Source organism: Cololabis saira, chromosome 18 (assembly GCF_033807715.1).
Source record: "Cololabis saira isolate AMF1-May2022 chromosome 18, fColSai1.1, whole genome shotgun sequence".
Taxonomy (NCBI): Eukaryota; Metazoa; Chordata; class Actinopteri; order Beloniformes; family Belonidae; genus Cololabis; species Cololabis saira.
Window position 1 is genome coordinate 6,791,494 of NC_084604.1, and position 121,896 is coordinate 6,913,389.

The 121,896-nt window shown below is 42.5% G+C and overlaps 4 protein-coding genes across 4 annotated transcripts; 2 read left to right on the forward strand and 2 right to left on the reverse strand.

Moving 5' to 3' along the window:
* Nucleotides 1-2,361: 2,361 nt before the first annotated feature.
* Nucleotides 2,362-7,688, reverse strand: LOC133418686 (uncharacterized protein K02A2.6-like). The gene is given in 5 exon segments (XM_061707509.1): nucleotides 2,362-2,733; nucleotides 2,823-2,951; nucleotides 3,918-5,272; nucleotides 5,275-5,849; nucleotides 5,851-7,688. Coding segments are annotated over 5 exon segments (4,269 nt in total).
* A 15,453-nt stretch (nucleotides 7,689-23,141) lies between these two features.
* Nucleotides 23,142-24,119, forward strand: si:dkey-77f5.3 (uncharacterized protein LOC326903 homolog). The gene has a single exon (XM_061707510.1). The coding sequence runs from the start codon at nucleotides 23,142-23,144 to the stop codon at nucleotides 24,117-24,119; it is 978 nt and encodes a 325-aa protein (XP_061563494.1).
* Nucleotides 24,120-33,730: 9,611 nt separating this feature from the next.
* On the forward strand, nucleotides 33,731-42,033 carry lyrm2 (LYR motif containing 2). The gene is made up of 3 exons (XM_061746369.1): nucleotides 33,731-33,853; nucleotides 36,525-36,665; nucleotides 40,104-42,033. Exons 1-3 carry the CDS (start codon nucleotides 33,809-33,811, stop codon nucleotides 40,182-40,184), a joined length of 267 nt encoding a protein of 88 aa, XP_061602353.1. The 5' UTR covers nucleotides 33,731-33,808; the 3' UTR covers nucleotides 40,185-42,033.
* A 438-nt stretch (nucleotides 42,034-42,471) lies between these two features.
* On the reverse strand, nucleotides 42,472-121,623 carry ankrd6b (ankyrin repeat domain 6b). Its single transcript, XM_061707511.1, has 16 exons — nucleotides 121,378-121,623; nucleotides 87,249-87,562; nucleotides 76,620-76,718; nucleotides 71,155-71,253; nucleotides 66,468-66,566; nucleotides 65,012-65,110; nucleotides 64,193-64,291; nucleotides 63,625-63,723; nucleotides 62,579-62,656; nucleotides 61,047-61,145; nucleotides 58,646-58,759; nucleotides 56,776-56,946; nucleotides 56,431-56,583; nucleotides 52,891-53,004; nucleotides 52,486-52,759; nucleotides 42,472-43,863 (listed from the first exon to the last, which is right to left on the reverse strand). The coding sequence occupies exons 2-16, from the start codon at nucleotides 87,372-87,374 to the stop codon at nucleotides 43,115-43,117; spliced, it is 2,472 nt and encodes an 823-aa protein (XP_061563495.1). The 5' UTR covers nucleotides 87,375-87,562; nucleotides 121,378-121,623; the 3' UTR covers nucleotides 42,472-43,114.
* Nucleotides 121,624-121,896: the final 273 nt, after the last annotated feature.

The following is a 121,896-nucleotide window of genomic DNA, read 5'->3' on the forward strand; positions in this document are numbered from 1 at the left end:
GAAGTGCACGCTGAAATTAGTGACGTTGGGCGTAGAGCGTCGGGTCCTGTCCCTCCAAGAAAGGTGCAGCTCCATCCATGAATGCAAAAAAAAAACAGTAGAAGCACTGACAAAAAGACAGGTATAAACTGACTTAAAAACGAGCACATACAAAATGACAAACATATAACGCCTTTATCAGACTCATTTACTGGACACACACAGACACTGTTGATCGATCCTCATGCCCTGACACGGAGGTTCACTTTCATTCATAAAACCGTGTTTACATACGTAAACATTTGTTTTATTTAATTTCAGTGAACCTGTAACCATGTGACTGCAGTATACCAGATCAGTCACGAGGACAGTGAGGTGGAACCTCTCAAGACCAAAGGGTCAGGCAGTCCACAAGTCCCGCAACAAAACATACCAAGTTCAGTTGCAATACAGTTGAATTTCATTTGCACACCATGGTGTGAAAAGAAAGTGTCTCCAGTATAGTACAATAAGCAGAACATACCAAAATGTTAACAGAAAACATTCTGGAGCATGAGCAAAAAACTGCCCAATTATAAAAAGGGGAATTAAAGCTCAAACTCAAGTAGCCACCCCCAGAACTGAAAACGCCACAGCGGATGAAGCCAGATTCAGCCTATAAAATTTGGTAAGGTCAGGGAGGATGCCCATCCAGCTGCCTCACACACCTCCTCCAATGGAACCCCTCGAAATAGCGCCCATGAGGTGGCCATCACCCTTGTCGAATGGGCACCAAGTCCTGAGGGAGCGTCCAGCCCAGCCTGCACATAAGCCAGGGCAATCAAGTCCACTATCAGATGTGCGAAATGCCTTACACTGCGTTCACACTGAAAGCGTCATAGGCGTCCGGCTGCCATTCATTGTCTATGAAAACACGCGTCGAGAAGCGGCGGGAGCGGAGGCGGCGTCCAATCTCAGACCGGGATTCCCGAAGCAAGAACCCTCAATGCAGATTGTACTTTCATTACACAAACATACACTGATTCACATGCGTACAGGAGCAGAGTGCGCTAACAAACTTATTTTATCAGGAATTTATATATTTCATCCAGCAAAATGACATTTTTGCTGATTTGACTGCCGTTTTTACCTGAACTGATCACGTGAAACACGTATCTGATGGGTGAAGAAGCTGGATGGACTCCGAACTATTTTATTTGCTACATTGATCCAACGAAAAATAATTAAAAATTAAAAAAATAATCCGTTCCGACCCGGTGTGTCAGTGATCAGCGCAGACAGACTGCAGCTTCGCCTGAATTATGGTTCTGCGTTAAAACGACGGCGTAGCCGACGGCGTAGGGTCGCGGTACGGTGTGCGTCGCCGCGTACCCTACGTCGTAGGTTCTGCGTTGGTGTGACGCGGAACCATAATCAGCCTAGGCGGATTTATGGTTCACCAGGAGCAAGGGCTCTGGCGGTAGATGTTGATCCGCGGACCAAACTTGTTAAGGAGCATCAAACTCACTCTTATCTACGCGGAAATAACGCTAAAATATAAAGAAGGCGTCCCAAAGTGTGATTTATGGTGAAATAGGAAACTGAAGATGTGTACGCTATATGTGTAGGCTGTTCCCACTGTTCCCTCCAGTTCTAGAGCGCAGCTTCAAGCCCCGCCCACTGCAGGCGTCAACAGTACATGCCGCTTTCAGTGTGAACGCTCCAAACAGCGAGATGCTGGCGTCGGGATATTTTTGACGCTTTCAGTGTGAACGCAGGGTTAGTGCGGTCCACATAAAACCTGAGGGCCCTTACAGGGCACAAGTTGTGCAACTCCTCTGCTCCCGCCGAGAGATGAGGCGGAGGGTAGAAAGACTCCAGGCAGAGGGGCCTGGAGACAAAACCTCTGGGCGGGACCTTCGGCTGAAAGGCTGGGTTTGGCAGGAGGCGGACCATTCTGTCTTCCTCCCCAAACCTTAGACATGCTGGGTCCACAGAAAAAGCACTCAACTCACTAACTCGTCTGGCAGACACAATGGCCAAAAGAAAGGCCATCTTTAAAGAGAGGAGCCGAAGGTCAAGACCAGACAATGGCTCGAAGGGGGGCAAACAGAGCGCCTTGAGAACCACCTGAAGGTCCCAGGCGGTTAGTAGCTGCTTTCGAGATGGGAGACTCCGTCTCACCCCTCTCAGAAATTGCACAGCCAGGGGATGTGTGCTCGGAGACATGCTATCGCTCCTCTCATGAAGCACAGATTGCTGCAAGATAGCCCCTGATGCTCGACTCCACCCAACCAAGGGCAACAAGGTGTTGGAGGAAGGACAGAATTACAGAGATTTTGTAAAGGGATCCTCCCGCTTAGCATGGCACCAGTCCCTAAACACCTTCCAATTGCTGCTGTACTACCACTGAGTGGAGGGGGCCCGTGCAGCCTGCAAGGTGTTCACCACCTCCCTATCTAGGCTGAGTGCACACAGGCGCCGTCGTTCAAGGGCCACACATGAAGCTTCAGGATCTGGGGTTCTGGGTGCCAAATGCTGCTGTGCACCTGGGACAACATGTCCAGTCTCACTGGAAGCCGCCATGGGCAGCCCTCCAGCAACCCGTAGATCTCGGCCATCCATGGCGTCTGTGGCCAGCTTGGTGCCACCAAGAGCACCCGAGCACACTGCTACCTCACACTCCTGAGGAATGCTGAAAGGAGGGGAAGCAGGTGAAATGCATACAGCCTCACCCTGGGCCATGACAGACTGAGGGCGTCCGTCCCCAGTGGTCTTCGGGGACCATGCATAGAGGCCCACAGAGGACAATGAGAGTTTTCCTCTGTGGCAAAAAGGTCCGCCTCTGCCCGACCGAACCAAACCTGGTCCACAACCTGAGGGTGCAGACGCCACTCGCCAGGATGGGGACCTCCTCTCGACAGCAGGTCTGTTGCTACATTCTGGTGCCCTGGGAGGTAAAAAGCCCTCAGTGTCATGTCCTTGGGCCGTGCCTACAAGAGCAGCCGTCGCACTCGTGCATGGAGAGATGGGGATTTCAACCTGCCCTGGCGGTTGATGTAGGACACCACAGCCGTGTTGTCTGTCCGTATCATGACCTGCCTCCCCTGTACAGTTGGCAGGAAGTATCTCAGGGCCAAGTAAACTGCTTCCATCTCGAGGAGGTTTACATGCCATCCCTGCTGTGCTGGACCCCAACAGCCGCGAACAGTCCTGCCCTCCCAGACTGCACCCCAGCCTGATTGGGAGGCGTCGGTTGTAATTGTAGTAACTTCACTTGAAAAAGGACCAGGACTCAGTCGTCATATTTTGATTCTTTATCTCCAAAAACTGGCAGGAACAAACAGTACAAAAAACATGTGGCATTCAAGATGGCTGCACTCCTCTAACACTGCTGGCAGGAAGAGGAAGTGGGCCTTTTCAACCTGGCCATAAAAGACCATAGGCACCTGCCAACAGCGCCATCTCCTGACATGATGCATATAGGCAAACCTATAGAAATCCCACAGCAAGACCCTTACATAAATACATACAGGCTACCACACTTCTCCCCCCTTAGATTTCAACCCCAAACTACAAAAACAAAACAAAAAACATTTTCATTTTCCTTAGCCTACTCAAGTGCCTACATAACATTTACACATTCCAAACTGATACAAGTGATTTTTTTACTTTATTTTCTTTTTTATTTAATTTTTTTTCCACAATATCCAAAAAATAAACACTTAAAGAACCAGTCTGTCCGGAGGTCTACGAGCACGCTGTGATTTGCGCACTACAGGTGTTCCCACAGTCACTGGTGATGGTGGTTTTGGAGGGATTGGTGATGGGGACATGAGAGGAGTCTGTGCATGTGTTGAAGAATTGTCTTTTTGTTCAGGGGGCACAGACAGCTCTGCTAGGGTGTCTCTCTCAGGTACAGGCATCATTCCACCTGCTCCCTCAGTCGGATAACTCACCGATGGCAACTGTGTGACTGTCTCTGTGTCTGGACTGGCATCATAACGCAGGCGCACATGGTCTTGATGTCTGCGAAACTCCCGTCCGTCCCTCAGTTTGACCACATGTGAGACTGGACCACTCTGCCTACGGATGACCCCAGGCAGCCATTTCTGGTTGTTGTTGTGGCTAAAGTCCTTCACATAGACATTGTCACCTGGTTTCAACTGTCTTTCTCGGGCATGTTGATCATGTCCCTCTTTCATTTTCTCCTGCTTCCTCTCCACCTTTGCTTTCAGGTCTGGACGCAGTAGGTCCAGTTTAGACTTGGGCCGACGGCCCATCAACATCTCTGCTGGCGTGCGTCCCGTAGTTGTCTGTGGAGTAAGGCGGTAGTTAAACAGGAAACGTGACAGTCGGGTGCTGATGGAGTCTCCTGTCAACCGCTTCAGGCCCGCCTTCACTGTCTGAACCACCTTCTCTGCCAATCCATTTGAAGCCGGATGGAAAGGAGCAGTCCGGATGTGAAGAATGCCATTCTGCTGCAAGAAATCACTAAACAGCTCACTGGTGAACGTCGGGCCATTATCACTCACCAGAGAATCCGGCAATCCGTGAATGGCGAACACTTGCCTGAGTTTACCTATGGTTGATGGGGCGGTGATGTTGCTCATGATGTGGGCCTCTATCCATTTGGAATGGGCGTCGACCATGATCAGGAACATCTGCCCCATAAAAGGGCCTGCAAAGTCCACATGCAGCCTAGACCATGGACGGTCTGGCCACTCCCATAGGTGCAGTGGTGCTGGTGGTGACAGGTTTTGGTTAATCTGGCATTGTGTGCATGATTTCACCTTGTACTCCAGCTCCAGATCCATTTTCGGCCACCAGACATAGGACCTTGCAAAGCTCTTCATCCGAGACACCCCTGGGTGAGTCTCGTGAATCTCTTCCACAATCCGTGGACGAGCTGGCGGTGGCACGACCACTCTCGCGCCCCACAGAATGCATCCATCTTGCAAACTCAGTTCAGTCTTTCGCTTTGCATAGGGTTTGAGAGCCTCACTCTCCACCGCACCGGGCCACCCCTGCAACAGGAAAGTCTTTACTTGAGACAGCACTGGATCTCTGTCCGTCCACTGTCTGATCTGGGCTGCCTTCACAGGTGTCTCCGCCACTCTCTGCAAGGAGAAAACAGTCTCGGGCGGCACATATGAACTAGCAGGTGTATCAGGTAAAGGCAGTCTACTCAGTGCATCTGCATTTGAATTATCTTTACCTGCTCTGTACACAATTGTGTACTGGTAGGCGGACAAGGTGAGGGCCCAACGCTGTATTCTCGCTGAGGCCAGCGGTGGAATGCATTTAGACTCGCAATGGCCAGCCCCTCCTTGTCCAACTGAGAGTAACCTCTCTCGGCCGAATTCAGGGTGCGGGAGGCGAACCCAATAGGCTTTTCAGATCCATCCTCCATCATATGGGAGAGAACCGCCCCCACGCCATAGGGCGAGGCATCACAGGAAAGTGTGATCTCTTTGGCCGGGTCATAGTGAACAAGCAATTTTTCGGAGTGGAGGAGCCCTTTCACTTCTCTGAATGCTCTCTCCTGATCTTTCCCCCACTGCCACTTAGTGTCGTTATGCAGCAGCTTGTACAGTGGGGCCAGGACCTGGGAGAGGTCCTGCAGGAACTTGCCATAATAGTTCACTAGACCAAGAAATGATCGGAGTTCAGGTACAGACTTTGGGCTTGGCGCCTCCTTAATGGCTCGCACTTTGTCCTCCAAGGGCCAAAGCCCCTCTGCTGTGACCTTGTGACCTAGGTAGGTCACACTAGGTGCCATGAACACACACTTGCGATGTTTCAACCGCAGGCCAGCATCCTGCATCTTTTTCAGCACCTGCTCAAGGTTGGCCAGATGCTCTTCCTCCGTGGCCCCCGTGATCAAGAAACACGGCCACATGAGGAATCCCCTGCAGCAAAGTGTCCATGGTTCTTTGGAAAATGGCAGGGCTGGATGCCACTCCAAACACTAGGCGGTTGTACTTGAATAACCCCTTGTGTGTGTTGACGGTGACAAACTCCTTTGACTCCTCGTCCAGCAGCAACTGCTGGTAGGCATGGCTCATGTCCAGCTTCGTGAAGAGCTTCCCCCCTGACAGGGTCGCGAAAAGGTCATCAACGCGTGGCAACGGATACTCCTCCTGCGTAGAACCTTGATTCACTGTCAGCTTGTAGTCCCCGCATATCCTTGCCGTTTTATCTTCCTTTAACACTGGAACAATAGGAGCTGCCCACCTGGAAAATTGAACAGGCTCTATAATGCCCAATTTCTGCAGACGGTTCAGTTCCTCTTCCACAATACCTTTCATGGCATAAGCCACTGGCCTGGGCTTGAAGAACCGTGGCTTGGCGTCAGAGTCCATATGCAGCTTCACTGCCACGCCCTTCAATGTGCCCAGCTCATCCTTGAACACCTCACTGTAGCGCTGCAGAATGTCCTCCATTGAGTGTGTGTGGGCATACTTAATTTCATGCCAGTTCAAGCGGAGTTTGCGAAGCCAATCACGGCCCAATAGACTAGGACCGCTCCCTGTGGCTATCACCAGCCTGGCTGTAGCTCTCTGGCCCCCAGTTGCAATGTCCACATATAACACCCCCAAGTGAGGTATGGGCTGGCCCGTATAAGTCCTGAGCTTGAGCTTTGATGGCCTGATAGGAGGCAGACTTGGCCCCCACGACGCCCTATAGGTCTCCTCACTTATGACTGAGGCCGTAGCTCCGGAATCAATTTCAAACTTAATGTCTTTGCCATTAACGGCCACAGTAGCATAATACGGCTCAGGTGGCTCCTCGTCTGTTTCCACGCCATACATGTTATATGAACACGCAGCCTCCCCCTCCTCCTCTTCTAGGTGGTGTGTGGCTGCTTGGCCCTGGGACTGCTGAGGTTTCCTCCCCCCAGGCTTAACTCTGCCCTTAGAGCTTCTGCACCTTTTTGCCAAATGGCCCCGCTTATTGCATGCATGACAGACAGCATCTTTAAATTTACAGTCATTTGCATAGTGTGACCCCCCACACCTAAAGCACTCCACCCGTTTTCCTGGCCTACCAGTCTCTTTCCTGACTTGGTACACTGCCCCTGCCTGTGATCCATTTCCTTTTTGGATATCCTTGGCATCATTTGCGGCCATTTCCATGCCCTGGGAAATGTCAAAGGCCTTCTGAAAAGTCAATGGTGGCGTTTCCCCCAGCAGGCGGCGCTGATTGGCGTTCTCATTAATGCCACAGACTAATCTATCACGGAGCATGTCATCAAGCACTGCTCCAAAATCACAATGTTCAGATAGCTGGCGTAGCTCGGCTACAAAGTTGGACACTGACTGACCTTGCCTCCTGAAATGGCTGTGGAATTTAAACCGTTGCACAATCACAGAGGGTTTTGGGTTGTGGTGGTTTGCCACGAGCAGGACAATCTCATCATAAGACAACTCTCCTGGTTTCCGTGGAGTGGCTAAGTTCCTTATTGATTTGTAGGTCTTTGCCCCACACACACTCAGGAGAATGGAGCGCTTTTTAGCCTCCTCCGTAATGTCATTTGCAGAGAAAAAGTGTCCCAACCTTTCCTCGTACTCCGTCCATTCCTCGTGTCCCTCCACAAACTCACTGATAGCTCCAAACATTGCCATCTGAACACGCTGACCGTCGGCCACTGCCACGTCCTGTCCCACGCCTTGATTCTGCTCGCCTTGGCTCTCTGCTGAGTCACTGCTGCTGCTGCTGCTGCTCATAATCCAACTTCAGCCAAAACCATAATCCAGTTTGAGCAAAAACAATAATCCAAATTTTCCTCGTCGCCAAAAATATGTAGTAACTTCACTTGAAAAAGGACCAGGACTCAGTCGTCATATTTTGATTCTTTATCTCCAAAAACTGGCAGGAACAAACAGTACAAAAAACATGTGGCATTCAAGATGGCTGCACTCCTCTAACACTGCTGGCAGGAAGAGGAAGTGGGCCTTTTCAACCTGGCCATAAAAGACCATAGGCACCTGCCAACAGCGCCATCTCCTGACATGATGCATATAGGCAAACCTATAGAAATCCCACAGCAAGACCCTTACATAAATACATACAGGCTACCACAGTAATGGTCACCCTGCAGCCTCCTTGGCCCAGGGGAATGCCATCTCGGACAGCCCGTGACCGCCTCCACCACATGAGGACCTTGAGGGCTCCGTGTGACAAGGTGAGGAGTTTTGACTGATCCCTGGGCAAGAGGAGCCCCTGGTGACCAAACCATACTTGGAACGGGTGTGTGTGCAACAAGCCCAGTGGCACAACCTGAGCTGCTGAAGAAAAAAGACCCAACATCCTCTGACACTGCAGTGCCGATACAGCCTTGCTGGAGATGCAACCTGTGACACACTCCATGATTTCATTCTGTCTCAGGCATGCCTTCATGGTGACCGAATCCAGAAGGAGACCCAAATACTTGACAGACTGTGCAGGCACGAGGCAGCTCTTTTCTGCATTCAAGTGCAACCCCAGTGCAACCAGATGTGCCAGCAAAGCCTCTGTGTGGCTTCGAGCCAGGCTCTCTGATGGAGCGCACACCAGCCAGTCGTCCAGATAGTTCAACACTCGAATGCACTTCCGCCGAGTGTGGCATCCATGCATTTGGTGAAAGTGCGTGGTGACAGGGACAGACCGAAGGGGAGGACATTGTACTCAAAGGCCCTCCCCTGAAAGGAGAACCTGAGGAACGGTCTGTGGTCCGGGCTGATGGGAATATGTAAATAAGCATCGCGAAGGTCCACTGTTGTGAACCAGTTGCCTACCCTTATGGCCTGAAAGAAGGCCCTCAATGTCAGCATTCGCCCTGGTAGAACCCTGACCAGTGCGCTGTCCGGAGCGTGGGTGAAAACGCTCCTGGCCCCGTGACTGCTGTGGTGGAAACCTCCATCCCACTCCATCAGAGCCAAGGGAGGGGGCCCGCTCAGCAAAACGAGGCCGCTGGAAACTGCCACGCCTCTCTGGAGGTCCCTGAGCTGTCGGCCTCGACTGTCCAGACTGGTGAATGGACTGTGTACGCTGTCTGACCTTCTGAGCCTCATCCAATGCAGCCTCCGCTGCCGACCCAAACACCTCTCCAGGAGAGGTAACAGCAGCCCGGTCTGAATCTGGTAAACCCGACTGACTCAGCCAAATATGCCGTCGAGTCATGGTCATTTGCACCAGGGAATTACCCAGGACCCTCGCCTGGGTGCTAGCACCCTGGATCACTGTATCCACCACTTTTGTCATCTCTGGCAGAAGTTCAGCTGGGCTTTTGAATTCCAGATCCCGTATCAGCCCCTCCAGGTACACCATCAGGAGGGCATTCGTGTTCGCCAGCAGAGAGGCCATGGCTGTAGACTGAAAAGCCTTCGCCTTCATCAGTGGTGCGGCACTTCTTATTAGGGTGCCGGGCAATCCTGCTGCCCGTGGAGGAGGCCCCAGCCAACATTGCAAAGGTTGGACCTACTCTGGCCACGCTCTGAAGCCCCACTGAGGACACAGAGCCGAGCGTGGGGCAGGAGCAACCCTTGGTTGTGCCCAAGAGCCCTGCAGGTGTTTAATAAAGTCCGGATACACCGGTAAAAGTGCCTGCCTCTGACTCCTCGGGTCCCGGTCCAACGCAGAGGCCCTTGGGGGAGATGGCGGAGGAGGAACACCAACGGCAATGGCTGCCCGAGAGAGTATGGCCCCAACAGACAAATCCGGCTCAAGACCTACGACAAAAACATTTTATTGATCTAAAAAAAATCATTAAAAAATTAATTGCAAAGAATGACTGTGGCAGGGTGCAGGATTGAAGTTTGACAACACAGATATTGATTCCTATGTTTTGTTTCGCCTTCAGAACTTGAGCCGTTTTCCAGATCCCGTGGAAAGAGCAGCAGCCTCATCTTTTCTCTCCTCATAAACACTCAGCTGCCCAGAGGAGCCGCCACTGTCGGTCTTATCCAGATTGTCTGAGGCAGTAAAAGACATAACATTGAAATGTGGGTGCATAACTGGAGGGGCCTGGTGTGACACATCCAACAGCCGCTGTTGCTATGCAGCCATGTAATCAATAGTCTTACGCATTTCCTCCAGCTGCTTCTGCATAGGGTCCACCCGCGGCTCACAGAGCTGGTCCTGCTCCGTCGATTTCCGCTTATTTGTCCTCTTCCTGCCAGCCGAAGCACTCGGACTGGGAGGAACCGGAACCTGGCCAGGTGGCAGTGTGACTTCCCTGTCCAGGTTATCACCCACCTGAGACTCCATAGCGCCTCCCGTGAATAATCTGGAGTCCAAATAAGATAAACACAAATAGTAGTAACTCAGTTTCCAAAATGAAATACTTCACACACACACACAGGATTAATAAAGGCATCAGCCCAGTTCACAAGGGCAGACGATAATATTGTGCCACAACAATATAAAGAAAGGTTCTTTTCAGCAAACCTTGAATTAATCCTTGAGTTGTGTAATGATAATCAACAGAAAGCCTCACGGCACGTCAATGGGGTGCTCAGACAGGCAGCCTAACAAACGACAGTCAAACCGTGAGGAACAAGCAGAGTATGTCAAAATACAAACAGGTATAAGCTCACCGACCAGGAGGAAGAAAGAGGGAGAGTGTGTGGGTGCATGGGCCTATATACTGGGCAGCCAAGCACCCACAGGTGTGGTTAATTTGGTATAATTGCTCCTGATCCGAGGGTGTGGTCACATGGTTGCAGGTTCACTGAAATTAAATAAGACTACTTTTTCAAATAATTAATAATAATACATTTTTAATAATAATACATTTTATTTATATAGCGCTTTTCAGGGCACTCAAAGACGCTTTACATTAAAACAAAACACATAATACAAATTACAATTACACAGGACAGTACATAAGGACACAACATGAAACAGGACATTAATCACACATTAAAAGCATATAAAGGTGAGTTTTGAGATGGGATTTGAATGCTGGGAGGTCTGTACAGTCACGGATGTTTTTGGGGAGGGAGTTCCAGAGGGTGGGAGCAGCGATGGAGAAGCGTCAGAGGAGCGGAGGCTGCGGGAGGGAGTGTAGCGGTGGAGCAGGTCGGTGAGGTAGCAGGGGGCCTGGTTGTGGAGAGCTTTGTGGGTGAGGAGAAGGATTTTGAAGTGGATCCGTTGAGGGATGGGGAGCCAGTGGAGCTTCTGGAGGACTGGGGTGATGTGGTCTCTGGAGCGGGTGTGGGTGAGCAGGCGGGCGGCAGAGTTTTGAATGTATTGGAGTTTATTGAGGACCTTGGAAGTTGAACCGTAGAGGATGCTGTTGCAGTAGTCGAGTCTTGAGGTGATGAAGGCGTGCATCCAGGTTTCAGCGGTAGAGAAGGAGAGTGATGGACGGAGACGGGCAATATTTTTGAGGTGGAAGAAAGCAGTCCTTGTGATGTGGTTGACATGGTGTTGGAAGGAGAGGTTATTGTCCAGGATAACTCCGAGGTTGCGGATGTGAGTGGAGGGAGACAGAATGGAGTTGTCCATGGTGAGGGTGAAGTTGTGAGCGGTTTTGGTGAGGGATTTTGGGCCGATGATGAGCATGTCCGATTTGTTGTAGTTGAGTTGGAGGAAGTTCGAGTGCATCCATGACTTGATTTCAGCGAGGCAGTTGGTCAGGGTAGAGTGGGTTGCAGAGGTGAGGGATTTGGTGGAGATGTACAGTTGAACGTCGTCAGCGTAGCAGTGGAAGTGGAAGCGGTGGTGGCGGATGATGTTGCCAAGGGGGAGCATGTAGAGCAGGGGTTCTTAACCTTTCTGACCTTGGGGCCCAATTTTTTCAGTACAGAGTGGCCTGGGGCCCGTTAAATATTAACACTGTATAGCAGGTGTATTCAACTTTAAGAGGTCCATTTAGAGAAAATTTACTCAAGCGAAGGTCCAGAACATCACAATAAATATATACCGTATTTTCTGGACTATAAGCCGCACCTGTATATAAGCCGCATCCGCTCTATTTTTAAAAAAACAATAAAAAAAGATATACAAGCCGCACCTGTATATAAGCCGCATCTGCTCTATTTAAAAAAAAAAAAAGATATGCAAGCCGCAGATATTTCTGTTGTTAGATTAGATATTTACCACATGTACAGAAGGATTCTGAACTGTAAATCATGTACATGTTTGTACCTAAATAGATCCTTTCCTAACAGTGTCTTTTAACACGGCAGCAACTTTGCTGATTAAAACGGGACAGAACCAAGAGAAAATAACGGTATTTATTATCTATGTATCTGTTTGAAATCTGCTTCTACCTACTTCTATCTGCTAAAGAAGAAGTAGCGTATTTTTCTTTGCATTTATTTTTTCTTAGTTTTTATTCTAATTCCGGTTAGCACTCCCCCTAGCGGTGGAAGAAAAATCCACAGAATAGCCGCACCTTTGTATAAGCCGCACGGTTCAAAACCTATGAAAAAAGTAGCGGCTTATAGTCCAGAAAATACGGTATATATATATATATATATATATATATATATATATATATATATATATATATATATATATATATATATATATTCAAGTAACCTCATAGTTGTATCAACATCTGCATCTGACTGTTATATTAAAAAAGTACATATTTGCCCATTAACATGTGTAACTTCAATTACACATATTTTTTTCTCTTAAAAATAAAATAGATTATTATTATTTTATTTCTTTACCAGCAGTTTGAATTTCCCCTTTTCTTTGTTAATTGTCTCAACACATTTTTATAATAAATGAATATAAACACATCTTAATAATTGAACAGTTTTGCAGTTTTTCTTTCTTCCCCTTATAATCTTATATGTCCCCACTTTCTGTCGTTCAGTGAGAGAACTGAGCTCTAATTTCTCCTGCCAGGACTTTAAATCTGGGCTGGATGGTGTCAGGTGCGAGAAGGTGCTCATTGATGAGCCTGGAACGATATTTAGTTTTATTTAGCTTCTCATCTCTGTAAGAGTCAAGCTAATTACTTACTAAGTAACTTACTAAGTTTTATTTACATTAATAAGTTGTCAGGACTGCGCGTGTCGGGCCCGCAGCTCTCTGGCCGCTGCAGCCGTGTCACTTTCCGATGCTTTTGCGAGCCCGAACAACAGTCCAGCCCACACATCTTCATCTACAATCCTTCAGCAGTAACGACGGAGCCGCCCGAGCGGCACCGACCTCCCCGGCCGCGGGGACGCGCCGGGATAAATGATCATGCCGCGCTCGCTCGCTCTGGGCGCAGACCCAAGTAATCGATCCCTGATCCTGGCGGATCTAAACGTACTCTGTGCAAAATGAAGGATTTTCTCTATAAATACACACCATTTCTCTTACTATTACACGTACAACTAGCTGAGGGTCTTCTTCTCCTCATTTGGTCGGGAGACCATGCAGTCCCGCGGCCCCCGCGGCCCACACGTACAAAACTGTTTTTTTTTCGCGGCCCACTAGATGGCGCTCGCGGCCCAAGTGTGGGCCGCGGCCCTATGGTTAAGAATCACTGATGTAGAGGATGAAGAGTAGAGGACCAAGCACCGAACCCTGGGGGACGCCTTGTGACAGAGGGGCTGTGGAGGAGGAGCAGTTGTTGATGCTGATGAATTGATGTCTGTTGGTGAGATAGGATTGTAACCAGGAGAGGGCGGATCCGGTGATGTAGAGAGATGATTCCAGGCGGGAAAGGAGGATGGTGTGGCTGATGGTGTCGAAGGCTGCTGTGAGGTCCAGGAGAAGGAGAATGCTGAGGTTGCCGGAGTCGGAGGAGAGAAGGAGATCATTGGTGACTTTGATGAGGGCTGTTTCGGTGCTGTGACGTGAGCGGAAACCAGATTGAAATGTTTCAAACAGATCATTGGAGGTGAGGTGGTTGTTGAGCTGAGTGGCGACGGCACGTTCCAGAATTTTTGACAGGAAAGGGAGGTTGGAAATGGGCCGGAAGTTGTTCATGGTGTCAGGGTTGAGTCCAGGTTTTTTGAGGATGGGGGTGACAGCTGCCAGTTTGAGGGTGTCCGGGACTGATCCAGAGCTGAAGGAGGAGTTGACGATGTTGATGATGAGTGGGGAGATGGCTGGGTGACAGTTTTTTATAAACGTGGATGGGATGGGGTCCAGAGCACAGGAAGAGGTTTTCATGCCCATCATGACAGTTGAAAGAGACGCTGAAGACATGGGAGAGAAGTGAGACAGGGACTGAGAGGTGGAGGGGGGGAAACAGGTGGGGAGGTGGAGGGGGTGGAGGAGGTGGTCAGGTTACTGTAGATGGTCTGGATTTTGGATTGAAAAAATGAGAGGACGTCGTTGCACTTAGAGACTGTGAAGGAGTTGGAGATGTTGTCACTGGGTTTGAGAAGTTTGTTGATTGTGGAGAAGAGAGCCTTTGGGTTGGAGGAGTCGGAATGGATGATGTTGGAGAAGTAGGTGGAGCGAGCTGAGTTGAGGGCATCCTTGTATTGGTGGAGATGATCAGAGTAGGCGAGTTGATGAACAGTTAATCCAGATTTCTTGCAAAGTCGCTCGAGTTGACGTTTACGGGATTTCATTTTGTGGAGTTCAGGGGTGTACCAGGGTGCTGAGCGTGTGAAGGAGACTGTTTTGGTTTTGATGGGAGCCAGTTGATCAAGACAGGAGGAGAGTGTATGGTTGTAGTAATCCACGAGGTCTGAGGGGTTGTCGGGTGACGGGGGAGGGGAGGCGGACATCTGAGTGGCAAGAGAGGCTGAGAGGGTAGAGGGGGAGATGGATCTGATGTTGCGGAAGGATATTTTGCGTGCTTCTTTGGGAGTGGGGATGGGGATGTTGATGTCCATAGTGATTGCCAGGTGATCAGACACGTGGAGGTTGAGGCTGGAGAGCTGATTTATTGTGAGGCCGGTGGAGCAGACGAGATCGAGGGTGTGGCCGCGGGCGTGAGTGGGGAAGTCAACGTGTTGAGTGAAGTTGAGGCAGTGTAGCAGGTCCAGGAATTCAGCAGCAGGTTTACAGTTAGCATCGTTGATGTGGAAGTTGAAGTCACCCAGGAGGAGAACAGAGGGAGAGATGGAGCAGAGCTGGGTCAGAAAATCCGAGAGATCCGAGAGAAAGGAGGGGTTTGGTTTGGGGGGGCGATAAATGACGGCGGTGACAAGAGGAGTGGGGCCAGGTAGTTTGAAGGCAGCGTGCTCAAATGACGGAATGACAGGAATGGGGATGGAGGTTGCTTTAATGTCCTTTCTGTATATTGCTGCAACACCGCCCCCCCGCCCCTCAGCGCGAGCTTGTTCCATGTAGGTGAAGTTGGGGGGAGTGGCCTGATTTAGTGAGAAATAGTCCAGGGGTTTGTGCCAGGTTTCTGTTAGACAGAGGAAATCCAGATTATTGTCCGTTATAAATTCATTCAGCAGCAGGCTTTTGTTGTTGAGTGAGCGGGTGTTGAACAGAGCCAGTTTCAGGTGGTGTAGCTTGGTGATTGGCTGAGAGGACTGAGGAAGTGGACGGAGATTGGACAGATTCACATGCTGTTTGTTGTGATGACGTAACGTAGTTGCGGGACGGCAGGAGGACCAGAAGGAAGGAATGGAGTTTGGCGACGTGAAGTTGTAGGAAAACATGCGTCCTGAGCGGCTGTGTGGAGGATGGTTTTGCCAGAGTGGACCAGGTGTCGGACGCGGGTGGTGGGCTTGTAACAATTTCAATTGTTACAAGAAATTTTTTTTAATTCATTTCATTTCTTTCTTTCTTTCTTTCTTTCTCATTTCCCTCTTTCTCAGGGGGAAGGTGGCTCAGTTGGTAGAGCGTTCGCCCATGAACCTAAAGGTCAGTGGTTCGAACCCTAGTTCTGCCTGTGTCCACCAAAGTGTCCTTGGGCAAGACACTGAATCCCCTGGTTGCTCCCGGTTGTCAGGCCAGCGCCGTTGTGTATGGCAGCTCCGCCGACAACCAGTGTGTGAATGCGTGGGTGAATGTTTGCAGTGTAAAGCGCTTTGGGGCTGTAGGAGTACAGTTGGAAAGCGCTATATAAGTGTAAGCCATTTACCATTTCAAGTTTCTCCTGAGCTATTTTTAACTTTTTTACATGCAGTAGCTCCTCCTGGATCTTCCTCATTGCTGAAACTTCTTTCAGCAATTCTCTCTGCAGCATGACCATCTCAGCAAAATATGTAATTTCCATCTACAGTCTTCACACACATTTCACACACACACACACACACACACACACACACACACACACACACACACGGTGAAACAAAAATTTTTCCATACTTTATTTTTCATTTTCCATACATTTTAATACCTGGAAATTGATCAAATTTATTTCCATACTTTTCCATACTTGTGTAGGAACCCTGTTCACAGCTTATGTTGCCAACTGTACTGTTCAGTGTGTTGTTTTCAAGCCAACATACCTGTGCTTCTTCAGCACTGACATCATCAACCACAGTAAGCACAACTTCAGAGTCGGAGCTTGTGTTGGGGGTGTTGCTTGTGCTGCTTGTTTCAGCTGGTAGAGTATAAAGAGTATAAACAGAGATGACGGGGCCTGCAATGAATGGAGAATACAGTATACGTTAGTAGAGCATTGCACACATTAACCGACGGTATAATTGTGTCGTGCTGCGCTTGAAACATTGTAACATTTAATAAACTAGCAGCGTTACATACAGTATTTTATAACAGAGCCGCCAGCCTAAGGCTCGTTAAAGTAAGTGACGCATTAACCACCAGTATAATTGTGTCCTGGTGTGCTATACACATTGTAATGTTTAACAAAATAAAGCTACATATTTTAAAGCAGAGCCATCAGCTCGTTATGTTATGGTCGGGATGATATGTTAATGTAGCATTAAGCTGGCTAGATAACGGTTAACGGTTACCTGCTGTCACTGCCTGTGGCTCTCCTGTGTCGACGCCACCTTGGACTCCCTCGACTGCTGTTTCTCCGATAATGTCCAGAGGCCTCATTTATAAAGCTCGCTTGCGGACAAAACAGGGCTTGGAAGAAGCGCACGCCACCTTCTACACAAAGGTTGGGATTTAAAAAAAAAAGAACCGAAAAATGTGTGTATCTCTACGCCAACCATTACCCTCGCGCACGAACAGTCTGAAGATATGGAGAACTGGCGACGCAGGCGGTGAGGTGGTGAAATGACGCCAGATTCATGTCATACTTTTAATGTCATCACATATCAGACTTATAATATACAGAGGGTCCTAAGTTAACCCGGCCGTTTCACTCGCGGGATACCAGATTCACGCATTCGTGTGAACTGCATTTTTCAGTCTTAGCCACTAGGTGGAAGCAGAAACTACGACTTCACATGAGATCTATTTTTACAGAGGGGGGGAGTCGGGTTGCATCTGACGTCATCACCCTCCACCACTGATTGGTCGGGGTTCACTGGGGGGGCGGGGCCTGCTGGCAGACGGCTGAGTCAGGAGGAGGAAATCAGCGAAAGAGACTCGCGGATTTGATTCAATGGCAGTGTAAAAGTTTGTTTGTGATCCAACTCTGAGGTGCAGATGTTCATAAACATCGTGGCTGAGGGCTCCTCGGTGCATTTTGTAATAAACGTCCAAAATGTAATAACTTTTTCATTTCATTTTGTAATAAAGCCGCATTTTGTAATAAACTGCCCCATTTTTGTAATAGATTTTGCCACATTATGTAATAAGTTATTGCATTTTGAGAAGATTATACACACACATAATAATGTGTGTGTGATTATGAGTATGTGTCTATGTGTGTGTGTCTTTGTAGAGTGACGCCGCGCTGTTGTCTGTGTCTTTCTGTGTGCGTCTGTCTGTGTCTCTGTGTAGTAGAGTAACGCCACACTGACTCCGCGCCCACAGCGCAAACCGCGTTCGAAGTTAAATGTGCTTTACATGGTGGCAAAACTATGGTTTGCAACACTTTAGTGTAGCAAGAATGTATCTCTATGCCCATCTATGCTGTACATATATATATATATAAGTGTATATAAATGTGTCAGACCGAGAGCAGAGCTGTGGCATTTGGCTGACTGGTTAGCGCCGCTGTCTTTTGTGTGGGAGATCAACAGTTCGAGCCCTGCTGTATACGAAGAATTTAGCTTTTTTTTTTTTTGACTCAAATAATGCAGCCACATTCTTAAAAAAAAAAAAATGAAATGAAAAATCATTTCTGTAAATGCATTTTAATTTGAGTATAGGCCCTCATATGCTTCCATAAAAAAGACTGATGAAATAATAAATGCATTCAAGGCCACGCCATGCCGTCTTGCCTGTAGCGGAGCAGGCGGGGGGGGCAGGGGGGGCGGCCGCCCCGGGTCCACTGCTCCGGGGGGGCCCACTCCGAAGAGGAAAAAAAAAAAAAAAGTGTTCTGAATAAAATAAGGAAAGTTGGACTGTATAACACTTGCGTTCATAAGGATAAAGTTGTTTAAAAAATAAAAATGAAACAAATAGTCCCTTCTCCCCGTGTGTGTCTGCCTGTCATGCACGGGTTCGCAGACGCATCTGTTTAAGGCTGATTTATGGTTCCGCGTTACAACAACACAGAACCTACGGCGTAGGGTGCGCGTCGTCGCGTACCCTACGCCGTAGCAATGCGTCGAGCCAGTTGTCGCATCAGAGCCTAAACTCATGCTGAGTTTCAGCAGCTGAAGTTGATTAAAAACTCTCCCCGGGCTGCATGGATGGGGCCAGACTACCAAACCTCACCTTCCTCTCAATCCAGAGGGACATCGCCGTTGATGAGAGCAAGTTTATTGTGACCAAAAAGACGAGTCATTAAGAAATCCAGTGCTGCGGTTGAGGTTGCCACATCTGACAGGTTCCAGCCCAAATGCAACGTAAAACCCACCGAAATAATGAAAAACCAGCCCGAATCTTACATTCTCTTGTTAAAACCATAAATTATTAAATTCGTAATACCTACATTTCATCTTCACATTACTAAATAACCCAAAAAAAAGTTCAGGCTCCAAACAAAAACTACAATAAAATGGAGCAGATTAAAGCAAATATATCAGTGAGTTTATTGTGTAAGTTTCTACTTTTCTCTGCCATAATGGAAACTTTTTTTTGTTAATAATTTCTCCTAAATATTTAGTAAAACCCAGGAAAAGCAGCCCAAATATATATTTTTTTAGCCCAATTGGGCTGAAACCTGCCCAACCTGGCAACCTCACCTTGCTCTCAATCCAGAGGGACTTCGCCGTTGATAAGAGCAAATAAGGTGAAGAACCGGCTGATGAGATAAAAAAGTCGAAATTATGAGATAGAAAGTCGAAATGATGACTTTTTCTCATAATTATGACTTACCGTGGGGATATTTTTATTTTTAAGGCTAAGATTTCATCTTATTTTTTTGTTTTACTGGCGGAAATGAGCTTCCATAGACATCACTGGATGTCATTAGATTTTTATCTCCAGTTTGATAGTTATATCTTAAAGTCTGCATTAGGCTTATAATTAGGTTTGACATAATGACTGGTAAATCCATGGTGCTGAAACCTCATTTGAATGGTTCTGACCGTGTCGCTGCTGCTGTTGGAATTGTGGTTGGTTGGGCCTGATCTGTGACATTTTTAGCGATTATGTTCTAACGGGGATGTTTAGGCCACAAGGGCCCATCTAGAATGCTTCGCCCCCCCTAGGCTAGGACCCCTGCTCCGCCCCTGCGTCTTGCCCTTTAAATTGAGAGCTGTGCAGTTGGCACAGGTAAGCAGGTATACAATAGAGAATAGAGGAGAGAAATGAAATTGAGTAGCATTTGAAACATACTATAAAATGAATTGAATTGTCCTTTTTTCTTTAACTGTCTCAACACACCTTTATAATAAATGAATAGAAACACGTCTTATCAATCGAAGAGTTTTGCAGTTTTCCCTTTTTTTTAAGATGCTTATTTTCCATTAACTAAGGTAACCCTCCACTCAACGAAATGTGAACAGTTCAGAGGGTACTTGAGGTGAACAGCCGGCTTTCCAGCCGAACGCAATACAGGCAGTTTTAAATTCTGAAAAAAAAAATATAGAGAAATGAAATTGAGTAGCATTTGAAACATACTGTAAAATGAATTGAATTGTCCTTTTTTCTTTAACTGTCTCAACACACCTTTATAATAAATGCAAGCATAGCAGCAATATTTTTATGTTTAATAAATCAGTTACTGATGGCACAGTGCTCTGTTTTGTCTTTTTTTTTTTACAACACGTTGTCTTTGTACGTTTGTATAGATATACGTATTATATTTATATCATAGTTATATTTATATCATAGTCATATTTATATCATAGTTACTGTATATTATATTCATGATAGCACTTACATTTGGTATTAAACAGGTTATTTTTGTAAAAATGATATATATTTATACAAATTAGTGTATAGTATAAAACGTAAATACAGGCATATCATTTGTTTAGTTGTGGAAAGGGGGTGGGATTAAATAAGTTTATACTTCCTCCCACTCCGTTTCGAACATGTAAGTGAAATATGTTTTTTGATGTGTTTTTTTTTCTTTATGTGGTGGAATGCCCACCTGTATTTGTTTCTCTTATCTTTTTTCTCGTTTCTTGTTTTTAAAAAAAAAATGTATACATGTTTGAAATAAATAAAAACGAACAAACAAACAAACAACCAAAAGTGCTTTACGCGGGTTAGGGGGTACTTGGCTGAAAATGCCATTAACCATTTAAAGGTGACCTATTATGGCATTTAATGTATATTTTAAACAGGCCTTGAATGTCTTAAAAACAATCTAAAGCTTGTTTTTTCTACATAAATCATAAATCCAGCCTGTGGGCCCTGTCACTAGTTTTACCGCTTCTAACCTCTTTTTCTGCGCCTCATTTTTAGGGAAGGGGGGGGTATGATAATGAGGCTCTGTGCTGATTGGCTCCCTGAATGACGTGTAGCAGGGGAGGAGAATAAACCCTCGCTCCGCCAGAGCAGCCCAAGCCTGTAAACAAATCATAACACTGAATTTTCACAAATGGAAACTTTATTGTTAAAAAAATTAAATATGAGTTGTATATAAATAACATTTATGCACTATTTAAGCCGGATCTACCCGGCGGATGCTGAACGCTGGCCCCGGAGCCATGCGCCGGGCGCCCGGGAGCAGCGCTGCTGGAGCAGCGCGCATCACTGCGGCTTTAACGGGGGAATCTGACCGGTTCCGACCGGCCGGGACCGCAGGAACCGGCCTGGACTGGTAGCAGGGACTCCCGGGGACCGACCAGCGGAATTTCAGTCGGATCTGCCCGGCGGATGCTGTGCGACGGGCGCTGCAACCCCACTGCGGGCGCACAGATCGGCTCCGGAGCTCATCCGCGGCGCATCGCCCGTTACCGGTGATCAAACCGACAGATTTAGCTGAAAATCTCGGAGAGTGAAGCTGGTCCAGCCTGGGACAGACCCCCGAGGACCCAGCTCCCAAACCACCCGGGAACCTGGATGATTTAACCCGGATCCGCGGCGCCACGGCATTGTGGGCGTGGTTTCAGCAGCGGAGGCTGAACCTATGGAAATGAGCGCCTATGGTGACGTCACCATAGGCGCAGATTCAGAATGGCTCAAAAAAAAGTCACGTGACACTGGGGGACTCTGTAAGGCGGGGGTCAGAGACCCTGCAGAATTTCATGGTATTTTGTCTCCCCTGTGCTGGCAGGGTGAGGGGAGACCACTTTATATATGTTAAAACAAGAAAAAACGTGTTTTTCATAATAGGTCCCCTTTAAATTCTTGAAAAAAAAAATTGAGAAATGAAATTGAGTAGCATTTGAAACATACTGTAAAATGAAATCTACCAGCAGCTATAATTAACGAGGAAAAAAATGGCCAGACTCAATTATTTGTCGAAAAGAAGACATATTTATTTACACACGTTGCCGCAGTGTGCGCAGGCATTCATTGATTTTATCAATACAAATTTTGAAGTCCTTGTTCTCCACCCCAGGAAATCTTTCCTTAACACAGTCGAATACAAAACTTTTTACATTTTGCGGCAGTGCTTGTTTGCCCCTTGAACCATCCCAGTTTGTGGTCTTTCTCCAGGCTTGGTAATTCTGCTCTGAGATGGGCTTCCTGAAGAGCAGACATCCATAACGGCCCACTTGGCCGAAGCTTTGCTGGTGGATTTTAGCATGGCCTCTGGTCCAACTGCACGCAAGCTTATGTCGGGGTGCTGACGAGGGGGGTGCTGGAGGCTGTCGTCGGTGAAGGACAGGGCAAGTGGAGACATCTGGGCTGCTGAACACGATGCAACAGAAGTTGAGGTGCACGTGGGGGTGCATCTCACAGGTGTACCGTGGACATGAATTATCTCTTCCCGTAAAGCCTCCATAGCCTCTCCCAGGTTTCCGAATCCAGCTCTCACCTCTCCCATAAGAGCTTTGTGTAGCTCCCTTCGCTGGCTCTCAGAGTGGACGAGTTTTTCAATGTCCTCTTTGAGCTTTAGGTCTTCCGCTCTTATGGCTTCCAGGTCAGCTTTCACACTTGTGAGCTGTGTTTCTTTCGCTGTAAGCAGGGCATCTTTCTGTTGAAGGTCCGCAGTTTGCTGAGCTACACTGCTTTCCAAATGGTCGACGATGTCCCTGCGCTGGTGATTTGATGCAACCACACTTGTAACAGCTGCCTGCCATTTTAAAAGAAGATAAGTCATGAGTTACATACTGTGAGCAAAAATGCTTATCCCATGTAGACAGTAGCTATTGTACTGTGAGTTACACTATAACACTTACCGCTTTTTTTGTGACAAGACGCTTAGCTGAGGGTGGCTGCAACGATGATGCTGGATTCCTCTGTAAGACAGAAGTATTACAAAAAAAATTAGAGTGAGCTAGGGGCTAATGTATGAATAAATGTTGTATATATTGCATTAATAAATAACACAAACCCACATCTGAGTCTCATAATAATAACTAGCATTTATTTAATTTAAAAACATACCCGTTTTTGGCCCCGAGCCGCGGGAGGTTGTTTTTTGTCATGTGGGAAGAGAGTCTTCTTGACTTGTTGGGCTCTTCCGTAAAGGTTTCTGCCTTCCATAGTCGTTAGTGTTCAGGATACAGATAGACTGGTACTGTACAACAGCTATTAGGTAGAATAGATCTGTAGTGAGCTGTTACCTGGATATAAGCATGTCAAGGGCGGCGGCGCAACAAGTAATCCACGCCCACTCCGCAAGATAAATACTGGTGTTGGTCTGCTCATCATTCGATTCGTGTGATACGCTGACGTCAAAGATGGCTGTGATCAACTCGCAAACCAGTGCGCTCATCAAGAATCTGCGGAATAAGGGTTGGCAGACTCGAGCTATAGCCGAACATCTGGAGACGATTGGAGTTAAAGCTTCTTTTGACACCATCCGTCGTCACAGCCGCCATGCTTTTGTGGAAAGGAAGAAACGCAATCCATATAAACTCACGAGTCTGGTGATGGAAATGATAGATTCCATCCTGAAAGCAGACGACGAATTGCCGGCAAGGAAAGTGAGATCGTTTCTCCAAAGCAGGCACAACATCACCTTGAGTTTGCTTACGGTGAGAAAGGCAATTCGTGATCTAGGCTGGAAGTTTGGGAAGCCCAGATTCGTGCCGATGACCCGGGAAAAAAACAAAGTGGCGCGTCTGCTTCAAGCGCAATCCTGGCTGGTTGCTGGAGAGTGCTTTAATAATGTTTTTTTCACTGACGAATCAACGGTCACACTGGAGCGATTTGCTCTGCAGTGCTGGAGGAAAAACAATTTCACAGGCACAGCAAAGCCTAAAGTGAAACACCCAGTCAAGTTGCACGTCTGGGGCGGAATTTCACGTTGTGGCCCGGGTCCGCTGGTCATATTTGATGGCATCATGGATCGCCACTTCTACGCGGAGGAGATCATCACAAAGCAGGCCGCTCCATACCTGCGGGATCAGTTCCCTATGAGAACCCATCGTTTCTTTCAGGACAATGATCCCAAACACACTCCAGTCAGTGTGAAAGCCTGCGTTGAGAGAGAGGGCATCAACTGGGTGAAGACGCTGGCAGAGTCGCCGGATTTAAACCCGATCGAGCTGGTCTGGGCTGCATTGAAACGGCACATTTGCTGTGAGGCGAAACCCAAGAGCAGAGAAGAACTGATCTGTGCTATCGAGTCTTTCTGGAAATATGAACTCACCAAAGAGCTGTGCAACAAATACATAGATCACTTGGACAGAGTAATAAAGCGGTCATTGCCTTAAATCTTGTACAAGATAATGGAACCTTGTACAAGTTCGCTATAGAACTTCGTTCCCTCCTTGCGCAGTGCTTCATGCATCTTTTTGTGCTAAATTAATAAACTCTAAATGGAGGACCAACTGGCATGTAACTGGGATTTTTTTAAATTTACTATAGACCTAAAAAAAACCTGGGATGGAGATGGAGGACTTCAAAGTCTGTATTGGTGTACTGTACAGTAGGTTGTTGTAATAAAAATGTATTCTTTTTTTGAACAATAATTGAGTCTTGCAATTGTTATTTTACCAGTTCACAAATGTTCCAAAACGCACACACAAAAACAACTTGATGAAAAAACCAGAGGGGGGGATAATTTTGAGAAACATTTTTATTCAGAAAAATTACCACACAGCAGCAGGCCAAATGAAAACTTGTCCTCAAACCTGCGGGCTGGGAAGGAGGCAACATCTGGGGCCTCATGTACAAAGGGTGCGTACGCACAAAAACATGGCGTACGCCCTTTTCCACGCAAACGTTCAGATGTATCAAGAGTGAAATGACCGTGGAAATGTGCGGTGCCCGACGCCAACTTCATGGCTGGCGTACGCACGTTTCCACAGCTATTGGTCCGTTGGCGACACTTAGTGGTGATGCTGGGAAACTGTTAATAATGTGAAAACAATTAGCCCTCAGAGTGAAGTGCACATCAGAGACACACTGATGAACAATTAACACATTCAACTGCCTGCAATTACACGAGTGGATAGAAAAGCAAAGTGGTGCAGAAATACCGTTAACAACAATGGCAGCTTTGGCAGTGTTAGAAGATATCGCAAATGGCGCAGTAAGAAGAGAAAGAATATTTAGCCGGTTTTCCTAATGTAATCAGAGCTATCGACTGCACACACATTGCTATAAAAGCACCATCACTGGATGAATATGTGTACGTTAACAGGAAGCATTTTCATTCCATTAATGTACAGATTATATGATTAATTTATGTTATTTGTGAAGTTATTTCTTGGAAAAAGGGGATCAGATAAGATTCTTCTTCTTTCTGCTTGCTTTTCATTCACGAGTTAAGAACATTTGTTTTTGTATTGAATTATTTTATTTTTTTGAATGACATAAAGAATATTAAAAAAAAAATATATATATATGTCACAGGTGTCAAACTGAATCCCAGAAGGGCCGGTGTCCTGCATGTTTTAGATCAGTGCTTCTCAATCCTGGTCCTCGAGTACCACTGTCCTGCATGTTTTAGATGTTTCACTGCTTTAACACACCTGATTGTAATTAATCATCGTCACCAGCTTGTCATCAAAGTCTGGATAGTTCTGTTGATGACACAGCTCCTTGTATCATGGTGCAATTAAACAGGGAAACCGGCCCTCGAGGGCCTATTTAAATATATTTGCATATTTAAATGGGGGCGTGGACAGGGAGGAGTCTGGTACTCCTACACGTGCGCTCAATTCCACGTTGATTGGGATGTACAAAGGAAATGTGCTTGGATTCATGCCTACGCACAGTTTCATACATCTGGATTTTTTTGTGCGTAGGACGTTTTCTGGATTTAAGCGTACGCTTGTATGTTTCAGTAGGAAATCCATGCAAGTCTTTGTACATGAGGTTGTCTCATGTTGTCTCATTAAATCTGTTTGACTCTCTGACAAAGGTTATGTATGACCACACCTCCTCGATAAAGGCATAAAGTACTTCTTGGATAAAAATTACTACAAACCTTTCATCTTTAGATCTGATTTTGGGAGTACTTCGGTTTTGTGGTTCAAAAACCTGAGAAGAAACGCATACATTAATCACCAATTTGTAACAGCTTCCATAATTATTCCTTTACCACATACAGTATAAATTAATGGTGAAAGGTTGTAAGTGTTACTGATAGTAATAATAACTGCAAAATAAACAAGCCTTGTTAATCTAAAACATTGAGGTGCCCAGTCCTGCTCCTGGAGAGCTACTGCCCTGCATGTTTTAAGCTTCTCCCCACTATTAACACAACTGATTCTAATTATCAACTCCTTATCAAGCCTGTGACAGGCTTCAGCTGCTTGATAACAAGTTAATAATTAGAATCAGGTGTGTTAAAGTGGGGAGAAGCCTAAAGCCGGACATACACTGTGCGATTATCGGCTCGTTCTGAGCCGATTTTCCAGTCATGCGACTTTTTTTTGATCAGGCCCGATTTTGACCCAATCGTTGCTCGTGCCTCGTGCAGTGTACGTGGGGTAACGACGAGAGATTAACACCTCACGACGAGCTCCCGATCACAAATCGTGAGGTCGCAAGAAAATCAAGCATGTTTGAAATCCTGGTCGCTCCTCGTGAAGGCATCGCACAGTTGAAGCAGCTGCGACCCGATTTGCCTCATCCTTTCGCAGAGAGCATTCGCAATATCTGATGTCACGTCAAAAACTATTATTTGCAGTTTAAGTGTTGCAAATTCACATTACAAATCATGTTTTAATAGCAAAAAAAGACCGCATTTCCACGTACGGTGCGGGTCGCCGCGTACCCTGCGCCGTAGGCTCTGCGTTGGTGTAACGCGGAACCATAAATCAGCCTTTAGTGTGTGCGCTGTCTGCTGTTCGGAACAACTCTTTTTTCTCTTCTCATTTTGCTGGGACGCCGGGTTCCTCCGCCGAGACACAACTTTTGCGGTATGCGTTCTTTGTTGTGTCAAAAAATGATGCGCAGTGCCCGCCCAATCAGAAACGGTACAGATATTTTGGGATTTTTTTATTATATATTTATATATAATTATAAAAAAATAAAGGATCCCCATAACCTTTGATCAGGTGGGCAGGACGCACGTTTGGGTTGGAACAGCCTACCCGTGCCCCAGAACCGGCCTCGAGTTCCAGTACACAGAGGTCCGACGGGAGGATTATGATCGTATAGTTTGAGCAGACGGGTCACATCAGAGCATCGGGTCGTACAGTGTGAGACCATAAATCGTGGGCTCTGAACTTTTGAACTCCGCAATCTAGTCGTGCAGTGTGAGATGGGGCAGTCTCAAACGATTTAAAATATCGCACAGTGTATGCCCAGCTTAAAACATGCAGGGCAGTAGCTCTCCAGGAGCAGGATTGGGCACCTCTGGACCAGGACAATACATACATTTGTTGTATTGTTGTTTGCAGGCTGGAGCCTCGGGAGCTGCGTTCTGGCCTGTGTCCCCCCCCCCCCATCCCCGGTCATCCCGTTGCTGCTTCCACCTGCCTACGTGGATGTCTGCTGTTGCTGCTTCCGCCTGTTGTATTTATGTTGTTAGATTAGACATTTACTACATGTACAGAACCATTTTGAACTGTAAATGATGTACATGTTTGTATCTAAATAGATCCTTTCCTAACAGTGTCTTTTAACACGGCAGCAACTTTGCTGATTAAAACGGGACTGAACCAAGAGAAAATAACCGGTATTTATTTATCTATTTATCTGTTTGAAATCTGCTTCTACCTACTTCTATCTGCTAAAGAAGAAGTAGCGTATTCTTCTTTGCATTTATTTTGTCTTAGTTTTTATTCTAATTCGGGTTGGAGCGCCCCGAGCGGTGGAAGAAAAATCCACAGAATAGCCACACCTTTGTATAAGCCGCACGGTTCAAAACCTATGAAAAAAGTAGCGGCTTATAGTCCAGAAAATACGGTAAGTATTAAAAAAAAAGATGATGTACCACAGTGTCAGCTTGGTAGAATTCAACTGTGCTCCTTGATGCAATGATAATTTCAGAATCAGAGTGTGAGTCTGAGGTATCATCCGCTGCTGTAAAAACAAATAACATCAACAGATCATGTAGTTCCTGTAGATGTATCCTACAGTGAGTTGCGTATAAAAATATGTAAGAATATTGAATCATGAGATCCACTAACCTCCTTTAAAGTCTTTTTCTAGGCAAATGTAAAAGGTGATCCTGGAATATGCCTTTCCAAGCTCCTTTTTATATTCTGCCAATTTGAATGGTGTTTCTGATCCAGGCACATGGACCACCTCTGAGCAGTCTGGATACAAAAGAAAGTACGGTCCTTTTGGCATGTCCTTGTTAAATGTTGTCATTTTCTGGACAGCTTGTTTCAGTACATCAGGTGCTGCTACCTCTGGGTCTACATATAATGGGAGTGTTTTCCCTCTAAGAGGTTTCAAATCAGTTCCATCAGTTCCATGTGGCACCATCAAGCCGATGTTTATCTAGTAAAATAAAGATAATATTAATTTAATTTATTATACATGGGTAAAATAAAAGAACATACATACATCAGTGTTTCCCATTAATCATGTAGAATGTGGTATCACTCCACCACCACAGTTTCATAGTGAGTTGAGCATGTCTATACACTCTCCAAAACTTTACACCACTGGTCTCAAACTCAAGGGCAATATGCACAGCTCCACTACTTCCTAAAATTAAAGCTGCTCATTTATTTCCTGTCTTACATTATTGGCCAAACTGATTAATCCAGGTGTGTTTTACTGCAGCAGTCACAACAATAATGATCAGGCACACCTGGATTAATCAGGTGTGCCATCATCCTGACCCACTTCTGAGTTATTTATTATGCTTTACAAGCAAGTCTTCTATCTTCTGTGGACAGCTAGATCTTATCCTTTTTATTCTCATGGTTATATTACTATTGTTGTGATTGTTTCATGTATACTGTTTTAACTGTTACTACTGTCCTCTTATATGTGTATACATGTGTATGTGATGCCTTATCCCTTACTGCGAGACGAATTTCCCCTCGAGGGACAATAAAGCTCTGAATCTGGAGTAATCTCGAGTCTGATACTCGAGTATTGATAAGCAAAATCAGTCAGCACAACTTACCTGGACGTTTTTTCTTTCTTTAGCCCCATGTTTTCCTCTCGGCCCATTGTTAAAAGACTGTCGTTCTTTTGACTTTGCGCTTCTGTATTCCAGGAACTGTTTGTATGATGGGCAAGGCTTTTCTGCTGAAATGAACAGAGTTCCGTTTCAAAATAGAAAGTTAGCTGCCGCTAACCAATAGCACCATTTACTTTCATTCACATACTTCTGATAGCTAGCGTTATGCTGCACTTACTTGGTTTAGCGTCATCAGGCTGTTTAACGTTAGATGGCCCCTGTGCGTTTGGCCCTTCCACCTCGTCTTCACCTTTTAAAAAGTCTAAACCACGACCACACGAAAAACAAAACCGCGATAAACGGCTCACGTGATTGCCACAAAACTGGCAAAACATCACTCGGTCCATCTTGTTCGACGTTTGTCAAAGGAACTTCGCCGCCAAGAAATATTTTGCCGCTCACCATGGATGTCGCTCACCTTATCACTTCCGTGTTTTGCTCGATATTCAAAGAGATGATTGGTCAAACAATCCCCCACGTTTGACCACGTGGCTTTGGGTACATTCCCTTTCCGGTTTGTGTTGAAATGTAAAAGTGTTTCAGGATTTGTAAATTTGTTTCGGGACTTGTAAAAGTGTTTCAGTATTTGTAAATTTGTTTCGGTATTTGTAAATTTGTTTCGGCACTTGTAAAAGTGTTTAGCGTCTTGTTAATTTGTTTTCTGAAATGTAAATTTGTTTCAAGCTTTGTAAAAGTGTTTCACATTTTGCAATGTTGTTTTGCACTTCTTGGCCACCGTACTGCGGACCTCATGTGATCACTATCACATCTCAGTTGAGGATGCTGAATTTATGACATTCATTCAGAAACTGCGTCGGAAGGTAGCCAGCAGGCTGGAATTTCACAACTATCATGGAAATATTAGACATTTGTGCATCTGACATTTTTCCAAACCCCAATAAACTACTTTGAGTCATCATCAGCCTTCCCATGACTTCTTAGTGTTGAGAGACTGTTCTCGGAATTCTGAGATGAAAATTCAAATATGAGTGGTTGCCAGGTCCCTAATGTCCGCGGTTTTCACGCATTACTCGATCAACGACCGCACTGCTACATATGCTAATAGACGAGCTACAGTATACGTGAAAAACGGGAACCGATCTGGCAACCTGGTTTTCCTCACTTTTCTCAGCTTTTAAACCGCTGGACAAAAACACAAACTCATACCACTATTGCAGTTTGTAGAAAAATACAACTTTTTGAGCTTCTGACTTTTTTGTTTTGTTTATGCCAAAGTTTACTTTATAAGATACTGGACGGTTTAGCTCCCCACCCTTAAATCTTAAGTGCCATCCCTTCAAATATTTGATGTTAATGTTAAAAAATGTAATATATAATTAATAATTGATTGAAAAATGTATTATATTATTGTATATATTCTATATAATTTATTTGTTAACTGGTAAAATAAAAATTGTCAGACTCAATTATTGATCCAAAAGTTTAGGTATTTTTTTTTACAGAGTCACAGCACCCAGGCTGGGATTCGAACCTGTAGACGCTCTGCTGCTGCAGCCGCGGTGCAGGAAACGCCGGGCCGGAAACCTCCTCGTCACCCACCGCGACAACTGTAGAGTGACTGAGGACAGAACAAATGAGTGCCGGGCCACTCCACGGAGCCCCTAAAGGGACTCAGATTTTTTTTATATATATAATGAGTTTTATGCGCACGTGAAACCTTTACGTGCGCATGAAACCTTTACGTGCGCATGAAACCTTTACGTGCGCGTGAAACCTAAATTATGGGTCTTTGGTGTAACGCGGAACCATAAATGAGCCTTAAAGGTTTCACGCGCGCACGTAAAACTCATTATATATATTAAAAAAATCTGTTTCCCTTTAGGGGCTCCGTACCTCTTGGCCTCCACCTTCAAATCACAACACTTCTTTTTTTTCTGCACCATCTGTCCGTGGCACTCACGGCGTTTAGCGCAGCAACGACGTGCTGCCACTCACTCGCTTTATTTTATACCATCTATATACTTTTTCTACTTTTACTGAGACCACCAAATAATGTGGTTTTCCTGCCTCCACCTCATCTACAACATCTCCATCTCAGTCTCCGTGAAATTTAGTGGCACGGTTGCTCGACACGTCTCATTCATCCTGACGCGCAGCAGAAACAGACTGCAGGAAGCCGCTGCTCATGCTCAGCAGGCTCATTCATATGCAAATACAGTCATGCACTACTTTGCATTGCCCATTATGGTAGAAAGTGGGCGTGTAGAGGGCGGGATATGAGGCAAATTCACCTGCGCAACCTTCCAGCAGGACTGTGATTTATAAAGCGAACATTGCATGCAAGTGCAAGTGCGTGCACACGGTTTTATAAATCCGGATTTTTTTTGCGCCCGCCATTTTTGGCTTTTGGGTTTACGTGCACTTTTAGTATGAATCCTACGCACTCTTTTATAAATGAGGCCCCAGCACTTTCTCCTCTAGGCTGTCGGCATAAACTCTTTCAACTCCGCCTGTCTTATTCAGTAGCCTTTTCCGCTCCGCTCCTTTCTTCTTTACCTCAGACTTGAAGTCTGCCCACTTCTTCTTCACACCTGGGCCGTCCCGCAGGCTCCCTCCCACCGCGGACACAGCTTCAGCCACACCGGCCCACCCTCTTGTCTTATTTTCTGCTGTTTTCCCCATATTATTAATTTTCCCCATTAGTAATTTTTTTCGCACATTAATCTCATCCACCATAACCTCAAGCTCCTGTCTTGAAAAGTTCCTGCATCTCTTTTTCTCCTTCTCCATGTTTAGTGAGTGACTGACGGTTAAGACCCAAATTACCTATAAATGTTGTTTGTTGGTGCGTGCAATGCAATGACATATTTTAAGAAGTTCTTAAGTAGGAAAAATAAGAAATCCGTAAGAAAGGACAGTTCTTAAGACGGTTCTTAAGAAAATATTGAGGAATTGCATTTAAGAACTTTCTTATGAACTTCTTAATTTTAGATCTTAAAGGTATTGTGACATCATTTTTAACATGCTTTTAACACTATTAAAAGTCTTGGCCAACATCCCTCAAATGTGTCTAAAAGAGTGTAACAAGAAAAACTTCAATCTAGTACTCTTTTCCTGGCTTTTTATTACAGTGTTTTTTTGCGCCGTGAAAAACGCTTCCTTTTCTCCCTTTCCTGTCAATCATTGCTCCGCTCCTCCTCCAAACCTCCTCCTCCTCCAGCCATACGCTCACAGCGGCGTCGGAGCGACAGGCGAAGCATGCACGGAAAAGCAGGAGGGCGAACCACAGCAAACAATCATAAAAATAAAGGCATGCAAGCAGCACTGTCCCCTTATCTTAAGTCCAGTCAGTGGCCGCGGGTGTTCTTAGCAGTTTTCCTCCGGTGATTAGAACAAAAGACGCTCTAAACAGCTCCGTGTTAAGCCTCATTTATGGTTCCGCGTTAAATCGACGCAGAGCATACGCCGTAGGGTTCAGCGTATGGTGCGCGTCGCCGCGTAACCCTACGCCGTAGGCTCTGCGTCGGTGTAACGCGGAACCATAAATCAGCCTTTATGGTGCGCTGGAGAGGAGAGGAGACAGGGAGCTGGGTGGAGGGGGCGGTGATTTAGCGGATCGTTACGTAACGATCCGCCACCAAACCACATGCGCCGTTTTTGCATAGTTATGCGGAAAATCCCAGAAAGCACACAATACACTGAATGTTAAAAGTTCGTTGTTTTTTGGGTGTAATTGATGTCAAGACACCCAACAAAACACAAAAAATCAAGAAAAATGTGTTTTTCATGTCACAATCCCTTTAAGACATTTCTTAAGATTGTTCTTAAGAACATACTGTATTGGTGAATCCAGTCCCTGGTTCTGAAGTTCAGGCTCCCCCCTCACAACCCCCCTCTCTATCAGTAAAGACATTCTGTACAGGACTGTCTCAGAAAATTAGAATATTGTGATAAAGTTCTTTATTTTCTGTAATGCAATTAAAAAAACAAAAAAGTCATACATTCTGGATTCATTACAAATCAACTGAAATATTGTCAAGCATTTTATTATTTTAATATGGCTGATTATGGCTTACAGTTTAAGATTAATATTCCCAGAATATTCTAATTTTTTGAAATAGGATATTTGAGTTTTCTTAAACTGTAAGCCATGATCAGAAATATTAAAATAATAAAAGGCTTGCAATATTTCAGTTGATTTGTAATGAATCCAGAATGTATGACATTTTTGTTTTTGTAATTGCATTACAGAAAATCACAATATTCTAATTTTCTGAGACAGTCCTGTATAATTATCTGCTCGTTGTTTGTTATATGTGTGTGTGTGTGTGTGTATGTATATATATATATATATATATATATATATATATATATATATATATATATATAGATATGTGTGTGTGTGTGTGTGTGTGTGTTTTAAAATGTGACTATAGTACAAAATTACTAATATAACTATCAAAATCACATAAACGTTATGGCGCCACCTTGTGGTTTAACAGGACCATTACAGTCCATGAGAAACCATCATGCCAGCTTCAGCCCCAAATGTAATGTCAAATACTGGATATCAACGTGAAACCTCAAAATCACCATGTTAGTGTCACTTAAGCTCTCTATTCCAGTCCTTTGTTATGCATGCACTGTTTCAGATCAACACGAGTGGGCACCGCTCTCTGGACACACCACGTGGTACAGGACCCTGCTGTAATGATCCTCCGCTCCGCCAGGGGGAGACTCACACGGAGCTGCCGTCACCCAAACATCCGGCCCAGCCTGACCCAGTAACCTCAGTCAGCTGCATTACATGGTTGTTACGGGGAGAGGTTCCAGTCCGGGAGAAACATGACGGTTTCACGGCTACCGCCAGCAGCGCTTTCATTCAAACAGGTAAACTAACACAGCACCTCTCAGAGACTGAAGCTTCCCCACGGCAGAGGTTTTTGATCCAGGTTTATAATCCAGGGTGTATAATAATCCAGGTGCCAGAAAGTGAAACTCCTGTCCAGCAGTTGTTCCAGCCGGTGTTCTGTCAATTTCTGCTGCTTTGCCAAAAAGTGCTCCCTAATGGTTTTCTACCTTTGTAGAGCTACAATTTTACTGTGTTTTACTCAGTACTCGAGTTGTAAAAAAGAAATCAGGGGGGATGGTGGATTTTATCATATGGGGACAGATAATTTGTGCTGATTACAAATAATATAATATATTACAAATAATAGCAGTGACCAAAACACCTGCAGAAATACTGCAGGAATGACATAGCAGCAGTTAAATGCAGCCTTCTGTAAGCTTTAAATATCCACTGGACTTACATCAAGTACATCAAACACAACAATAAAAAACACTTTTCTGAACTTATCAATATGACTCTGTCCTTCACAGGATAAGTAAAATGGATCACTGCAAAAACTCAAAATCTTAACAAGAATATTTGTCTTATTTATAGTTAAAATGTCTCATTTTAGTAAAAAGAATCTCATTACACTTAAAACAAGACTCATCACTGGAAAAAACAACAATTTTCACCTGTTTCAAGTAGATTTTCACTTGAAATAAGTAGAAAAATCTGCCAGTGGAACAAGATTTTTTTTGCTTGTAATAAGAAGATAAATCTTGTCCCACTGGCAGATTTTTCTACTTATTTCAAGTGAAAATTTACTTGAAACAGATGAAAATTGTCAAATAAGTTATTTTTCTGGTGTTATTTTTCTGGTGATGACTCTAAATGTTGAAATAGCAGTAAAACCACATTCATTGATGAAATGACATAAGGGATGGAAAGGAGGGATGGCAGTTTTACAGGGGGGATGATTTGGACCGTTTTTATTTCAGGGGGGATGATTTGGACCGTTTTTATTTCAGGGGGGGATGATTTGGACCGTTTTTATTTCAGGAGGGATGCCATCCCCCCTCAACTCCAGTACTGTGTTTTACTCCCTAGCCCACTTCCTTTTCCCCCAAGTGGTCCTTATCTCGTGCCAGGCCGTCATTGTAAATAAGAATGTTATTAATGACCTGCCTGGCTAAATAAAGGCGAATGACTGAATTAATATAAAATGAAGCGATTTTTTTTCTCTCTTTATCATATAATGTTAACAAAGTGTAATGCAATTCATGTCATGGATAGTGTATTTTGAAGGATCAAATACTCAATATCCCATATTATCAATTTTACATCGTGCAAGAAATGATGGACCTAATAATAATAATAATAATAATCAAACTTTGAAAATCACCTGTGCGCGCGCACAGAACCACAAAGTAGCATTTCTCTGCAGGGAGCAGAAATTTGCAGAACACGGGTCACCTACCATCTACTCTGCTGCTGGTAGGTTGTTAGTGAAAACCCCTGTTCTAAATGTACAGGCTGATCCACAGGTATATGTTTTAATGAGCAAATATCAGCTTCATGTAAAGAAAATTATTTGACTAATGGTGCTTTGAGACTGACCCCATTTCAAAATTGGTCTTAATTTAAGATTGATTCAAAACTATTTTTGATTTAGAAAAAAACTAAAACATTAAAGCACATTGCAGAGGTGTTTAATCCAGGTGCCTTAAAGGTATTGTGACATCATTTTTAACATGCTTTTAACACTATTAAAAGTCTTGGGCAACATCCCTCAAATGTGTCTAAAAGAGTGTAACAAGAAAAACTTCACTCTAGTACTCTTTTCCTGGCTTTTTATTACAGTGTTTTTTTGCGCCGTGAAAAATGCTTCCTTTCCCCCCTTTCCTGTCAATCATTGCTCCGCTCCTCCTCCAAACCTCCTCCTCCTCCAGCCATACGCTCACAGCGGCGTCGGAGCGACAGGCGAAGCATGCACGGAAAAGCAGGAGGGCGAACCACAGCAAACAATCATAAAAATAAAGGCATGCAAGCAGCACTGTCCCCTTATCTTAAGTCCAGTCAGGGGCCGCGGGTCTTCTTAGCAGTTTTCCTCCGGTGATTAGAACAAAAGAGGCGTGTTAAGCCTCATTTATGGTTCCGCGTTAAATCGACGCAGAGCCTACGCCGTAGGGTTCAGCGTATGGTGCGCGTCGCCGCGTAACCCTACGCCGTAGGCTCTGCGTCGGTGTAACGCGGAACCATAAATCAGCCTTTATGGTGCGCTGGAGAGGAGAGGAGGCAGGGAGCTGGGTGGAGGGGGTGGTGATTTAGCGGATCGTTACGTAACGATCCGCCACCAAACCACATGCGCCGTTTTTGCACAGTTATGCGGAAAATCCCAGAAAGCACACAATACACTGAATGTTAAAAGTTCGTTGTTTTTTGGGTGTAATTGATGTCAAGACACCCAACAAAACACAAAAAAATCAAGAAAAATTTGTTTTTCATGTCACAATCCCTTTAAAGTAAAAACGCTGCCATGTTTTTCGGCCTGTACATTTAGAACAGGTGTTTTCACTAACAACCATCTCCCTGCAGAGGAGCTGCTTTAGTGATGGTTGGAACAACTGCTGGACTGGAGTTTTACTTTATGGCACCTGGATTATTATCCACCTCTGCCCAGCGGACCTACCTGCTCATAGCAACGTGTCTTAACTGCTCATCTTTCAGTTCTTACAGAGGCAGAAAGTTTTGGGGCTTTACAGAAACATGTTGAGGACTATTCGACATGTACCGAGCGAGGCCGACAGGAAATACCTGACTGACTGGGCCAGAGAGGAGTTCAAGAGAAACAAGAGCGCTACCAATCAGGTCGGTGTTCCCATTAGTACAGCTGCTAGCTAGGCTTGGGCGGTATTACGGTAATACCGTCGGCGTCTAAAAATAGCAGCGGTATCATTTTCAATACCGTCATGAAAAAATGCTATGGACTTATATAAGAAATAACAATTAAATATCAAATAAAAGTCATTTAATGCCTAAAATTGATTCTATGTCCAGCAGCACTTATGTGTGGTTGAATTTTCAGTTTTACTTAAATAGTTGACTTTCCATAAGTTTTTTTTTTTTTTATGTAATTGTTTTGTTTTTCGTTAGAAAAAATTGAAAGAAATCTTACTGTGTTGCAATAATTCTGGCCTATTTGCACATTTTTGACAAAGCTGTTCGTTGTTAAAGGTCGTTCAAGCTGTGATTTAATTTAATTGATCCGTGTGCCTCCCTGTGTGCAAAACTGTTCTGGATGTTTAAGTTAATTTAATTCTATTTAACTGTTATATTTTGCACTTTTTTAAAAGTAGCTCTTTGTTGTTAAAAGTTGTTCAGGCTGTGACCTACTTTTAATTGATTTGTGTGCGACTGTTGTATTTGCAGTTTTTTTATAACCTGCATTTGTTGTTAATAAAAGTTGTTAATATTAAGCATGTTATGTTGTTATTGTTCAGTAATAGTGTTTGGTATTCAGTTTCTGAACGGTGAAGGGTCAAGCCAACAGTTTGGTAATACCACTTGAGGCTTACGTCATCATTTTTAATTAGTCACGGTAATACCGTATACCGGGGTAAAATGTGGAGGAAGTTTGACGGTATCAAAATTTGGATACCGCCCAAGCCTAGACAGCTGCTAGTACCGCTGCTCGTGCAGCCTTGTGTCCCATGAATAAAGGATGTAGGTCATTCATGGCTCCAAATATTATAGCTGTGAAAGTACAAACAAGGAATCAAACAATCTGTAAATGAAATAAACACAAAATGCAATGAGGTCCAAATCTCATCAACTCATGAACTCATATTTTATTCACAATACAACACTGAAAAAGTGTCATTTCCGTTTGAAAGCAAAGCCACTCCAGCAGTTGCTGGAGTAGAGCATGTCTGGTTCCAGCTGAGTCCTGGTTATCTCTGGCTGGGTAGTGATGTTCAGGTGACAGGTCTGGACGGCTGCAGAGCCACGCTGTTGCCGTGGTGACGGCTCAGGTTGGTGTAGCGCGGTCCTGCTGACACATTCAAGGCCTTCCTTGGAAAGGCTTGTGTGGATGAGAGCAGACATTGTTGTAAAACGGTAATCCTTTCAGCATCAACGTTTCCTCTAAACGTGCAAGTTGCCTAACCAGGGGATCAGGGCCATCCCATACTATGTGGGGGCCTCTTAGGTGAAGCTTAATCAACTCTGTTCTCATCTGGGGCCTGTACTACGAAGCGGGATTTGGGGTTAGCGAGGTAACTTCAGGTTTAACCCTGGGTTTTCAGGACTACGACGGTGGTTCACTTCTTACCGGGGTACATCGCCATGGTAACTTATGCTGAACAGCTAACCTGCTCCGGAGCAGGTTATGTTCGAGATACAGATCGCCGGGTATAAAAGCACCGCCCACTGACCAATCAGCTCTCTTGGAAAATGGCATGCCCTTTCGAAGAGAATCCAGTGGAGCTCGGTGCGCGGATCGTGAGAGGATCCCTCCGATCTTCTTCTTGTCATTTTTTTTCTGTTTGCTGCAAGTAATGTCAATGCTATTTCATTGTGCTTTTGTATACTGATATCATCCTAAAACAGAGAGTGATAGAAACACTAAAGCCTTGTACTTGTTGTACTTCTAAGATATGAAAGTGAGCCTACTTATCGCTTTGAATTATGTTTTTATATTTATTTTTTATTTGCTCCCATGTGCGTTTCACTCCGCTGGGGTTGCAGCTGAAGGAATGAGGCTACAATTGTCACACACGCCATACGAATACATCTAAGCAACACATGCATTTAACAGAATAGACAACTGTAATTATAGTCAGATCTACTTATGCCCTAATGATGGGGCAGTGATGTTTATATCCCTATGAACTTACGCATTTATACAGTCAGCGATCTTTTGCCAGCTGTCTTTCCTGCATTTTGCAGCTGCAACTGTGTTGCTTTTTGCCTGTATTATATGCCTATACTCATCATATTTCCGTAAAATTATTGTTTGCTCTTCGCTACTGAAATAAGCGGCTCTGACAGCGGACTTCTCCATGCTTGCGATTGGTCATGCGCTGAAAACACCGCCCCTTTTATGTGCACGCGCTCATATCCAGATTGGAGAAACCTGGGTTGATATACCGAGTTGATAACCACCGTCGTGTGACCGCTTAGCGTGATTGCAATTGTCCGGGTTAGTGAATCTGGATAAGGAAAAGATATCCTGGGTATGTTGAACTTGCTTCGTAGTACAGGCCCCTGGAGGGCATCGCACCTACGCTTTTCACAATACATTTGCTGCAAGGGTCTCACAGGTGTTTCTTTTGAGTACTAAACCAGTTTTTCTTTTTTAGACATGTTGCAACTTTGTTCCAACTTTTTTTGGAACTGGCGCTACCCCTCACTTGAATTTGCAAGTTGGAAAAAGACAATTGCGCACAGTGCTCGAGTTGAGGGGGGATGGCATCCCCCCCTGAAATAAAAACGGTCCAAATCATCCCCCCCTGTAAAACTGCCATCCCCCCTTTCCATCCCTTATGTCATTTCATCAATGAATGTGGTTTTACTGCTATTTCAACATTTAGAGTCATCACCAGAAAAATAACTTATTTGACAATTTTCACCTGTTTCAAGTACATTTTCACTTGAAATAAGTAGGAAAATCTGCCAGTGGGACAAGATTTATCTTCTTATTACAAGCAAAAAAATCTTGTTCCACTGGCAGATTTTTCTACTTATTTTAAGTGAAAATCTACTTGAAACAGCTGAAAATTGTTTTTTCCAGTGATGAGTCTTGTTTTAAGTGTAATGAGATTTTTTTTTTACTAATGTGAGACATTTTAACTAGAAATAAGACAAATATTCTTGTTAAGATTGTGAGTTTTTGCAGTGATCCATTTTACTTATCCTGTGAAGGACAGAGTCATATTGATAAGTTCAGAAAAGTGTTTTTTATTGTTGTGTTTTGATGTATTTGATGTAAGCCCAGTGGATATTTAAAGCTTACAGAAGGCTGCATTTAACTGCTGCTATGTCATTCCTGCAGTATTTCTGCAGGTGTTTTGGTCACTGCTATTATTTGTAATATATTATATTATTTGTAATCAGCACAAATTATCTGTCCCCATATGATAAAATCCACCATCCCCCCGGATGTTTTTTTACAACTTGAGTACTGCTTGCGCATCCTCGGCCATTGCTCCAGCAGCGATCCTTCTCTCCTGCAAACTCCTTCTTAATGGGAGTTAGAGAGCACTGCTTGGTTTTCTTGACTAAAGTCCTGTTTTCTCATTTGCTTAGGATGCGATCCGCATGATGATCACACAAGCCAACAACCACCTGGAGGAACTGCAGAAGTCTCTGGCACTGGCCCGAAGTTAGCAACCGAGATGTTTCCGTTTCCTGCGGTGGACTGTTCTGGACTGTTCTGGACCGTTTCTCCATGAGAACAATGAATCGTGTGCAACAGTTTGACCTTGGAGACCGGGAATCCTGTCATGGATGGTGGGAGGACTCTGACCTGAAAAACTTGGTTCAGTTGTCGTTGGCAACCACAAGAAACCACACACACATTTAGAATACATTTTTATTTATGCAAAATATGTCTAACTTAGCGCTGGAGTGTGTGGACCCTAGCCATGACTAAAACAGCAGAAAATATGACTGCAGCAGTTTCAGCTCTGGATGTCAGAACTGTCCTGACAACTGTGTCTGTATGATTTATTCTTGTTTGGTGTGGGAAAACCAAATACATGGATGCAAGCTTAATACTGGAAAATGTCACTGTTTTATGTAACTAGCTCACCACTCGTTCACTCGGAGGAGGCTTCCAACTGCCGTTCACACACTCAGTGGGGATCCATCACTCGTGGACCGCTGCTAGTACTGATACTAGTACAGGTACTAGTACAGATACTAGTACAGGTACTAGTACAGATACTAGTACAGCTGCTAGTAGGGGAGACCGGGACTTGTCACACTTTTACTTATATATTTCTTGTAATCAATACATCATATATAAAACAAATGTGTACCAGATGAAAGACAAACGTCTCAGCAGTGGCGGCTGGTCAGTAGGGGGCGCTAGAGCGCCGCCCCATCAAATCAAGAGAAGAATAAAATAAAAGTAAAAGTAAAAGAAAAATTGTGTAAGATGCATAATTATTAAAAGAAGGTGTTATTTCAGTCTGTGGGTGAATTTCAGTAGTAATTAAATGTTGTTTAAATATTTATTTGGTTACAAAATGTTTTTTTATTTACTTCCAGAAGGGTGCCGGTCAAATATAATTTGATAAGCACGTGACCTGAAGATCTCTTCTTATTGGTTTGAATTAGATTCGTAAAGGGACGCAGTCGTGTGCGTCCCCTTTTTTAATCTAATGTGATTGGACAATTCCTTCCCCGTCTTTTTTAGAAAATCAAACCACAAAAGAGATTTTTATGTCTGTTTTAAATAGGTTAAATAACACTTGCTTTTGAAATAATATTTGTTAATTTTGTATATGATCAAATATCTGTAAGAAAGGAACGTTATCTTTTCAAATAATGTAAATTCCAGACAGAACAATGGAAATGTTAATGTTTTTCTTCTCTCTAATGTGTAAAAGATAAACTGAACCCAAACCAGGAAGAAAAAACCTATACAAAACAACAGTGGACTTGTTTAAATGATAAACCCCTACTTTAATTCAGTTCTCTTTTTTCCACTGCAGCAGAACTGAACTGCTTCACTAAAACTTATGACCAATAAGCCATTGTTGGATGGTTAAATTTTTCAAAATTAAAGGACCAAAATATTATTTTCTACCTTTCTTTTTTCCCTATTGTACCAAACTTGAACCGTTACACCCCTATGTATGCCAAGGTAAATTGCGCCCCCCCCAAAAAATGTTTTGCACCAGCCGCCACTGCGTCTCAGGTATATATTTAGTGTTCATATCATGTTCATATCTTGTGTCGGTGCAGAGTTATTACCAATCAAATAGAGATTGTGAACATGTCCCAAGTTGCCTCGCCAACGGGTAAGATGCCACACTGGATTTAACAATTAATAAAATAAGGACAAAACTATTCTTGTTGATATTTTTTTACTTGAACGTGAATAAACGTTCTGACTGTATTCCAGCTGGGGTGAATGTCTTGCAGTACCGAGCCAAGATACAGTAGTTGACATTAAAATCCTTTGCTGGACTCCTGATTGACTTTTTAGCCACGGCCACCTTTCTGCCCTCAGCATCACGTCAGGCACTGCCAAATTCAGTTTTTCTTTTCTTATTCCTGACCATGTCTTCTCAATTTCTCCTCACATTTAAATCACTCTTTTTTCTGTAAAAATGAAGAACAAATTGCATTATGACAACTGCTGATAAGCAGACCGTTTTAGTTTATTCAAATCATTTTTGAAAGTTGCCCCAAACTACCATGTTTGCTTATGCTCGCTCAATATGACAGGATACCTTAATCTCTTCTCTAACAAGTTTATTTTAAATGTATAAAGTTAATATTTTTTACTTCGGGTGGTGGAAAATGGTTAATTGGTGCTCATCTCAACTTACAATGTGTTGGTGTCTCCTCACACTGGACATGAGACCTGATCATGTAGAGGAAGAAAACTTTTATTCCACTTTTTAGCTTCCCCCTTTGGTGAAGAAGATAATTGCAATGTGACAACAAGCCCCGGTCTCCCCTACAGCTGCTAGTACAGTTCAAAGAAATGTCATTTTTAAAAAGAGTGTTTTCTTTTAAAAAGGAGGCAAGCGGCTGCAGAGCGGCCGTTCTGGTCGTACTCCAGCTGACACACGAGCCGTACGGCAGAGTGGTTAACCCTGCAGTTCCCTGGTCATGAACGAGCTGCAGCTCCTCCTGCTGCGACACCAACACAGAGCTTATTCTGCTAGGATTCCCTCATGAGAAGCCGTTCACTACCGTAGTGCACGTCACTCCTAAAGTGTTACACCAGTTAGTATTTGGGTTCTGGCCGAACTGGTGATGTGGAGACGCTGCTCTTAGTGAGACGGCCTCTTTTACAATTGTCAGCATTCTTGTTTCATTTTTGAAGACTAGCTTTGCGTTTTGAGGTTAATTCACATACTCTGTATGTTAGTTCCTCTCTTTACTAAGGAAGCTACGTGTCACAATACTGTACGAATGCTATCAGTAAAAACCCAACGGGAGGGTGAATGGAGTCATTTTTGCAACAGCAGTGCAGTAAAACACAACGATGTGGTCATAACTCCAGTGTTCTGGCTGTTAAAAGCCCATGTGAGTGTAATCCTGCAGAGTCCGTGGCGGCGCCGGGGCGCGGCGCAGTGCTAGCAGCCGTGATGGGGGTTAGTCCTCAGCAAGTGCAGCTCGTCCTCCAGGCAGGCGATCCTCTCCGCCAGAGCGGCCTTGTCCGCCCGGGCCCGCTGGTCGGCCTGCCAGCGAGCCTCCTGCACCTTCCTCTCGTACCAGCGCTCCATCTGCGTGGACACGGCCTCGAAGAAGTACTGGGTCACCTCCAGGGCGTGCATGTTGTCCCTTTCCTGAGCAAACTGTTCAGGCTCCTCCCCAAAAGCCCCCGGGCTGGCGGCTGCTGCCCCCGCGGTGGCGGCTGCTGCCCCCGCGGTGGCGGCTGCTGCCCCCGGGGTGGCGGCTGCTGCCCCCGGGCTGGCGGCTGCTGCCCCCGGGGTGGCGGCTGCTGCCCCCGGGGTGGCGGCTGCTGCCCCCGGGCTGGCGGCTGCTGCCCCCGGGGTGGCGGCTGCTGCTGCTGCCCCCCTGGACCTAGTCCTGCCCTGGGAGTGCTTTCTGTGGTGCCTCCCTGGCTCGCGGCCCCCGCCCCGGTCCCGGCCTCGCTCCAGGCCCCGGTCCCTGCCGCTGCCGCTGCGCCGGCGGCCCGCTGCCGGAGACATGCTGCCGGCTCCGGCCTCGTCCCTCCCCGGATCCACACCCTGCAGCTCCTGGCTCTTCCTCTGGGGATCTGCAGCCATGGCTGGCCGCTCTTTTGGCCGGACCACCGGAGCGGAGGAGAGCGGGCTCCTGGCAGCGGGAGCGGCCTCTGCTCTCTGAGCTTTATCAGCATCTGTTTGGGTTCAGGAGAGACCAGATTCCTGTTACAGCCTGTCCTAACTCAATGAGAGTGTCCGACTATCGCGTCGCACTGCGTGGCATCGTTCGCTCTCTGTCCGCACGGAAAGCGTTATGGGCCCCCACGTTATTTTGATTGACAGCTGAAACTCGCTTTTTAAGGCTGATTTATGGTTCCGCGACGCAGAGCCGATGCAGAGCCGATGCAGAGCCTATGGCATAGGGTACGCGGAACCATAAATCAGCCTTTATTCACCCGCGCGTGCGCTCCTGAAAGAAACTCCTAAAATAACTCCTAAAAGAGTAAAGAGACAAGTAAAAGATAGGTGAGTACTTGTAATCTTCCTACGTTTGTACTTTCTAAACAGAAAACAAGCTTGATATTGTGATATTTAAATGTGCTTCTATTTTCTTCCTGTCGCTCGCGTTGAAAGCCGGTTGAAAGCGCTGTAAGAAACAGTCATGATGAGGAACGGCTGATCCAGTTAGTTGAAATGAGAAGTTATCTCTATGATTCCTCCTCATTTCACTACAAAAACCTCAATAAAGTGGCAGAAAGAAATATTATCCTATTATTATATATATATTATCTTATCAGAACCTTCCAGCTCCCTGTCCATCTCCCTCCAGCAGCTGCCACTTTATTGAGGTTCTTGTATTGAAATGACTGTTTCCTACAGCGCTTTCAACCGGCTTTCAACGCCAGCGACAGGAAGAAAATAGAAACAGCCGGGCGTCCGACAAATGTTCAGCTCAAAACGGCGCGCCGCATCGTGCCGCGCAGCGCTGCGTCGCTCGCGGCCAGTTAGGACAGTCCAATAGAAAATAAAGCAATGGAATTTTTTTTGTTGCTGACACGGTGTTAGCAGCTGGTAAAACCCAGGAAGTAACGAGTGAGCAACGCTACACAGAGCTGGATGGATCCTCACATTCCTCTGCCAGCAGAATTAAGAGTGAATGATCATCAGAAAACGGTACACCTACGGTACTTGATATTTTGAATGAAGTACCTGGAGAAAGGTACTGGCGTGGTATATGGAATCCATATCCTGTCCAGTAGTAATGATAAATGTGGCTTTTAGGCCACGTTTACACATAGCCGAGTATTTACAAAAACAGATATTTCCCCCTGTACGTCTTGAAAAATACCACCATTTACATGAGCCCACATAAATATGCTGTTAAGGTGCTATGAGCAGCCAAACCTGCAGGGGGCAGTGTAACGAGAAGATAAAGTCATGCTAGCCAATCAGAATCCTGGAAAAAACCAACAAATGACACGAGTAACTTCCAGTTACTTCCAAGATGAACGAGAGTCTTTCGTTAGGAGTGACAGAGAAGTGGAGTTACTTTTAAGTGTGACTTTAGAATATAAAACAGGTAAAATACAAGAAAATATTGACGGTGGCCAAACTAATTGTAAACACAGGTCGCACAAATGACGCTGGTGACGTTTCTGTCGCATAATGTGATGTTCTGAAGCCTAAATATCTGTTTGTCTATGTTTATAAGCAAACGTGAAAACAGAGTTTTTGCAAATCTCCACTTTGTTGCTGAGTTTTCAGAACTGATGGTTTTTGGTGACTTTGAGCTTCGTTTTCGTGTAAACGAATGGCCAAAACGCATGAAAACGCCACCGTTTTTGCTCCGTGTAAACGGGGCCTTAGATAGTCCATGTTCCAGACCAGATATCAGCACCACTCAAGGTGACAAACTTGCTTATAATTTTTGAAAAGATCTATGTCTATAGATGATATTCTGGTACGATAACCTTCCTGAGTGGCAGCTGGATCAGAGTTAACAGCTCATGAAGTTACTAGCCCCTTCAGAAAATTACATTTTAGATGCTTGTTTATAAAACTAAGCTAGTCCTTATCTCATTGTAGTTCCTTTATGTCGTGTATTTACATGATAAAGACCAGTTTGTGACATTAGTGGCTGTTATAGTTTCATAGGAGCCTAATGATGCTCTTCTAGTTTAAGGCTCACAGTGACCTGCAACAATGATATATTATGGGGTATATTATACATTTCCTGAATCCTTATGGTCCTGTGAGTATTTCAGTTTTTGTATTTTGTGTCTCTGTTATTCCTAGATGACACAGGGCTAAAATATAGGTTATCATTTAGGTGAAAATTGTGTAAAAATGTGTGTTGTTTAAAGAGCTGCAGTGAACTCTATGTTGGTCAGAAAGATTCACATCTTAGCTTGAATGAATGCTTCAAAGGTCCCCTTTAAAATGATACCAAAGACAATATAGTGAAACATTGACAGATTTCCTGTACATGAGTCTAAACCAGGATATGCAGCAGCATCTAAAATGTAATTTTCTGAAGGGGCTGGTAACTTCATGAGCTGATAACTATGATCCAGCTGCCACTCAGGAAGGTTTTCATACCAAAATATCATCTATAGAGATGGATATTTTCAAAAATCATAAGTAGGTTTGGTCACCTTGAGTTGTGCTGACCAGTGAAATTTTGCATTGCTATCAGGGTCCGTGTACTTCGCGGCCATCCGTTTTTTGTTTTGAAATGGCAAAATAAAAATAGAGAAATAATCCAAAATAATCCATTTCCCGTTTTTTGTTTTGATAATAAAAAACGGAAAACGGATCGTTATCGGTCCGTGTATCTTTTGGTCATTGGATTTTTCCGTCATGAGTGGGAATCAAAAAACAAAAAACGATTGGTTTATTTGATTTTCCTTTTTAAAACAAAAAACAAATATTGAATACACTGCATTTTTTCTTTTTCTGTGTTAATATGATTTAACAAAGATTCAAAATACGCTTTTATTTTCGTTTTCTATTTCATATAAGAAAAATGAAATCCCTAGTCAACAGGAAGGAAAAAACGAACCAAAAACAACCGTTTATTCATATTCGTGCACCGGAAGCTGGCATTTACAACCGAGTGAACTTAGTTCTGGATATTTAACAGGCATTCCTGTGACAATTCTCTCCAGGGGAAGTTTGATTTTAATATTTTATTGGTCGGGTTTACGTGACTCGGAAATGGCTCTGTATGCTGCAGTTCGGGTAACCATGGCAACCATAGCGGCGCTGAAACAACAGATTAAGGATTATTTTTTAAAGATTGATTAAGGACTTGTTCCACAGCGGTTTGACGCACAAACACATTTCCTGCACGTTGCAGCAGATGTGTCTCCTGCAATGCTCAGAAATGAGCGTCAGAAGATTCTGTGCTCGGCATCATCTGAGGAGAAAAAGGCTACGCAGAGCTGGAGAGCGCTTTGATTCAATCTATTTATGAGGTTTTTATTCAGATGTCCACAGTATATTGCAAATATACACACTGCATGCGAAGCGAGCGAGAGTCAGCGTCAAAAACAGTTCCATTGCTTTATTTTTTATTGCACTGTCTACACTGGTTGCGAGCGACGCGGCGTCGTTTTGAGCTGGACTTTTGTCGCACGCCCTGCTTCTATTTTCTTCCCGTCGCTCGCGTTGAAAGCCGGTTGAAAGTTGAAAAAAAAGTGTAAAGCGCTGTAGGAAACAGTCATTTCAATACAAGAACCTCAATAAAGTGGCAGCTGCTGGAGGGAGATCGCCAGGCTGGAAGGTTCTGATAAGATAATAAGATATAATAAGAATCTTATCTTAATCTTATTAGGGCTTAATTTGTCCCGGATCCTGCCGGATTGATCGTGTCCTCTGCTTTTTCCCCACATCCCAGTAATGATCTGACATGCTGACATGTTTGCACCGCACGCCGGTCACTCCAGCTGTTCGCTGTTTGATTGCGTAATCACACGCCGTTATTAATTGTTCGGTTTTTTCCCCACTTATTCCACCGAATAATAAGCTTGTTTTCTGTTTAGAAAGTACAAACGTAGGGAGATTACAAGTAATCACCCATCTTTTACTTGTCCCTTTACTCTTTTAGGAGTCGGCTAATGTTAGGAGTTTCTTTCAGGAGCGCACGGGCGGGTGAATAAAGGCTGATTTATGGTTCCGCGTAAAATCGACGGCGTAGCCTACAGCGACGCGCACCGTTCGGTGACCGCGCCGCGTACCCTACGCTGTAAGGTCTGCGTTGGTGTAACGCGGAACCATAAATCAGCCTTCTAAAAGGCGAGTCTCAGCTGTCAATCAAAAGAACGTGGTAGAACGTGGGGCCGATAACGCGTTCAGAGCGGGTCCGATGCCACGCATTGCGGCGCGACAGTCGGACGCTCGCATGCAGTTAGGACAGGCTGTTAGGGAGCCGTAGCCTAATTTTTGTTGACAGCTTTGTACTGAACACTGATCACCCCGATCACGTTTGCAGTGTACACGTTTAAAACCCATTAAGCATGTCGGAAGGCCGTTGTGGCTGAGTTTTGTCATTAAACGCCATAAAACTTCTGTCGGACTCAGCGTAGCCTACTTCTCTGTCAGCAGCGCGTCATGCAAATATACAGGACCTAACAATAAACTCTCAAGCGGCTCTTAAAAGTACAGGAAAGCCGCAATACCGGCTATCTGTCTTCACTGGGGGTGCTTGCTGGAGAAGGTCGGGTTGGAAGAACCTGAGAGAGCTCCATCAGCCATACCATGAATTCCGGCGTCAGGTAGTTTGTGCTGCAGTGCAATTTATACATATAGCCTAATGATAATCACGTGGATACCTCACGCGTGGGACTAAATTAATTCTTCCAACCCGACCTTCTCCAGCATGCACCCCCAGTGAAGCCAGATAGCCGGTCATTCGGCCATGATGAATCAAAGCGCTCTCCAGCTCTGCGTAGCCTTTTTCTCCTCAGATGATGCCGAGCACAGAATCTTCTGACGCTCATTTCTGAGCATTGCAGGAGACACATCTGCTGCAACGTGCAGGAAATGTGTTTGTGCGTCAAACCGCTGTGGAACAAGTCCTTAATCAATCTTTAAAAAATAATCCTTAATCTGTTGTTTCAGCGCCGCTATGGTTGCCATGGTTACCCGAACTGCAGCATACAGAGCCATTTCCGAGTCACGTAAACCCGACCAATAAAATATTAAAATCAAACTTCCCCTGGAGAGAATTGTCACAGGAATGCCTGTTAAATATCCAGAACTAAGTTCACTCGGTTGTAAATGCCAGCTTCCGGTGCACGAATATGAATAAACGGTTGTTTTTGGTTCGTTTTTTCCTTCCTGTTGACTAGGGATTTCATTTTTCTTATATGAAATAGAAAACGAAAATAAAAGCGTATTTTGAAACTTTGTTAAATCATATTAACACAGAAAAAGAAAAAATGCAGTGTAATTCAATATTTGTTTTTTGTTTTAAAAGGAAAATCAAATAAACCAATCGTTTTTTGTTTTTTGATTCCCACTCATGACGGAAAAATCCAATGACCAAAAGATACACGGACCGTTATCCATTATCCGTTATCCGTTATCCGTTATCCGTTATCCGATTTCATTGATGTGTTTGAAAATCGAAATTGGGAATTAAAACAGGGTCCGTGTATCTTTTGGTCATTGGATTTTTCCATCATGAGTGGGAATCAAAAAACAAAAAACGATTGGTTTATTTGATTTTCCTTTTAAAACAAAAAACAAATATTGAATTACACTGCATTTTTTCTTTTTCTGTGTTAATATAATTTAACAAAGATTCAAAATACGCTTTTATTTTCGTTTTCTATTTCATATAAGAAAAATGAAGTCAACAGGAACGAAAAAACGAACCAAAAACAACCGTTTATTCATATTCGTGCACCGGAAGCTGGCATTTACAACCGAGTGAACTTAGTTCTGGATATTTGACAGGCATTCCTGTGACAATTCTCTCCAGGGGAAGTTTGATTTTAATATTTTATTGGTCGGGTTTACGTGACTCGGAAATGGCTCTGTATGCGGCAGTTCGGGTAACCATGGTTACCATGGCGGCGCTGGAACAACAGATCGAGGATTATTTTTTAAAGATTGATTAAGGACTTGTTCCACAGCGGTTTGACGCACAAACACATTTCCTGCACGTTGCAGCAGATGTGTCTCCTGCAATGCTCAGAAATGAGCGTCAGAAGATTCTGTGCTCGGCATGATCTGAGGAGAAAAAGACGCAGAGCTGGAGAGCGTTTTGATTCATCATGGCCGAATGACCGGCTATCTGTGTTCACTGGGGGTGCATGCTGGAGAAGGTCGGGTTGGAAGAATTAATTTAGTCCCACGCGTGAGGAATCCACGTGATTACCATTATATGTATAAATTGCACTGCAGCACAAACTTTACCTGACGCCGGAATTCATGGTATGGCTGATGGAGCTCTCTCAGGGTTCTTCCAACCCGACCTTCTCCAGCAAGCACCCCCAGTGAAGACAGATAGCCGGTATTGCGGCTTTCCTGTACTTTTAGAGCCGCTTGAGAGTTTATTGTTAGGTCCTGTATATTTGCATGACGCGCTGCTGACAGAGAAGCACGCTGAGTCCGACAGAAGTTTTATGGCGTTTAATGACAAAACTCAGCCACAACGGCCTTCCGACATGCTTAATGGGTTTTAAACGTGTACACTGCAAACATGATCGGGGTGATCAGTGATCAGTACAAAGCTGTCAACAAAAATTAGGCTACGGCTCCCTAACAGCCTGTCCTAACTGCACGCGAGCGTCCGACTGTCGCGCCGCACTGCGTGGCATCGGACCCGCTCTGAACGCGTTATCGGCCCCACGTTCTACCGCGTTCTTTTGATTGACAGCGGAGACTCGCCTTTTATTCACCCGCCCGTGCGCTCCTGAAAGAAACTCCTAAAATAACTCCTAAAAGAGTAAATGGACAAGTAAAAGATGGGTGATTACTTGTAATCTCCCTACGTTTGTACTTTCTAAACAGAAAACAAGCTTATTATTCGGTGGAATAAGTGGGGAAAAAACCGAACAATTAATAACGGCGTGTGGTGACGCAATCAAACAGCGAACAGCTGGAGTGACCAGCGTGTTCGTGGTGTTAAATGCAGCAAAAACATGTCAGCATGTCAGATCATTACTGGGATGTGGGGGAAAAGCAGAGGACATGAGAAATCCGGCAGGATCCGGGACAAATTAAGCCCTAATAAGATTAAGATAAGATTCTTATTATATCTTATTATTTTATCAGAATCTTCCAGCCTGGCGATCTCCAGCAGCTGCCACTTTATTGAGGTTCTTGTATTGAAATGACTGTTTCCTACAGCGTTTTCAACTTTTTTTTCAACTTTCAACCGGCTTTCAACGCGACCGACGGGAAGAAAATAGAAGCAGGGCCTGCGACAAAAGTCCAGCTCAAAACGACGCTGCGTCGCTCGCAACCAGTGTAGACAGTGCAATAAAAAATAAAGCAATGGAACTGTTTTTGACGCTGACTCTCGCTCGCGTCGCATGCACTGTGTATATTTGCAATATACTGTGGACATCTGAATAAAAACCTCATAAATAGATTGAATCAAAACGCTCTCCAGCTCTGCGTCTTTTTCTCCTCAGATCATGCCGAGCACAGAATCTTCTGACGCTCATTTCTGAGCATTGCAGGAGACACATCTGCTGCAACGTGCAGGAAATGTCATTGTGCGTCAAACCGCTGTGGAACAAGTCCTTAATCAATCTTTAAAAAATAATCCTCGATCTGTTGTTCCAGCGCCGCCATGGTAACCATGGTTACCCGAACTGCCGCATACAGAGCCATTTCCGAGTCACGTAAACCCGACCAATAAAATATTAAAATCAAACTTCCCCTGGAGAGAATTGTCACAGGAATGCCTGTCAAATATCCAGAACTAAGTTCACTGCACGAATATGAATAAACTGTTGTTTTTGGTTCGTTTTTTCGTTCCTGTTGACTAGTAATTTCATTTTTCTTATATGAAATAGAAAACGAAAATAAAAGCGTATTTTGAATCTTTGTTAAATTATATTAACACAGAAAAAGAAAAAATGCAGTGTAATTCAATATTTGTTTTTTGTTTTAAAAGGAAAATCAAATAAACCAATCGTTTTTTGTTTTTTGATTCCACTCATGATGGAAAAATCCAATGACCAAAAGATACACGGACCAAACAGCGAGTGGAAAACTCTTTTCTCTATTTCCTATTTGTTTCCAAGGATACTGTAAACAAGGATTGGACAAATGGGGGGATTGCACATGCGCAGCAATACCGTAAATGAAGAAAGTTGTTTCTGGTTCTTTTGATGAGCAGATTGAAAATTAACAGTTTTAGTTTTTTTTTAATGTTGAAAGAAAATAAATCAAATATGAAACCTGGGAGTGAAACATGAGTTTAATCTGTAATCTGTCTTCACTCCGTCATGATGTTGTGACAGTCCGTTCAGCTGCAGCTTCAAAAAAAAAGTAGCGTCCAATCAATAACTGAACTCTAACATACTGCTGGAAACGAATAGGGTAAAAGAGTTTTCCACTCGCTGTTTTAATTCCCAATTTGGATTTTCAAACACATCAATGAAATCGGATAACGGATAATGAATAACTATCCGTTTTCGGTTTTTCGTTTTTTATTATCAAAACAAAAAACGGGAAACTGATTATTTTGGATTATTTCTCTATTGTTATTTTGTCATTTCAAAACAAAAAACGGATGGCCGCAAAGTACACGGACCTATCAAGCTCTGTGCTCTGTGATCTGTCTAAGTCCTTACCTGGAGAGCTCTCCGCGTGAACCACAAAGTAGTGGTTGGCAGTTCCCCCCTCGGCCGTGCCGGGGTCTCCCCGGCCTGACTCCAGGGGCTCGGGGCTGCTGGGGAGCTCCGGGGCCTGAGCAGAAACGGCGGCGGCAGGCTGCTCAGCGGGCAGCGCGGCCTCGTCCAGACCCTCGGCAGACGAGCAGCGCCGCAGCTCCCCCGTGAAGCGCACCTCCATGTTCTGCAGTCTGGACAGACACCAGTTCTTCAGCTCCGTCACCAGAGAGCCCTGCTGGGCAGACACAGAGCACACAGCAGCTCATCCACGGGAACTACAGACGGGACGAGAGCTCAGCATCACGAGACCGGGAGACGAGCCAGTCGGAGCATGAGCGTCCAGCAGGGCTGCCGTCGGAGCCTCACCTGTCTCCTCTCCGCCTCCTGTCTCTCCTGCTGGGCCCACTGCTCCATCCTCTGCACACACTGGCTCCTCTCCGCAGAAACCCTCTCCACCGTCAGCTTGTCCACCGTTTGGATCTGACGGCCATCAGATAACAAACACAGGTTACTTTTTCATGTGTTTCCTGGATATGATGTCCATTTCGGTTTGAGGTGCCTTTTTATTGCATCTAAGACGTTTGCTGAACATGTTTACTTTCTCTGTAAAGTGTGGATGGACGAAACTGAAATGAAATCAGAAGTAAGGTCACATTTGCTCTGCTTGCTGTTTGTCTTGCATATGCTGCTTTCGTCCTCTCATCCAGTGACCAGGTCGCTTCTGTTTGAAACAGTCAGTACGTTCACATGCAGCGATTCAACCTGGTTGCAGACATCGTTCCGACTTTTAAACTGCATGTAAACACCTCAACCTGGTCAAGTCAACCTGGTCAAGCCGGATTCATCAACCAGTTTGGAGCACCTAGATAAGCCAGTCGCAACCAGGTTGTTAATGCCATGTGTACGGGGACATAGATATTGCAGTCTGCGCATGCTCGAGAATTTCCCCTGGGTGGGGTTTTCCCCCGGGGGAGGGGATTCACCCGGAAGTGAAAGGAGACGATGCGTGCTCAGTAGTAGCACCCTGGGGTGTCGTCTGACTGCTTCAGGGGTGTCGTCAAAATATTTCCTATTCTGACATTTCATATATAAATACTGTATTTTCGCGACCATACGGGCGCCGTGTGGAAAGGCATAGCCTCAGTCTTGTTTCATTTCTGTATTTAAAACAAACACACGGCGCACCGACCAAAAAGGAGCCGTCTACACACACACGCGCGTGCCACAGAACACACACACAAGCACACAAGTGTGCGTATTTAAAAATAGAGCGGGAGCAAAACTTTGTTTGATTGTAGGCTACTTTATTTCAGTTTTTACATTTATCAAACCCATCAAAGTCCTCATCCTCTGTTTCTGCATTAAGGAGCTCCGCTAAATCAGCTGTGCCAGTCCAAATTCCTCGCTGTCAGAGTCACGTTCCGTGCCGTGCGGCGCCTCGGAAATGCACGCTTTTGCAAAAGCTCGAAAAATAATCCCAGCAGACACGTTAGCCCACGCATCAACAATCCATCTGCAAACTGTGGCATAACTTGGCCAACGCAGAGATTACGCCGTAGGTTATGCGGCGACGCACACGTACGGTGCGCTTTGCCACGTACGTTGCGCCGTAGGCTCTGCGTCGATTTAACGCGGAACCATAAATCAGGCTTCACTTTGAACGGCCGGTTCACACCAGCCGTTCAAAGTGAAGCCGGCTGGAAAAGTCTCTTTAGGCAGTCTTTCTTTTAAAAATCACCATAGTTTGTCCATCAGTGTGGCAACTAAGCACAACAGTGAACGATGACTTCTACTCTGGTGCAGTTATCGTGTTCAAGTTATTGCTACAAAATAAACCGGACTTATGCATTTACAGTCAGAGCGATGCAGTGCGGTTTTTAATTATATTTTACTCTGGGGTGTCGTGAGATTTTATTCACTTTTGAAAGGTGTCATGACTGAAAAAAGGTTGAGAAAGGCTGTTTTAGACAGATTATTAATAGGAAAGCAGTGAGACCGGAAGTGGCTCTTTGTTGAAATGGTTACCATGGTTACCTCGGGTACAGCGCCACCTAGCGTCACGGAGTCAGCCATGCTCTGGTTACAGTGGCTTATTCAATCTGATTCAGTCTGATCTCAGAACAGCATGTGTAATCAGACAAGTGATCCAATCTTCTGCATGTCATTATGTGATCAGATCTGCAACCATGTTGAATCGCTGCATGTGAACGTACTGAGTGTGGATTTAGTAACAGGGGGAATTTTCCAGATGTTTCCCATTCCCCTGATCTGATCTCTTAAATCAGTGGTTCCCAACCTTTTTTCCTTGTTCCCCCTCTACTTGTGTCTAAGACCAGCCAGGCCCCCCGACCCGTATGTACTAGTACCAAAATAGTCTTTAATTGAAAAAATAAACATTAATTATGTTTTTTTGATACATTTCTCTTTGGTTTACTCTGTATACATATGACTTTGTTTTTCTCCAATGTCACCAATGTATAAAATACGCACAAAAGGAAATAAAAGGACATAAAAATATTTCTGAAAAATGTCTCTTTAAATATGAGACCACATTTTTTTTAACATTTTTCTTTAACAACCTGTCGGAGTAGATTAAATGTTGAGTAATGATATTATAATAAGGAATGAAATCATTTGCTGTTTGTCACCAGTGTATAAAAAACACAAAAAATATTCAAGACATTCATAAATTATTCCTAACAATGTCTTATGAATGTCTCATTCGCAAATATAAATTTACAACTGCATAATTTCAAAGCAGACAAAGTTTTGCGCCCCCCCAGAGATCTCTGGCGCCCCCCCAGGTTGGGAGACACCGTCTTAAATGATGCATCCTTGTTTCTATCTGCAGTTGTATTTGTCAGGCAGCTGTGATGCTCTGATCACATGCAGGGACGACTCTGTCTCACAGAAGCTCTGGTGTGAAACGCTGAGTACATTATGAATGTCCCATCGTCACCATCTGTGCGACTTCTCATGATGGTAAAAGAATGAATCCAGAGCCATTGATGGAATGAGGCGATGAAACATGGCTGGGACTAAATACTTCTGAATGTGTTAGTTCATACGTAGCTTTAGAACAGGGGTCACATATCCTGGTCCTCGAGGGCCGGTGTCCTGCAGGTTTTAGATATTTCCCTGCTTAATTGCACCATGATACAAGTGACTGTGTCATTAACAGAATTGTGCAGCCCTGGATGACAAACTGATGACGATGATTAATTAGAATCAGGTGTGTTAAAGCAGAGAAACATCTAAAACATGCAGGACACCGGCCCTCGAGGACCAGGATTGGTGACCCCTGCTTTAGAACATGTCGGTTTGGTTCCTCTAGCTCAGGGGTCGGCAACCCAAAATGTTGAAAGAGCCATATTGGACCAAAAACACAAAAAACAAATATGTCTGGAGCCGCAAAAAAAGAAAAGTTTTGTATCAGCCTTAGAATGAAGGCAACACATGCTGCATGTTTCTATATTAGTTAGAACTGGGGGAAGATATTTTTTTTCATTATGCACTTCGAGAAAAAAGTCGAAAAGTCGAGAAAAAAGTCGAAATGTCGAGAAAAAAGTAAAAATTTCGAGAAAAAAGTTGAAATGTCGAGATTAAAAAGGAAAGGAAAAAGTAAGAAAAAAAGAGAAAAAAAGAGGAAAAAAAAGAAGAAAAAAGAAAGAAAAAAGGAGATAAAAAGAAAAAAACGAACAAAAGAGAATTAAAAAAAAAAACAAGAAAAAAGAAAAAAAACAAGAAAAAAAGAGAAAAAAAGAGGAAAAAAAAGGTCAAACATTTTTGAAAAAGCTCCAGGGAGCCACTACGGCGGCGCTAAAGAGCCGCTCTAGGTTGACTCATGAGTGAGAGGATTCAGACAGCTGATGCAGCAGGTTCTCGGCCCCCCGGCCCCCGTCCTACCTGGTGCTTGTTCTTGCGGTCCAGCTGGCCCATCTTGGTGTTCAGCAGGTCCTGCACCGTGTGGATCTCACTCTTCATCTCCTCTTTGGTGGCCTCCAGCTGGTTCTCCAGTTTAGTGATGAGAGGTTCACAGCGGCAGCCGTTCAGGGGGGCCTGCAACAGAACCACACATTCAGCACACATTCAGCACACATTCAGCACACATTCACCAGGCCTCTCTGCTGCTGGAGCCTCACATCTTCAGCAGTTTACTCTAAAACCAAACAAATATTTGTGGCACGGCGTTCCTGCGAGTCCGGACAGATCCCCCTGCATGGATAAAGCAGGGAGGGCTGGCACACTGACCTGCATGATCTTGCCATCCTGGTCCCGGTACAGCGTGTACAGCTGATAAGCCTTGTAGTTGTGAGGAGGAACGCGTGCGTGAGCACAGGCGCGCTGCAGTCGGCCCTTCCTCCTGGGAGTGGCCTCGCTGGGCCGGCTGTCTTTGCGGCGGAGAGGGTCGGAGAGAGCGGGCTGCAACGGCAGTGGGACCTGGTGTTAGTGGAGGAAGGATACACGCTGAACTCATCACCAACCACTGCACATGCACACACTAGGGATGGCCGATATTTTAACGTTCACCATATACCGTCCAAAAAATTCCCCACGGTAAGAATTTGTCATCTCGCGATAAAAAGAAAGAAAGAAAGAAAGAAAGAAAGAAAGAAAGAAAGAAAGAAAGAAAGAAAGAAAGAAAGAAAGAAAGAAAGAAAGAAAGAAAGAAAGAAAGAAAGAAAGAAAGAAAGAAAGAAAGAAAGAAAGAAAGAAAGAGAAAAATTCTGGTTGATGAGGTTTTTGTGTAACAAACATGGCGGATCTGAGTCATTCCAGTTTTGCAGTACAGGTGTAACTCATTTAATTGGTCTTTATCATTCATTCATCCATTATCAATACCCGCTTTATCCCTTGCGGGGTCACGGGGGTCTGCTGGAGCCTATCCCAGCTCATTTTAGGTGAGAGGCAGGGGTTACATCAATTCATTCAATTCGTCTTTATCAATTCAATTTAATTGGTGTAGTTTAGTATCATTTAGTATTCTTTTGAGCAGTGTTTTGGGGATCCAAATGTGGTGATAGATTTATAGTTAAAAAGGTGTAGCTGAATTGGTATTTCTTTTTATCGTCATTTTTATCGTTATCGAGATAAATGCCAGAAATTATTGTGATACATTTTTTAGTCCATATCGCCCATCCCTAGCACACACACCACATTCCTGCTGGTGTGTCTAAACTTGGCCAATAGAGGGAATGCATTGACGTCACTTCCCCACTGGACTAGCCCCCCTACTCGCACTGAGTGACAAAAACAGCTGCAACTAGTGGAGAAGACGGGATAACAGCTAATTATCAGCTTAATTTAAAGCCAGTTGGACTTGACAGTGACCCGTACAGTTACCCCAAGAACCAGTGGTCCATGGACATTAATATTTGGTACAGTTACCAAGAACCAGTGGTCCATGGACATTAATATTTGGTACAGTTACCAAGAACCAGTGGTCCATGGACATTAATATTTGGTACAGTTACCAAGAACCAGTGTTCCATGGACATTAATATTTGGCCACGAATCCAGTTTCCTGATATTTATATGTACTTAATTTCTACACCGGGGAAATACACGAAGCAAAGCTTGAAGGCTTACAAAAGTCTTGACTCTTGGTCCGACTTCAAGGCAGGATTTGTTGTAGAAATTAAAGTGATGAGGACACAGAACTTTATGATTTGACCGTTTAACGTTAGCTACCCAAAAATCCAACATTACCTGATACAAAATGGGAACCACAAATCCACGTTTCGGTGTCTGGAATCCAGTTGTTTCTGAGAATTGCAGAGATCCATTTGTCTCTCTTAAGCTTATTTTTCGGCAGTCTGTAAAACGATAACTCAGATTTCTTGCTAAATCTATGAGAACAGTCGATCGCACAAAAGCTCTTTCCCATTTTAGATGTTTTCCAGTTGCTCAAACTGAAAGTTTACGCTGACACTCAGTCTTTCTGCCACTCAGTGTTTCTGACACTCAGTCTTTCTGACACTCAGTGGGCGTAACCCGCTGTGAAGTCACATCTGTGACGTCATGTGTGTTCCCTCTCTAAAACTGGATGGGATTGTTTTCCCCTGCAGCGATGCTCTGAGCGGGAGACCCCGGGCTCTCCATCCTCACCTCGGGAACCCACCTTCTCTTTCTGCTTCCTGTTCTTCCCCCTCCTGGCCTGTGGCTCGGTCAGCTCCGCTGGTTGGCCGGCGGCCCGCTCGCTGCTCTGGCTGTCGTCTGCTGCAGACGCACTGTCCTGCAGGAAACAGGGAGAGGGAGCTTAAGAAAACTCAAATATCCTATCTCAAAAAATTAGAATATGCTGGGAATCTTAATCTTAACCTGTAAGCCATAATCAGCAATATTAAAATAATAAAAGGCTTGCAATATTTCAGTTGATTTGTAATGAATCCAGAATGTATGACATTTTTGTTTTTTTAATTGCATTACAGAAAATAAAGAACCTTATTACAATATTCTAATTTTCTGAGACAGTCCTGTAAATACTTACCTGCTGTACTCTACTGCCCTTATTTTTAACAGCTGGTGCTTTTTATTATTTTACATCTTTTCTTATAATTTTATTTCATGTATTTGTTATTTAAGCGTACTCTTAAATTAGCAACCTGTGCTTTTATTATTTTACCTTCTTTTCTCATAAATTTATTTAATTTTATTTGCTATTTACTGTCTAATTATGTCTTGCCGCTTTTAATGTCGATGTAAAGCACTTTGAATCACCTTGTGTTGAATTGTGCTATATAAATAAACTTGCCTATATACTGATGTGTGAATTTGACACCAAGTCTAGTTGAATTAAACTAAAGCTATTTCCTTAAACCATGGCTCACAAGGTGCAGCCAGAAGAAGTGGGGGTTCCATTTGATTATTAAAGTTAGCAGGTTTACTTGTCAGTGTGTGTTACGGTGGCTTATCTAAAGTCATTTTGCATTTTTATATTCTGTTAAACAGCAAAAAGAAGCATCTTTCTTTTTTTTTCTTCTTTTTTTTATCCCGGTTTTTTCCCCATTTTATCACCCAGTGCTCCTACCTAACATACCTGTGCATTGCCATCCTCTACCAACCCAGGGAGGGCCCTGCACTGAGCTCAGGTCTCCTCCTTAACCTGAGGAGTGAGCAGGCCGCATCTTTTCACCAGACAGGGTGGGGTTTCTCCGGCCGGACGTAGCGCGTGGAAGGATCACGTTATTCCGGCCGGATCCTCCCCACCCCATCTGGCGCCCCCGGTTGGCCAGAGGGGGCATGTGTAGCCCAGGACTGTAAAAAGAAGCATCTTTCATGGGGAAACGGATCTACACATGTGGCAACTTCTGAAGCATCGTGCAGCTCTGGAGGTTTCTGCTTCCGATTCTCATCCCGGTCACTTCTTCTGATGGCTGCTTAGCGCTCCATGCCACAATATCACAATATCACGATATCACGCATCAGCGACAGCAGAAGGAGCCCACTCAAGGATAATGGACATCGTTTTCAGAGACTTACAGGGGACCTATTATGAAAAACAGGTTTTCTCTTGCTTTAACATCTATAAAGTGGTCTCCCCTCAGCCTGCCAACTCAGAGAAGGAGGAAAGCAACCAAATTCTGCAGTGTCTGTACAGCCGCCCGGATGATCCGTCCAGTGTGATGTGGCTCTACGAGCCAATAAGATTCTGCTTCCGTCCTTACGTCACGACAGGAGCAGAGGTTTGGCCTCCGATGCGTGAAACCACGCCCACAACTAAACACCGTGTCCTAACTGCATGCGAGCGTCCGACTATCGTAGCACTGCGTGACATTGGACGCTCTCTGTCCATCTCCCTCCAGCAGCTGCCACTTTATTGAGGTTTTTGTAGTGAAATGAGGTGGAATCATAGAGATAACTTCTCATTTCAACTAACTGGATCAGCCGTTCCTCATCCATGACTGTTTCCTACAGCGCTTTCAACCGGCTTTCAACGCGAGCGACAGGAAGAAAATAGAAGCAGGGCGTCCGACAAATATTCAGCTCAAAATGCTGCGCAGCGCTGCAGCCAGTTAGGACAGTCCAATAGAAAATAAAGCAATGGAATTGATTTTGTCGCTGACGCTCGCTCGCATTGCATGCAGTTAGGACACGGTTAATAACTCCGCCGGCCGGAGCTTCCACCATTTTTTCGTAGCGGTGTATCACGTCATTCAGGCAGCCAATCAGCACAGAGCCTCATTATCATAGCCCCGCCCACTCAGAATCCTGCATAGATAATGAGGTTAGAGAATGGGAAGATAAAGACATGGTTTAGAGGCTGAATTTCTAATTTATTTAGCAAAAACAATCAAAAGCTTGTTTTTAAGACATTCAAGGCCTGTTTAAAATAGGTATTAGATGCCATAATAGGTCCCCTTTAAGAACATAATGACGGAAGCAACAGAGCAAACAAGAGTAGATCTTGGACACTGTCAGAAAAGCAATGTAACTTTGTCACCAATAGGAGGACTCATTTCCCAGGTGAGCTGCCCTGCAGCAGAGAGAGATGAACATGAACACAGAGCTCAGGTTTTTACCTTACAGGACAGCATCTCATCCCTGGGCACCGACTGAGCTCGGCCCTCGGCCTTCAGCTTGTCCCGTCTCTTCCTCACACTCCTGCCACGGACAAAGCTCTGGACGGACACACACACACACACACACACACACACACACACACACACACACACACGGCAGAAAGACAACAGTCACCATGGCTGGTTGGTTAATAAAATAAGAGTAAACGTTGTTCAGAAGCAGCAAACAGACATAAATAAGATCTTCCTAATCTACCTGTTTCCTCTCACGCCTCCTTTTAGACAGGTTTCTTTGTAATGAATCTGTTTCATGTTGCAGATTTTCAGCATTGTGATGCAAAAGTATAAAACAATCATCCAAATATAAGACATCTTTTGGAGACGGAGAAGAAAACAAGAGGAACTGAAACTGGGTTTTTCCTTTTTTTTTTCCTTTTCAAACTAAGTTAAGTCAATGACCTAGTGATGAAAAGACAGCAGCTTTTCTCCAAAGTCAGAGTGGAAGTGGACGAGTCTCTCTCTGTGTTACAAGTCATTTGTCCATGTGCACTAAAAACAAATGTAGTATAAAGTTACTATGGAATTTTATTGACTTTTATTTTTAAACAAAGTGTGACTTGTGAAATGAATACAGTAATCCCTGGCTATAACACGGTTCATCTTTCACGTCTCGCTGCTTCACGGATTTACATTGTGCATCGTGTTCTGCATTCTGATTGGCTAAACAGTCTCTCCACTTCTTCACTTCCTGTGTCAATAACGTTGGTTGCTTAGCAACAAGCTGAGAACGGCCAATGAGCTTCAGCAGCAGCTCAAGAACGGGACCTTTGATGATTCGTTCATTACAGTCTCAGATATAATGCATGGTGACATGTCGGTTTAGAAGAAGAAAAAAGAGCAACAACAACGACCCACAACGCCCATGGCGTCCGTATTAATGGTGCCATCGGTGTAAACCGGCATCAAGTTATCTCGTCTGATTTATGTCTGACCTGGCAATAAAGCTTTTTCTGATTCTGATTCTGATAACTATGTTCTTCTCAGTATGGATGAAATAGTTAAGATTTATAATATATGCGTATGGAGACGGACAATCTATCTGATTTTTTTGTTTTCCTTTCTTTGTGATGTTAACGGAGTAATTGTGCAGACCATCTGTTATTATTGTTCAATTTAGTTTTGAGGGAGGGGCAGGTATAATAAGATTTTCTTCTTCCTGCTCCTTTCTGGTTATGGAATATGCTTTTGATTGTGTTGTCATTTTACTCTTTTGTTTTTATTTTTTTCTGTTTGCACATTTCCATGATTGGAATAAATAAAAATGAAATGAAATTAAATGAAATGAAAGCTCCAGTTGTAACGGTACATGCAGGTTGTTGTGTGATGGAATGGTCTTTGTGTTCAAACCCTAGACCCCAAATACAGGACGACTGGACCTTTCCAGGAATATTCAAGGGGGAAATCAAGCCGGCGTGATATTCAGGAGAACACTTGAGATGTGGAGTCCTGCTCTGACTCTGGTCTTGTGTTACCTGGGGGGCTTTGGTCAGCAGGAGAGCCACGTCTGGGTTGTTGTGATCTCGGGCCTGATGCAGAGCGGTCTGACCGGCCTGCAGGAGCAGAAACACCATCAAAACGACACCTTCAGTGCACATATATTTTTTTGCTTTGCAGCTCTTTCACTTCTTGAACTTAGGTGCTTTTTGTTCAAAGAGGACTTCAACGCAACATCCAGGTCCTAAAGATCCTAGAATTCATTTAAATGCAGGACAGCACATAAATCTGATGAAATTACTGCAAAAGAATCTTCACAAACTGTGTTTTTCATTCAGAAATTATTTCTAAACCAGCACCGTAAAAAAAAAATCCCAGGAATGTTAAAATTAAAACATGTAATGGTTGTTTTTCTGAGCTCATGTTAGATCCAGATAATGGGTTTCTGGACCCCGGGCCTAAGGACTGGTGCGGTTGATCAGAGAGCGGTACCCAGTACTTGAGTTGTAAAAAAAAAATCATATGAACTTATCAATATGCCTCTGTCCTTCACAGGATAAGTAAAACGGATCACTGCAAAAACTCAAAATAAGAATATTTGTCCTATTTCTAGTTAAAATGTCTCATTTTAGTAAAACAAATCTCATTACACTTAAAACAAGACTCATCACTGGAAAAAACAACAATTTTCACCTGTTTCAAGTAGATTTTCACTTAAAATAAGTAGAAAAATCTGCCAGTGGAACAAGATTTTTTTGCTTGTAATAAGAAGATAAATCTTGTCCCACTGGCAGATTTTTCTACTTATTTCAAGTGAAAATTTACTTGAAACAGATGAAAATTGTCAAATAAGTTATTTTTCTGGTGATGACTCTAAATGTTGAAATAGCAGTAAAACCACATTCATTGATGAAATGACATAAGGGATGGAAAGGGGGGATGGCAGTTTTACAGGGGGGGATGGTTTGGACCGTTTTTATTTCAGGGGGGATGCCATCCCCCTCATCCCCCCTCAACTACAGTACTAGAGTACCACAGATGCGTGTGAGAGTGTGAAGAGTGTGTGAAGGGCTGCAGCACCCACGTTGTTGCAGGTGCGGCTGTCGGCCCCGGCCTCCAGCAACAGACGGACCGTCTTCTTGTGATTCAGAGCAGCCGCCACGTGCAGCGGCGTGTCCCCGACCTGCAGGACCACAGGGGAGGAGAGAGAACACGGATCATTCTAGTAGCAACTCTTAAGTTGTAACTTTCTTTTTATTGGGGATTTCAAGTTTTTTCCAACAATAAAGGAAGTAAAAATAAAAAATAAAAATAAAATAAGAAAACAAACAGGTAGTACGGAAGAGTATTAGGGCCAGGCAGGAGAAAGGAGGAAGATTTTTTTTTCATTATGCACTTCGAGAAAAAAGTCGAAATGTCGAGAAAAAAGTCGAAATGTTGAGAAAAAAGGCAAAATTTCAACTTTATTCTTGAAATTGTATTTCAACATTCTATCATTCTAATGCACTATTCACACTGGAATAGTGAATAGTGAATAGTGCATAGGCCGATGTTCCTCCAATGACATGTGCCAAATGGATGCAACAGCTCCCTGCTCAGCATCTTTCCTGATTCCAACTGTAAACAGCAGTGTCTTTACTGGAACAACTCACCAGGTTCTTCTCCGACACCGAGCAAAAGGCTCCCAGCAAGATGCGGATCATGACCACGTGGTTGTAGCGAGCTGCCACGTGCAGACACGTGTCACCCCCCTAGGAAAACAGGGGAAAGAAAAAAATTATACAAGGACCCATGTTTAACCAATGTCCAGCGGCTGTGGATGTTTCAAATTTGTCTCTTTGGACTTTTTTCGGAGGACCCTGAACCTGAATCCAGCTTGCCTCGGCGCTAGGAGGAAGAGAAATCCCAGAGTGGGATCATCTTCCTCTCCTCACATCAACCAAGCTGCTCAATTGGTTGAGGCTTATTTGGAGTTTTAACGAGGGGGAAGTGGCTCACTCCACCCCCACCATGTTACACACACATCACTGAGAAGTCCGGAGTGGTAGAAACATGGCAGAACACGGAAGAATGAACCACCAGAATTATCAACAGTCCTGCATGTGTCTCCATGTGAGTGTCTCTGATGCTTCTACTTCTTCTTTCATGTTCTCCTGTTAAATACTGTTTTTTACTGGCTGTATCTTTTATGATGCCAGTGAGACTGATCAAAGTGCAGGTGAAGGTCAGACAATAATAATACAACTGAAACTGATTAAAATGAGGTCTGAATGTGCTATGGTTGAGTGCTTTGACCCGACACGTGATGTCACAAATGTCCATTTTCTCCATCTTCGTTTGACATTGTTTTATTCAAAAAAAAAAAAAAAACCTCTCAGAAGTGCTGACTCTGCAGTGGGTCATTTTATGAACAGGTTTGTGGAGGGAACGCTGCAGCGGTTCCCACCAGAACCAGGCAGGACAGGGCTTACGTGGTTCCTGCTGTCGGGCCTGGATCCTCCCAGGAGCAGAACCTTGGAGCTCTGAGCGTGACCATTCTGACAGGCCAGGTGGAGGGGAGTGTTGCCTGCCTGAAAACAGAGGGACAAACATCAGAAGCAACATCTTAATAGACAACACCCACCCCGGTTTCCACTTCTTCGACCTGTTTCCCTCTGGCAGACGCTTCAGGTCCATACGGACCCGAACAAACAGACTCAGGGACAGATTCTTCCCCAAAGCTGTGAACAATCTGAACTCACAAGCTACCTCACACTGTGCAATATTCTTCACTCATTTATGTGCAATATTCTCTCATTCATTCATTTACATAGTGTAAATATATTTATGTTTCCTGTTTCTTATTTAGTTTTTTACATAGTCTTTACATGGGTGCACTTTTATGGAGCTGCTGCCTAATCTCATTATATCATTATAATGACAATAAAGGCTTTCTATGTAGCATGCTACATTATTCATCATCCACACAAACGCTCATGCAGGGCTTCTGATCCTAAATGTGATGCAGAGTCCCCCGTCACACACATTCACGCCCCAGTGAGCGTATTAGGACAGCACACCTGAGCCACGGACAGAAACACGCTTCCTGTAGCCACACAGGGAGGCACGACACGTGTTCATGTCCCACTCTGAGGTCACTGCGCTGAACTCCACTGCCTCGTATCACCTGGCGGGTCACGTATGGCCTCCAGCTGGAATACAAGTTTATCTGCTGCATGTGGCTCCTTAGCGCCGCCCTAGTGGCTCCTGGAGCTTTTTCAAAAATGTTTGGGCTTTTTTTCTTCTTTTTTTTAATTTATTTTTTCTTCTTTTTTTTCTTTTTTTTTCATTTTTCCTTTCCTTTTTATCTCAACATTTTGACTTTTTTCTCGAAATTTTGACTTTTTTTCTCAACATTTCAACTTTTTTCTCAACATTTCGACTTTTTTCACAAAATTTTTAAATATTTCCTCGACATTTCGACTTTTTTCCTCGAAATTTTGACTTTTTTCTCGACATTTCGACTTTTTTCTCAAGATTGTACTTCAACATTAATCTTGACATTTCGACTTTTTTCTCGACCTTTCGACTTTTTTTCTCAACATTTCAACTTTTTTCTCGAAGTGCATAATGAAAAAAAAAAATCTTCCCCCAGTTATAACTAATATAGAAACATGCAGCATGTGCTGCCTTCATTCTAAGGCTGATACAAGACTTTTCATTTTTTGCAGCTCCAGACATATTTGTTTTTTGTGTTTTTGGTCCAATATGGCTCTTTCAACTTTTTTGGTTGCCGACCCCTGGTTTATCTGGTCATGACACTATCGCTTTTCTTCCAGACCCTTAAAATGCAACTTCACTGGTAAGGAGGGAAGAAATGTTCTTCACAATCACAGAGCTGTGATTTGTTTTGCTGAGCAACATTGAGAGTTCAGACGGTAGGCGTACCTTGTTCTTGGCGTGGACGTTGGCCCCGGCCTTCACCAGCAGCTTGGCAGACTGACTGAAGCCGTGCCAGGACACCTCGTGGAGAGCTGTGTTGCCATCCTGACCATGCAAAAGACACAAATCCACATGTGATCATCCTTCATGAATACAGGTCTAAGGAACCCATGAAGTGGTTGTAAGAAATTAAGAAGAGGAGGATATGAACAGCACGTGTACGTGATCATCACTAATGGCGCTTTTCCACTAGCACCTACTCAGCCCGACTCGACTCTCCTAGGTTTGGTTCTTTCCCACTAGGGGTCTAACGTGCCGAGTAGATACTTTTTGTGTAACTATTCTGCCGAGGTTCTAACCGTTTCTGCCGTTTCTTCAAACGAACCATCTGTGCGTATTTCCCTGAGCTGTCTCATGCAGCTGTCAATCAGCTGAACAGCTGTGTTATGCCCCTTTTGCACTAGTACCACCTCAGCTCGGTTCTACCCGTTTTGCCCTTTTGCACTAGGGCTGAGACGGGTAGAGCCGCTCCAAGCCGATACTTTTTTCTGTAACCATTTCAGTGAGGTTCTATAGCGGGCTGAGCAGGGACTATTTCTGAGGTCACCACCCTCCGCGCCTCTGATTGGTCGGGGGGCGGGGTCGTCAGACGTTTGAATCAGGAAGCGGGAGTCAGCGCGAGAGCGACCCGCGACCAGCCCCCGGGTCTGGCACTCAGAAGGCACGCCGATTTTTCCCAGTGTCCAGCCGCGGTACTGCAACCAAAAATCCCATGCGGCCCAGAAAGCTTTTTTCCCATAGACCGCAATAGTAAAAGAGAAGCCTCTAAAACTGTTCACAGGACACCTCCAGCTGTAATCCCCGGCAATTACTAATCTTTGTATTCTATATTTTTAAGTCATGGACTTTATATCCGTCAAAAATGTTTTATAACGGCCAGAAAAGTAAAAGAAAAGTCTGTTTCTGGGCGTGACGTCACGGCTGACGTCACAGCCGTGTCCGTGCATTCCACGGATGTTTTATATTAATATATATTATATAATTATATTATATTAATACATTAATAATATATGTAATGCTATACATGTAATAATATACATTAATTAAGATATTATATTAATACATATTATATTAATACTCGCGTCATTGCCCCGGGGCATGATGGGAGGCCCCAGAGCATCATGGGAGGTGACTCAACTGCGCATTCTCTATGGGCCGCTGTATGCGGAAGTAAACCCGGAAGTCAGAGATTTTTTCGGCTTATGCGCTGGCTGAGCAGAATGCATTGAAATGAATGGGCGGCCATTTTTAGTCTCCGATCCAGTTTCTATAATACATCCATGCCCGCGACCCACGGCTCGCGGCGATTTTATTATAAAGCGCAAAACGTCTGTTTGGTGATCCTACTCTGAGGTGCAGATGTTCATAAACCTGGTGGCTGACGACAGAATTAAAAAAGGGATGTAGATGGGCTGTTTTACTCTCAGCCGCTCGCGGTTGCGCAATCAAGTACGTCACAGCAGCTTCACCCCAACCTGCCCACTTCTCCCCTGGCTGTGGAAAAACACACGGGTAGAGGCGGGTAAAGGCGTGACGAGCCGAGTCGGGCCGAGTAAGTCCTAGTGCAAAAGTGCCATTAATGTCCAGAGATTCCTTTTGGAGGTAGTTGGGCAATAAAATGTCTTCCCCAGTATCGCGTTCCAAAAGCACAGCATAACATTGAATTCAAATGTGCTTATCTTGTGAAGGAGTCCATGTGCTTCAGAGGCTGTCTTTGGTGAAGTGTGGTTATGTTCTTTAATCCTTTCTAATGCCGCAATTATAGCAGGTAAACTGCGCATTACCACTCCGGTGGCCTGCTTCCTGGATGCCCACCTTGTATTAGATACATTTTTTAATGTTAGTATTGTTTCCTCTAGTTGCATGTTGGCCTTTTTCTCCTCCAGTATCTTAAATCATGGGAGGCTGGAAGTGAGGAAAGAGTAGAGGGATTCCAGTGTGCCGAAAAACAGTTTTGCGCTGCACGAGGAACATGCTGCATCCAAGAGGACGAGATTTAAATTGTGTGCACAGCAGTGCACATAAATTGCTATTTGAGAGCAATGTTGTTTGACCCTTGCCTGCAGCCCTGGTACGTGACCAGACATAGTTCTTGCTCCATCATACGCCTGCCCCCTGATGAGTTTTACATCCAGTCATAAAATGTATCACCGTTGCTATTTGGAAGTTCATCAAACTGAATGAAGCACTCGATACTTTTGCCATCTTCACTTACGTATCTGAGGGACAGAGAGAACTGATCGATTCGCGTTATGTCGATGGTAGAGTCAACGATAACAGAATAAAATTGTGCTGATTTAACCTCTGATACTATGTGGCTGATGGTCTCGCTGGCGAGCGCTGCAATTATCTCATTCTGTGACTGGTGGCTCAGATATGAAACCCGCCCGCCCGCTGGGCTTTTCACGTGCTCTTCCAGGAGAGCATCATACCGGGCCAGCAGCATCAGTAGCTCCAGGAAATTTCCCTCGTTAGAAGAAGGAGCACCTAGTCCTGCAATCTCCCTGTGGCCCCGAAATGCCAAACCCTGGCGAGCTAAAAACAGGGTGCTGTCAATTAGTCTCATTAATATTTTCCGGTTTCTCTTAACCTGCTCCCTCTCAGCTTTGATTAATTCACCAACAACTGTGCTCTCCTGACTGATGCAAAACTTAGTCATCAAATATGTTTTTTCTGCCCGTCTATGAGCACTTGATTTCTCATGTTATTCAATTTTTTCTATCCCCTTTTTAAAATTGGACATTCCGAGTCTAGGGTCTGGCCACTGCCTTCCTGGTCCGTCGTTCTTACCTCCAAACAGCCAGCAACAATAGCAAAAGAGGCGATTACATTTTGGTGAATAAATCAACCACTGCCTGTCCACTGTGCATGTCTGACCAATGGTGCGCTTATAACAAACAAATTGAAAACTACAATAAACTACAAACTACAATAAAAAAAAAAATAATGAAAACATTTTTTTTTTAAATAAATCCTTAAAATATATAAAAACTAAACAATATGAAGGTTTAATTACTTAAAATCCTTAAAACGTATAAAAACTGCACAATATGAAGGTTTAATTACTTTAAATCTGGATTAAATCCTTATTTATTTCATTTAAAAAATATATATTTTTGCTGGTGTTTCTATGTAATTTATGCTTAGTCATGTTAGTTGACCAAAATATGTCATTTAAATTGTGCGTTTTCTACCAGGCAGGTGGCTGTTGCCTTCATTCTAAGGCTTATACAAGACTTTTCATTTTTTGCGGCTCCAGACTGGATTTGTTTTTTGTGTTTTTGGTCCAATACGGCTATTTCAACATGTTGGGTTGCCGACCCCTGCCCGAGCTCTACTGGGGGTTGTCAGAGCTGTGAGTGGCCCTGCCCTCTGACCTCAACCAAGGATGTTGCTTAGACATCATATCAGCAAACATTGTTAAGGACTCTTGTCATCCTGATCATTGTGGGGGGTTTAAGAGTGGAGTGACCTGTGACGGGTCTGAACATCCACTATTTCATTGTACCATGAATACCACAACAATAGCTGCATTTTTTTTTCAATTCTATTTATATAGCGTCTATTACAACAGTAGTTGTCTCTAGGTGCTTTCAAGAGACCCAGAAAATGAACCCCAAGCAATTATTACCACTAAAATTGTGCAAAACCTGAATGTCACAAAGAAAAACCTAGCTGTGGAGCTGGAGCGGATGTGACAGATGTAGTTGTGTTCTAACATTAACTAATTATTAATGTGACACTGCATTACATAAGGGCTGTCTTTGAATAATTATTTGAATGATCCTCCGCTCCCTTCTTCTGTTGACTATTTTCGCATCAGCCCGTCGCAATAATTTGTCCACAACCGTTTTTGTCTTTGCCTTCTTCAAAGTGGAGATCTTCTTTTTCTATGATTTGAAGAAAAGTCTCGCAGGACAAAATAATTACAGTCTGGGAGACACAGAGAGACAACGAGGAGCGTTAGGCTCAGAAAAACATCCTTCATTTGGTTCCTTTGTCGCAATTTCAGAATAGGTGCTTTTGTTTAGTGCAGGGTCTTGTGGTCCTTGGCCCTCTGGTGGTCCGTGGCGGTACTGCAGGTGGTCCGTGAAATTGTAAATGGGAAACAATAATAATTTTTAAAATATATATTTATTCTTTAGACTCAATTTATTTTCCATTTACTATTCATTTTTGTGAATAATTTACCCATCCAAATTATGTCAAATGAGTGAGAGTGAACTTTGTAATATTATAAGCCCTCTTGGCTTCCTATTGTTCATTTTTCTTTGACTGTTTTTTTTTTTTTTTATAGCAAAAGGTGCAAATAAAAATAGACACTGATGCAAATAAATAGCCTATATAGGCCCATACTCTTATTTAAAAGCAAAGTGCAAAATAAAACAAACATCCCCAAAAGCAGTTGGTCCCCGAGTTGGTTCTTGGTTATAATGGTGGTTCCTGGGACAAAACCAGTTGAAAAACTCTGGCTTAGTGAAACAGTGTCATGCAAATTCAGCGAATAAAGGCGTGTTGTCAGCTTAATCTACAACAGTTGTGAACCACCAAAGCAGAGCCCATGCACATGTCCTCCCACAGGTCTGTTAGCGCTGGTGTGTGTGTGCATGCATGCATATGTGTGTGTGTGTACCTTATCCTGTCTGTCCAGGGCACAGCCTTCCTGGATGAGGGCGCTGATAACGTCGCTGTTTCCCACCACAGCAGCGCGGTGTAACGCTGTTTGTTCTCCCTGCCAAACACACAAACAGCCCTGACTGATGACTGCAAAACACGGACTGGACATTCACTCAAATCCTGGAGGGCCTGTTGCTGTTGCTAAATGAATGTGTTTCTCACACTGCAAGCACTTTACATCACAATTACTCAAATTCCTTTGCCCTACATCGGCTGAATTAAGTTTCTGAGATAACTTTCCGCTTCGAACAGCTGAACAAAAGACCTCGGAGGGTTTGTCCAACCTGAAAAAATAAATAAGTAAAACCTCTGAACCATGCAGATTAAAACATTTAAAACACATAAAGGTTCACGGTTCTACAGGAGATAGAAATACAGTAATCCCTGGCTATAACCCGCTTCACCTTTCACGTCTCGCTGCTTCACGGATTTGCATTGTGCATCGTGTTCTGCATTCTGATTGGCTAAACAGTCTCCCCGCTTCTTCACTTCCTGTGTCAATAACGCTGGTTGCTTAGCAACAAGCTGAGAACGGCCAATGAGCTTCAGCAGCAGCTCAAGAACGGGACCTTTGATGAATCATTACAGTCTCAGATATAATCCATGGTGACATGTCGGTTTGTAAGAATCTTTTTGCCCAGAAGAAAAAAGAGCGACAACGACCCATAACTATGTTCTTCTCTGGAAAAAACACACCTGCACCGCGGCTTTAGAAGAAAAAGAGGCTACAGAGCGAGTCAGGATGCAGCAGCATCAGAAGAGCAGGGAAATACACACCAGTCACTATTTGTCCTGCTGTACTTATTGTATTTTTTTTTAATAATCCTTTTTCATTTTCTCCTGTTCAAATCCAATTAATCGGGTCGTGTTGGGGATGATCTCTGCAATTTGAAGCCTTGTATAATAATTAAGGCACCTACTTCACGAATTTCACTTATCACAGGTTCTTTTTGGAACGTAACATCCGTAAAAAACGAGGGATTACTGTATGCCTCGACTATTTCCTAATAAAACAGCAGCCTGTGGACACACATTAACCAAAACTATCAACATAAACAGCCGACTGAGACGCTGACCTGAGGGCTTAAAGGGAACCCTGCATATTAAGACATGTAGTCCCTAATTAGCCACAATTGTTCTCTTATACTAAAATATGTTGTTAGAAACACATAAAATAATCTAATTGCTTTAAAAATCTACAATGTTTATTACATATTTTGACCTGCGGGAGGCGCCATGTTTTACCTGCGCAATGTATTCTGGGGGCGATGACGTACGACGGTGGCTCTGGGAAGATAAGCCCCATTAGTTTAACTGGGACAGGTATCTAAAACATAGTTGAGCAGCATCTCCCGGCCGTGGAGGCTGACGAGGGAGCCCATAAGACGTCTCGGTTCAGGCAAACTGGATCAAAGTTCTGTGATGCACGGGAGATCTGCAAAAATGATCAAAGTCGTGCGCATCTTACCAGTGCATTAGGTTCCGTAGACGGCGTAGCCTACGGCGTAGACGGCGTAGGCTACGCCGTAGCCTGCGTAGGCTTCGCCGTAGCCTGCGTAGCCGGGGCTCTACAGCCCGCAGCGCTCCGCCACCCGCCATCCGCTCTCCGCTCTCGCTACCGCCGCCGGGATGGAGACGCCGGTGGGCAATATGCACGTTTGGATGGGCATAGCCCACCCCTCTCCCCCCCTAAAACCGGCCTCGGTGCTGATGACAGACCCGACGCTGAGGGGACTGGCCCGGGACTTTGACGAAACGGGAGGCGCAGACTTCGCTTCAAATAGGCAAGAACATCTTTATTTAACTTAATGACGGCAGATCTGGCTGGGGTTTTTATTGTAGCATCGGTTATCTGCTAGTTGAAACGTGTGGTCGGTTAGTCTATCTGAGTTTTATGGTGTTTTTATAGTTCATGCTGTATGGGGCTGCACTTTTTTTTAATTTAATTTTACTTTTTTGTAGGTGCGCCGTCACCTTAATGTTCAGCTGTGTTTTCATCTGTGTTTCTGGTGCGCCGTCACCTGTTTAGCTGTGTTTTCATCTGTTTCTGGGTGTCAGAACAGTGGACGGGGGCTAGCAGGAGCCACCGTGTGACGTCACTACCCAGAATGTAAAAAACAATGGCGACCTACATGTTAAATTATATTTTCAAATTTTATAAAAACGAAGACATCAACAAGGTTTTTTATATCACATTGTTATAATTGATACCAACATTTATCTTTTAAGACCTACATGTCTTAATATGCAGGGTTCCTTTTAATTGGTTAGCAGCGAATCTGTAGCAAGCATTATTCTAACAATACGAGGATGTAGTGTGTAACTGAGGCCAAAGTGAAGGCAAAGTTTTAAGATCAGTGTGGCGTACTGGTGAGTCCCAATGTCAACATGATGACTGGAGCATTTGACGTTACAGGAGCACACTGAGAACATGACGTTCAGCTCTGACACAGCTCAAACAGCAAGCGTGGGGTGTAGCAGCAAAAGTGGGGTGTAGCAGCCTGCAGGTAAATCACAGATATACATCCATATACACAACCATAACCACAGACCAAAAAGTTGGGTTTCTGTGTAAAATTGGATTTGCTCATCTCCTAAATGCATAAAAACATGTGGCATGATTCCAAGTCCAGAAGCTTTTTGGGGATGGCATTACAATAGTAATAACAAAATGTTAATTACTATCGATGACCCAATAATTTATCTTATTTAAAATATAAATACGTTAAGATTTAAGATTTCTCCAAGTAGCAAACCATCCTGTTAAATTTTGACAGCAAGTTTTTTATCTTATTACTAACAAAATATATCCAGTACTCGAGTTGTAAAAAAAAAAAAAAAATCAGGGGGGATGGTGGATTTTATCAAATGGGGACAGATAATTTGTCCTGATTACAAATAATATAATATATTACAAATAATAGCGCTGACTAAAACACCTGCAGAAATACTGCAGGAATGACATAGCAGCAGTTAAAGGAGCTTGAGGCTCCTTTTAAGAAATGAGACTCTCTAGCGCCACCCTTCACCACGACGGCCGTTGGGGGTACTGCAGCCAACAATGAAGCCGGCACCGGAGAACGGGGAGAACGTGCATGCAGCGTCATGTGACGTCACATCCGCAGCCCAGCGCAGGAAATTCGGGACCGAATTGCAGCACATTTTGCAGCACACAGCCTGTTCAAGGCAAAGGAGAGATACACTAGAGGAAACATTCTTTTGGGTTTGGAACGCTTCATCTGACATTATTACTAGAAAACTTAAAATGTATACAGATTTTTTTCATAAATCCTGCCACAATCCGGCCTCAAGCTCCTTTAAATGCAGCCTTCTGTAAGCTTTACAGAAGGCTGTAAGCTTACATCAAATACATCAAAACACAACAATAAAAAACACTTTTCTGAACTTATCAATATGACTCTGTCCTTCACAGGATAAGTAACATGGATCACTGCAAAAACTCTAAATCTTAACAAGAATATTTGTCTTATTTCTAGTTAAAATGTCTCATTTTAGTAAAAGAAATCTCATTACACTTAAAACAAGACTCATCACTGGAAAAAACAACAATTTTCACCTGTTTCAAGTAGATTTTCACTTGAAATAAGTAGAAAAATCTGCCAGTGGAACAAGATTTTCAAGTTATTTTTGTGGTGTTATTTTTCTGGTGATGACTCTAAATGTTGAAATAGCAGTAAAACCACATTCATTGATGAAATGACATAATGGATGGAAAGGGGGGATGGCAGTTTTACAGGGGGGATGATTTTTACCGTTTTTATTTCAGGGGGGATGCCATCCCCCCTCATCCCCCCTCATCCCCCCTCAACTCCAGTACTGGACATATCTCTTAAACAGTTAAGATGTTAATGTGTTTAAGTTATACTAGTGCAACACAATATCCTTGAGTTCACGGTGGTGAGCACATGAAAGTAGTGCCGTCACAGACCCACGGATAAAGTCCAGCTCCCCTTTATGCTGAGTCATGAATGGGACGCCTGCACACGGAGCAGATTAGCTGTGAGCTATCAGACCAGGTTCAACATGACAGCACAAGAAACAACATGAGCCTTGTGCACGATCTCCTATAGAAAATGTCAAGCAAAAGTAAAGAAGAGAGTCATTCCAAGCTGGGTGAAGCTTAGCCAAGCACAACGTGAGCGATGGAGGAGGGCAGGACGGGGCAGAGGGGGCAGACTTCCCCTGGCTCAGTAGGGCCAATCCCAATGTTCACCCTACTCACTACCACTAGCCCTCACCCACTACCACTAGCCCTAAAAATGAAGCCACAAGGGGTAGGGCTTTGTAATGTTCCCTAGGGATTGGGACACCACTTGCTACGTCACTGCGTGGTTAACGTTCGGGTACGTAAGCGGTTCTGGGTATTTCACCGATATCTGTGAGATCAGGTTGAAAACTTTGCAGCTTCACATTAAGCCTGAATTATGGTTCTGCGTTAAATCAATCACCGTACGCCGTAGGGTACGCCGTACCCTACGCCGTAGGCTCTGCGTTGGTGTAACGTGGAACCATAAATCAGCCTTTATTCTGGCGAGATTTGAAAAGACTTCGCAACAACGAGCAAGCGAGTGATTATGAACATTCACTGAGTGAATATTATGAAAGTAAAATATATATTTCTCGCTAGAAATGTAATCAAAACACATTTTATGCAGAAACTAACTCAAAATATTGATCTTTTTTCACAAAAAAATGAGAAATGTCAGCCATGTTTTTTGTTTGATTCAGTCTGCAAATGATGACGTAAAGCATTCTGGGAAATTTTCTCTAGCCCTCGGTCAGCGAGTCAGTATCTGAAATCCCTCGCTGTGAAGGGCTAGATTCATACACACTAGCCCTCGTTATGCCCACTCCCCCTAGGTGAAAAGAGGAATGGGGACACCACTACCCTCACGGGAACGTGCAAAGGGCTGAAAAGTAGGACTGGGGGGATTGGGACTGGCCCTAGGAGTTGCTTTGGCTAACCTTCACTCTCTCTGATCCTCCAGACTCTCTCCCAGCCTTTCTCCAACATCGTCTTCCCTCCTCTTCCTCCTCCTCCTGCTGCTTAAGTCTGCATGTCCTGCTTCCCCCAGTGTCAGATGATAAACTGCAGTCTGCTGCAGAGCTCAGTGACCACAGAGAGTGAACCCGGCAGTGCCAGAGATCTGCTTCCCCCCTGTCTGTGGGGGAGACGGACGTGCAGTCTGAAAGCAGACCCACCAGTGGGCAGTCCAGAGAGTCCCACTCCAGGCTACTGGAGGCCATCGGTCTACCGTCAGTTACAGTTTAAAGGCTGTTCCCAATGCGAAGAGAGTCTGAGAGCAAAGGGAAATACAGCCGGCGGGGACCGCCGGTGGAGACTGGAGGTGGATGCCAAGTGATGCCTGATGCAGCTGACAGATAGTTGGATTTACTCACATCGTCTTGGATGTCAAAGTCACAGCCAGCTTTCAGCAGGAGGCGCACAACCTCAATGTGGCCTTTGTAGGCTGCCAAGTGCAGCGGGCTTCTGCCATACTGTGGAGATAAAACACATCAACAGCCAAATGAAAACCCCTTCCAGCGTAATCACAGCAGAGGTACGCACATCCCCCTGGAGGGCTGACAGAGCTGCCTGGATACGCCTACTTCTTCAAGGTTTCTTCCCCCCCTTATGATCCAGGTCCTGGTCCAGGTTTCTTCCCTCCTAAAGGGGAGTTTTTCTTGCCACTGTTTGGCTTAAGGTTTTTCTCCCACTAGGGGAGTTTTTACCTGCCATTGTTTATGTAATAATTGCTCGGGGGTTCATGTTCTGGGTCTCTGGAAAGCGTCTAGACCGGGGGTCGGCAACCCGCAGTTCCAGAGCCGCATGCGGCTCTTTAGCGCCGCCCTAGTGGCTCCCTGGAGCTTTTTCAAAAGTTTTTGACCTTTTTTTCTTTCTTTTTTTCCTTCTTTTTTCATCTCGACATTTCGACTTTTTTCTCGACACTTTTCTCTAAATTTTGACTATTTTCTCAAGATTTTTCTCAAAATTTTTGATTATTTCCTCGACATTTTGACTTTTTTCTCAACATTTCGACTTTTTTCTCGAGATTGTACTTCAACATTAATCTCGACATTTCAACTTTTTTTCAACATTTCGACTTTTTTCTCGACATTTCAACTTTTTTCCCGACATTGACTCTCTTCTCGAAGTGCATAATGAAAAAAAAATCTTTCCCAGTTATAATTAATATAGAATCATGCAGCATGTGTTGCCTTCATTTTAAGGCTTATACAAGACTTTTCATTTTTTGCGGCTCCAGACCTATTTGTTTTTTGTGTTTTTGGTCCAATATGGCTCTTTCAACATTTTGGGTTGCCGACCCCTGGTCTAGAGACATCTGTTGTATTAGACGCTATACAAATAAAATTGAATTGAATTGAACTTCTGCGGTCTCCCACACCGTCACAGCCCAGCCAGGCAGACGTCGCTGCAGGGTCAGTGACTACGGTCATCTGGGGGCAGAACCAGAGACAATCTGCCCCAGAGTACCATCCACCTCTGAAATGGATCGAGTGAAAACAAACAAATCCTTCCATAAAAAGCCTTAATCTGAGGTTCAAGTGCACAGAGTTCAAGTGCACAGCTGTTGGTGTGAGTTCAGCAGAGGATGAAAAGGGATCTGTGCTTCCTGCAGAAGCAGGGACCTGTGAGCAAGCACCGAGACAAAAAGCTTACGTAACTGTTCCACTCCACTCCGGTGAAGTCGGTATGCATGGCCTCTGGGAAGACTCGCTTCTTATGAAATGCTCTCCTGACAGACAGCATCATTAAATAAGTCGTTATTACTGCAGCTGTGCTTATCTTACACTTCTGACTGAAAGAGGATATCACCGTGAAAAATACACAGGTCAATGCCACATATCTTAAGGAATACCTGTGAGTAAATGCACTCCTTGAGACTCGTGAGAACTGTTTACTGCATGCTGCCGCTAAAACGTTGACAGGATAAATGTGCAGGGATGCCCTGGCTCACAGCGTGGCTCACACCGTGGCTCAGCAGCCTCCTGCAGGACACCCTGCCTGGGGAGATAAAGCCATTACTCCTGGCATGGCTGGATGGTACTAGGATTAAGATCACAAGTATATTCGTAGGACCATTTGGGGGAAAAGGAAGTGGGTTAGGGAGTAAAACACAGTAAAATTGTAGCTCTATAAAGGTAGAAAACCATTAGGTAGGATTTTTCGGCAAAGCAGCACAAATCGGCAGAACACTGGCTCTACTTCTCTGAATCTCTGTTGCCGTGGTTGTGGTATAAAACTCGTTAACTAACAGCTTGTAAGTTATCTATTGGCTATCTATAAGGCACAGTTATAAATCCTTAACAAACTTAACTGTTATTTAGCAAGTAGTTTATAACTCATTAACTATTAGTTTACTAATGACCTATTAACTATCTATAAGGCATCATTATGAATCCTTAACAGACTGTTAACATATACTTCACAAGTCATTAATAGCTTATTAATTAACTGTTTACTAATGATCTATTAACTAGTTATAACGGAAAGTTATTATAAAGTGTTACCGTATATTCCTATAAAATGATCTGCAACAACAACAAAAGGAATGTCTAGAGAGGCAAAGTACACCTTACGAAAGCCAGGAGATGGAACATGTTTGCTGAGAGAATTAGGTTCAAATCTCAACACATCCAGACATCTTAATCTTCACATACGATGTAACAGACTCTGATTAACTTAATCACGTCATTGACAGACCAGGATGCCAGCATCTTAGTAACATTTCAAACTTCAAACAATTGTATCCAGGTGATTTCTGTTAATCTGTAACTCTACTGGCTAAATACGCTTTAATTACAGATGTGAGCGTCTTCCCACACAACAGCACAAGGCTGCATTACACCCCGGGTATTATGTTGGCATTTGGAGGCTCGTCTTTTGTTTGGGTGCGGCTCGGCTTTATTCATGCAGTGCACGGATTGAGTTACACTGAGCCTGGCTGGAAGGAAGCCAGCGACAAAGCTCAGGTAAACATCAGGCTTTAGTCCTAGAGGGAGCTGCTCTGAGCAACCTGGTAGCAGCGCTGCAGATTAACTAGCATCTGTTTCCTCACTCAACTACGGAGTATTAGGGCCATGCAGGAGGAAAACAAATTGAGTGGAAGATTTTTTTTTATTGTGCACTTCGAGAAAAAAGTCGAAATGTCGAGATTAATGTTGAAATTTCACCCTTTTTCTCCACATTTCAACATTAATCTCGACTTTTCGACTTTTTTCTCAACATTTCGACTTTTTTCTCGAAATTCTACTTCAACATTAATCTCAACTTTTCTACTTTTTTCTCGACATTTCAACTTTTTTCTCGACATTTCAACTTTTTTCTCGACATTTCAACTTTTTTCTTGACATTTCGACTTTTTTCTCGAAATTGTATTTCAACATTAATCTCAACTTTTCGACTTTTTTCTCGACATTTCGACTTTTTCCCCAACATTTCGACTTTTTTCTCGACATTTCGACTTTTTGCTCAACATTTTGACTTTTTTCTCAACATTTCGACTTTTTTCTCGAAATTTTACTTCAACATTAATCTCGACTTTTCGACTTTTTTCTCGAAGTGCATAATGAAAAAAAAAATCTTCCGCCTCTAAAATATTATTTTTATTTTTCTCCTGCCCGGCCCTAATACTCTTCCGTACTCAACGAGTTAGGACTGACCGTGTTGTTCTGATCTAACCTTTACTTTAGCAGGAGGTCTCTTTTTTTGAGGGAGACCGGACCAAGAAGCACACTGGTGCAGCACGCAAAACAGAGTCAGAAAATGTACGTATAATCTAGACCTCATAAAATCTTTTGGATGCACCAGTTCAAAGAGCAAAATCATATTAAAACTGTAGAGCATACAATAAGGACAGTGTAAAAAAATCTAACGCTGGTCTAAGAATAGGAGTAGTATAGAAGTAGTTTTAAATTCAGAGATAAAGTGTTGGAACTCATTTTTCCATGACCAACGTGCAGCGAAGGAAAAAGCTTTTTCACCAAGTTGTGAGTGGATTTTGGGGACTCTGAAGGGGAGCCGGTGCCCACACTCCTGGCAGGAGACATGTGGCCAAACAGCCTTGTAAACACATAAAAACCAGTGCTGTTGCTCCTTTTGCCTGAAAGCCACGAGAGCAGAGCATAAAGTTCACGGCGGTGGGTTCTGTGGGCAGTCTGTGATAAAACAAAACGCTCTGTGAAATAGAGCCAGTGGAGAGCTGAAGAAGCTGATCTGTAATCCAACACACTCAGGCAGGATTCAGACCCATGTGTCAGTACAACAAGGACAGCTTTAAGCTTTTCTTAAACAGATGTTCCACATGGGGTGAAAAAGACAACTTGCCATGAATCCATAGGCCCAAGTATTTGTAGGATTAAACTTTTGTTAAGATGATCAATTGTATCCTGAAAAGATTGCTCAGCTTATGTCTCTTTGTCTGATGTTGCAGGTTAAACCCCTTTTGGAGTCCTGTGACTGATGGTTCCTAATGTTATTTAATGTTGTATATGATGTTGCGTCAGTCTATTTGCAGAGAAAAAAAACTGACAAGTGCGCGCGCATTAAGGCTGATTTATGGTTCCGCGTTACACCAACACAGAGCCTACGGCGTCGATTTAACACAGAACCATAATTCAGGCTTTAGTGAACGTCACTCATCTGCGTCCAGTTTCCTGCACCAGCAAGACGCTGCTCTCTACTGCTCCGTTAACACAAAGTAACGATGGATATTCGGAAGTGGTTCAAGCACAACCACGCCAGCAAGTTAGACAACGGTGGTCATGAGACAGAGACTCCATCTCAACTTGAACCTCTTAAATTTCTATGTTTTATTTTCAGGGTAAGAAAAATCTGTTGCTAGATTGTCTGATGGGTGAGGTAGCCCAGACTAAATGTAGCATTTTCTTTGTTCTGCAGCAATATTGCTACAAAAATGCACTTTAAATATAAGTGTTTGACTGGTATGATTCCACTTGAAATGACTGTCATGTTTAGTGATGGTTTTGAGCTGTATAGATAAAATTAGTTTGAATTTCTGTTTTATTTTCAGGGTAAGACAGATCTGTTGGATTGTCTGATGGGTGAGGTAGCCCAGACTAAATGTAGCATTTTCTTTGTTCTGCAGCAATATTGCTGCAATAAAGCATTTGAAATACACTTTAAATATTATTGTTTTGCTTGTATCATTCCGCTTGAAATTATGGGAAAATGCATAATTTAGTGTTGAATAACGTGCCAGGCATGTGCACCCCCTCTGATCTGAGATGCAGCCTAGTCATCATTTTCTAGAACCGGCCCTTTACCTTTACCGGCATTTACCGACAAAATCATCCTATGGCATTTCATCTATGGTGGTGAACCTGCAAAGTTTCCTGATTTAGATGTCTATACAGTTTTGCATTATTAGGTGACGCGTTGTATTCCTTTATTTGACTCAATTCAACTCAAAAATACTTTATCAGGCCCTGAAGGGACATTAATAGTTGCAGTTGTTGTCTTGATTCACATCTATATACTGCTGCTACTACTAGCTAAGATGTTAACCTTTACTGTTACAAGATTATATAAAGGACAGCATAAAAAGGGACAGGACATTGATGTCCCAGCCTGGACCCGTGTGCACAGACCCATCGAGGAGGAGCATTTTGACTCCACAGGGAATGGGAGATGATAACTTTGCCACGTTAGTGTCAAACAGGGCCATAAAGTTACGGTTGGGGAGGGATCAATTCCTTTCAATTCAATTCAATTTTATTTATATAGCAATAGCTATTACAATAGAAGTTGTCTCTAGGCGCTTTCCAGAGACCCAGAACATGCCAGGACTTCCCATGTATATTTATGTCTCATTCTGTGGAGCAGACGAGGTCAGAGTTCTTTAGATTTGTTCATCTCTATCATTTTGGCCCCGACTGATTCTTGTTCCTTCCAGACGTATATCTTGTTTTTATTGAGGCTTTGTATCCACTCTCAATCTCACACTTGTGCCCTTACACATGCTGGACACATATTCTGCAGGTATAAACGTGCCCACAATGATAACTCTGTTGCTGTGCATGAGCCACTCATGACAATCAGAAGGTCGGGAATGCTGGACACTTATATCAAAAGGAGTGAGACACTTTTTTGAAAAAGTCCCTGAAGTTTACCTGGACATTCTTGTTTAAAAAAAAAAGGATGGAGGTATGCCTCCATCACCAATATTAGCCCAACTCTAATATCCCATAAAAAAAGGGAGGAGTTAAGACACATGAGAAGGAAAGCTGGATTCATTTTGTTTGTAATTTACAACTTGTGAAAATTTAAGTCTTTGAAGTGACTCAGGTAAAGCAGAAGCTGTTTTAGATTCCGACAGCACTGAGCACACTGTGTACATAGTGAACTGTATTGAGATTAAAGTGCTCCGTATGAGACACGCTCTTACTCTCGGCCTGTAGGAATGATGCTCTTTATCACTTTGGTACTGTTTATGATTGTGTCAGAAAACCCCCTCATTATGTTCAAGTTCAAATAAACATGCAAAAAGACAAGTGCTAAATATCCCTTTATTTGTCCCTGAAATGAAACGGCTGTTACGGGGTAGACTGTGTTCTCAAGTATCTTGTGAGCATCTGACTGGGGTTGCTCATGTGCTAGCAGTCAACAGTGCTCTGGTCTGGTCTATGAAAGTCTTATTCTAGTGGCTCAGTTCTCGTCAACACTTCCTGCACATCCAATGTTTAACAGATGATAAGCATATATGTTATAGACATATATGTGTGCACCTCCCCCATCCTAGACATATCAAGTCAAGAACTTTTCATACAATACAATGCAACCCAAAGTGCCCAACGGTATATACCATATTGTTAGGTGACTGTAAAAAGGAAGAGTTTCCAGCTTTTCAGTTAGCAACTATCTCCCCAAAATTATCAAGTAAAATGCATTACACTTTTAAACAAATCCGCTACTTTCTGCAGCAATCGTTCAAGGTTCATACTACGACCAACATACCCATCCATTATCCATACCCGCTTTATCCTTTGCAGGATCACGGGGGTCTGCTGGAGCCTATCCCAGCTCATTTCAGGTGAGAGGCAGGGGTTACGCCCTGGACAGGTCACCAGTCCATCACAGGGCCACATACATACAAACAACCAGACATACTCACACTCACACCTACAGGCAATTTATACTCATCAATTAACCTAGTATGCATGTTTTTGGACTGTGGGAGGAAACCGGAGCACCCGGAGGAAACCCACGCAAGCACGGGGAGAACATGCAAACTCCACACAGAAAGACCCCCAGGGAGTCGAACCGGGAACCTTCTTGCTGTGATGCAACAGTGCTAACCACCAAGCCACCCTGCTGCCCATGACAATCACAACCAACATACCCAATAAACAATATTAATGGCGTAGAGAAGGTCTGGTATCAAAATGTATCTTAACTCAGGTATCAGAAGGGGATCTTAACCCAACTGGATCAGTGCAAACGTGCTCTGAACAGTGCCATTTCCACTGAACAGTGCCATTTCCACTGAACAGCGCCGTTTTTTACTGCAGGACCCTGTAAACTCATAAATAAGAGTCCTGATTATTATAAATACTTTTATATGATCAGCACCCACCCGACCCCACTAGGTGATGAAGCCTATAGTCAGGGACCAGAGAGAATGCAGTTCTACCGAATGATGTTTGGTGGAAGCAGACATTATCTCATTACTGATATGATCTGACAAAAGATTCCTGAATTGATTAAAACACAGATTAAACTTGTTTACAATTCATTAGAATGGTTTTATTTGCGATAAATAAGGCAGTGAGAACCAAGTGAGCCAAGTTAGGTTCCATGTGGATGTCACCCAGGTTACCTAGTATGCATAGTGTGGGGCACACTGGAATTCTGTAATTGAGCCATGTGGATAAATATTCACATATTTCCATCCAGAACCTCTGCACAGGTGCACAGAACCATAAAGCATGCATATAATTATCAGGGGTGTTCTCTGTGCACTGTGAGCAGATATTAGAGGGTGCAAAACCCATCTGGAACATCCTTTGTCCAGTATAATGTATTCTATGAAGAACCTAGAAGTTGCACGTTTGGATTCTCGTCAGAGTGAAAATAATTAAACGTATTTGTGACCAAAAAAATTGATAAGTTAAGATATAAGTCAGCCTCCCATTTTGAGATCGGAAGAGAGACTGAGTTATCTATTTTGGACATTAATCTATATAGCTATGATATTAATTTTGGGGTGTTTAGATTAAGTAATTATGTCACCTTAATGGGAAGTTGCAGATCCAGTTGGTTGAATTTATATTTTTTTACTTATTATGGACTTACGCTTCCGTCAGTCTGCCCCAGGGCAGCTGTGGCTACAAAACGTAGCTTAGCACCTGGAAAAAGTGAGACTGGTTATTTTAAGGAAGTCCCACCAGGCTGTCAGAGTTGAGCTAATATTAACACTTTTAAAGCATGTATGATGCTTGTTTTTTTGACTAGTAAATGGTAAATCTGAGATTTCCAAATCATTGCAAAACACTTGTTCTGAGTCCAGCCATTGACTATCTAGTGAGTGATTTTGGCACCATTTCAAGATATAATCTAACTTATTAACTAAGAAGTAATACTGGAAGTTGGCTCGGTCTAAACCTCCACAGTCTCTGTTTTTTTGTAACGTTTTTAAGCTAATACGTGGTGGTTTGTTTTTCCATAGAAATTTTGACACGTATGAGTCCAGTGACTTAAACCATGGGGAAGGGGGTTTGAAGGGTATCATTGGGAAAAGATCATTTATTTTTAGTAAAACCATCATTTTCATGGTGGTAATTCTCCCCATGAGTGAAATGGGAAGAGAATTCCATCGGGTAAGATCATCCTCTATTTTTCTTAATAGCTGAACATAATTCAGTTTGGTTAACTCTGACAGCCTAGGGGAGATGTTTATGCCCAGATATCTAATGTTTCCTGATTTTAATTGAGTAGTGGCTGTATTCTGGAAATTAGAGATTAAAATCCATCTTTGAGTGCAATTGTCTGTGACAGTGAGGTTTGTGAGTTGTGGAGAAAGAGTAGCAAATCATCAGCATAAAGACTTATCTTGTCATCTAAAGTTTTGCATTGTATGCCTTTAATAATTTTGTTTTGCCTAATAGCAGCTGCTAAGGGCTCAATAAATATCGCAAATAGTGAAGGAGAAAGAGGACAACTTATTTAGGAGCAATGCTGCTAAAAGTCCACAAAGAAAGTTGTCCCTTCATCACACCTGTTGTCATTGTGTACAACATACAGCTTGATTGGTTTAAAATATATTTTGCATTCAACATTATCAAAAGGCAGCAGTTCAGGAATGAGGGTTAACTCTAAAGTACAGTATATACAAATTCATGAAAACGATTGCTGAAACATTTATTCAGTTGTGTGCTTCAGTTGTTTTTATACCAAATAAATATTCAAACAGGGATTTCATGAATTTTAAATTAATTTAAGTGTTTAATTGTAAAATCACCATTTCATCTAATTTCTCTGCATTGTCTGCCATTACCTGTCTGAGACTCTTTCCTGTTGTTTTGATCTCGTCCTTTTTTTCCTGTTCATATGAACCCATTCATCATATTAGGTTTACAAACTGCCAAATGTGCATTCCTTTTCCTGAGTGGAAGAATGCTTGTGTAACTCTACCCCCTCTGTCCGAGGAACGGCATCTTGCCAAAAATCCTAAATACTGCTGATCAAAACACAATCATGAGCGCTCAGTGTATCGGATACCAGCGCTCTGGTATCATTTTAGTTCACAGTGTCAGGCCACGTAATGCCAAGACTATGATAGTTAGTCTCAAACAGCTTGGTGGTAGATATGCTGCTCTAGAGCTACGCTGCAGGGGACACCGACATGATCCACTGGGCGGTGCCCATCACCCCTCCTTCTCTCATCTTCTTCTCTTCCTTTCTCATTTATCAATTAGAAGTATCTCATAACCATCATTGTTCTCCACTGTTCTTGTAGTTTGTGGTGCTGGTCTGCCCCCTCAGTTTCTCTTCTGTGTATGTTTGCAGGCCAGAGCTTCAGGAGCTGCATGCTGACCTGCAGTCCCCCCTCTGATCATCCCACTGCTTCTGATCACCTCAGTGTCTGCTGTCTACATCTGCTTATATAGTCATCCCTGTGGTGCACTAACTGGCCATTGTGTCTGTGTCTCTCCTTTTTCTGTTCTTAATTCTCTCTGTCTGATCTCCCTTTTCCTGCTCTGTCCAGCTGGTCTCCGGCAGGAGGATCCCCCTTATGATCCAGGTCCTGGTCCAGGTTTCTTCCCTCCTAAAGTTTTTCTTGCCACTGTTCGGCTTAAGGTTTTTCTCCCACTATGGGAGTTTTTACCATTGTTTATGTAATAATTGCTCGGGGGTTTATGTTCTGGGTCTCTGGAAATATCCTAGAGACAACTTCTGTTGTATTAGACGCTATACAGGACTGTCTCAGAAAATTAGAATATTGTGATAAAGTTCTTTATTTTCTGTAATGCAATTAAAAAAACAAAAATGTCATACATTCTGGATTCATTACAAATCAACTGAAATATTGCAAGCCTTTTATTATTTTAATATTGCTGATTATGGCTTACAGTTTAAGATTAAGATTCCCAGAATATTCTAATTTTTTGAGATAGAATATTTGAGTTTTCTTAAGAAAGAGAATCACAATATTCTAATTTTCTGAGACAGCCCTGTATAAATAAAATTGAATTGAACTGAATTGAACTGCCATGTATTCAAGGTCTCATGGAAAATTAGTTTGCCATTTTACAACAGAGAGTCCGTTGCAAACTTGAGGATATAAACCATTAAGCAGCTCTAAAACAAATACATGCTGTCTCATTATGCACACTAAAAGAGTTAAAGAGAGTAAATTCAAGCATCTGACCAACAATTGTTAAGACATGTACAGTAGCTCTGCAGTGTTGAAGTCATCAACCTAATACAGATTCACACTTCCAAGTAATTTTCTTGTCCGTATCAAGCGTGTAGGATTACTCGCTCACCTTGGTGACAGCTACTTTGGCACCTTTGTTTATAAGCTGGACCACATTGTCGGCTTGTCCCTTGTGCGAAGCTATGAGGAGGCGCTCGGAGAGTGCGAGAACCTCAGCCACATCCTGCTGGCTCATGAAGCAGGGGGAATGATACAGCCGTGGGAAAGGCGGTGGTGGGGATGGTCTTGGATGCTCCCTAACTCATGGTGGGCTCCACTGCAGGCAGGAGGGGTTCAGTATGGTCCAACGGTGCCAGGATGGTTGATTTTTCTGTTATTACAGTCTGCTAGAACTGCTAGGATTCCTCCCCTTCATCCTCTCAGCTGCGGAAAGAGAACAGGAAACAGTGAAACAAGCCGACGTGTGCCCAACACATAGTAGCCTGGCAAACAGGAAAACAGAGAGATTACAGGCCGGGTGGACGACGTCACCACTTTCCAGGTTGTGACAGCAACAGCTCTCACGGGATGACCCGAGCTGGACAGATATAATCCACAAGTGCAGCAGGAACCAGGGCTGACATTAGACTTATGCATTGTGAAGGAGACCTCTCGTATGATGAGGACGCAAAAAGAGAAACAAGAGGCATAATTAGAGATATCATTTGTATTGTATCTATTTAAAATTCAGTTAACTGTAAAATATTGATTTTCTTTGTAAAACAAGTTGACAAAACACTTGTGAACAAATCTAAAAATGTTGCTATGGTCTAACCAGAGCCGGATTAAATAAATGGACTACACTAGGCAGACTGTGATTTTTGGGCCCCCCTCCATCGATGTTATTTATGAAATCTTAAACTTACCAAAGTTACTAATAAAACTTAATTCACATTTTACATAGCATAGTCATAGTCAAGTTGGTTCTTTGTATTCCAAAATAAGTCATGTGTTGTATATTAAAAAGTCTATCAGACTATTTTTAGATTTGTATCATTTATACGTTATACCAACGCTCTATTAAATGCTATTAAATTATCCTTATCTTATCGATTGTGAGCATTTTGCAGAAAATCTTAATGAAATGTGTTGATTAAATTGAATAGTTAAATAAGAAGTAAAATCTACAAAGACCAATAAAATTTGCAGTAAGACAAAGTGTGCTGTAGTATGTATGTCTGTATGTGTACAGTATATGTATGTATGTGTATGCGAATGCAGAGCCGTTTGGGTTGCGAGGCCCTGTGCGAAATAGCTAGGAGGGCCCTCCTAGCCAAAAATTTTGGGGTTTTTCGGGTCGGATCGGGTGTCTATATGCGCAATTCTAACTCTCCAATTAGCAAAATACTGGATACCTTCCCCTGCCTCATCATCATCTGGGCTTGCCTCGACGCGGGGCCCCACGGCTGCTTGAGGATCGGTGATTTATGTAACAAATTTATCAAACGAGCCTTTCAGAGAGGCATTAAACTCTTCCATTTTCTTTAGTTTTTTTCTTTTTTCATCCCCTGATGGAAATTTCCTGATTCTGTCTCGTTCTCTCGACATTGTGTGACAGTTTGTTCCAACTCCACCCGTCTGGATCAGAGCAGCTTGTGTCCGCGCTTGGTCTGATCAGTTGTATTGAACAACAGACACGCGTCATCATTGCACATATATTTATTGATATGCACAGACTAGTACACATTTAGGTCTGTAATGGAACGTGACTGTTGATATTTATAAGGGAAAAAAGGAAGGAAAAAAAAAAAAAAAAAAAACGGCCCATAGCGCCAGACCCCTAGGGGCCCTTGGGGCGCGAGGCCCCTTGGGGCATGTTATCAGCCATTAATATGTGTGCAGACAATGGGTCTAACTGTCTCAAGTATGGTTTAAGTAATATTAACTTATCAATTAAAGAGAACAAAAAATGCTGATAATTAGTGTTAGTAGATATACATTTTTTTGCGTCTATCATTTCTAATATTTATTTAAAAGCATCTCAACACAATATACAGTATTTTGTCACTGAAAAACATGTTTTCTATACCAAAATATCTTAAAAAGAAAGATAGAGAAAAGCTGAGAATAGCATCAAGGGAGATAGATGATATATAGATGTCTCCTTTCACTGAAAACCCCACAAATTCCAAATTTCATTGTAGAAAATTTGTTTCTATAATTCCACATTAAAATTGAATTTATTTAAAATAAAAAATGAAATAGATGAAACAAAACATATATATACAAAACATATATATATATATATATATATATATATATATATATATATATATATATATATATATATATATATATATATTCAGTTAACTGTAAAATAAATATTTTACAGTTAACTGAATTTTAAATAGATACAATAGAAACTATATCTCTAATGAATTTTATATATATATATATATATATATATATATATATATATATATATATATATATATATGTATATTTTTATGTTGTATGTCTTCATATTGGGTCTAGAGCCTGTAAAAAAGTTGATATATTATATACATATATTCATATACAAAGATTCATATATATATATATATATATATATATATATATATATATATATATATATATATATATATATATATATATATATATATATATATATATATATATGAATATTTGGTATGGAAAGCAGCAGTGCTTCCAATTTGTCCTCTGGTATTCATCCATTCAGAATATTGACCTTAACCCGAATTTTGACTGCATGTAAACGTAGTCACTGATAGATGGTATCCTGCTCGGCTAAGAAGTGGGAAAGCATATAGCAGACCGTGGATGAATATAAATGCATCTACCGCACATGGATGCATTGATAGGGAGAAAGCGGCGGAGAGACGTACAGCAGATACACGTCTGCCGGATTTGTTCCACTACATGAGGGTGTAGTTTCCTCTCGCCGTACGTCAGCACATCTGTTCAAACCTCCTTTTAACATCACGAGCAGGAAGTGGTCAGTTAGCCAAGGCAATATGAGGGGCAGAGCCCTGTGCAGGACTCACCCATGGAAGTTAGAAAAATAACATATTAATGTGTCCTCATATTCAGAAAGCGCTGTTTAACACACAAAGAAGACATGGTGCAGAGAGAAGAAAACTATTTGAGACTGTGCAAGAGGATTCATCATTATCCAAGCTTCTATATGTTCTTCATTAAAGGGATTATGAAAAACAGTTTTTTTCTTGCTTTAACATATATAAAGTGGTCTCCCTTCAGCCTGCCAACTCAGAGAAGGAGGAAAGCAACCAGATTCTGCAGTGTCTGTACAGCCGCCCGGATGATCCATCCAGTGTGATGTGGATCTACGAGCCGTTCAGATTCTGATCCTGTCGTTACGTAACGATTTACGGATTTCCATAGGTTGACCTCCGATGTATGAAACCATTTCCACAACTAACTCCGCCGGCCGGAGCTTCCGCCATTTTTTCGTAGCGGTGTATCGCGTCATTCAGGCAGCCAATCCGCACAGAGCCTCATTATCATAGCCCCGCCCACTCAGAATCCTGCATAGATAATGAGGTTAGAGAATGGGAAGATAAAAACATGGCTCAGAGGCTGAATTTCTAATTTATTTAGCAAAAACAATCAAAAGCTTGTTTTTAAGACATTCAAGGCCTGTTTAAAATAGGTATTAGATGCCATAATAGGTCCCCTTTAAATAGTAAAAATACACAAAAATAAAAATAATTAAACACCCAAAGCAGTTTGTTAGTGCGTTACAGCTGTCCATAGCACTTCCTAAACTACAGATCAGGCGTAAGCAACCCTGTCCCCTGAGAGCCACTGTGCAGTTCCCCTGTTTCAACACACCCTGACACAAATTACTGATGAAGGGAAACACCTAAAACATGTAGTACAGTGATCTAATGTATATACAAATGAAAATAGTGGAACAAATTGAATCTCCACTGATGCATTTTGCCTTTCCAAAAAATCATTTTGCAAAGGTGTATATACTTCATCACTAATGATGTGTGTTAAAAAAGTCAAAGGAGAACAGTTTAACATCAGCATGTGGTGCACAAAGTCAAAGTGAGCATGTAAACAGAATCCAATATGAACCCACATAGCACTGACCAATGACTGCGTTAGCATGCACACAGGAACGTTTCCCAACTTTGGAGTAAATATTTCCCATTTGGAAGCGGGCCATTTTCACATTTTTATTGCCACTTATCAATCCAGAGTCATAAAGTGAGCAGGTGATAATTGGAGTGAAAACAGATGGTCCTAGCATGTCCCGACAAGAGCACTCTGGGATTAAAGAGATGCTTTTACATGTTATTTCTGCTGCCAGCCTTGTCAATAAGAGTATATTACAGGATTTTAAACCATGTTCTCTGTTTGAAAAGTACACTTGATGATATACAGGATGTTTATTGACTGTTAAAGCAAGCTACTATGATGATAAGCCCTTCTCACAGAAACTCCATGCAGCCAAAACGCAGATCCGTAGGAGCTCAAAGTATACAAAGAGGAAGAGGACTTAACTCCTAAACTGTTGATTTGGGTTTTAAGATTCATGCAGCGTCTTTTGAAGAGCTGAACAGATAATAGAGAAGCTTAGTTCTATCAAGAGCTACACTTCAAAAAGTCTCTTGATGATATCTTAAAATGTTTCAGCAAAAGCAATTCAAATCAAATATCACAACCATTCCTGGAATCTAGTGCTCCATCACAACAGATGTCATTGGACTTCTATATATCCTTCTTTAGCAGAACTTTACAATTTAAAATTCGCTTTCATCCAACAACAATCTCAGTTTTTTATTTTAAGCTATGTGTTTTTTGATTCATTAACATTCAGTTTGGGTATTTCACATGCATACCCATTTTTGGGCGTGCACGGATGGATGGAAGGAGTGAGAATTGTCAGGTCGCTGCACAGATGCTTTCAACTTCTCTGCCACCTGAGATCAGTCATAACCTCTCACAACAGGCTCTTGCTCTACTTCTACATTCTTCAAATCCCATGTGAACCGCTGACCCACTTGATCGTCTTGTCTTTGTCAACGGTACATCATTTTCCTGATCATCATGCGAGATGTTTTAGTCACATGAATAAGGTGTGAACGGTTGTAAAACTACCCCGGGAGGATTCTCAAGAAGGACTGGCCAACAACAGCTCAAGTCAGAGCTGAACAAGTCCTCGTTGAATGGGAAAATATCCAACTGCAATTGTTGTAATTCATGTCGTCACAATTCGATCTTGAATTATTAATCTCAAATTCAGCATTTCCACCCTTCATAAAACTTGCAGCATGTATGTAGAAAATCAGTTACCAACAGACCTAAAAACCGATAATTAGCTGGTTATGTTGTAGGGGTGTAACGATACACTAATCTCACGATACGGTACGATACCTGATATTGAGGTCACGGTAACGATACGATATTATAGCAGTATTTTTTTAACAACCTTGAATGAGGAACATATGACTGGAAAAAATTGTCTTTTATTTGAAAGACACAAAATACAAAACAATGCTGTACGTTTGCCCTATTGTTCCAGTTTGTAATGCTTTATAACTGTTTAAGTTTTAAAGAGCAAGCCAGGCCCACCATTTTCCACAAACTGAACTAAAAGTAAATGTCAGGTTTGCATTATGCATCTTCAGTTTCATACAAGTACAAATATTTTTCCACAAACTGAATAGTTTCTCTCATGTATGATTTAACTTTTTTCTTTTCCAGAAATGTAACAACTAAAATTAAATAAATAAAAGTAAATAAATACATACAATTTTACATCATAAAACAGATTGATTCATGCTCACCTTATAAGTGTAAGAGGAGATTTATTTTTGTTAAGAAGGTTATTTTGGTAATTCAGGGTTCATTATTTTATAAATATATTCTTTATATTCTGATGTAAATCAGGGACTATAATGACACTAGTCAGTTTATCTGTAGTGATTAGTCTGTTTTAGATTGGGCGGAGTGATACGCCACAGTACGGCACTAGGTGCTGTGTTGATGTTCTAAAATCCTACACTGTTGAGGGACATTAAAGTACACTGGAACTCAGCAGAAGTTTCCCCGTGTTTATCCTACTCACGACCAGAAAAAGGTTTAATTTAATAAGGTAAGGCTTAACTCTACACCAGCCTTACATAAGTAAAGGTTCAGACCTCAAAACGGGACCGCAAAACGGGACTAGTTTCTTCTGAGCGGAGTAAGATCTTGGTCCAATATCGTGATACACTTTGTCACGACACGTATCGTGACGTTTTTGTATCGCGAAATTTCGTGGCACAATATGTTGTTACAACCCTATTATGTTGTGGACTTGAGCTTACAACATTTTTTAAAGGATTAATGGTTCATGTTTTTTTTTATTAAAGAAACATCTGTTTGGTCGTTTTCTCCAACATGGGAAGATGTGGCTGATGCAGATCTGGGCGTGTCAGATGGAGTCGATGCCGGATTCATGCTACCCTCAATTTTATTAATATAGCGTCTATTACAACAGTAGTTGTCTCTTTCCAGAGACCAGAACATGACCTCGAGCACTTATTTTACCAAGCATAAACATAAACACTGGCAGGTTAAAACTCCCCTATTTGGAGAAAAACCTCAAGCCAAACAGTGGCAAGGAAAAACTCCCCTTTAGGAGGGAAGAAACCTGGACCAGGACCTGGGGCATGAAGCAGAATGCCACCATGTACGATACAGAGAGCACAGGAAATGGTAAACGCACCACAGAAAACATGCTTGTCGTGTTGAGACCCAACTATCTGACAACTTGCTCTCCAAAACCTGATCAAACTCATTTTAAAACATAGCTAAACAAACTGGTTTCAATAAAATTGAGTATAATAAGAGGGTTTTTGTTATGTCTGACAGAAGAGAGTCACTTTATTATTTAATTGTGTCAGTATGTGTGAGCTAATTAGTAAATGATGTCATCTAGTAACATTTTTAGCGCACTTTACCGACATTAGAACTACCGAACAACAGATCGGGTCGGCCTGTCACACGTATGTATATTCGGTGAAGCAACATCATAACAGCAATGTAAACGGTGAAAAAGAACGGCACATTAATTATTCCTTTTCATGAGCACTTTACAAAGCCACGCCTACAATCTGATAAGACGAGTCGAAGACCGGATGTGAGGTACAGAACTGCATTTCAACTCGTCAACAACACGTTCCATGTGATCCCTGAAGTTTAATCTGCGATGACAGTCCTAATAATTATGAATCACAGCAGAGGAGGAGATACCAACAAATGGCATCAACAAGCCTGATTCAGTGTTGTAGCCTTAGACTCTAAAATCCAGAGAAAAATTAATTACTTTCAAGCTGTCGGTCTTTCAACTCAAATCATCCATAACAAATGGCAGTTTAATTCGATTCAAGCAAAGCATTCCACTGGATCCAATTTCAGTCTTAAAACAGCAGTAATAGCTCCCCTTCCATCAAATTTAGCTTGTTTAGCAAAAAAATTAAGGTGAATTTAAATGCAGCAAAGACAAACAATAATTTAATTTGATTAAAATGAATTTAATTTAATTTAAATTCAGCTGGTCTCCAGCATGAGGGTCCCCCCTTATGATCCAGGTCCTGGTCCAGGTTTCTACCCCCTTATGATCCAGGTCCTGGTCCAGGTTTCTACCCCCTTATGATCCAGGTCCTGGTCCAGGTTTCTACCCCCTTATGATCCAGGTCCTGGTCCAGGTTTCTACCCCCTTATGATCCAGGTCCTGGTCCAGGTTTCTACCCCCTTATGATCCAGGTCCTGGTCCAGGTTTCTTCCCCCCCTTATGATCCAGGTCCTGGTCCAGGTTTCTTCCCCCCCTTATGATCCAGGTCCTGGTCCAGGTTTCTTCCCTCCTAAAGGGGAGTTTTTCTTGACACTGTTTGGCTTAAGGTTTTTCTCCCACTAGGAGTGTTTCTACCTGCCATTGTTTATGTAATAATTGCTCGGGGGTTTATGTTCTGGTCTCTGGAAAGATCCTAGACAACTTCTGTTGGAATAGACGCTATATAAATAAAATTGAATTGAAAAATGTAGCTCCTCAAATTCAGTTCATTGGGTTTACTAAAAAGTAGTATGAATGATTTTAACTTAAGTATTTTAAAAGTATTGCCTGAAGGACCTCGTCAGCAAATTGTCTTCTTTTATTACCTGAACTCAACTAAGGCATTACTGCCCTGATGTCCACAGAGGCCAGAAGGCATGAACGCTGTTAGGAAACGGTAGTTGTTCGGACCCAGATGTAGGAGAGAGCAGGAGGCAGGAGTTCTCAGAAAGCAGGATTTATTTTAAACTAACAAAAAGCACTGCTTTGCAGTTTACAAAAAACTCGGAACTAGAATCAAAAACTGTAAACACATGGGAACATGGAGGTAGAAACAGTATGGACCAGCAGGGAGCAGGGAAAGACAAGACCAGATATACACAAAGGTTAACGAGACACAGGTGCAGACAATCAAGGCAGATGGGAAACAGGAAGGTCAAACCAGAACTGAAACACTGTAGCTGCGTCTGAAATTCCATCCTTCCACCCTAATGAGTGGCAAAAACAGTATGTGAGATTTTTTAGTGCGTCAGAAACATTATTACGTACACAATAGTATGCGTATCCTGGAGAAATGTATTAGTATGGATTGATGGCAGGCCCCCAGTCTCGCACTCAGCAGGCATGCCGATTTTTCCCAGTGTCCAGCCGCGGTACTGCAACAAAAAATCCCATGGGGCCCAAAAAGCTTTTTTCCCATAGACCACAATAGTAAAAGAGAAGCCTCTAAAACTGTTCACAGGAACCTCCAGCTGTAATCACCGGCAATTACTAATCTTTGTATTCTATATTTTTAAGTCATGGACTTTATATCCGTCAAAAATGTTTTATAACGGCCAGAAAAGTCAAAGAAAAGTCTCTTTCTGGGCGTGACGTCACGGCATTAATAATATATGTAATAATATACATGTAATAATATACATTAATATTATATTAATACTCGTTCTCATTGCCCCGGGGCATGATGGGAGGTGACTCAACTGCGCATGCTCTATGGGCCCCTTAACGCGGAAGTAAACCCGGAAGTCAGGAAATTTTTCGGCGTATGCGCCAGGCGAGCAACTTCCATTGAAATGAACGGCGGCCATTTTCCTGTCTGCTATCCAGTTATTATAATACATCCATGATTGATGGACACTAGCTAAGCAGAAACTTCCCACAATGCAATGCAGCGGTGTTTGGTTGCTAAGTGCTGCGCAGATACGTATATGTCATAAGTATAATATTAAGTATAATAATATTATTATATAATATTAATATTATAATATTCGTATATAATAATATTATGTAATATCATCTTGTTTGGGCCAGGATAAACGGGAAAGAGCAGAGCGGAGCTGCTACTGCTGCTGTGACAGGAGTTGTTACCATGGTAACAATTCCCCCTCCCAATGGCAGGAAGAGCCGTGTGGCTCTGAGTAGTATGTCCCAATTAATGCATACTACTGATATTTACTCAAAAGTGTGCCGAACTATTATAGTAGTATAGTATACTTTTTGAGTATATACTGTTTAGTATGGCATTTCGGACGCACCGACGGGCTTCAAAATAAAACGGGAAGGGTCAAACCCTGACAGAACGCTGCTGTTTTTTTTACAGTGAAAAAACCTTTATGACATGATAAATACATTTTAATTTTGATTGTTTGTATGACCAAAAAAAAAAACAAGAAAGAAAAAAAATTGGGATGCTAAATCTGAAAGCCTAAATATTTAATAAATAGTGCCGTAATTTCTTTTTTTTAAAGCTAGTTTAACAGCTACTCAGGAAGGAGATATAACGCAGCCAATTTTAACCATTAACACTTATACAAATATTTTGCAGAATGGAAAGGAAAATACCACCTGGACCGCGTAACTGAATGATGCAAAAGTTACAGTTTTCTTGAACTGCTGTGGACATTTTGAGACTTGATTTGTTTTAGATCTTGTAAAATCTGGTTCCTGTCTCATATTTTGTAACAGTATAGTGTTTGGTTGGAAAACATCATGCACCTGCATCAAAAAAACCAGCTCAAGAAAATGTAAGGTCCTTAGGCTTTCAAATACACTCAAACTGGACAGATTATCCATTCGTACTCAGCCTATTTAAAATGATCATATTATTCTCATTTTTATGGCCAAAGGAGGTGCGGGTTTTTGGAACGACCAGGTTCATGTAACTGCTTGAACGTAGGTTCCTACCACTGATGTTGATATTAAGTAGTGAGTCAGGATATGAAGGGGTGCTTCCAGTGATGGTTTTGTAGATGAAGTGATACCAGTGGATATCAAAAGTAACATTTTTGAATAATCTTATAACAACACAATGCCATTTTAAAAATGCAAAAAAAAAAAAAGGTGCATCACGGTTGATACCTGATATTTATGCTCCCACTCATGAACACACCACAAGGGGAAAACAACTTTTAAAGGGAAAGAAAAGGAAACTGAAATGTACAAGTTTCAGTGTAACCTGTAAAGGTCCAAAAATATGGAATGAGATTGATAGTGCTATAAGAGAGTCTGGATCTCTCTCAATTTTAAAAAAAAGACTAAAACAAAAATTGTTATTAAATTATGTCTCTTATTAAATTTTGTATGTACCAATACCTGATGTATTATTTTTATAAGAATATATTTGTATCTAGGAGATCTGAGGAGGTCTCAGGGTTTTTTTTTGTGTGTTTTTCTTATTTAGGTTATAAGGTTAATATACTGTATGTATATGTATTATATGTGTAATTTATAGTTGTTTTGCTGTGTGACTGGGCCCCTATTCATAAGCTACAGTTAGCTTCTGGGGAGTCCCATTTTACAAACCTCAATTGATTGATTATTATCTGTATTTGTGTTTTTTAAATTATTTGTAAATAAACTCTAAACTAAACTAAACTAAACTCAAAAACTGCAATAAAACAAGTACAATAAAGTTGTATGATATCTGCTGCCCTTACCTCTGGGCTTACTTAATTAAATGTAATGCTTTTCTTAAATTAAAACAAATGTTTACATAAAAAAAATACTATCTTTAATGAATTTAATACATTTCTTAGACTTTTCTCCTGTTAGTTGCACAGTGGGATGACAACGTGTCGCTCAACGTATTGATGAGAATGGTTTATGACAATTCTAACATAAATCACGTATAACATATGCTCACATGAGGTTATTTATGATGTATTTATTACCTAAAAAGGTATAATTCATGCTTCCACCTTGAACCAACAGGTTTTGTCCACCACAGCTGGAAACCTCCCCCCCCTCACACAGGAGCCCTGCACCGCTCTAGGCCAACGTGCACGTCCCCAGAAAGCTTTGCTGGTTCGATGCAGACCACGTCAACAGGGAAGTACAGAGCTCCCATACGTCCTTTCCCCTCTGTTGTACATACTGTATACTAGGGCTGGGCGATATATCGAGATTTTAATATATATCGATATATTTTCAAACGCAATATGGTACGAGACAATATCGTTTATATCGATTTAAATTTTTTTTTTTTTATGATTTTGATATCTTATTTTGTGACAAATTGACTTGAATGTTTTATTTGAGATTTGCACAAATGTTGTGTTATTTGCACAACTGTCAACCTCAGTGGAAAAGTCTGCCTGTTACTGTCTACATTGTATTAATTTCACAGTGTATTTTAATTTAATTGTTATGTAGGAAAGGGATATTTGTTTTATTTTATTCAAGAAGCATTTTTATTCTATATATGCAGGCAGTTTATTTTTATTTCATTTGTTTTATACATTTTGATATTGTGCAGACCTCTGTTAATAAAGGAACCTGTGTGACATTTGGCACGAGGCTTTGTATTAAAACTGACTGTTTTTTTAAGGGTTTGCCTCAGAAAAAAATGAAGCTAACAGAGATGCTATAATGCTTTGGGGGAAACCCCAATTATGGCACAGAAAAAATATCAATATATATCGAGTATCGCCATTTAGCTAGAAAATATCGAGATATGACTTTTGGTCCATATCGCCCAGCCCTACAAATGACTGCTGTAGCACTTTTGAAAACTGTCATATACTGAAGTTTGCGGATGACACTGTTCTAGTGAGCCTGCTGAATAACTGAGACTTCACATGGTCTTGTGTTTGAATACTTTTTGAAATGTGTGGAATCTTTTTTATCTTTGAATGTCTTAAAGACAAAGGATATGTGTATGGATTTCAGACACGTGCAGACCTCTCCTGTAAGTAAAGTGACTGAGGGTCAAGAAGTTGAAATTGTTGAGTCCTATAAATATTTAGGCACTATTATTGACAACAAACTGTCATTTGGAAAAAATATAGACTCGATATATAAGAAAAGCCAGCAGCGCCTTTTTTGTCTTCGAAAACTCGATTCTTCCCTGATGACTATGTTTTATCGTTCTTTCATTGAATCTGTTATCACTTTTTCTTTTATTTGTTGGTTTCAATCTTTGAAAGTCAAAGACAGAAATTTGCTCAATAAAGGTTGTCAGTCTAAGCAGTAAAATCATTGGGTCGGCTCATCAAACTTTATACTATACTTTAAACTTTTTAAAGAACTTTATAACAAACAGCTGATCAAGAACTCCATGTTGTCTGATTGCTCATATCCCTTAATAAACAGTTTCAGTTTCTACCATCAGTTACTGCTTACACTCCCTTTTGCAAAGACAAACAGATACAAACACTCCTTTGTTCCTCCGCTATGGTTCTTTTAGATGCCGGAAGGAAAGGGTAGTGGGTGAAAAAGCCTTCCCTCTTAACTAGAGCTTAGGTCTGTACTATGATGTGTAACTTATTGTAATTTATTATGTATATTGTATGTATATTTACCATTGTGTGCTTTCATTTCATTTTCATTTTATTTATTTGATGAGGAGGGACACTGCACATCATTATGTGTTTAAAAATAAAGGCAAATGCACCCAACTGTAGCCTATTGGCTAATTCCCATTGGCAGTCCCCCCCGGCTAGGATATAAAAACAGGCAAGTTAAGAGCAATACAGTGTTCAGTTATGAAATACAGTAATACAATAATATAACCTATACAACAATAATACAACCAACCACATAACACATTTCACAGTATTTTACATTCATAAGTTATAGTCGTAGCAGCAGATTAAAGTAAAGTGCAAGTGTCTAATGTAAAGTGCTGGTGTCACAGTTATAAGGTGCAGAGTAGAGGTATAAAGTGCGTGGTGTATGGGACTGTGGACTTGAGAAAAGAAAGAAAACAAAAAAAAAAAAAACTGTCGTGAAACGAATCGCCCCCTTGGGGACAAATAAAGTCATTGATTGATTGATACTGATGTCTTAAAAGATCGAAGAAGCATTTTTTTAATTCCTCTTGGCCAACATGCTCAGAATAACTGCCCAGCATTCAAGCACTCACCAGCCACCCTGCTGCACCAAACCTTTTTTTTCCTTCTGTAGAGAGTCAAAAATAAATAAATAAATAAATAGATCAATCGGCGGCTCATGGGAGAGGCTTCAGTTTGGGGAGTGCAGACACAGATCATCCATGATTCGTCACAGCCATTCAAGATGACTAGAAGACTTTAAGGATGACCATAAACATTGAGCAGTGAACACAGTCTTACTGCATTTAAGTAGTCTGAAACGTGTTAAATGTAGACCACACAAATAGTTAACGCTAAAAGAATGCCTGAAAAAAACCCTCACTGAGTTCAATGGTTTGAGCTGAAAAGGGTGCTAAAGCGCTATGGTAACACATGAATGATTCCCTCCTGCCAGCTGAAAACTGGAGAAAGATTAAGTATAGGAGGGATATCTCTGCTTGACTGCATTCCAGATGATTCTGCAGAGGATCCTGTTCAGTCAGAGAGCCGTGCACACAAAGCAGGCCAGCCAGTCTCAGTAAGGCACCCGCAGCTAGGCAACGGGCCTTTTGTGCAAACTTTTAGGAACTCAGAACTGAGCTCAAAAACAAGAAATGCCAACCCTTTGCTGTTCTCATGGCTCAGGGAGGAGGCCCACAGGAATACTTAACTTGTTCACCACTGGAAAAACAGCTCTCTACGTGAAAAAAGATGAAATCAGGAGATGTGCAACTGATTCTTCACAAACTCAAACGATTCAGAACGGTATTGCATAAAGTATCAGCACAGCTGTTTGAATATTAGATTTGTTTCCAGACTATACGCAATGTTGAAGGCTGGATTGCAGGTAAATCAAATCAGCGTATTTGTGGTTTGCTATTAGGCCACTGGACCACTGTGAGCAATAGTACACAGACTTCTGCTGTTGCTACAACATCATAACAAATTATATTAGAGCTCATATTAGGCACAGTCCAGTGTTAGTCAATTCTTTTCTAAAATTCAAAAGGTTCAACACAGTCTCACCCTGGATTTCACCACTGCTTATTGCCCTTTTATCACTGAGGAACATTTTACTTAATAAATCTACATATACTATTATTGTATACACACAGTATAGTACAATTATTCTACTTATAGAACTGTGGCTATTACAAACAAACATGCATGTTTCTTGAAAAAGGGATGGTGGGGACACTTGTCAATCAAAAACAGAAATTACTACTCAACAGCATACAGTAGTTTGTTTTGTTCAGATGAAATAATTTAAAATTTCAACAGGCAGGGCCAGTACGATTAATGTCTGTGAAAAACTAACGCATTTAAAAGTGTTTCTGTGGCAGAAGGAGTACGTGGTCCACACCCACATGCTTTATGTCTCTTTATTGCTCTTCCCTGCAGGGTCAGCCCAGGGTCAACTGCCTGGTTCCTCAAGTTTGACCTCACTGGAATGCTTACAGCTCTCTGTTGATGCACATTCGTACCTGCTTCCGACAGCAATTATTTGGACGTGGCTTGAAATTGCCACCATACCAGCTTCATTAGGCAGTCTGAATGGATTCTCCAGGTTTTACAAGGATTTTTATTACTACAAAGTAGGAATGGGCGATATTGATGAAGTTTTTGTGTAAAGCTGAGTTATGGTTCTGTGTTAAATCAACGCGCAACGTACGGTGCATGTCGCCGCGTACCCTACGCCGTAGGCTCTGCGTTGATTTAACGCAGAACCATAAATCAGCCTTAACAAACATGGCGGAAGGTGGATCTGAGAGCGAGGAGCTCGTTGTTAAACGTTATCTGGAACTGGTTTGGATTTAAAAAGAGTGATGAGGAGCAAACATCATCTATTATGTGCAGAGTCTGCAAAAAAACAGTAGGTGCAAAAGGATGGCTTTTATTTATTTGTCCTGTTTCTTTATTTATCAGGTTGTATTTTTTTCTACTTTGTGATTTTATAAGCTAAGAAAACTTGAAGGACAATGGTACTTTTGCTGTTTGCACTGTTATCCCACTGTTTAAGCCATGCAGTTTGATTAAATGTTGAATCTGTTCTTACATTTCAAACTTGTTTCATTACAGTTTTGCAGTACAGGTGTACTAATTTAATTGTTTTTTATTAATTCAATTTAGAGCAGGGATTTGGGGGCTCCAAAGACTGAATGTGGTGATAGATTTATAGTTAAAAAGGTGTAGTTGAATTGGTATTTTTTCTATCGTCATTTTTATCATTAACGGGATAAATGCCAGAAATTATCATGATACATTTTTTTGTCCATACCGCCCATCCCTACTACAAAGATATATATCCATCCGAAGGTTCCGGCCTGAAGCCAACAGGACAGCATCATCCGCAAAAAGCAGAGATGAAATCCTGAGGTTCCCAAACCGGAACCCCTCCGGCCCCTGGCTGCGCCTAGAAATCCTGTCCATAAAAATTATGAACAGGACCGGCAGCCCTGCCGGAGTCCAACATGCACCGGGAACCAGTCTGACTTACTGCCGGCAATGAGAACCAAACTCCTGCTCCGATCATACAGAGACCGGACAGCCCTTAATAGAGGGCCCCGGACTCCATACTCACTGAGCCCCCCACTACAAAGATATAAGCATAATAAAATCTGCAAGTGCAAACATGTACATGGAAGCTCTGCGATGTCATCTTTTTAATCACTATGACGAAATGAAGCTGGAAAAAATAAGACAAGTGATGAGAGGAGGTGGAACTTTTTGGGCACCGCAGTGCCTGCATAATGATGTCAGACAGGTGAGTGGTGACATACTGACATCTCAATGATTCAAAATGAATACACTTTGATCATTCCAAACCATTTTCCTTAAGGCCGCGTTCAGACTGCAGGCAAATCTGATTCATATCTGATTCCTTCTCATATCCGATTTTCAGGGCTGACTGTCCACACTGTTTTTAGCAAGTGTCCATATCGGATCTGGCTCTGTTCAGACTGGGCCACATCATTGACTGATCTGACGGGTTGCCGTAGCAACGACGTCGGAGCAGAGGCGTCACCCAGCGCGTGTATTGTGTGAAGGCATGTATTTTTTTTTATATATAAAAAAATCCCAAAATATCTGTACCGTTTCTGATTGGGTCGGCACTGCGCATCATTTTTAGACATAAAAATGAACACATACCGCTAAAGTTGTGTCTCGGCGGAGGGAACCGGCGTCCCAGCAAAATGAGAAACAGAGAAAAGTGTTCAGAACAAAACCACCAGCAAACTAACAAACCAACCAACAAAGCTCAGAGTTAACAAAACGAACCAGCAATGAACAACTGGCAGCCCCGCTCTGTAACCTCTCCTCCTGATGAGCTGACGGGCTGCAGGTTCAGGCTCACAGGGCGACTGAAGGCTGATTTATGGTCCCGCGTTACACCAACGCAGACCTACGGCGTAGGGTACGCGGGGACCCGCACCTACGTGGAAATGCAGCCTTTTTTTCTGCTATTAAAACATGTTGTAATGTGAATTTGCAACACTTAAACTACAAATAATAGTTTTTGACGTGACATCAGAGATTGTACATGCTCTCTGTGAAAGGATGAGTAGCTCCACAACTGGAAATGGGCAGGTGGTTTGGAGCGTCTGGGACAGTCATATCCGATCTGAGTGTTTGGAGCTGTTCAGACTGACACGCATCTGCCCAAATGCGATATGGATCGGATATGAAACTACCTCCCGGAGGTGGTTTCCATCTGGTTTGAAAAAATCGGATCTCATGCGGTTTGGGACTGTTCAGACTTCAAAAGACTAAAAATCGGATATTGGCTGGCAGTCTGAACGCGGCCTAAGAATGTAATTGTCCTGCATGTTCACACGTCTTACTTCTGTTTGTAGTCCAATCTTGAACAATATCAGCTTTAATGTTATCAAACTGAAGACTGAGTTTTAGGAAGACCAACACTGAATCCCATCATGCAAGCCAGAGACACAACTGCTGTCATTTATGTTTTAGCAGGAGCAGTTCGGTCATGATGTTAATGTGTGCAAATGCTTGGCTGAGGTGGTGAACACAGCTGAACACTGAACCATCATCAAATCAAGCATTTTGCATCCCCCCGTGCTCAGATGTTTCTACTGAGTTCAGCTTGGTGAGAGGAAGCAATAAACAAAAGCATAAAAAAAGAATGGAAAGTGGAATGAAGTGGAAGACAAAAAGAGCCATCTCTCAGCCATGTAATAGCTTTTATTTGTTGCATCAATAAAACCCTTCAGCTCCCACTTATGCATTCTAAAGAGGGATATAGCGACCCAGGCTGATGTTTCAGCAGCTTTCCGCAGCAAAAACAAACTAGCAGAGCATCAGCTTTTAAAATAGAGCTCAGTTAAGGTCGAACTTTGAGTCAATGACACACGTTATGTGATTTCTTCTACGTGTTATCAGTGAGGTTCTTAAGTCAATTTCACTTCTAGCTGTCAACACCGTCTCCAAGAAAAGCAAGACGGCTGTATTCTGTATAGACAGTAGCCGGTATCTAAAATATGCCAAGAATGTAACTGCCAGTGCCAACATATCAACTATCAACTACAAAACCAATCAGGAACCCTATTCAGCAAAGGTTTCTCTCAAGTTTGTGGTCACGGTCTGATCATTTCAATTTAAAAACAAACAAAACTACTGTTACCAGGTCAAGGACCTTAAACCATGCAAAGACCACCCACATTCTTTCACCAACATGTTCGTTTTCATCTCCTTCACTCTTAAATATAAAGTTCACTGTCATGGGCTTTGTTCTCCGGTCTGGAAACAGTTAAATGCACACAATAAAGCAATAAGCAAAAGGAGTGGTGATGCACCTGATGGGTCTTCAGACATTGAGACATTCATCGTATTGCCGTGCATGTTGTTTAATATATTTATATTTATTTGTGTGCCTAATATATTTCTGGTTTGCTGTGCACCGTTAATAAAAACATTTATAGAAACCTTATGCACCTTTTCATTACTTGCGAGACTCTAAAGGTTAAATATCTGACACAAGAAGAACTGACAAAAACACCAGTTTACAAAAAATCATCCCATGTGGAATAAAACAACCAAACTTTCTAAGAAAGTCAACTGACAGGACTAAAGTCCCTGATTACTTATTACTAAATGCTGTCTATCTGCACTGTGAATGGAGGATAACCCAGAAATTTGATGTTTCTGAATTGAATTTTTCTACACAAACATATACTTTTTAAAAACAACACAAAATAATAACTATCATCTCTTTGGAAAATCATGACTCAATGCAGATATACTGTTTATTGAACTCTGAACTCAGTACTGCCCACCAGTGGATTAACTGATGTAACAGCCAAGGCAACGTAAAAGATGCATGAGTATGTAGGTATGAGGGTGGCGACGCTTGAGACGGGCTGTTTCTGTATCTAAAGTAGCATGAATGAGCCTTCAGGATACAAACAGAAAATACAGGAATCTGGCTCTATTAAAGCTTAATATCCTTGCAAACATCTAGTGGGGCTGCTCAATTATGGAAAAACAAATCATAATCATGTTTATTTTGGTAAACATTGACACCACATTTAGTCAAAACAATTATCCACTGCCTTTCAAAGTATACTGCATCTATAAAACTTAAAGGGGACCTATTATGAAAAACAGTTTTTTTCTTGCTTTAACATATATAAAGTGGTCTCCCCTCAGCCTGCCAACTCAGAGAAGGAGGAAAGCAACCAAATTCTGCAGTGTCTGTACAGCCGTCCGGATGAGCCGTCTAGTGTGATGTGGATCTACGAGCCGTTCAGATTCTGCTCCCGTCGTTATGTCACGACAGGAGCGATGCGTGAAACCACGCCCACAACTAACTCCGCCAGCCGGAGCATCCGCCATTTTTTCGTAGCGGTGTATTGCGTCATTCAGGCAGCCAATCAGAACAGAGCCTCATTATCATAGCCCCGCCAACTCAGAATCCCACATAGATAATGAGGTTAGAAACGGGGAAGATAAAGACATGGCTCAGAGACTGAATTTCTAATTTATTTAGCAAAAACAATCAAAAGCTTGTTTTTAAGACATTCAAGGCCTGTTTAAAATAGGTATTAGATGCCATAATAGGTCCCCTTTAACATAAAAATGTCGATATTTCCAGGACTAAGTAAAATTTCAGATTGAAAAATTCAGACCAACAAAGCAAATGCTGGTAGAGCTGCTCAAATGATTCCTTAAACGTTCAGGAACATCAGGGTATATATTATTATATTACACATAGAAAACAAAGAAAGCGCTAGTCATGGCTGAGTGGTCTGCCTAAAGTGTGCGCGTCAACATAGCACAAAAGTGTGTGCGGTAAAATGACTGATTTTTGTTGATAATCCCCTCTATGACATTTTTTTGTGATCATTAGGAGCTAAAATTGAAATCCCAATTACAATTTGATTAACTGCAACCAAGTCCAAGTCCATAACACTGCTCGGATTCAGATCAGAGGGATGTCCAAACCAGGAAGGCTACAAGCACGGCCAGTCCAGATTGATAACTTTCACCCGGTACAACTTCAGAGCGCAACAAGGTCCAGCATCTTTCAAGAAGACTGGCTCCATAGCCCACGCTGTGCATTGAGGTGAATGGATGGTTGGTACCTCTTAACCTCACACACAAGCTCAAGCTCCTTCCATCCCAAAAGGGGGGATTTTCCATGTCAGCTGGGGGACAGGATGCCAAGGCCCGTGCTGTTATGGTTTCTCAGTTGGATATGTTTTTTACTTGTTAACTCACTCTCCTGTCGTTCCAGATGCTGACACCCTCAACAGCCAGAAATCCACTCATTCCTTTCACCTGTGCTTCCCCAGCCCAGCTCCACACCTGGTTTCCCTCATCAGCAGTTCCCCTCATATACCGGCCCATTTCCACCTTCTAGTTTGCCAGATTGTCGAGTGTTTGTGCCTCACTTTCCAGCGTTCCCGATTTCTGATCAATTTTCTTCCTGCCTGCCTGTCTGTCTGCGACCCTGCCTGATTCCGGTTTTTGGATTTTTGCCTGCCCCCTTGGATTGTTTGCCTGATCTGCCTGACTACCCGGTTTTGACCCCTGCCTGCCTTTGACCCTGATTAAAGCCTCTTGGACTCTGATTCTGTTTGGTGTCATGCATTTGGGTTCTCTGTCTTTGAGCCATGACACGTGCCTTCAAACCACTTCTCGTCCGACCCTTATGGCCCCCCCTGCCGGTAGTGAGCCCCCGAGGGTGAACACATGCAGACCATACAAGCTAAGAACAACTAGACCGCATGAACAACGTCCTAGCAACCTTGTGTTTGCCGACAATTCTCTCCCCAAGGCTTGCCTCCAGGGTGCGGGCCCTGGTGATCCTAGTCTGGGCGTGGGATCGAGCACTTGATTTCTTTGTCCCCATGCAAATCTGTTGATTGCCCTTAGTCTGACCCTACCCCCAGGAACAAGTTTCCTTGGGAGTTTCGCCAAACGACATACGTCCTGGGAACATTCAGGCACAAAAACCTCTACACCACGATAAGGTGGTGATAGCAGGAGTGGTGGCCTAAACTAGTGCGGTGGAATTGAAAACAAAAGTTTGGGATTTTTAAAACAAGTAACTGGATCAAAAGTAAGTGATACCATCACTTGGTTGTTGCAGAAAATGCAGAACAAAGCACAGTTCTGGTTTTATTTAACCTCACCTCAGCTTTAATACAATGAAACTTCTCATGCTTTTCTGTTTAATATCAGAAGCTACTGGTCTGTCATGTGGACTACATCCGGGTTCAGCACATATTAAGTTTTTAACTATATTTTCTCCATTTAGCACAGATTTTTAACCATTTCAGCAACACCTCTTGCTACTACGCTTCAGACATTCAGTATACTGCCCCTTTAAAAACTCTGTCATGCAGACAATCCAGCCAGACAAAGAAATTCAGACAAAAACAAATGATTGACCGAAAACTACCTTCTCGGAGCAGACACGTCTGGTCAATGCCCTGGACAATGTGACCAGGATCAGGACATTTATTGAACTTTTAGGCTTGTCTGTCCATTTGAACTGGATAAATGTTGTTTTCTTATTTTATTCCCTCTTCTAAATCTCAACGCCAGAGTTGAAGCAGATATATGAGGGAATATTTCTTCAGAAACATATGGTACCCCTGTATGCTTGGCCTACATTTCAGACACCTTGTATAATAATAGCACTGTTTTATAGAAGTCCCTTTTGATCATTTGATGCATACTAAATTACATCGACTTTATACACAGTTATTTGTTTATATAGTATTTGCATTTTAATAAGTTAACTTTTTAGACATAACTTAGTTTACTTCATTTTCTCTGCTTTGAAGCTTATTTTGTTTTTCTTTGCATACAGTGGACTTCAACACTATTGTTATCTAATTGGCTTTGTATTAATTTGTAATGAGTTGAAGTGCGTTGTTGAATTGCCTTGAGAAGATGTATTGTGATTTGGTGCTATTTAAATAAAGTTGAATTTAACTGATCATATACAGAAATGTATAATTTTTCTTTTCTTAAAGAATACTTTGCTTTAGTTTTCAATTAAAAAAATCAGTTTTGAATCAAATGCGCTCAACATTCATCATCTAATTGAACAGGTGATGCCCTAAAAATCTCAGCCCAGGAGTGTCACACCTTGGCCTTGAGACCATACACTTCCTCAGTCAGCCTTGTTCATGTTACACACCCTACGCTCCAACCCCCCCACCCCCAAACACACAAAGAAACACCACCCCCACCAAACTTTCTCACACACCATCCCCACCCCCACCACACACACACGATTATCAAAGCGCTACAATTTTCTGAACCATTCTCATAAAAAGCACTGGATTCCTCCATCTGTGGAAAGACCATTAACAGCTACAGATATTACTTTTGTGCATTGAGGCAGAGGAGGATTGCACTAAAATTAACTTTAATGCTCTAAGCTACAACACAGCCTTCTGTATATTTACCATAATGTGGGTCATCTCTTCCCTCTGTTTGCTCTCAGCCCTAAGAAGAACCCCAGCATCCCTCTCATGATGCACTGCATGAGTTCATAGCGCACAGACATTCAACAACCATTTTGCCGCTTAGGGCCCAATTTAACCCCAATTGTAGCGAGATACCTGAAAGATCAGAGTGCTCAAGTCACTTGGAATGACAGTAATGTCATCTACAAAAAACCAGCACCAAACCGCGACATCTCTGCTCCACCACTTGTGAAAATGAACACATTTCTACAAATCTTTACAACAAAAGCAATAGTAGGCGTTTTTAGATCGGATGATATCGCTGGATGGTGAACACGTGTTTCGGGAGCTGCGTGCTGGCCTGCGGTCTGGCCCGCGGTCCCCCCTCCCCCAGTCATCCCGTTGCTGCTGCCACCTGCCTGCGGTCCCCCACCCCCCCGGTCATCCCGCTGCTGCTTCCACCTGCCTGCGTGGATGTCTGCAGTGTGCTGCTGACGTCCCCGACCCGCAGTCTGGCCTTCGGCAGGAGGGTCCCCCCTTATGAGCCTGGTCCTGCTCAAGGTTTCTTCCCTCCTAAAGGGGAGTTTTTCCTTGCCACTGTTTGGCTTAAGGCTTTTCTCCCACTAGGGGAGTTTTTACCTGCCATTATTTATGTAATAATTGCTCGTGGATCATTGTTATGGGTCTCTGGAAAGCGTCTAGAGATAACATCTGTTGTATTAGACGCTATATAAATAAAATTGAATTGAATTGAATTGAATAGTTTTCAAAATGAGGATGGATGAACATCAGGTAGGGATGCAAATTATCGATTATTTCAATAATTGACAGTTGATTACCTTATCGATCGATCATTGATTAGTTGATAAGCGGCGTTTTTCCCCCATCTGAGATACAAACATAATTTTTTTTGCTTATATAAAATACAAAGGACATTTTAATGTATTCCCTAATCAAATATTTATTTGATACAAAAGTAACAAAAAGACATTTTTGTACCACAAGGAATATAATATAAAGTGCACTTCAAGGCTATTAGTAGTAGTAGCAGCAGCCATAATAGTGTCATTTGTGTCAAGCAAATTTTAAGTTCTAGTTACGTTTTAAGTTAGAGTTTTGGCAGTGTTTAAAATAAAGTTATGAGACCTGCTGTATTGGAGCACATTTTCTTTTAGTTAAAACTGTAGCGGGGACAGATGTTTAGAGAAACCTATGTATGTACCGGGTGAAGGCTGATTTATGGTTCCGCGTTACAACAACGCAGAGCCTACGCCGTAGGCTACGGCGGCGGCTCTGTGCGATTTAAGGCGGAACCATAATTCAGGCTTTAGGGGAACATATCGGAGAACAACCAGAAGAATATAGAGTGGATTAAAAATAAAAGTTAAGCACTGAGCTACATGTGTCTCCCGTCTGGGCCATTGCAGACTCATTGCCTGAGCATGTTACTAAAACCAAACATATCCGCCGTCTCTTTCTTTATGTGCGCGACGCACCGCGTTGTGTCGCATTAAATGTGGTCCGGGCGTAATACCAGCTGGTGAAATTAAACGAAAAAAATAAATAAATAAATAGTTTAATTGTAATCGTTAATTTTAATCGGGTAATTTCATAACGGCAATTAATCGAAAATCGCTTAATTATTAACATCCCTAACATCAGGAGGAGCGTTTTTTGGCCGGGTTTTGCTTCTTGCAAAGCCCTGGTTTGTGAATTTTGTGTTCAGTCCTTCAAACAATGGACCATCATCCTTTGTGGTTCCGGACATACGCAGGTTTCTGGCGTCCCCGTCTTTGAGGCTAAGTAGCTCGCCGATCTCCTTCTGTCCCCGTTTACTCAACTTGCAAATATAGATCCTACCTGTGGCTTCCTGCTGCTGTTGTTACTCTCATCCACCGTTTCCTCATTTTATAAAATTATTATAAGAAATAAAAAAAAAACCTTCTCCTGGTGGGCTGTACTCAGGTACAGGATTAACAAACCCCCCAGCACGACCTGCCACCCAGCATTAGTTCTGTTTACATCAGACCTGACCTGGTTAAGACTACCCTCGGAGGAGAGTTATTCACAGGGCAGCTCGACACACCACCCCCCGTTGGTCAATGTAAAAGGGGTGGACGACATACTAGATCCAATGTTAAACGCAGGGTATTCGCTAACGTAAAAGGGGCTAGTGATGGAAAGCAACCTTCAAGCTCCCGGGCCTCTGGTAGACGACCCAACCTGGAAGAAGGACACTGCTCACAGAGGAATGGGCGAGGGTGGGACACACACAAACTCTGGGATAAAAGAAGTTTTCAAAAAAGAAAAATTTAAACTGACAAGTACATCATGTCATATGCACAACTTTTCTATGCTGAAAACATGCAAACGCATGAAAGTATCTCATTCTCATGTGCACAAGTTACTTCCTCTTTGTACAACAGCCTCAAGTCAATATAAACATTTGTAAAACCTGAAAATAATGATAAATATGTAAAAATATGCACTCCCCAAACACACACACAAACACACACACACCCAACACACCACAGCCATCTGTCTTTCCTGCACCAGTTAGGGTCAGAGAGCCAAAACCAGATTAAAACGATACTTTGACCCACTCACTAATCCCAAGATCCGTTTCAGTACGAGGTAGCTCATTGCAGCAGTGACACAGAGACTTTATGTTGTCTCAACAATCACTCAAAAAAAACAAACAAAAAGAAAAACACCACAAATACCCAAGAGAATGCAGGTCTAATCATGCACGCTATGTCAAGTTTCTCAGATTTTCTGCAGCAACATGTGACGCCGTCGGCTAGAACTGAGGTCAGTCTCTGAAATAAAGTGACAAAATAAATAAACATACAGAACTTCTGTCGAAAAGTTATTCCCGGGTTCATGTGTTATCACACAACACTGCAGACAGACGTGTCAAGTAACAAAGTACAAATACTTTGTTACCTTACTTAAGTAGAAATTTTGGTTATCTATACTTCACTGGAGTAATTATTTTTCAGACGACTTTTTACTTTTACTCCTTACATTTTCACGCAATTATCTGTACTTTTTACTCCTTACATTTTAAAAACAGCCTTGTTACTCTATTTCATTTCGGCCTTTAAAAAAAAAACTATCTAGTTAAATTGCTCCATCAGGATAGAGTGATTTGTTGTGGTTGTTTCAGGAGTTCTTGTCCAGTTTTGTTCTTACATCCGTTCCCTCAGATTCCTGCAACTAAACTTGGATGTACATTCCAATAAAGGTTAGGATAAATGATAACATGCCTCTGAAGTTTGACTTTTTGCACCATTACAATACTTATAGGCAACTAGTCATCATATCTCCTGCTCTCTGAAACACATGTTAATGCTCAATAGTACACATATATGGTTCTTTAATATATTTGCATTATACTAAGATTAGGGTTGCAAAGGGGTGGAAAATTTCCGGTAAATTTCCGGAAACTTTCCATGGGAATTATGGGAATTTATGGGAATTATTGGGAATTTATGGGAATTTATGGGAATTAACTGGAAATTGGGGGTAATTCAAACAAACTGTATCATATCCAAACATAAATGTAAATATTTATTTTGTCATAAGCAGATATCCATGCAAGATAATACAAAAACATGACATTTCAACAGATTTATTTGAGTAGAACTTTAGTTTTTATTCTTGTATGAACAATTATTTTAATGAACAACAAAAACATGAATGTTGAGTAAATACTAACTCACCCCACTCCCCCACCCAATCAAAAAGTAATGCAAGTTAAACATTAATACCATTATAGATCAAATATATTTACCCCATAATATTATCAAAACTTACTTGACTTTATATAGTCCGTGGGCTCAAATGTGTGGCTTCAATAGTCTTGTGCTTTGAGCTCAAATGTGTGGCCTCCAGGCTTCAAGAAATCACCTGTGCATGTGATGGAGGAATGCACAGTGCATGTAGGGGGTGTGGCCTCAATAGCCCTGCAGTAAGCTGTGTGCATGTGATGGAGGAATGCACAGTCCCTTTAGGGGGTGTGGCCTCAATAGCCCTGCAGTAAGCTGTGTGCATGTGATGGAGGAATGCACAGTGCATGTAGGGGGTGTGGCCTCAATAGCCCTGCAGTAAGCTGTGTGCATGTGATGGAGGAATGCACAGTGCCTGTAGAGGGTGTGGCCTCAATAGCCCTGCAGTAAGCAATGTGCTGTGTGCATGTGATTGAGGAGTGTACTTGCATTAAATCTGGTTGTTTTAGCCAAGACTATGCTACAATATATTACCCCCAACTATATTTAAGTTCCCTGTTAAGGGCCAATTCAACTAAGATGCATTCATTTTCAATGGCTTTTGTCCTTAATGGCTTTTTTTCCCCCTTACATTAATTTTACTTTTATACTTTAAGTAGTTTTGAAACCAGTACTTTTATACTTTTACTTGAGTGAAAAACTTGATTTGATACTTCAACTTCTACAGGAGTATTTTTAAACTCTAGTATCTATACTTCTACCTGAGTAATGAATGTGAATACTTTTGACACCTCAGACTGCAGAGTACCTAATGATAAAAAAAAGCACAGCAGAATCGGCCTTGTGAGGCAAGAAACTCCTGTGGGAACATTTAATGGTCATGGTCAGGGTGGCGATGTGTGGCGTCTAAGGGACGACCTGTACAAACACCCGTTTCAAAATAAACAGGTATTATCAGGCTGTATAAAGAAGAGAGTCAAGTTGTACAGGTCCCATCACATCACATTTTCAAAATTGTTATAGTGGGCATCACACCATAATTCAAGTTTGTTGCCCAGAAGAGAGACGTTAAAGACTAGCGACACATGTGAAGATCAGCAACATGGATGACTCTGAAACACGCTGTGGTTCATCTGCACTGCCTTCATTTGGTTTAATCAACTTAAGCAGACTTGTTGCAAGTTCAATGACCTCAGCACACAGACAAAACACTGCATTGTTAACATGTTGCTGAACTTTTATTTCACACTTTAACAGCAGATTACTTTAAACTGTCTGTCAACTTTTTCAAAGAGTGGTTCCACTGGTTGGAACCAAATTACATGTGTGAAAGAAATGCTTTACTGTTAAGTCACTGGCTACAGTCACACAACCACCTACATCGTCCAGCCCTGGTAAAATCCTCATTTGCTAGAAATCTCAGAAGACAGTTTATAACTAAAAGCGTCTTACAGCAGACTTTACAACAGCGCTAACCTTCTGGCATTTGCTCTTTATATCAACAACACCAGAAAAGGTATTATTTGTGGGACCATGTTGAAGCAGCAGAGTTCACCACAACCATGGAAATGTTATTGGTAGGGGTGTAACAATATATCTTGCCACAAAATTTTGCGATACAAAAACGTCACGATACGTGTTGTGGAGGTGACAAACTGTAGCGCGATATTGGGTTATTAATATTAATATATTGTGTTTAGTAGTAACACCCTATTGGTGCAGCGGGCTCACGTGACGACCTCGACCCGCGGACCAAAATCTTCCTCCGCTCAGAAGAAACTAGTACCGTTTTGGTCCCGATCACGGGACTCTTGCAGGGTTTTGAGCTCTGAACTTTTACTTATAAGGTGAGCTTGAATCAAACCTTTTTTATGATTTAAAGATTGTGTCGTCCCCAGAGAAGGGAGGATGAAACGATAACGGGGTTCACCTTACGGCCTCAGGCTGGAGCATGTGAAGCTCTGAGCTCTGGCAGAACATAAATGCTGTCATGTTGCATTCTGAATTTGGGACTTTACATAGTTTATTTATTTACTTTTATTTATTTATTTAATTTTAGTTGTTAAATTTTTGGAAAAGAAAAAAGTCAAGTCATACATGAGAAACTATTCAGTTTGTGGCAAAATATTTGTACTTGTATGAAACTGAAGATGCATAATGCAAACCTGACATTTACTTTTAGTTCAGTTTGTGGAAAATGGTTGGCCTGGCTTTCTCTTTAAAACTTAAACAGTTCTAAAGCATTACAAACTGTAACAATAGGGCAAACGCACAGCATCGCTTTGTATTTTGTGTCTTTCAAATAAAAGACCAATTTTTCCAGTCATATGTTCCTCATTCAAGGTTGTTAAATAAATACTGCTATAATATCGTATCGTTATCGTGACCTCAATATCGTGTATCGTACCGTATCGTGAGATTAGTGTATCGTTACACCCCTAGTTATTGGTGACATCTTTCCATGTTTACATGTCCTCCACGTTACCCTACGCTGCGTGCAAAGTGAGCATGAATTCTCATGCGGCTGTTCTTGATCGCACGGCCACATAATCACAAATATATATCTGATCTAGGAGCGACCGCATACCTAACCCCATGCCAATCTGAACATTGGAATGGATGATTAGATTCCCGTGTCCACAGCCCTGAAAAAACGAGTTGCTTTAACAGAAAAAAGACAAAGATCAGGTGTGTGCCGCTTCAGCCAGGTATTTATGAACTGTGTGGGGAAAGTGCTGCACCTGTGACCTGTTTGGCCTCTGCTTGGAAATGAATCAAAACTGTCAGCACACTAGTTAAAGAAAACAATAAAAGGCAAAAAAATGTGGTCTGAACTTTACTGAATTATTACTGTTAAACAGAAACTTAAATTTAGTCACCAAACCATGACAAGCAGTTTTAATCCAGTTAGTTCTGATAAATATCAGTGATAAATATCCTAAATGTGATTAAGATTCATCAAAGTACAAGCTTAGTATTTAATCAGTACTTAAAGGTTCTGGTGCAGGAATCCAAACATCCAATTCCTCTTCAAAGAACACGAATCACTGGGGTAAATAGTTGTACAATAGTTACTGTGGAGTTCAGCGGGATTAAAGGACGCAGCTACACAACAACAAGGGAGACGTTCCCGAGTCCCTTTCAGTTTAAAAGCTGCTCTCAGTCCAGTCCTGCTTCATTGTCCTGGTGCAGTGGACAGAAAAGAATGCCTGTGTTCCTCAGATAGTCACTTTGGTGTTGACCAAAGATTCACCTCCCCTGAGCAGGAAAAAGCTCCACCGCGAGCTCACCAGAGCTCCAGACTCTCATATCTACAAGCTTTTAGAGCAGGGGTCTTCAACTAGATTAGGCAGGGGGCCACATCTGCAAAAAGACTGTATGGAGAGGGCCGCACTGCATGTGCGCACAAAGCCCCCAGGCGGAAAATTTGGGGGTTTTCAAAATGTATTTTGCACTCAAAGATGAAGATTTATGTATATATAATACATTTGTGCACAGGGATGAGCAGGAGAATATATCTGTCTAGTTTAAATATGAATTATGTATTAATTGTCTCCAGATTTAGTCATTGTGAATGTTAAATATAATATTCAGATATGGAAATATTATTTTAAATGCAAGTTCATTTTGAAACCATGCATTGTGCAAAACTTAATGAAGTATGAAGTATTGACCTACTTTTAATAAAACACGCCATAATGAAAAAGCACCACTTTCCACCAAGATTTCCTTATTTGAATATTATATTAAGCATTGAGCACACGCATTTCAGTCCATAGTAGCCAGTTTGATGTTATAAATAAGGAACCACAATATTAACCATAAGCTCCTTTATTTATGACACATCTGTGCATTATATCAGCAAAACAAAACAATCACATGAAATCATAGGAGGCTTAGAAGTTCATCTGAAATGCAAAGTACTCATTTAGAGATTCAAATGAAAAACATTTCAGACCAATCCTAGAAGTCTAATGATGTAAACAAGTCCTCTATAAACAGAGGTTAATAACAAATAATGTGACAAACATTATCACTGTGCAACACTGGCAAAACATCCGAAGTAGTAAAAATCATCTCCAACAGAGATTAACATGTACAAACACTGTCCAATGAATCATTAACCAACTGAAAAGGCTACCAAGCATCTGAAACTTTTATTAATTTACAAAATGCGATATGTAAACCATGTTAGTTTTGCTTACTTCGTCACTTCCGCCCGCCAACTGGAAGTGACATTAAATGCAACGATATATAAAACTATTTAATATATATTAAAAACATTAATAACTAGGTATGAAATATGACCAGGGGCCACATAAAAACTCCTGGCGGGCCGCAAGTGGCCCGTGGGCCGCCAGTTGAATATCCCTGTTTTAGAGGATCATTTCACTCAAGTACATTGGGAATGTTTTAATAATATTCTTGAAGTCTGTATTATCTGTACATTACTGGTATTACCAAAATATTGATCAAGTGGACTCGTACACATTCAGAATATAATTCTCATTGGCGGTTCTACGGAAAGGAAACAGGGGCCGGATTCACAAAATATTCTTAAGAAAAAAAATCTTAAGTGTCATTTTTTTTCTTAAGTTCAGTCTTAAGAAGAAAAAAGAGAAGAAGTCATATTCTCCAAAAAAGTATTTTTCAACTTTCTTCTTAAGTTTCTTCTTAAGAAAAAAAACTTAAGAATAAATGGTATTCTTGAAATAAAAGTTCTCAAATTTGTTCTTGACTTTTTTCTTAACTTTAAGACAACCTGGACCTGTCTTAAAATGTCTTCTGTGAAAAGGTAAGCCTGAATGAAATGAATAATATATATAATTTTGTATACCAAGTACGTAGAGGTGCACTAAATAAAAACCCAAACATATGTTGCTTAATAAAATAAAATGAAATTCAATAGACTGATATGTTCATTTTAATACATTTATTAAAATTGCGACAGCTCTGATGTACAGGCGTACTGAATCCTTCATTTAGTATGCAGTATACAGTACATACTGATGCAGTATGTAGCATGTAGTACTTAGTATGCCATTTCAGATACAGCCATATTTCAAGAAGTTCTTAAGTAGGAAAAATAAGAAATTCGTAAGAAATGACAGTTCTTAAGACGGTTCTTAAGAAAATATTGAGGAATTGCACTTAAGAACTTATGAACTTCTTAATTTTAGATCTTAAAGGGATTGTGACATGAAAAACAAATTTTTCTTGATTTTTTGTGTTTTGTTGGGTGTCTTGACATCAATTACACCCAAAAAACAACAAACTTTTAACATTCAGTGTATTGTGTGCTTTCTGGGATTTTCCGCATAACTATATAAAAACGGCGCATGTGGTTTGGTGGCGGATCGTTACGTAACGATCCGCTAAATCACCGCCCCCTCCACCGAGCTCCCTGCCTCCTCTCCTCTCCAGCGCACCATAAATGCTGATTTATGGTTCCGCGTTACACCGACGCAGAGCCTACGGCGTAGGGTTACGCAGCGACGCGCTCCATACGCTGAACCCTACGGCGTAGGCTCTGCGTCGATTTAACGCGGAACCATAAATGAGGCTTAACAAGGAGCTGTTTAGAGCCTCTTTTGTTCTAATCACCGGAGGAAAACTGCTAAGAAGACCCGCAGCCACTGACTGGACTTAAGATAAGGGGACAGTGCTGCTTGCATGCCTTTATTTTTATGATTGTTTGCTGTGGTTCGCCCTCCTGCTTTTCCGTGCATGCTTCGCCTGTTGCTCTCCGACGCCGCTGTGAGCGTATGGCTGGAGGAGGAGGAGGTTTGGAGGAGGAGCGGAGCAATGATTGACAGGAAAAAGGGGAAAGGAAGCATTTTTCACGGCGCAAAAAAACACTGTTATAAAAAGCCAGGAAAAGAGTACTAGAGTGAAGTTTTTCTTGTTACACTCTTTTAGACACATTTGAGGGATGTTGGCCAAGACTTTTAATAGTGTTAAAAGCATGTTAAAAATGATGTCACAATACCTTTAAGACAGTTCTTAAGATCGTTCTTAAGAACATATTGGTGAATCTGGCCCCAGATCTTGCTGGAGCGCATATGAACACACTAATGAGCCACAAGATTGAAATCACAGACAAAGTGAGCAACACTGCTCATCTTGTTGCAGCTCAAGGCTGTGCTGGAAAATCACTGTAATATCAAACCACCAGCGCTCCATTTGGGACAAGACCGGTCCACTAAACGACCCACAGCTGCCCCAAACATGACACCTGATTATACGAGCAGGATGGAGAAGATGTCGTTGATTAGAATGTCTCCGGCTGGAAGACCCGACTGTTAGCTGTGAAGCCAACGGTAACACAATTATACCGCACGCGCACGCGCACGCACACGCACACGCACACACACACACACACACACACACACACACACACACACACACACACACACACACACACACACACACACACACACACAGTGATACAGGAGTTTATTTTGGTTCCGCTCAGAGAAAAGCCGACTGGCTTTTTTCAAACCGACACAAATTTTCCCAAATATTTTCCACACTTTGTTTAATCCTCTGAACTAACAGAATGACAGATGTGATTAACTTTCAATAAGAGTTAACCGTTTCAAGCTCTCATTACAAGGTTAAGTAGGATTTAGAGACCCTGGGAGGAAAACAGAGGTGGGACCTTTTTCCTTTTGCCATCTATATTCACATGCACCTTCAGATTCTGAGCAGGGCAGCAATGAACAATTCCTGTAAATCGACAATAACTCCCTCAGACAGGGCTTGCAATTATAAAACGAGAATCCCTTAAAACATCCATCAAAGTAATATAAAATCATGTAAAATATAAAACAGTTGGAATAGGTTTAACAACACTTTTCTCTCTAAAAGTACCAAGGGAATCGGCAGATTTCTGCATCAAACACATTCACAACGGCTCCATCTCACCAGCTGACGCATAAATCTAATTAATCGGGTTTAATACAGCGTGCACTTTTCAGGGACTCCAAAGCCGGCCCCCCCTGCCCTGTGCACCATTACAGCCCATTATGTAGTCATTATACACCTGGTGACCCCTGACCCCGCCAGCACTGGGCTCCAATAATCAGCCCCCCAGAGACGCGGCAGATGGACGGACGGGCCAGGTCCTGCACGTTGTGTGAATATTTCACTTCACACAGTGACGTAATCTGGTGCTTTAGCTGGCCCGTTATTCCATTTGGAGGATTTGCCACAAACCGTGAAATGGAGCAGAGTCCCAAAATCAGCATCAGTTTTCCCACAAAAGCTTTAGCTTGTATTGTGGGCACATGTTGTTATTCAGTTCACACTCATAGCAGTAGAAAACACCGAAAACTCAAGGGCATACATCATTTCACAAAGTCAGCACATTGGAAGGTGAGAAAAGATGGAAAAAGAGGGAAAAAAAATGTGTTTTCTCAGACCTCAAAATAACCCCAAAGAGAGTGAAGCCTTATAAGAAAATCTACTGAAATTTGCCAACACTTCTTCTGGATAACAGCAAGCTCTTACTGCGTCCTCTATTCTACTGAAACTTATCAGCATTTCACTTTTAACTCTTAAATTAATATTTAGGTCAAGATTTTGGCAAGTGTCTGGGAGGAGAGGATTGCAATTAATCCTGGTATTTTATTCACAAGGCTGCAGCCTGATTTGCATCTCATTTAGAGGAGGGCTGATTTAATTATTTACCATAATTACACTAAACACATCTGGGTTCACAGAAGAATCTGGACTTGGCAAAAACAACTATGTAACTTCTCTATATTAAGAATTATGTATCTTTATTATTATATTATACATATATTATTATAATATTATATTATAGATTGAAAATATCTTAAATTATGAGCATATTTTAACATAATAAGCGTACAACAGCTATCTTAAGGCATTTAATTGCGATTAAATTAATTATAATAGGAATGAATGAGTGCAAAATAAAATGCTGCCTTGAGCAAAGTGAACTGCTCCATTAAACTTGCTATACATCCAACATATGTCATATTATATGTCATATTTACTCTTCTGTTTTCGTGTTCCTGGTAAACTAAAACGATATTAGCGCGATTTCCAGTCCTGAAGTTTGGACAGTAAAAATACACATAAAAAAAACAGTTCGGACGACGCGGACTAAACAAGTGACATGTGAGTTTTGGACGCGAAGGTCGCAGTTTAGTCCAACTACCTGGTTGAATGTTGCTGGATGGACGCGGTTCAGTCCGGGGAACCGCAGCGCAGGAGCGGCCACTTCCAGCTGATAGAGCCCGGACCAGCTCCCGGAGAACGGACAGAGTAAATCCCAGACCCGCTCCTCGGACGGAGCTCGGTTCAGGCGGAGCTCCGCGGTAAACTAGTCCCAGAACGAGTCCCGCAGCCCCGGGCAGCAGCGCGATGTCGGGCTGAAGCTGGAGTGAAAACACGGTGGTGCGTGTGTCTGGTCCGCGCTGCTGCTACTGCCGCTGGAGCTGCTGCCGCTGCTGCTGGAGCCTCCCCCGTCCTGCTGACGGGGACGCGCAGGAACCCCCTCCCCTTAGCGCCAGGCAGGAGAAAAATAACAATATGATTTTAGAGGAGGAAGACTTTTTTTTTATTATGCACTTCGAGAAAAAACTCGAAATGTTGAAAAAAACGTCAAAATTTCGTGAATAAAGTCGAAATGTTGAGAGAAAAGTCGAAATGTTGAGAAAAAAGTAGAATTTTGTGA

Excerpts from the sequence above, each read along its gene's own strand:
- si:dkey-77f5.3 (XM_061707510.1), top strand. The coding sequence starts at position 23,142 with ATGGCTGTGATCAACTCGCAAACCAGTGCGCTCATCAAGAATCTGCGG.
- lyrm2 (XM_061746369.1), top strand. The coding sequence starts at position 33,809 with ATGACGGTTTCACGGCTACCGCCAGCAGCGCTTTCATTCAAACAG. Across the intron at positions 33,854-36,524 it reads CAGCGCTTTCATTCAAACAG|TTCTTACAGAGGCAGAAAGT; the intron begins GTAAACTAACAC and ends CTCATCTTTCAG. Across the intron at positions 36,666-40,103 it reads ACAAGAGCGCTACCAATCAG|GATGCGATCCGCATGATGAT; the intron begins GTCGGTGTTCCC and ends TCATTTGCTTAG.
- ankrd6b (XM_061707511.1), bottom strand. The coding sequence starts at position 87,374 with ATGAGCCAGCAGGATGTGGCTGAGGTTCTCGCACTCTCCGAGCGCCTC. Across the intron at positions 53,005-56,430 it reads ACCGCAAGAACAAGCACCAG|ATCCAAACGGTGGACAAGCT; the intron begins GTAGGACGGGGG and ends GATGGCCGTCAG. Across the intron at positions 52,760-52,890 it reads AGGAGGCGGAGAGGAGACAG|CAGGGCTCTCTGGTGACGGA; the intron begins GTGAGGCTCCGA and ends GTGTCTGCCCAG.